General features: G+C 40.7%; 1 protein-coding gene across 4 annotated transcripts; it reads right to left on the reverse strand.

Annotated features, from left to right (window-relative positions):
- Positions 1-16,585: 16,585 nt before the first annotated feature.
- UBE2E3 (ubiquitin conjugating enzyme E2 E3) lies at positions 16,586-73,940 on the reverse strand. Of its 4 annotated transcripts, none has more exons than XM_032114702.1 (6): positions 73,756-73,940; positions 72,274-72,476; positions 70,059-70,109; positions 21,986-22,118; positions 20,141-20,288; positions 16,586-19,107 (listed from the first exon to the last, which is right to left on the reverse strand). In XM_032114702.1, exons 2-6 carry the CDS (start codon positions 72,465-72,467, stop codon positions 19,010-19,012), a joined length of 624 nt encoding a protein of 207 aa, XP_031970593.1. In that variant the 5' UTR covers positions 72,468-72,476; positions 73,756-73,940; the 3' UTR covers positions 16,586-19,009. The 4 variants fall into 4 exon arrangements, with proteins under 4 accessions (XP_031970593.1, XP_031970594.1, XP_031970596.1 ...); XM_032114703.1 differs by lacking the exon at positions 73,756-73,940 and adding an exon at positions 73,298-73,317; XM_032114705.1 differs by lacking the exons at positions 70,059-70,109; positions 72,274-72,476; positions 73,756-73,940 and adding an exon at positions 48,187-48,269.
- Between the last annotated feature and the right edge of the window lie 70,239 nt (positions 73,941-144,179).

Here is a 144,179-nt window from a genome sequence, read left to right on the forward strand (position 1 = left end):
AACCTCTCTGGTGGAATTAGTGGGTCTGATCCATCTGCAGCATTGTTGGTGTAGATCAGGAAAGAGATAAAATGGTGTAAGTGGATCTAAAAGGAAAATTAAGGGCCTTTGAACTAGCTGATAGCTGTACTTGTATTTTATGGCAGACCAGGTAACTTCTGCCGGTTTGGGTGAGTGAAATAATGTGTGTTTTTTCTCAAATTTTTTATGAAATCTTTAGTGTAAAAAGAAACAGGATGTCATGCAATTGATGAACTTGTGAGATGTTTTAAAATATCTTCATACTATTGCTGTACCAGGCATGTTGAAGTTATTCAACTGCCACTATGACAGAATGACAAGGTAATGGCCTGATAAAAAGCAGAAACAGTATCTAACCTAAAGAGCATTTTGAGCTGCTTGGAGCATCAGGAACTGTATAAAGGATAGAAGATAGAGTAAAGAAAATATCCTCCAGCTGACCTATGTACACAAAGAACTGTTGAATAAATGTACCACATTCAATTTGAAAAGCTCTCAGTAATATAGCTTTTATACTTCACTCAGCATCACTGAGTGAATTACAGCGGTGTTTTTCAGGGTGTGTGTCCCTTTCCATGTGACACTCTGCTGACAATTGAAAGATACATGTTTCAGGAACGCTATATGAAATACTTGAATGTGTGAAATTCCCTTTAAGCACAAGAGAAATCTTCATCTAGGGAGGATGTTCAAACATGGGAACAGGTTACCCAGAGAAGTTGTGGCATCATCATCTCTGGAAATGCTCGAAGCCCAGCTGGGTGGGCAGTCAACAACTGGCTGCAGTTGATCCAGATCGAGCCAATGGTGGGATTGCACCAGCTCTGGAAGCCCCTTCCAGCCCCCACTGTTCTAAGTATCTATGAGTCTATTCAAATTATCATCTACTAGAAGTTATTATCTACAACAAACCAATTTTAAAAGAAAGTCACGTGCTGTCTGCTTATAGGGAGTTACACATAGGAAAATATGCAAATGCAGGCAAGCAATATCAAACCATGAAGCAGCAGGATTAATTCTGAGCCCCTGGTTTCTAAGACGAAACTGCTCGAGCAGCCCCACCAGCACACAAAGCAGGGGGTTTGGTGCCAGGACAAAGGCAGCAGGAGAGCAGCCCTGCGTACCTTTGGGTGCTGGCAGCCTCCCAGAGGGCCGAGTACTTTGCAGGTATCCAGAGCCTAACCCACCCTGGGTTTGGCACTTCCATCTTGCCCCTGGCCTGGGTGCTCTGTGTGCTGCCACTGCCTGAGGTGTCAGGGCAGCCCTGCTCACCAGGGTGCTGCAGCCGTGAGAGGGGTGCTGGGGCAGCCGTCTGTGTCTCACTGGGGCACTGCTGGGGAAGGGGAAGCTTTTTCCTCTTTCTGTCTTTAAAAATGCCTGGAGACAGTGAAGCTGTGTGAGGTGGGGGTCAGAAGGAGACCCTACACATGACCAAGTGGAGCTACAATTTTCCCTTTGTGGGATGAGTTGTGAACAGGGATGGCAAGGGACCAGGGCTTGGAGGCTTACAGAGAAATCTGGACTGTATTGCCCAGAAGAAAATCTCCAGACAGGTCTTCAGTAGGGACATTTCTGTGCTTATTTTTCAGCTAGCTTAGTCCAAATAGCCAATTCAAAGTCAGCAACTTCTGGCTTTAAGATGTTCTTGTTTTTTCCCAAAATCTGTATTTGCGTACTAGTTATGTTGGTACATGGATTCTCTTGATGGTACACTAACTCCTGTCATAATTGCCACTGTGACCCAGCCCCAAATTTTTAGTAGGCAAGAAATATCTCTGCTTATTAAAATGAAGAGGAATGGTGACAATTATACATATGCACAGAGTCAAGAACAGCTTCATTTTCAATGGTCATTTCATTGCTTCTGTCAATAATTTCTCTTTGCATGCTGCATCCTTTTTAGTCTAGGTTAGGACAGGATTTTGCATAGGCACAAACAGACACAGCAGCCACACAGCTGCCATCATGGAATGAGAGAAGTCAGGGAAGTAGGTCACTGAATGGCACGAGGCCTTATCTTCAAAGGGTCCTTCTGGTGAGAACAGGATACTTTGAGATTTGCCACCAATGGCATAGATGGAGATACTGAAATCCTGGACCTGAAGGGAGATGTGAGAGCATTCTCACTCCTTTGGAGTCACATTTGTTCAGACAGCCAAACTTAGCAAAGATGAGCCAAGAAGGTTTTCTTATAATTAGAGGACTTGTCTTCTCCAGGGCCCAGAATGCAGCTCTCCCAGATTTTATTCATACATATGGTTTAAACAAAGTGCACCCTTCCCAAACAGCTGTACCCCAAAGCTGAAATAGCTTATATTGGAAATGGGAGCTACATCATGAAAAGGGGATCCTACAAAAGAGCACCAAGTGGGTAAGAGACTGCTATTAACTGTCTTGTAGGCAGCAGCAAGTTGGTAAATGCTCACTGGAAGTATGAGGTGTGCTGGTGGGTTTCCCCAGGGAACTTCATGCACAAGGAGAGCTCAGGTGTTCTGAAGCTGTTTGCTGGGGCTGTGCTCTACACAGTAGGGAACAGATTGGAGACTGTGACTGCAGCACAGGCCCTCATCTCATGAGTGATGATGTGGTTTGGACATGAAAAGCCTATAAAGGGAAGAAAACTTTTGCATGTTTGATTTGCTAGAGATGAGGAGTGTCTTTTTCCCTCAGCAAAGTTTAATGTTCCCTTGAATGCACAGCAGACCAGGGCCTGCCACTTCTTCCTGGTTTAAATTATATCTTCCCTTTTGGCTAAAAAGAATCATAAAAAGCATCCTACTCCAAAGTGTAGCTGTAAATTCAACATTAATAGTGCAATAGAATAAGAGAAGGACTTTTTTTTCCCCACTGAAATAGCAAGTTGTGTAAATCTCCAGTGCAATTGAAGCGGGACTGAAAGGAGGACTCTATAATGAGTTAAATGGATTTTAAAAATAGATAAATATGAAACATAAAGAGAGGAAATCAGAAATTCATGCACAAAAAAATGAAAATGTCTAAAGCAGAACAGCTTGGGGGAAGTGATTCTAGTTTCACGTAGGTGTGGATGAGAACAAAACAGTGGTGAAGGGAACGCCCTATGAAGCATACATATGTATTTACTGAAAAATTTAGCGGAGCTATGGGGTTTATGGGTCTAATTCTGCATTGTCCACAAAATTTGCAGAACCTTTTGCCTCTAAACATCTGTGCACTATCAGCTGATTCTTGCTTTATCTTTCTGAAGAAAATTCTTTTCTTCTCATTGAAGAAATATAGGTTTGATGTAACCAAATTTTTGCAAGAACATACGATGTTCATCAATATTATCTTCCATGGAAATTATTGAAAATCCCCTCTGTGCTTTTGATGAGGTGAAGCCACTTTGTTCTGGCTGCTCGGATGCTGATGCTGGTGCTCTGGAAGGCACATATGCAAATGGTAACACCAAAATGAAATATCCTGATCTTCTCTCAGCCCAGTGCCCAACAAAATTCCCTCTGGTATTCCCAAACTCTGTAGGTTTTTTCTATCCCATGACTTTTGCAATGTCAACTCCTAGTTATGTTTTGGGATGAAAGGAAATTCTGAAATGTTAAGCCTGATATTTGTTCATGTGTGTGCAGCAGAGGCAGAGTTCGAGGCTTAAAATTTTCTTTTGTTGGACATTATGTATGGACAGTATTTTATTAATAAGATCCTGTAGTATGGTTGAAAACCTTCTTTCACAGCTGTTGATGTGTTAATCCAACATGGAAAAGAGAAAACAGAAAAAACATTTCAACCATAGGGTTTATATTTTTATAAAATTAGAATACCGTTAAAGCTGACAGCATGTTTGCATCTGGATCCTGTATGATAGCAATTGATACATTTAATCTGGCATGTGGCATAAAACAGGATTAGATAAAGTTTTCTTCTTAGCCATGCTTCTCTTGTGCAAAAGAATATTTATAACAGTATTCTCAACAAATCACATCTCAGTGCTGGATACTGTGTTGAAATGCATTGTGCTTCAGCAGTGTTTTCCAAGGGTTATGTCCCTGTGATTTGTGCTAATTAGCAATGAATTGACTCTGGGGTAGACGACATGCTCAGGCACATGGAGGTTTGAGTTCAAAAGCCCAGACTGACCAGATCATTCCCCAAATTAGCTGGTGTGAATGCATCTGAAAAAATAGGCTGGAGCAGGACCTCACATAAAATTGATCACTTGGAGCTAGATTATTCAGAACTGAGAAAAAAAATACATATTAATGTGAACTTTGGGAAACACTGTACTCAAAATTCTAGGCAAGGCCCCAGGTGCTACTTTATTATTTGATGTTTCTTATCCAAATTACATAACCTAGGAGTCTTCCCAGAATCTGAAACTGCACTGACTTCTATCTGCACAGTCCTTAACGGCGGCAAATTTCTGTGTGCTTCCCTTCCCATCTCCTCAGCTCCTACAGCACTATTCTTCCCCAACTGAACACACAGGTCGTGAGGGGGAAATTTGTGTGAGAAGCCTAACTAAATTGTTATCATGCATTCAGAGGAAAGCTTCTCCCTCATGTCCTGGTGCTGAGCATCTCTGTGTCACTACAGTAGCTGTATACTGGAGGCTGGAGTGCCTGGCACTGTGGCCCCCAGAAAAACAGGAAAGAAAAAGAGTGAAATGTGAACCAAAGGTAGCTGTGGTGTGTGTTGCTGATCGCTGTCCACTGGAACTCACTACCCAATGCCTAGAAGTGATGAGTGAGGAGAATGGACGTTGAACATACTTTCCAACCACCAGTGAGCAAAAGTGAGAAATCATGCCTCTACATGTGCTGCAGGTGCACGTTCAAACCCTCTTTTAAGTAATAGAGACATAAATGAAGTTAAAATAGGTAGGTAGACCATGCTGCTAGTCATCTTCTAGGCTATAGGTATAACACAAGGTAATATTTGATGCTGTGACAAAATGTGCAACTCACAGCCTAGAGAAAAAATGCAGCTGTGTTTTAATGTAAATCCAGTAAATACTGGAAAGAAAAATGCACATGATTTCTGTAGCTAGTAGTAAGCACTGCTGACATCACTCTGTCGGAATAAGAACAAACGAACATTTTGAATATAGAAATAATGAAATATAACAGGATTTGTATTTGAAGAGAAAGACAACTTATTTCACTATGTATCTTGAGTGCATTTATAAGTCATGTAGTCTAAATGAGAGAGCTTAAGCACCACAAACAGGTAATAAATTGTTGCAGTGGGGATACTGCAACACGCATATACCAAACCAGGAGTCCCGTGGAAAGGAAATATATATGGACAGACAGATTCTTGCTAGATGTTTCAGAGATGTTTATTTCTCCAGCCGCAAGGCCGGGGCTCTGCCGAGGAACTGTTCCAGTCACGGGCCCAAGGGTCCTTCTGCCCGCGCAGGGAACACAAACCAACCAATGGGAACGAGGCTGAGCAGGGGCAGGGAAGCCCCGTGTCTGTGCCCTCAGGGCCCCTCTCCCAGGGCTACACGGCGGGGGAGGGACCCCAACACCTCACCCGTTTTATTTTAATAAAAGGAGAATGAAAACAACTGGATAAACATAACAAGAACAGTTTCAAAACAAAACAAGCCACCCTCCTGAGTCTTTAAATGTCCAATCAGATTCTGTGGAACATCTTAAGGCTGACAGAAGGGAGACAGAACTCTCTGAGCATGCTTTGTGTGGAAACTGAGGCAGGACAGGGTTTAATTTCTTCCCTCTCCCTTTTCATCCCCCACTCGGCATTGGAAAGGGATTTCTGGGGAAACAATTGGCAAAGGTATGGTTTTGTGAGGGAAACCATGGATGTAAAAACGGATTGGGAATACACTGGGGGTAATAGGACATAGGGTAAAAGGGAAAGGTGGGATTAGGAAAGGGAGACTGTAGGGGGGACTTACAATAGAGATACTGTCTAACATGACTACGATTTTTTGCATATATACTGCCTTTTACAGGAACACCATCAGGCCCAGTGACCTGCGATGCTTGTAACCCTTTTCTACCTTGTATATTTTTGAATTGCACCACCTCTCCATCTCCCAAGCTTGGGATGCATTTTTCAGGGTTATTCTTTTTAATAGCAGTTCTATGCACGAATATGTCTTGCTGGTTGTCACACCTTGTCATAAAAACCATAATTTTGCTTAACATTATACCATTTTACTATCCCTAAGATCTTAGCTACTATGATCTTTTCCTTTTTCCGAGTGGCTGCTGTTTTCTGTCTCGCTGCGTCTTTGCTCTCTCCTTCGGTCGCTCCCGTGTTGGAATTGTCGGGGCTGCTTGTGCCTGCGCGCTCTTCCCGGGATCGCGTTCGGGGCTGCGCGGGTCGGGCCGGGCCGCACCGCTCAGTTCTCCGTGCGTCGCCTCCTCTGGTCGCAGCTTCACTGCCGATGCCAGGCGCTGCACCCACGTCTCGGCCGGGCCCCCGAGCGATGACCCCCCCGCGCCCTGCTCCAGCGCGTGTTTCGGTTCGGCGCGGCTCCGCTCCACTGGCACTGCCGCCAGCCGCTGCCCGTGCGCCGCCTCTCTCGGTCAGGCATTCCCGGGGCTCGCTCCACCACGCGCTGCGCGGGGCCATTCGGGCACTGCCGGGTCCCACTGCTCCCGCCGCTCCTCGCTCGTCCACCGACACTGCGGCTCGCGTGGCTCCACCCGCACGCGGGAACTGCCTCGCTGCTGCTCGCAGAGCGCTCGGTGCACGTGGCCTGGGCCGCACGGTCCCTGAGCCAGGCTTCCCTTCGCCAGGACACAGCTGACATTGCTCAACAGTCTCGATAATTAAATAATATTCACGAAAATATTTTTCCATCGGCGTATATTTTGACTCCAATATTAACTGTGTCCAAACGGTTTTCCAAAAGCCCTTCGTAAGAATTAAATCCCAAGAAACATAGAAAAAGTTCTTAAACAACCATGAAAGGAAATGTTTCAGTTCTTTTTGAGCTTGAATCAAGCTAAAATTTACAAATCGTTGTTCAAGAATCTTTTCAAGTTTAAGATAAATGTCCATATGCGGCTCTGAGAGCCAAGAGTCTTCCCACAGTTCCTCCATAGTTTAGATATGGAATAGCAAAGCAAAACCAAGAAGAGGAATCCAAAGTTTCCAGGGTTTACTCACACAAATCAGTCGCTTAGGGATCGGGGATCGTTCTGCCCGCATTCCCCACCATTATGTTGCAGTGGGGATACTGCAACACGCATATACCAAACCAGGAGTCCCGTGGAAAGGAAATATATATGGACAGACAGATTCTTGATAGCTGTTTCAGAGATGTTTATTTCTCCAGCTGCATGGCCGGGGCTCTGCCGAGGAACTGTTCCAGTCACGGGACCAAGGGTCCTTCTGCCCGCGCAGGGAACACAAACCAACCAATGGGAACGAGGCTGAGCAGGGACAGGGAAGCCCCGTGTCTGTGCCCTCAGGGCCCCTCTCCCAGGGCTACACGGCGGGGGAGGGACCCCAACAATAAATAAGGCCTTAGAAATGCCTGCTCTGGCACGCGCCTCTCCATCATGAAACGGAAGCACTCAGTAGAGAGGAAAATTGACCAGACACTGGCAGGATATAATGGACTTATCTGTTAAAGGAGAGGTGATAATGTAATATTTAATATGACATTCCTGATAACTAATCAGGAAGATCTACCTGTGCCAGATTTCCAAGGTTATTTGTAATTGAATGCAACTGGATATCATTAGAAAGCAATGTAAAAGGAAAGGAAGTACTGCCATTGTTTGACAGGAGCAGAGCACCTTCAAGTCTGAAGATGGGGTCCCCATCTTGAAGACCTTATAGGCCCCAGTTTAGGACTGATTTATATTTAAGCAAGCAGCTAAGCACTCTGCAGGAAGAGGGCAGCTCATTTTGCTGAGAAGGGCAGACATCTTCCCATCCTCCCTGTCAGTGTCTCTGTCCCTGCTCACAGCTATGCAGTCTCACCCATGCCTGTGCATGTGCTGTAGCACATATCTGACCCCACATTGAGCTGATATAGTGTAAGGCAGCTGCACAAAACTAATTATTTTTTTCCCTGTATTCCTTGTTTGCTGGTTTAGTGACTTGAGTTGCCTGTAGTTCATTTGTCAGCTGTACAAGGGCTGGAAATTGCAGCTCTCAGTAGGCAGAGTCCTTAGTCCTCAGTGCACGGTAGTAGCCACTGAATGTATGGGGCCGAGTGGGGCTGGCAGGGCTTCTTATAGTGATTCAATAATGTGATGCCTGACATGCGTTGAATGATTCCTTTTTCATTTAGTGACGGCTCAAATCCCCCACATCTGCACCAGAGCAGTATCTGTTGGGTTTGGTGCAGTTGGTGTAGGGCCAAGAGAATAATTTAGATGGTGATGTTCGAATCTTTTGTGGAAGGCATCTGGGCTATTCACTGCGCATACTGTAAAATCAAAAACTTATCTTTTCTGTTCTTACCACTTTGTTTTTTCTCCGTATTTTCACCAAAGGTGGAGTTCCTCCAAAAAAGAGCATTCATTTCTTAGTGCTGAAGTCATTTAAAAAATATGTATAGGACAAGTAAATTGCCAGTTAGTGATGTGTAAACATTTAGGGATGACGACTAAACTGTGCTATTGATTTTTATTTATTTTATTTTTCCAAATATATCTTGGTTTCTGGAGAAAAATGAAAGTGTATTTTGGGCACTATTGCAGGGTAGCTCTGCAAAAATAATATTTTGTCTGCAACAAGTAGCTCTGTGATGCTTCTCTTTTTCATTTACCGGTACTTTCTGTGGCCACTCAATCCTGGACTTCCAGTCTTCCCATAATTTCTTAATTTATTAAATAAAAAGTTCAACAACCCCACAGTTCTGGAACCAGCTTTATCCCTAACCCTCATCCTTGTCTGGGGCTCAGGCTGAGCCTGGGACACCTGGCCAGGGACCAGAGGATAAGCTCATGCAGAGACCAGTCTGTGGGCAGCACAGACTCTCCCTTGGTGGCCTTCATCCTACAGTGCTCCAACCCAGCGCCGGGCTTTGTCTGCCGCCCAACCTCATCCCTAACCCTAATGGGATAAGAGCAATAAAAGCCCAATGGAACTGCAGCTGTCTCAGAAGGTGGCAGGATGGAAGCCAGGATGGGGAAATCTGCACCTTCCTGTCCATGTCTTTTGTCTCACAGCTGAATTACCATTCCTTTCCCTAGGAGAAGGATGAGTAGAGCTGTCCATCTGTTCATTTGCCACCAGTCAGGCTTAGCTCCAGAATGTGTTTTATTTTCTTTGCTCCCACTATCTTGCTCCTCTTGCTTACCAGCAAAGTCCTTTAGACTAGTCCAAACTTTTGGGTTTTATTCAGTGGGGCTTTATTTCTGCCCTTGCACTGTGTTGGATTTTGGTAGCTACAGTGGAGGCTGAGCTGGCCCTCAGTTACGAGCCCTCTGAGGAGCAAAGACTCTCATGCTGAGCATAGCTGGCTCCTTGCCACCTGCTCCTGTGATAGAGGATGGGTGTCAGAACAAAGCTGGCGGCATGAATTGGCATGATGAGGTGAGAAAGTAGGGTGCACGGTGCTCCAGCTGATGCTTGCCAATGTAATTGCCCTTCAGGCAATAATTCTTGCCAGTGTGATGGCCTCCAGGGACCTTCTGCAAGCCAGCAAAAGCCAGAGACACTTCTGCTTCCCCATCACTCAGCCACCATGAGTGTTAACCTTATATTAATTCAAGACTGAACCCCTACCTTCACATTAGTATTTCATAATAACAAATTGAAGGAAATTAACTCTTCTTTCAAAATGCTTAAAGTAGGTGCTAAAGAAAATATTAGGGAGGCTTGGAAGGATGGTCTTGAGAGAAAAATCTTTTGTACTGGTGCATAGTACAAATGCCAGGAGGAAGGTGTACTCATCTGGTGCTTGCAGCCTGCTTGGCACTTGTTACAGTAAATTAGTTGGTCTTAAACCAGCAGAAGCAGCTCCCAAAGCCTCTTTCCCAATGCATCACTAAAAGTGGCTGGGAACGTCAGATTCAGTTGTACAGCAACAAAAGCAGGAAAGCAGGAACTACTGTAAACTTAAGGGAGAAAATAACATGGGAGCAAGACCTGAAAAGAGCTAATTCAGCTCCCTCAGTTTTCTGCAATGAAAAGAATCTTTAGTCTTAGATTCCAAGAGACAGTTGGAACCTCACAGTAACAGTCAGCTCTAGCAGGTGGAGCAGGCATTGACCTTCCTGTCTCCAGGGCTTCATGTTTCACAAATGTTTGAGACCCAGGACACTGCAAGGACCTCATGCACTCCCTCTGAAGAACTGGGGCTTGAATACCAAGGAACAGCTCATTGTTACACTTTCAAATTGCTCTCAAATAACCTTCGCATTTGATTCTCATTTCATGAGCATTTTTATATTACTGCATGGCAAATGTTCCTTAGCTCTGAATGACTGCTGTTACACAAATAAATTGGGCTGGGTCATGAAACGTTCATCCTCTCTCTGTAGGTCCCCCTGTAACTGGAAATTTGAAGGCTCCCAAAGTCCAGCCGGACTTAACAGCAGGTAGAAGGTCCAACACCCCAAGGGAGTGAGCAAGAAGGTCCCTCACGTAGTAACAACTGTCTACAGGGAGCATCACTGTGATGGACAGGGCAGATAGGTCATGCAGTGCCTAGGGTGGAGGCACAGTGCCATGAGACCTCCCACAGTACTGCCCTGTGCCCAACTGCCAACCCAAATCCTGGCCTAATTGCAAAAAACCTGGTCATTTTTAACCAGCTTTCCAAGCACTGCTGCTGACTATCGAAATTGTTAAATGTTTAAAAAGCCCACAGCCAGGCCATACTGGTGAATCCCAAAGCAGTCTGTGGATGTGGCAGTACTTTTGTAGGTTTTTCAGCACATTTGCAGACCATTCAACACATTCAAATCATAAATCTCATCAATTTGCATCAAACATCCTCCTTTGCAGTTTATGACTATGTAAATGTCTTTAATAAAAACCCTACCACAGGAAATGTCTTAAGACAACTGCTATTTCACAGCTTCACTACAGGTTCCTAATGTAAGTTAATAAGGCAAACACAATACCTGACGTTTGCAATGATAATTGCACAGGCCTCACTGTGAATGATGGCTAAATCTGATTGTGCATGACTTCCTTTGTGGAGTGTCTGAATTATAGTGTAGGTTGAAGCCTGAAAAATCAATGGCTGCTATAATCACTCAATTAAAGCCTTTGAAAATCATTAGCAATTTGGTAAATTTAAAATACTTAACCATACGTCATTTTTAAACAGAGAGTGCCAGACCAGCACAACTCCATTTGTTACACCGGGTAACTGCTGCCGGAGGGGTAAACAGGAACGGCATTAGCTCACTACGGCTGAGTAGGCAAGTCTGGAGCTGAAAGGCTAAGAGAGACACAAGTCACCTCTGTGAGCTTTACCTGATTTACGATGTTTAGCTGAGGTTACCTTTCAAGTGGCCAAATACAAGTCAAAAGCTTGGAAAAACCTTGCTGGCTTACAGAGCAGCAGTCCCCTACAATTGCCACAGGTTTGGATGAACTCCGAGCCCAAGCAGCAGAACGGACTGTGCACAGGAGAAAAGGAAGCAGCGCCATCAGAGTTCTTTGTTACTGAGAGAAAACCAGTGGACAGCAAGGCCTGCTTCTAGAGTGGGACGTATGAATGAATGTGGTCTATAAAAAGAGGGAAAAGAGCTTATTGATGCCAGGAGTCTAATATTTAATTTCACAAAGAAAATATAAACTGAACATGATATTTTGCTCCGTCTGGACTAAATCTATCCATCTGCAAAGATTTAACTTTGAAAGATAGTTGAAAATATCTCTTCTAAACTTGCACGTTTATTTTAACAGCCTGTTCTTTGGAAGCCGTGGCATCTAAGTGCAGCGCAACTATTCTATGATCCGTCTGTCCGAGAAAAAAGAGACACTGCGAGAGAACGAGCAAGTTGACAGGAACCGGCCGGTGCACCAACGCCTCGTGCTCCCCTAGGGCTGTTGGACTTTCGTAAGTGCGATTTAACTTTGTGGAGCTCAGGCGGCTTAATGAACTTGGGAGAGATGGGAGTATGGGGCTAGGAGCAGCTACTTCAGTTAATCTGTTCCAGCTTCTAATTTGTAACAATTCGGGGGTAAAACTACATTTTAAAGCGAATTGTCTGTCCTTAGAGTGCAACGCCGTGGCTGTTGAGCAGAACAGGCAGGAATCGCTTCCGCAGGCATCCATCCCCCCCGGGCAGGGGAAGCCCCGGGCCGCGGGGTCTCGCCCTCATGTACGCCGGGTGCCGGTGTAGGCTCGCTGCCTCCTCCGCTGCCTTGCCGGGCGAGGGGCGCCCGGCGCGCAGCTCCCGCGCACGCCGGGGCTGCGGGGCTTGGGGCGAGGCGCCCGGAGCGGCCCGCGGGCCGCGTCTCCCCGCGGCCGAAGGCGGCCGAAGGCGGCCGAAGGCGGCCGAAGGCGGCTCCCCCGCGCGGCGCCGGCGGAGGCGGCCGTAGCCGGTGCGGCAGCGCCACCTCGCGGCGCCCGGCCCGCCCCTGCACCGCGTCCGGGAAAGGCGGCTCGAGGCAAAACCTCTCACGGGGTGTGCTCGACTATTTCCCTGGCTCGGTATTTACCATTTTTTCTCATGGACAGACAAAAAAATTAGCTGGACTAGAAAGGCCAGCATTTGGCTTGATTTGTCCTAACTTTGGTTTTCTTTATGGCAGGGCCCAGACACTAATGGTTTTCATTTAAGAAAGGTAATTCAGGTCATTTTACAGTAAAATATCCACTAAATCAATGAATGAAGTTTAATTCATACCTTAATTTTTTTTCGTTCTTAATTAAATCCATACTTATGAAAAAAAAAAGCCATTTGAAAACAGCAACATGTAACAGTGAATAGAATAAAAATGTCACTTTCATGTGATAACTGATCATTCCAGCGAAATGGCAGACATTATCTTCCCAGTTAACAGGGAAACCCAGGCTGGGGCAGAATAGCATTGGTGTATTAATATTTCTCCTCAGAAACTGACTACAATTTTAAAATTATCTGTCACTTAAAATCCACTGCCTATAAATTAGGAACTGTAAGTACTGGTAACCTTTATTTAGCATGTAGTCAAAGAGTCTCAGCTTGGTACAATTTTTCACAAAAGTACACACATTTAAAATGCTGGAACACATAAACACAACCCTAGACTTCTGCACTTGCAAGAAGCTGCCTTCCTCAGTGTAAGAAATGCCACCACACTCCACTGTACTTCAACAGTAGCTTAATTCCCCCCCCCCCCCCCATTTATCACTTCTACGTTTGCAGCCCCACTATTGCTGCCTTGTGCTGTGAACGCATGCTAGGCTGCAGATTTCCAACCCAACTGTATCCTTCAGACATACATCCAATTGCTGTGTTCAGAGGAATGGTCTCCCACAAGATTTGTGATTCACCCTGTCCACCTATATGATATCCCAGAAAAATAATCTCCAGGATGACAGCTCATTCAGCACTCTGGAAATTTACCCACGCTGAGCTCCTCTTTAAATAATGACCTGACATTTGTTCTGTAGAGGGAGACAAAGCCCAGACTGATGAAAACAGTTGGCAGCTGCTTTCATTTGTGCCATTCAGAAGCCAGATGATAATTTGTCTTCAGGGACCCATCACTTCTTGGCAGTCAGACCTGTCCACTGCACTTTGCTCTTACTTTTGCTGTTAGCTCCCACCCCCAGTGCATGCAGCACACACACAGAGTCAATAATCAAGGCAGACTAAACTAAAAGTGACTGCCAAGAGTCATGAAGGATTTCACGTTTCTGAGAACCGGCAGATAAGATCACAGATTAATGTGGTGCTGATAAATCTAAAGCGGTAAATATTGAGAAAGACGTATTTGTTAGACCTACATAAAAGGTTAAATTAGCTGTTGCTCAGAAAAGAGATCCCAGACTCTCTGAACAGTTTAATGAAGGCATTAGCTAAGCAATAATGGTCAAAGAGGCAGAGCATTCTGAGCTAGTAGGCAAACAGACCAAACCAGAAAGCATTATTCCAGATGAATTGTGAGTTCACCTTTTGCATAGAGTTTGGAGCTCTCATTTAAATTAGGTAGAGCAGAATTACAGAATGTACAGACAAGGGTGACCAGGATAATCAGAGCATCTTCCATACAAGCAGAGATTAAATAAATGAGGACTTTCTAGCCTGAAAAAAAAAAAGAGGTTACTAGGAGCTGATAATAATGATGAGACATAAAATCATCAATGGGATAACAGTATAAAACTGGAAGACATAAAATGAAGCGCTCATATACCAGGTTGCATGAAATAATTACCTAACAAAGTGCTTCTTCCACACAGACAACACGTACCTGGTAGCATTAACTGTCAAAGGATGTTATGGTAGTAGTTTAGGACGGTTAAAAGAGATGTTTACCTTGCACCACAAAGTTACAAAATCCTTCCCAATACCTGGAAACATTACATAAATAGATAGGGCCATGCACACCTTAGCTGTGGAAGAGCAATAGCAACAGCAATGAAAGAGAGACAGCTCTATGCAATTATATTCATTCATGTGGTCCCACCACATCTTAGATCCCTCTAGATGCAGAGCCTGTGGTCCCCATGAAGGAAGAAGATATATATGTTTTTCATACTATTCCTGGCAGTTTTTATTTTTAAAGATCCCCAGATTGTTGCTAGTGTGTTGGATGCCATCTATTCTACCCAGCAACAGAGGTAGTCATAGCTTCTCTCCAGAGACATGCACACAGAGAGATGAGGAGAGACAAGATTAAGCAGGCTTCCCTTTTTAAGGATTAAAAAAGTGAAAGCCCTGGTGTGCTGCAAATGTTCCAGCAACTATTTCCCAAACACACAGTCTGCTCCGTCTTCTACGCTGAACATGCTGAACACTTGAACATGTCCAATTCTCACCAACATCAGCAAGGTCAGGCAGCAGTACAGGCAGCCGTGCTGCTGTCCCCCTTCTCTCTTTGGAATCAGTGCTCTGTTACATAATCCCTCCTGTTTCCTGGAACCCTCTGCAGCCACCTTCAGTCAGGAGTGGTTAGCAAAGGAAAGGGAGTGGTGGTTCAGCCTTGTAAGTTATTGTGCAACACAAATGCAAGTGGTGCCAGCAAGGAGAAGTCGAAGGGACACTGTACACAAAGCAGCGCCAAGTTCTCAAATCCATCTGTTTCCCTGGCTACAGCACAGGCTGTCAAAATAAAATGCTGGTTTATGGCTGAGTCAAATCTCACTTCAGTCACGCTGTCACTGTCCTTTGAAACTGCTTTAGTCCAGGATTCCTGCACAAGCCTTCCTTCTTTCACATAAATATCCATTGATAATTTTTGCTGAAGAAAATGCAGGAAAGGTGGAATTCACTCTTAAGCCTGGAGTCAGGAGTCCTTCCTTTGCTGCTTCTGCCCACGCAGACAAAACCCCAGGGGCAGAAGTCCCTGTGTAGAAGCTGCTCTGGTCTCCAGCTCTCTTCCCTCCAGCTCCATGGTGACCCAGGCAGGGCCCTGGTGAAGCCGTGCAGCCACATCTGCCCCCTGGCTCAGAGCTGCACCCAGCCACTGGAAAGCCCCTCAGGCAGAGCCCTGCAGCTCTCCTGTCAGGGTGCAGGCAGGTGAGAACACCTCTGAGAGGCCACAAATCTGGTTCCCACACATGAAGGTGAAGAAAGGAAGAAGCTTGATCGCACTTTTTGCAATACACATGGCCACAAATAAGCTGGTGCAGAGCAGGAACTGGTGTACCACAAAGCCTGAAGAGTTTCCTTTTCCCCCAAGAGATAGGGAGGGAGCATAGCAGGAACCAGACCTGGTTCAGTTGCTGCTTTTCTCACGAGGCTGTGCAAGCCTGGCCCATGGCTTGGGCTGCCCTGCAGTCTTGCTTTCTATGACTCCCTTCCCTTCCTGGCTATAGACTTGGAACGATCACTACTCAACATTGATCAGTGAGACTGTCTCCGCATAAGGCGCACCACACATCACTGAGACATCAAGAACATGTTAGTACAGAAATAACAAGGCTCATATTTATTAGCCTCTCCATTGTATGCAATATCTTTATTTTCAAAACACTTACCTTTACCCATCCCTTCTCATTTGCTCTGAACGTAGCCACCAGCTCAGCTGAAGAGATGTCTGCCCCCCACTGTTCCTCAGCAGTGTCACAGGCTGGGACTGCTGGTTTCCACACGAGATCTCCTTATGCCAGCTCATCCTGGAGCCCAGTTTGGGCAACTTCCCAGACAGCTGCATGCATTCCCCATTCAAATCCCAAAGACAACAGAAAAAGAAAAGCCCATCCAAAATGGAGAAGAAGAGGGTATGTGCAGTGTCTTCAGCTGGTCTTTTCACAAAAATGTCATTTCAGTTCACTTTTTCCCAAATACAGTAATTGGTGATAAGAAGATAGAACAGAAAATTAAAACTGTAAGAGGATCAGTGCCATTCTTTGGTAGCATCCAGTATTCACCCCAGCACAGGCAGGCAGAAAATAGTTTGAAACACCGGATGCTCTTTGCAACTTGTGTTTTGGGCGTATTTCCAGTAGGGTTTCTTCCCTCCCCATGAAAACAGACACACATTCTCATTTAACAACTAATTGATTTATTTAACAATACAAATTTCTTTCTACTGCATGGTTTAGCAGAGAGAACTTGAGAAACAAAATTAGCTTCTTTTCTTTTTCTTTTAAAGTTTAAATGTTTACACAAAAACAACCTTTACTTCAGTAAATATAAAATTTACACACAAAAAAAATCTACATTAAAAAAGAACAGAATCATGACAAACCAACAAAAAAAAAAAAAGAGGATGGGAATTCAGTGTAAAGGATCCAATTGCAAGGAAGGCAAGATGGGGCAACACTAACAAGGCATCCCATTTGTACACCTAGGTATCTGAAGTTGTAGGTACAATACAAACCCAAAATACATTAAAATTAGAATTAAAACCTGTATTTTTATACCATAATATTTTATGATATAAATATCTGTAAATTCTGTAGGCAACACAGTTAATGTGTGAACTCCGTAGTTTGCTCCCCACTGGAAGGTCACTGGAGTGGTGTACGAGCACCATGTTGCCCACAAGTGCACTAATGGTCAGCAGGGAGCAGACTTTAAATGTGCAGCCCAGATGTGATAGCCCCTTGTTTCTTTGCCAATCTGTGCTATTTCTCACATGTCCAATGACATGACGAGAAATTCTGGTCACCTTCAGCAGTGATTTCCAGCACTTCATCTCCTGGCATTAGTCTGTTACCTGACTCGGGCATATTCACCTGCCAGATCCTGTTTCTCATTCCCTTTTGCACTTTTTAACCTGAACTCTAAAGCTATCTTGTAGCTACCAAGAGAGACTGGCTTCTAGGTTGAGATATTTGGGATACACAGTTCTTCAAGCCACCTTCAGGCATCTGTAGAAATATTTAAAGTAGGGTGGACAATTCATAGTCAAAGGTTATGTGATACAAAAACCAGGGACCTGTATAATATTGATTAACTTTAGATCTAAATTTTTAGCATTTTTTCTATTGCTTTAATATTTGAACTTAACATTCAGTTTTCATATATTAAATGAGCAGAGCATCTTACTGATGGAAGTGCTACATTATCTCCAAAAACACCATGTAGTAAGGGAGACCGTAAAGTTTAAAATTAAGTGTAATTTTAAAAATCATTTAAAGGAATCAAGTATCTTTATTTTTTTTTTATAATCAATATTGTGACTGGCAAACTATAAAAGCTTAAATTATAAAACTATTAGTGACTCTACTTTTTAAACTGTATGTACTCTAAAGCTGTATTTTTGTACTTACAGATGTTACAAAATTTCCAAGCCAGAAAGTGAAGGGGGAAAAAGGTAGTCTCTAACACTTTTACAGATTTCATTTTTACTAAGAAAGGTTCATTTCCCCCACAACTGTTTCTATGTCATATAAATCTGATTAAATTTATTGTACTCCTCTCTTTTCTGGGTAGATGATACAGTGTTCAATCATGCTTTGGAAGACCTTTTTCAATGGATAACAGTTCTCTAGGTCAGCAAGTCCAACTTGCTTTACTCAGAAACAAAAGCACCAGACTATCTCTAACTTGGCCCTCCTCCTGCAAAAACCTTTGTAGCAAGACTGAGGCAGTCTGTTCTGAGAGCAGGACTGGCCCTGAAGCAACCAGCTACATTAACTTCTGGAGTAAGCATATGAAATGTGATCATTTCAAGTTGAAAAAGAGCTGAAAAGTATTAAATTTCAAAAAATTGTAGAAATTTCACTTGTTCTGTTAAAAACAAAACAGGGAAAACTTAAACAATCCACAGGTGTGCATTAAACATTTAATAGCAAGCCTTTGCTTATGTATATTAATTTAAAAATTATCCACAGGGATCTGTGATACATTGGCCTTGCCTTGTTACTATAATTAAATTTATTAAAATATTAATTTAAAATAGGAAAACAAAGAAACTACTCCTTGGGGAACATGTTTATTGTGTTTGAGATGATACACTGGGTGCTCTCTGAGCTACAAAGGGAAAAAGGAAATCCTTTCATTACAAACTGACAAAGGTAAAAGTTAAAACAGTTTTCACAACAGCATGTACCACATATTGGAAATAGATCTGGGTTTAATACAAATGACATAATTCCTAGTAATCTACAGCTACCTTTAATAACTTCATACAGATAATGAATTAGGCTAAAATGCACTATAATATTTGGTTGACTTCAGGAACAGTATCCTTAGTACATCACAAAATACATTTTGATATCCCAAAGAAGCAAGACTTGCAAGTAGGCATTTTAAACATAACTAATCTACAGCTACAAACTTCTACTCTTGATAGCATTTACCTTTTTGGGGGGGGCAGTATCCCAGTCTTCAAAAGGATAAAAGCAGAGTAGAATCAGTATAACATATACACAGAAGTCCGTATTGTAAAGGCTATAAAGATTTGTTGCACACTGCAAAGTTGCCTTCTGCACCTTCACACTGCACAAGTAGTTTGTCATTTATGTTGCATATCTCTTGGTCCACTGTCTGGCTATCCTGTCATGTTCTGCTCTGTTGGTCAGGTACTGAGTGGCTATGCTTCCAACCAGAGGATCAGCTGCAAAAGGCAGGAGAAAATGCATCAGAAACCATCCCACTAGTAACAAAAATCCCCAAACAAAAACACATTTTAAAACACAGCATCCATTCCAAAATACAGTTTAGACCAGAAATATAGTGGGAGCTCTTATCATATAAGACATTTCCAAGCAAGTACACATGAACAAAGCACAACAAACAGAAAAAGAAATCAGAAAAATCTATTGTTGTTATCTGCATATGAATGAATCTTGCCTCAGGCAGGTGCTCTGCTTTCATCCCTTTGGGGTGCAGGGGACATTCAGCGAGCTGCCCAGCACCCTCCAGTCAGGGAGCTGCACAGGACTAGTGTGAGTTAGTGCCACGGCTGCAGAACGCACTGAGGGGAGCCACTTTGCTTCAGAAGACATCAAGCCTTTGTACCAAAGAGGCTGATCCATTTCTCCCTAACTGTGACCACCTTCTGTAAATGAATGGTCCCTTAGCACTATTGCTCAGTTCCTGCCCTGACTGCAGGCAATTAGCATCCATTGCCTAATGACGCTGGTCACACAGTTGTTGCTGAGAATCTGTACTGCTTCCAGTGGAGCTCCTCTCCTCCCCACAGGAGCAGGAAGTCTCTTTGAAAAAGGGAGAGTTCTCTCTGAACATCACCTCCCTTACTCTTGCAAGATTAAACCTTTCAACTGCTGTCTTAAGAGAAGAGACTTCCTGTGGCCCGTTCCGACATGCAGGATTTATAACTCAGGAGAATGTCACTCCTTTCCTGGATCAAACACTCACTTCCTGGAGCTCCTGCAATACAGACCTTCATCAGCTTATTTTCTCCATCATATCTTGGAAAAAAAGGACTTAGCGCTATTTACTTTCTGTTGTGTCACAGGAGTGAAAAACACATTAAATGTGGGACCACATCAATCTGGAGTGCTTCATCCCCAATTTAAAAAATATTAAATTTTATTTAATCTGCATGCAATCAAATATACAAATTACATTCCATGGCAATTAAGTCAAACAACTAAGAGTCTCTCAGCGAACTATCAGCTCCTTACCTGGGTTGCAATCTGTCAGAAGAGAACAAATAGACAGCAGAACCTTTGAAATAGTCAAAGCAGGGCTCCAGTTGTCTTTCAGGATATCCAGACAGATGACTCCCTGACTGTTGATGTTGCAGTGATAAATTCTGGTGCGGAAAGTAACCTGGAAACACAGCATAAGAGACAGAGAGAGTCATTCAGTGCTGCCCAGGGATGGTGCCCCTTGGCTCTGAGAAGCCTGTGGGACTCCCAGTTCTGCAGAGCTTCTGCAGAGGCAGCTCCTCTCTGCTCAGCTTCCAAACCACAATTGTTTAACAGAAGAGTGACTATTTTCTGTAGCCACGGCTGCCTTTAAGAAACCTACCACAATGAGATTAGGGCCATAAACTGCTTTCACACAGGCCCTTTGTACGGTATCCACAAAAATTAGGACCTACTTTATAATATGGTAGCTATTTAAGGAACATACTGCATGTCAGGAACATTCTACTCACAAATGTAACTTTACTGTGGTTTCTGAAGCTGAATAAGTAGACAGAATTTGACTGCATGTGCGGTATTAGTTAATCTTTATCTTTCTTTCCAAAGCCTAAATACAGACCATGAAAATTAGTCTTGTTAAATTAACAATGAAATCTTTGTCCTTACCCTTCATTAGGCACAATATAATATACAGCCAAAACAATGCTATTACACTAAATCCATCCTTGTTTTTAAATTACTTCAGACTAATATTGAAAGAGCATGTGAACATTCTGCACAAATAAGAAGTGAGAAATATGTAAGCGCGCTTTTTTTTTCCATAAAGCACAAGAAAATACCGAAATATTTCTTTTTCATACTGATTGGGGGGGGGGGGGTGCGGATCCACAATGTATCCTAAAAATTCCAAAACTATCCTGCTCTAAAAATATCTACAAGATTTGAATGAGGAATTTGTCTAAAACTGTGCATCACTTCAGTATAACATTCTTAATTCAGAACATATGAAATGCTGTGGGTTACAGAGAAATGTGAAATACAGAGTGTATATTCTTTACGTTGTAATCATTCTGGTAACGAAAAAAAGTATTAAATTTATAGTAACAAAGTTATAGCCCCCAAAGCTGTAAGTCATAGAATGCTGTGTGGTAGAATGCAGTGAAGTTGTGAGAGTTTTGCAGCGTCTTTTCTGGTGACTTGGGAATGACCTTTAAATTCTTTCATATCCATTAGTAAATTACAATTTATTAGGTGTCCATACTATTTCTGAGCAAGGAATTGACATTTTAGTTTAAGATTAGTTTAATTTAATAAAAATAGCTTTTGCTCAAAAACATTATCAAACAAGATTGCTAGTTTTAGCAGTAGTAAATAGACATTTTAAAATAATGGAAATTCATCACACTAATTTACCCAGTTTTAAGTCACAATATAACACTCCAGTTTTCTATGTGAACTCATTTTAGTTTTTTTCTCATTTTGTTAAAAATTACATGATAATATTTAATATAGAATCTGGCTCATAACAGAAAAGACTATTATACATGCATTTTAGTAGCTAGAATGAGAAGAAGGAAACACAAGAAAGTCTTGTGTTGTCTTCTAATAGAACTACAATTTCTTGAATCTTACCTCTTGATCAGAATTTTCATCTCATTTATCACTTGGTGAAGTTTGGAAATCAGTATTGACTGTGGTAATCAAGAAGTAAATTAGACAGGATTTTTCTGAGACTGCAAGCCAAGATTTTGGACCTTGTAGTTTTCAAGAGACCATAAACAAATTTGATATTCAGAAAGTGATGAGCCCTCACTTGGCTGCAAGCCGCATTCTTCTCACATTAAAAAATGATAAGCACAATAAAAACCTTACCCTTACCTTTGGTGGCTTGAATGGATAGTCAGATGAAAATGTGATATCCAGGAAGAAAACGCCTCCTTCATATACAGAACCAGGAGGCCCAAGTATAGTAGACCTCCATTCATAAATGTTATCTCCTTTAGGACCGGCACTGTGTAAAGGAAAAAGAGAAGAGGGAAAGAAAGAGTCAGATGTACCTTTGAGAGAGGCATTTTATGGATTTCCTTGGGCATTCATTTTGTTTAATAAAAACCATTTGACAATTTTTAACACCTGCCGAATTTCCAACTGGTTTCAGTGGACTCAGTGTTTTAAACTGGCACAAAAGCTGGGACTCTGCTGTCCTTTTGGAGAGACAGCAGTGAAACAGAATGACCATGAACTGTGGGACTTTCACTGTCTGAAACCTACCCCCAGATCTATTTTCTTGAGTAGGTAGTTGCTCTGAGGTTCTACATCACTTTCATCACCCTTTCTAAATCACCCTCTCAATGCCATCATATTCATACACAAAAGGAGTTTTACGTCTTGACCACATTCATCTTCTCCAAGCATTTAACAGATCACATCTTCATAAAAAATGTGGCTTTCAAGCATATGGATACCCATTTATTGCTACTTGTTTTGTAGGCTAGAGTGAAGTGTTACACCCTTGGGCAGCAAAACTAGGGAAGGGAGAGAGAATCAAGTAACATGGAATTGAGCTTCTTACAGCACTGTCATTCCAAATAACTGTTTTCTTCAGGATATATTTGTGTTATGCCTCTGGGCAATCGGCAACGAGACGAGCCAAAAATACTTTATTTTAAGAAGTACAATACTGAATGCATTTCTCACTAGGGGAAGGGTTACTGCATAATTAATTACTAAAGAAAAGCTTTGAAAGAATGGATAAGGGACCAGAATTTTCTCAACTTCTGAGCTATCACTAATGTTATTATCACACAATAGCCATCTAACCTCCTCACAAAAAATCCTAACCAAACAATAAACCCTTCCCCCTCCTCCCCGCCACAGAAACCACCACCAAAAAAAATCAAATCTTTAAGCAAGTCTAGATAAAAATTAACCTAGCCTTCCACAAAGGGCCCTGAATCTGCCCTGCTGAGATCCAAACTTACTGAACTGACTGCTATGGAGAGCAACAGCACTGAGCTCATGCTGGATTGACACAGTGGATTGATCACGTCTATGCAGATAAGTCAATAACACAGCACTGCAAAAGATCCTTTCCATTCTCCCTTCCTAGACAGTTTCCCAGGCACCACCTCCATTTCACAGACATGCTGAAGCAGCCCCATCCTTCTCCCTCTGTGGTGCCAAGGAACAAGCCCCCAGGACTGTCACATGTGACTGCACATGGAGCGAGCGACGAGGCATGGCACCACACTGCAGCCTGGGGATTTGTGGCTCTGGAATCGCATGACACACACAGGAGCCTCCCTACAAGTGTTAAGGCTCTCCCTACATCGTGTCACCCCATGTATCCGTCATACGTATGTCTGCAGTCTGTAACGCCCTGCTGGACACTCACGCTTACTGGGTACTCCAACACCGAGACACTCATCAGAGACAAGGAACATGAGCAGTCTGCACTATGGATCTGCAATCCCCACATGAAAAATTCAGCTATTTTTACATTAAGATCATAATAGAGAAAAAAACAAATGCTGTTTTTGATTATGAATTCTCTTTCAATTAATAATTTTCCAAGATGTTTTTTATCTTGCAGACATTTCATGTACCAAATGTTGCAGTTCTTTCACAAACAGGATAAAATAATCATGAAATTTGGATGACATCCTATTTAATTAAAAACAAAAAATTATTTTATGAAGCTGTAGCTATTTTCCTGCCGCCAAAATGAAAGTAGGTAACAAGAGAATGCTGGCCTCCAGAGCACAGCTAGGAAAGAAAACATACAAGTGCTGTCAAAAATAAAGTTTGGGTCTAAAATCTTACTTTCTATTTGCAATGCATGCATAAAAATGGAAGAAAAATACTAGATGCATTTTAAGGAAAAAAAGGGAAATCCAGAAGGAAACAGGTCCATTTTTGGTAATGCAATGAACCATTTGTACCTTCAATCACTCCAGAAGACAATTTTATTCATGATCCCTAAAAAGCAATTAGTGTAAGAACTGAAAATACTGGGGCAATAATGACAATATTTAAAACCCACACAGGCCATTGAAATGTTTCAATTAATTCTTGACATTCATCAAGCTTACAGCTAATTAGTATTGTGCTTGAAAACCAAATTTCTGTGGAGCAATTTAATTTCAGCATTAGATGTCCTAATGACTGTTTTATAGTTTAATGCAGAGGTTAGTGCTCTTGCCCTGCATGTCAGGTACTTTTCTTTCATACACCTCTAACAGCTGGATGCAATTCCATCAGATTAATGAAATGGATGTATCAAATCAGTGACATATTTCAGCCCAATGAATCAGTCATGATTAAGTGCAGCACCAGTCCAGGGTCAAACTATTTGGTAATCACTTACCAAGTCAGAGCATGGGCATCTATGAGCTGGCAGCACCAAGCCCAGTGCCATGGCCCTCTGCCTGTTACTATCTCCTCTCCTCCTCCATGCTACCACCAGAAATATAGGAAAGGATGGGGCTATAATACGAGAAGAGTTGCAAGGCCCTAACCTTGTAAGCAGAAGAAAATGCTGTTTGAAACTCATCCTAACTGCTGAGGAAAGATTGCTGCAATGTCAACAGAAACACAAAGCTTCAACAATAAGTGCACTCAGAGAAAGGAGAAAATTTTAAAATGCTAAATCATTATATCTGATTGAGATTTGTTAAATTTGTATTTAACAGCCCAAGTGGTGTCTCACTTCCAAGTGGCATAAAAGACACGCCTGCTTCACTAGCTAGATACACCTGCTTCACTAAACATCCCTGCAATTGCTACATTATTGGTTTGAGGAGACACAAGACTACAGACCAGAGTCAAGACATCTCATTTGACTTCTGCAACCTGTGTATTCCACTAGGAATCATCCCCAGCCAGCCATACTCAACTTTTGTCTTCTGTATATATGCCAAAGTAATCTTTTCTGGAAGCAAACAAACCCACTTTCTCTACGACTCAGCAGAGGACAGCAGACCTGTTCCCGGCAGTGTCAGCCCCTGCAGTGATTCCCACAAGGACAGGCCAGCGGGGTTACACCCACTTGGCTGCCTGCAGGCAGAGCACAAAGTGCAGCCCTGCCTCAGCTCACACCTCGGTGGTGTCCGAGCTGCGAGCGAGAGCCAGAGCCCCACTGCAGGCACTGCCTTCGGCTCCCCATCACTGCAGAGCATCGGCTCAGGGCTGCAGAAAGACATGGGGAGGGAGCTGCTTCTCCATTCCCAGAGAACAGCAAAAAACCCAGGCTGAAAACTGGGAATAAGGAAGCTTTACTCTGTCCATAATTTTCTATTGAAAATATTTTCTATTGAATATTTCTATTAATATTTTCTATTGATACAACCAGTAGAAATACTGTCCTCCTGTTGGGCACTAAAGAGGCTGGCACAGGAGGCCTTCTAGGGGATGTCTTTGAGCTCTCCATTCCCAGAAGCTCTCATGGTGTTCAAGAGACTTTCCTACTGCAAGCACAGGCTGCAAGCATCTCACCTTACACCCTGAGAACTGTGATGACTGACAGCCTACGACTCTTCCGCGCTGTCTGCCCCACTGGACAGAACACTCCAGACAGAGCACTACAATGGGGAACTTCCATGGTTTTCTTCCCCTTCTCCTTTCATCAGACAGACCCAACTCCTTCCAGCCTCCCTTGTAGAATCTACATGGACGAAAAATCCTCCTCTATCCAGTCCTTTAAAACACAAAATCTTGATGGAGCAACAGGTCTGATGACAACTTCAGTGTTTCAGCTACAGAGCATACAAGTGCAGCCCATTGCGAACAGCCTGCTGTCCTCCTAAATTAGCTTCAGAACATCACAAATTCGGTAAAGGCACCAATACTGTATTCTCAATAAAAAGTCCACTTGATTAATTTTTTGCAATATGGGCTAAACAAATCTCAGACAAAATAACAAAGCAATTTAATTGAAATGAAAAAATATTATTTGCAAAATTAGGGGGGTTTACTTCATACATTAAACATGGATTGCTTTTTAAAAATAAATTAGAGTGAACTGTCTGCATCTGCTTCCTAAGCAAATATCCATTTTGTCACTTCACTCGGGGATACCTGATTCAGATAAGACAAAGGATTTATAACCATGCTGTAGCCAAGCTAGTCCACTGAATAGATTTAATTTACAAGTGTGGCTTCAGACGGTGAATTTGAAAAGACATGAGGTTAAACTTTAGAGGCCCAAGGGTTCACACCAGGTCTTTCAAACCTAACTCTGCTGAACCCTGGCTCTCAAGCTTCCTGAAGATGAATAACAGCTTTTCCAGCACAGTGTTAAGAGCATTCAAGTGGATGCAGCAGCATTCACACCAGCAAGAAGCCTGTTAGACTCCCGATGCAGTAGTCACAGAAATCCAAGTTCAGCTTTTGTTACAATTCATTAAATCAAAATGCATTGAAGCTGCCCATATGGAACTAACTGCAGGACAAGAAATTTCCAATTTACATGATGTTGGTATCAATTTGCTTTCTGCACTTGCTAAATGCACTGCTGTCAACAGCACTCCTCTAAAACACAGGGCTCTAAATTTGGCTATGGAATGCAACTTCATAGTACTGAGACTGTGCTAATTGAGAAGAAAAAGGATGAAGACAAATGTAATTTGGTTAGATTTGTTGTTAACTCTGTGTAATGCTTTATTATGATATAGAATTTGGGTTTGCAATAGCATACAGTTGGGGCTGGGTGTGTTTGTTTTTAGAAAGCTTCCAACAGTGAAGTCTGCCAGACTCTAGAACAGTCTTACCAGAAATGTCTTTGGTATCATAAAACTAAAGGTACTGCTCTACACCTCTACATGGCACAGATTTAAGTGGTAGAATATTTTCACACATTCTCTTCTCAAAGGCTCCACCCTCAGGTGTGCGACCCAAGCAGGCAGAATCATAGAACTGTAAAGGCTGGAAAGATCTCTACTGATGATCACACAGGCAGCAGCTAACAAACCAAATGGGGCACCTGGGGTGAGAATCAAGTAAGGAAAGAACTGCCTCCATCCTTCCTAAATGTTTATTTCAAAATGAGATTCAGCAAAATTTACTCTTGAAGTTCTTCACAGACTGCTTAACCACTGCTCTGTCACTATGTAATTTTTACAGCAGTGTAAGTGAAGTCAGTGCTCTAAGAGAGGAACAAGATATCATTTTTGGATTTTTCTTATTTCAATTGAAGGTACTAAGTAAAGAAAGAAAAATGCCCTCAAGCATGTTCCACAAACTTGTGCTTGAAAAATCCACTTCATAATGCTACAGTATAGTGAAGTTCTGCAACATCTTCAACACAGCTTTGGAAATTGACCTTTACAATTCCTGCTGGAACAAAGGCATACAGGATGTTACCACCACAAAAGGCTGTGTTTTGGACACCAACGTCTCAGCTACAGCTATTGGATGATCTAGTTCAGTGCAACACCACGAGATGCTAAAGCGGCAGAACAGATCCCATCAGCATATACAATTCAGGCAAATACACAGATCCCATCTGGAGGGGGTCTGTCTGCTTCACCATCTCAGCTTCTGAGCTTGATGAACACATTTCCAGCGAAAGAAAAATGCCCTAGGCTCAAGGAACACCAACTTATCACAGAGGTGGAGATTCATATCTACTATGCAGGATATCTAGTGTGGATGCTGACATTTGCTCCTCAGACTACCCCGACAATCAGGGTAGAGAGAAGAGTGACGGCAGCACAAAGAACATCCAAATACTCCCTAACACCAATGTTTTCCATCTCCCTCCGGTGACACCTACTTTTCACCAGCAGCATGGGGAGCCTGGCTCCTAATTCAAGCTGCTAAGCTCAGCACTTGAGAAAATCCTCCTCACCCCTCCATGCAGTGAGAAAGTGAGTGAAAACAGAGCTAGACAATGCTATCTTGCAGCACACTACCTTTTTATCTAGCTACAGATACACACTGTCATGCTGCTGGTAATCAAAGAACAAAAAATAATCTCACAAGCAACCAAAGGATCTTATCTGGTGCAAGCTGTCTGAGAGTAGCTCAGTGAAGCCTGGAGAAAGCACAAATCACTTACCAGTAGTTATGTTTTAATGTTAAGCATGGGAATAGAAAGATGCTCAAATTATTTTCTTGCTTTGATATTTTCAACATTTTGAAGAAAATTTGTCCTCTACCTTTTTTTCTTAATTCTCTTTTTCAAGTGTGGAGGCACTCTTGTGGTTTTGGTTAGAGGGCAAGAAAGGAAGCAACCTTTAATTTTAAAAATGTTTGTGGGTGGCTTTCAGTTCTGTGACCTGTGACAAGCATGGATAACAATTTCCATTTTCTTTATTTTTCAATGCCTTGTTTACAAGGCTCTCTGGAGTGCTTATTCTCAGCATTCATATTATCAGTACCAGTGCCTAAGCACCTCTACTTACAGAATCTGGGAACTACATTCTCTAGACACAGAAAGCATACTGGTTTCACTGGCAAGAGCTACAAATATAGCCCTAATGTTAGGACTGAAGCATTTTTCTAAGGTTGGACACATGAGGGCTGCCTATAGCAATGTATCAAACCCATCCAGAAAGCACTTTTTGATAAGGTGCTCACGGTTGTTAAAGTTTACATGTTATGTGCAGTTTTTTTACAACAAAAAGTTTCAGTCTATTGTCTTCTTTATATAGCTACTTATTACTACTGTTCTTATTTTACCTGCCACCGAACTACCTGCTACATTTGTTTGCTGGAAAAGGTTATTTTCTGCTTCTAGCAGATCCACAGAGGTTCTGTGGAAATGAGGACACAAGGATCTAGTTCAGTGTACAGGTCTTTCCTTCTGCCACTTCCCTAAAGTCTATCATGTCCTTATGAAATCTAGAAATCTTACGAAATCTAGAAATTAGTGTTAAAAAAACCCCAGCCAACCTACTTTTAACTCATGGAGCCCCTGATAACTCAGCCAGTTGTAAAGCAGTGCAGGACTTGTGCCCAAGGACATGGTTCTGTGCAAAGCAAATGCAACTTGAGAGCTCCTTAAAAGCAGTGTGGCTACTCAAAGCAAAGTGCTGATCCAGCCTAAACTAACTTGGCCAAACCATACACATTCAGAAAGCAAGTGCCATTTGCCCTCCTGCAGCCAGAGTAGGGCATGAATTTTAGTTTGCTTGCTCTGTTTTGTCTGTAAATGTAACCATGTAACATGTGGCTGTACTTGGGTCACGTCACGCTGTACCATCAGGGGATCCAAGCCAGTGCAGATCTGCTGTTAATCACCCTAAAGGGAAAGATGCGTTTCAGACCAGTAGAACCTCCAGTGCTAAACTTGCCATTAGTAGAAGAATATACACTGTTATTACCAAAGGAAGCTGAGTAACAAATCATTTGCTAATTCCAACAAAGGTGTAATATGTAGAAAACCCAAGCAATGTATTTTGGAAAGCTGACAGTTTTTCCAATGCCTAAATTGGTTCATTGCTACAACAGCTTCTTCCTCCTTGCATTCCTAGTTCCTAGCACCTTTGTTGCTGCTGTTAGAAGTTTGTGCAGGTCCTTTCCATCTTCCAGAACAACCCTAGCCAATTACAGAGGCAGAATTCCTGTAATTTTTCTTCTGAAAAAATAACTAAATACCAGAACACAGTCTGGTAAATTACAACAGAAATACTTAATTTAAACCATGCAACAAAACCTATCAGATTGTCTATGCCTATGCTCCTGACAGAGGAGTTGTACCCAGGCAATACACATAAAAGTTTACCAAACATAAGTTGTTTCTGAAAACAGAAATCCCAGGACACACAGGCATGAAGAAATTTAAAATAAACCAAATGATCAACAGGAACTAACTTGAAATATGCACAGAAGTCCCTCCCATATGCTTACACTGGAGAAATTATCCATACTACCTAATAAAACACAGAGCAGAACAGTCAGTAAAGGGAAACACTTCCTGCTATTCCGCCATGTGTTCATAATAACAAAGCTTTAATTTAGCATAAACTAAAAGATCAGCTCCCTTTCATCAGTGTTGAAAGACCAGTAGTAATAGTGTCAAAACACTATTTTCTTGCTGTTGATATAAAGCTCAATTTGTGCTAGGCCAAATCACTTCATTTGAAGAAATTTGTCTAGCAGGTACACAGTTCCCATTTTCCTTCCACTCAAAATTACTGATGAACCTGGGTTTAGCAAACATGGAAAATTTTGCTTTTCTTCTTTGAGAAAGGATCCTTCTCAACTCCCTAACACAAACAAAACTCATTTGGGATACAAGCATATTTTATCCATCAGTATGTTTAGCCTCCATACTGATTCTAGCAATTCACACTGAAAGAATCACATGGTACCTGAGAAGTTTTGCATCCTTAGTTTAAGGTGTCCGCCTAGGAATACATCCAGAAAATGTGTGCTGTGGAGTATGACTTGCAATGCAAATCTCCCAAATCCCAGACCATCACCTTACCCTGTAGACTGGACTGAGATTACACTATTAGTAAGTCATTCAGTTGTTCTGTGGCAACAAGGTGTTTCAGACATCAGTCACCCCCACCCTTCACTGCAAAATCTTCATGTTGAAAAGCTATGTGATACTGAGAAATCCACTTTAAGATTTCCTACCAATATTTTCAATGACACTTCTAATGTCAAGAGAGATTATGATTCCCTATGATTCCCAACATCCCTTATGCACACCTTTCAGACGGAGGAAGAAAGAACAGTTAAAACAAAAGGACCTAATTAAACTAAAAATACAGCCGTCTTTAAAAATGTACTAAACTTACAAAGACTCATGCCTATGAACAGTAAGTGGGCAATTTTCAACAGACTAAGCCTGCAAGTTAACTAATGAAATGAAATTAAATCAAATCCCCAGCTATCAACTTACATCAAATACCTAAACACTAGGCAATTCCAAATGTATTAAAAATGTGACCAGTGTATTTAAAAAATCTCCTACTGGTCTGCAGATTATATTTTCTGAGGCAGGTACCTTCATCCAAAAATTGAAAGGAACATCTATGAACACTGTTTTTAAAGATGGAAAGCACATTGGTGAATTAGAGAATCACCACCATCTGACAATTCAAGCCTAAAGGAAGCCTCTGATTAAACTTGTGACCAGTGTTAATGTTGTGGAAAAATTTGATTCTAATATCATAAAAGAATAAAGTGCAATTTATAGACCACAATTTATTCAGGTACTTCATGAAGGACCAAGAAAGATAGAATTGCTGGGAAGTCACCTTCACTGAAACGTGTGTACCCACCTGTCAAGAAGATGAACACCCAACATGCCTGGTGCTCCCCCCAGTGGAACCTCCTCCTCTGCCTCCAGGATCTCCAGGACTGGGCTTCTTCACAGCTTCACAGCAATATAGCTAGAAGTTGCCTTTTCCCCTTCCTCTAAAAAAACCAGCTTTCAACTTCAGCAAAAAAGTTCTAGCTTGCCCACACAGAAGTAAAGACAAAACCAGTCAGCTAGATAACCCTGCCTCCATTACCACACATTAAAACTCTGAAAGAGAAGCACCTATGTAGGATTTAATGACCTCTAATACATGTGTATCAGTTCTGTACTTAGAGTTGTTTCATACTAACTTCCTGAACGTTAACCTGTAGCAAGCACTGAATATTTTCGTTCAAAAGAAGTCTGTATTTTCATCATCTAAGTCAGTTCTTGGTCCAGTCTTCCTAACCTTCTAGCTTTCTCCCAAATGTAATTCTCTTATTACTTTTAAATACTTTCTTCCTCTTGCCTCTATCCACTTCCACATCAGATTGTACGGCCTAACAAACCAAAAATGCTGTGCCATAGCTCCCTGTGTCAGACGCTTACCTTGAAGCCATAAAAGTCTGATGGAAATCTCTGTAACTAGGAAAAAGCTGTATTTTTCAAAAAAAGAATTGTCCTTTCCCAGTTCATACATCAAGACCTTCCCCACCTTGCATGCAATAGGGACACCTTCTCAAGTCCAGCTCCTTTCCAAACACGCTTGGGGTCACCATGTGGGCTATCTGAATTGAAAGTAGTTACCAGTTTTAAAAGGGCATGAATCTGTTTAGCCAAAACTCAAGAACCTTGTTCAGCACGACAGTTCAATGTTCAGAGGTTTATCTTTAGTTCTGTCTCCACACTGGCTAGCAAAATTTCCTACACTGAGGGTTGATTAAATGAGCTCCTCACTTTTTTTCTTTTTCTGCAAGACTCATGATCTGAAACAAACACCGGAACTCTGGCTGTGACCTTTAAACTCTGCTTAGAGCAAAATGATGGCATTCAGCACAGAGGACAAGTTTATCATTGCTGACAATTTCTATATATCTAATTTATTATTTAATATTAATTGCTCTGTGGTGCTGAGCAGGTTGGGAAGTAAACAGTGATTGCTGCCAGGACTCCTGGAAGCAGCAGCTGGCTGCAGACTGGCTTGGATGCCAGCACCAGCACAAGAATTGCAGCAATGGGGAGGAGGGCAAAAGTGGGGGCTGCAGCAGCTCAACCTGAACTGGCTTAAAACATGCTGGAATTATATTCTGCAAGTGCAATTCCAGAGCTACAGTAGGGATAAAGTAGGGGCTCAGGATCCTCTCTCTGACACCATTCTACAACGTTCATTTAGTACATAAGTTGTAGAGTGACTCAACATTATGAGCATTAACTGCCCTGTACCAAGACAGGGCAGGCTTGACTTGGGTTCTGAAACATTAGCCCAACAATGTCCACTTCACTGGTTAAATGTGAGTGTTGGAGAGTTTCAAAACAAAAGCAGTTGAAGATAAGAATCTGCTTTGTGTAATGTAGAGCTGGAAACAGCTGAAGCAACACTTGGTACAGAGAATACATAAGTGTAATTTATGGATAAAAAGCATTAAAACATCCTGGGAATACCAACTCTAGTTCCAAAAGCACAGCAATTCAAAGGAATACAGAAAGCATAATGCATAAAAATACACAGAAATCAATGTCTGATATGAGTTCATTTTACTCCACAAAGGTGTACTACACTACAGAAAAATGTGAAAATAATAATAATTTCAGGGGAAAGACGGGTCAATAAACATCTGAGTGAAACAAGTCTCACCTAGTAAAATCTGTTTATTGAAAAGCCAGATCCAGCCCGACTATTGCTTCCTCTACCAATAATAATTTAATATTCAAAGCAAATGTTCTCTGTGGAGATAGCTGCAGTGTAAGGAGCAAAAGCTGTTTGAGTTAGCCTTGGGAGCAACGCTTTGTACCCCTCCTCTAAGGGAGCTACCATGGCTCAGGACAAGCTAAGGAATCTGTGACACCCACAGAAGTCTGCTGTTGAGCTTGGACCACTGGTACCACTAGACTAAGATATGCTCAACTCCATTGTAAGAAAAGTCATTTTCTCCCACAGCCCAGATTCAAGGCAGCTGTTGGAAAGTGACAGTTTACTGCCTGCAGTAGGATACAGCAGCTCAGACCCTGAGCAAATCAAAAGCACATGGACAGCACCAACACTGGGTGCTAAATTCCTCTTTCCATAGCTCAGGTAACTGCACCAGTTGCACAGCATTCAGGAATCAGATACTGCCACAACACATACATGGAATGGCTGCGAACTTAGGAAGAAAAGGCTCACACTGTGTATGGTTTTTATTTGAGGCTATAAGCATGATTTATCAGTGGAGAGAAAAGCTTAATGTCTACTGCTGCAAAATTCATCAGGTTATATACAAATTAAGTATAATCTCTTCCAACATGTCCTAATATTATATATTCATACATAACTCTACTTCCTTCATATTCTCAGTCAGTATAATTTAGTGAACACCATTAACCACACATTGGCTTACATTTGCAGTCTAGGAAAAATAATTTTCTTTCTGATAACAAATCTCAATAAAGCTTTTTCTCTGCTGCAAGTGCCTAATTTTGAAGTAGTGCACTGCTATAAAAATTAACTTAAGACAGGCTGTCTGCTCATTGCACTTAATAGACTCAGAGCTGAAAAGATAAACATTTTTACTAGTAACTACTGCGCTGGGACTGATTACTGATGTTTAGGTGGTAAAATAGTTGTAACAAAAAAAGAGAACTAGTAAATATATCATTTTGTTCTTAACCATTTTTAGTGCAGATATCTAAGACAAGATCAATATTCTGTTTTATACACAAAATAATAAACATGACAGGTCAATGACTTGATAAAAGTGACTGCACAGGTAAGGGGCAGAACAGGGTACAGAAGCAGTCTCCCAAGTCTCTGCCAAGTAAGCAAAGCACCAGGTCTCAGCAATTCTTCCCATTCAGCGCTTGAAGGTTTATATACCTGAACTTGAGAAACCCCAGAAACACAACTTATCCTATAACCAGGGTGTAGATAAGTGCTCCCAAGAGACAGCTTATAAAAATAACTCAAATGGCAAGTTTTCTTTCTTCCTTAAATTTTCCTTAATGAAACTAAAAAACACCAGTGCTGGAAAATAACAATAGTAGTAGTAATAATGATAGCAACAACAACGATAATAATTACCAAAGGATCAAGCTCTGGCCTGGCTCTGGGTCCCTTGCACCCGAGTGTGCTACCTTACTTCCGTGGAGAAGGTTGCCAGGTGCCAGCTCTGACAGCAGTGCCAAGCCTCTCTGGCATTTTGGGCCAGGCAGGGGAGGTAACCAGTCAGTCATGCTCCACCAACTCCCAGCTGTGGTGCAGCCCCTGGGGAGCGCAGCAAGCTGCTGTGGGGCAGACTGGCACATTGGCTCAGGCAGGAAAAGCCAAAAAGAGCTCTTTGACAGCTTCTTCCCTCTCCCCATCACACAAAGCAAATGCCAGAACAGAAGACAATCCTGCAAAGGGAGAAATGCTGGACTTTTTTTTTTGTAGGAGTTGATTTTCCAAAGGGGTACTCAGACATTCTTCAATAGCCCACTGATAATTTGCGAACACAAAGATCCAGCTTTTCAGAGTTATGCTTCATCTCACCCCTGTTTCCCCCTCATCACAAGCAGCAGCAGCATTCACAGGGCAGGACTCCATAAGAACTGGAAGCTAATTACCAGATATCTTGGAAATCTTTCCAATCTGCACAACTTCATCCAGTTTCCAATGCTTAGCATTAGCTCTTTTGGAACCTCTTCGTCCTTATTTTTGTGTAACAAATTTTCAACAAGGCAGGAGTTCTTTGTTCTCCCCTAATAAAACAACCTAAAATGTTAACACTTCAGCATGAAACTAATGAACTAAATGCACTTTTCTGGAGATCTGAGCAGACGTACGGGCATTTCCAGATTTATGTGAAAACATACTAATTCTGGAAGAAGTCCTTTAGGCTGAGTTTTTAAAAGAACTTCAGAACTACAAAAATGAATACAAACAACAGTTGTAAATTATCTATGTGTTTTGCCAAGCATATGGCCACTCAATTGCTGCACTTATTGAGGATAATCTAAAATAAAATCTTATAGGGGGATGAAAAGAGAAGTGGACCAAGTCAGACATTTACTTAGATGCAACAACTTTGTCCATAACATTTTATTCCATATAAACGCTAGTGGCAATGTAGAGATACACTCTGCAGAGTATTGAGCGTCCAAGTCTGCAATTTACAAGGACGGAAATGATTTTCAAATGTCTCCTCTTGGGGGATATAGTGAAAAAGATGAAGAGTTGGTTGAGTATTTCTGCTCCTGCAGTACTGCTGACATGGGAGACTGTCAGTCTGATACAACCTGTTTCAGTGGGATACTTACCAAGTACCTGTATGGATTTAGTATGAAGCGGGAATAAAGACCCCAATATAGACCCCATTCACATGAATCCTCCAGCTGGCAGAGTTGGGGGGGGGGGGTTGAAACACCACAGAAGACAGCTGGTAGCATCTCTGTATGTGCAGCTGACTGCAAAGCAAATGCCTGATGATGCTCTGACTGCACTATGGAAGGGAAGACAGCCCTGAACTACCTAGGAAATATATCCTATGCCCAGGGCCAAGAGGAATGGGTGACATACAGATTTTTGGTAGCTGTGCAGTGGGAATGTCCTGTTTAACATCAGCATTGCTTTATTTAAACCTCTTTGGACAAAAGAATTTTCACTTTGGGCAAAACACCAAGACTGCTGGATGCCACCTGCTCTGGAAAGACTGTCATGACTAAAACTGGAAGCAGTACTTTCACTTTCATTTTGTACAAATTCTACCCTGTGGATGTTGTCGATTTCGTGCTATAAAAATAAGTAACTTTTATCAGCACTCATTTTTAAATGTATTTAGATGCATGCATTTTAGGTAATAAGCCTAAAATACTCTGTACTCCTCGCTAGTTGGAGGTCATCTGTTACAAGTATCATCTTACCTCCCTTCTCCAAAATACTAACTTAAGTACCTAAAATATAGTTCTCATTAGATGACATTCGAAAGCATTCAGGAACATCAATTTTATAAGAACTGACACTACAGAAGGAACATGTCCCAAACCAAGTGACATCTAAATCACAGACTTCATTCGAGCTGCTTTTTCAAGCAAACACTAGTATTCACTACAGAACCTCCGTGGCTAAAAATAAAAGTGGCAAACACAGAATTAGTGGCTGTGTTCACACGTGGATGACTGTCCAGGAAGACTGTGGTGACATGAAGCTGCCCTTTTAGAAGGCACAGAATGACATGATCCCTCTGTTGCTGGTACGGCCACAGCTCCCAAGCAGCAAAACTTGGAAATGACTGGCCCCTTCTACTACAGGTTACATCCCCTGTGCCTTTGGAAGAAAGGCAGCAAGAAACCTCATTCATTCAAGGCAGTGCTGCTCCTGAACTGCATGGCTGTGATGAACTTGGGGCCCACACGGGCTTGCCACATGGGAGACAAAAGTGTAATGCTAAGGCAGCAACACTGGTTTTTTTTTTTACAGTCAGACTAAAAGTAAAAAACTGTTCAGAATATATTCTAAGAAGCAAAGTACTGCAAAATGTGGTACCATTCTCCTGCTGACAGTCAATGCTGAACTGATCTGTAAGTCATTTCTGACTTTTTCCAGAAGCTTTCCTTGTCACTCTTAGCAGCACTAGGGAGCCCACCCTAAGTTTTTGTGTATTAAAGATAAAGAAAATATTTACTCTGTTTTCCTCCAGGGCACTTGGCTCCCCATGCTATCCTGAATGCCTTAAACACTTACGAGTCTCCTTTTCTTTAAATGTTAACAAATTTCAGTCGTTATTAAGGCAGTTTTATGAGTGTGGCTTTTTGAAAAGACAGATCATCTAACATGTTCTGAAGCAGTCAACCTATAACACTTTCAACATGCCTCCCAAACGCTTCAGAGCTGGCACCTCCCTTTCAAGATCTGCCCTGGAGAGACCTCCAGCACCCAGCATGACCTCATTAACCACTGACTCAGCTGAGCCATGGAAGATGCAGCAATCCATGTCTCATACAAGGCACTAAACCACTCAAGGTATAAAGACAGCGACTAGCAATATGAAGTTAAACAGATAATGATTATATATTTTTGATGATTATGATATATTTTTGATGTTGTTTCTTTGCTTTCCTCTGTTTTGAAAGCTTTATATATACTCTGCAGATTGGCATTTCTGTGCTTCTCGGATCAACTAAGTGGTTATGCCAAGCCTTCCTACGAACAAGAATTACATTAGTCACTTAAAAATCAACTGCCTACACAGTCATAAACTAATCCACTCGGCTCAATCATATTGGAGCTACAAATCCTGACCAGACCTGCCGTGTGATGTAGGAAGAACTTTGTGGAGCACTGAAAAGGGTGAACCTGCCAGGCTCTGGAGAGACAGTGCCATTGGGATGCCTCCTGGAAACCCTACCCAGACAGCATGTATGGTGCAACAAGGACCCACCTTGCAAATATCCCAGCCTTGAAAATCTCTAATGCTGTGAAGGTCAAGCTCCACCCTCAAACCCATATAAAAGCCAGGAGGCAATTTTGCTGGCATTTCCAATAAAGTGCTGCCTAAAAAACAGGCACAGGCTGGATTTTAGCTTCTGAATGGTCTCTGGGCTCAGCTCCAAGCAGCAGATCAGAGATTCAAGGAACAAGGTGAAGCAGGAATGGCTAAGGGTTGTATCCAAACATGGTACATTTGATATGCCAAGCACAAATAAACTAAACATAGCTGTCTATTTGGCATCAGAAAGCAGCCAACAGAAAAATAAATCCCAGCTTTCAAACTCTGACTTCCCTCCAGCTTTATCTAGTTGTTGTTTGATTAATTTTGACAAGTGTGGTCCACAAAACTAATGTACCACTTCTGCAGACCGTACATTTCCAACCTCCTTATAGTTCAAATTTTCAAGCTCTTTACACCTTCCCACTCCATTCACAGCCTTCTTAACCTCCCTTAGAAACACAAGAAAAGTACGTCTTCACTAAAAACTCATCCAGCAGAGACTGACTGCGGTTCTCCCAAATGTGCATACGTTTGCTCTACCTCTCTTCCTCCATCTGGCTCAGTTAAATGCCACCCATCCCTTCTCAAAGAGATCTTCTTCCCCTTCCTCGAATATGCCCCTAGTAATTCTTCTGTTACTCTTCTCACAATGAAGGCAATCCTCATCCCATGAAGACAAAATTCCTTTTCCTAGACAATCCCTCAGATTCAAGGACGAAATATTAATTATAAATTACATTTGTCATTCCTATCTGTTGAAAATACATATCAGACACACAGAAATACTGAAGTGTCATTCACCATCACTGATTCCAACTCACTTGAATTACTCACCTTAGACTCATAATCAAACTGGAGGAGTTTCGTTTACAAAACTTTACTTCTGAGCATGCCATATAACTAACAGCAACTACTGAAAACTAGAGGGTTTTTTCTTCCTGAATTTCTAGTCAAATGACCCTCTTTTTATGTGGTTGTGTGAATCAACACGCACAGCTGATTGAGGACAACCAAAAAAACCACAGCTGAAATGCAAAGAGTAAACTTATTTTGTTACCTCGCTGACTGGAGTATCCTAAAACCACATTGGGCTGCAGACACCCAAAATGAGAGCACAGGCACTGTCCAGCTCAGCCCAGTCCCAGGCAGGGCATCGGGGCTGCTGTTTGCACCCATTTATCAAAGGGCCACGCACACGTGGTATAACACCATGCTGTGATTTTCCTCTGGGCTTTTTATGATCTCTGCTTTGATCTCTCTCTCTCCCAAGACAGGGAGCACAAGCATGTCTGGGAGAGGGACTCCAAGTTTTAGTAAACACCTCTGTTATCTCTACACAGAAATTCTACTTCTCAAACAGACAAAGGATAAACAGCAGTAGGCATAATAAATGGTTTCCCACACTGTTATTCTCCAGGCCTTGGAATTCTCAGCTGCAAGGTCACTTGATGGAATCTACCATGCTCCTCACCATTCTTCTGCTTTCAACCCTTCCCTCCCCACACTGGCAAAATACTTCTTAGTTGGTTTATGTCTGTTGCATAATAATATAAAAATAATAATGTTTTTACTATAAATTAAGTCTAAAGAGGATGATACACTGCCTCTAGCTGTTTGCATCTTAATCTCAAAACTGTATCAATGCAAATCTGCTGTAGTTACCTGAAATACTTTGATCTGCTAACAGTGCTTATATTCCTCCTGTCAACATTTATTTCTCCTTAAAAATCTTTCTTTTTAATCTAGAAATATTTCAATAGTAAGGAATAGAAAAGTAAAAGGAAAATGACAAGGAAATATTAGAGAAGATGATTAAATATTCATAAACTAGGTAATGCTAAATTCAAAGTTACACATGACAACTTTAATTCTAAACTCTCCTATAAGTTCCTGACATTCCCTTTAACTACCTGTCTATACACTCTGTCTTAAATAATTTTTCACAACTTCAGAGACACCACGTTTTAGTTAGGCAAATATTTTGTATCTATAACCCATACATTTTGTATCTATAACTGTCTATACCCAGCTTCCTGCCAGTCAAAATACTAAAATACCAGAGAACATCTATGGCTCACATGCTGAGTTGAGTTCATCACTAACATACTTGAGAGAGTTACAAGGATGACAGTTCCACTGCTAAAAGGAGTTACATGTTATACAACCATTAACTTTGATAAGGAAGAAAACGTCTTGAAAAATAGTGGGGCTTTTTTTCTACAAAAGACTTCAAACTCATGCCAGTGTCATAACACTGCAAATTAGGCAAATATACAAGAAATTAAACATTACAGGATATATTAAGTGCACATGAAAATAGGCAAAACCAGCATCCTCAATTTGAGAAACAAACAAATTTAAAGCAACTGTACAGTACAGTACAGCTGTACGTACAATTTTAGAGACACCGCAATTAGTCTGTTTACCATGAAAATACATACGTGTATTCAGATTTGCAATTGTTTTACACTTGGGTATTCGTAAAGTTATCCAAGCAGCAGCAGCAGCTGCATTCCTTCTGAGCTCAGTACTCCAAATCTGCATTTTTTGTAAGAAATCCTAAAAATGGTAAGGCATAAAAAATCCTCTGATTTCTTCACAGACAGTTCTCAGCCAAATATGTTGAGAGTTTCCCTGCTTGGTCTCAGTGCCCTGGCCATGACATCTTGTACACTTGCCACGCACAAGGCCGTTTCCCTGCCTCCTGCTTTCTTTCAGCTACAAGACACTGAGGTTACATTTCTGCAGCTTGTATCTAAATCAGAGTTTAAGATGATACTCAGATGTTAATATTCAAATATTCACAAAAAAGACAAAGGATCGAATAATTTATTCTGCAGACCCCCATGTGTATAAATGGCTTTCATCTGTAAAGATATTATCTCATTCACCCTCTATCTCAATAAATAAAACTGTAAACAGTTTTTTTTTTTTTAAACACATAACCAACGTTTTATTTATTTTGATTTCGTTTTCTCATATACTTTACTTTTACTTTAGCTGAGGACTTAGACTCAAAATATACCTGCATTACTGAAGAAGACAAAAAATGATCCCAGCAGCAGCACATCTGAACTAAACCAGCTCTCCCTGAAGGACAAAAAAAGCTCTTTACCAGCCTGAGGCTGGATATCCCAGTCTTGCAGCACAGACACACACACAGAAGACACACTGGCAAAAGCACACACAACACAGTCAAAACCTACAGAAACATTCTCAGGGATTTCTGCACAGCTACTGAATCATGACCAGATTCTTCAAGAACCATCAGGCTTCAGCAGCAGAAACAAGCAACCAGAGTAAGGAGGAAAGAGCAGCAGGAAAACTCCACCAGCGTGTGGTGCACACAAATAATACGGAAAAATATTAAAGCTGCTTTTCCCAAAACTCACCTCAGCGCCACACTCTGCTCTGGGAATATATGACACACCAGTGCTGAGGGAGGCAGGAGCCGGCCTTGTTCATGGTGACTCCATGAATGAAGCCTGGAAACATGCCAGCTGAGTGCGGCATCAATCCATTTCCCTGCCTGGCATAAGACAGGTAATGCTGAGAAGTTAAAATTATCTGTATGACTTTTATTGGCCTCTGGGCTGTGCCCTACTCTGTAACTGAGAGGTGTTTTCCAGGTCAAATGCCACCTCCAGACTTCAACAGGTCCCATGGGTGTTGTAACAACAACAAACCAGACAGACCCAATGCCCAAAAACTAAACCTTCAAACTCTATGTGGTTGGTTTTTTTTAATCACAGAAACACCAAAAATAAACTCTGCTAAGGTAGAGACTAATTTGGTTATTTTTTGAAGTAAACTAGACTCTATCAGCTAACTCACTGCATTCCAAGGAACTGTCATCAAATGAACGTAGTCACACAGGATTTTAAGGAAAGAAAGTCTGGCTGGAAAGGGGTCAGTACTGTTCCCTCAGCATTTGAGGGCCCACCTCTGTATGTCCTGCAGCAAAAGGATGGACAAGATGCCCTACACTAGATCTGTTACTGGTCTTAGATGGGAATACCTGTTGAAGAAGAGGTTACAGAAGTCATTGTCCTGGTAGATGTACCACCCACACAGGAACTAGTGACACCAAGTCTGAAATTTGACTCCATGGCAACATACAACTTCTCTTCTGTATGCTGATACAACGTTAACTTTTGAAGCCTAATTATGATCATTGAGATTTCAATAAACTTACTCTGCTGTTGAACAACAAACAGAAACATGTTATCAGGCAGGATTTGTTCAGAGCTGCCAAGGAGACACTTGGCATGTCCCACTCCTCTGTTCCTTTCAGTGGGGCTATTCCAGGACAAACATGCTTTCAGAAAAATTTAAATAAGCTGGAGTAGCTGGATGCAATCTTGATTCTTACTTAGAGGAGCAGCATATAAAGGCATGTCCAAAAATGAAACAAAAGCTGTGTGCTCAGGTTCAGACTTGGAGGGAGAACTCACGAGTGCTGAAGAGCTGTCAGCAGAGGGTCTGCTGGCGTGCAGTGGAGTGAAGCGGAGAGGACCCTTTTCCCAGTGGTTACAGAAAGTCAGACAGGCTCAGTTTTATTATCTGGGAAATGCAACAAATGCCAGCAGCAAGAAGTCAATTAAACAGAGCCTTGAAATGATAAATGAGATCAGCAAAATACACAGTATTATCTTCTGTTCCTAGAGAAGTAAGAGTTTATGTTGGCTGGAACAATTTTAGAAACATTCCATGCAGAACAACACTACAGGAGGAGATCGTACCGTCCCCTTTCCTGAAGATTTACCAGAGACCTCGACTAGCCTCAGGGAACTGTGGGGATCTAGGTAGAAGAGCTGATTTCTCAGCCTGAAGCTGGACTAGTCACTGCCTGTGTCAGTGTGATGAGCAAGTTTAGCTCTTGAGCTGCTAATGGCTTTTAGTGGCAAATCCAGGAAACATGCAACAGGACAGGAGACAGGGAGGCAATAAAGGCCAATAAAGATCCAAAACTGAGGACATTTTCCTATTTAAAGGCTTTCTGGGTAGATGCTCCTCCCAAATTTAATGGAGGAGGTTGAAAAGATTTCAGCAGAGCTATTTTAATCTGTAGCTTTTCACAGGACACATGCAGGATACATAATGGTTGGTATATTTAGTTGGCATGGAAATATTCTGCTGGCATTGGCTATGCACAGCATTATTAAAATGAACAAGTGTATTCAGTCCCTTTGATCAAACTCTGTTCTCAGTCTTGTCTGAGGCTTGACTAATATTACTGATGTCAGTGGAGTTGCTTTAAACCAATACCCTGTACTACACTTTAGACACTAAGAAATGCTAGTAAGAATTAATTTACTTAATTCAGAATTCATTGTGCTTTTATCTAAAGCATAAAGTATATTTTAATGTATAGCTAATGAATTAACAATAATTAACATTTAACAACAATTATTAATATTAATAATGTATAACTAAAGAATTAGTCAATGAATTAATGAAAAATGTAGACAGAGACAAAACTGAAAGTGAAACCAATCTCCAGTGCTTTAGATAAAAATCTATTTATAATTTCTTCAGATTTAATATTTGTTTTACAAAAAAAAATCTGTCAGAACCTCTACAATCTCTCCAAATAAGATACAAGTCTCTTAATATAAGATACAATTCCTTGGCATAAGAAACGAAATCTCTTCAGGTTAATTCACTGTTGTTCTGAGCAAGGGCAAACCCCACAATCTTTTTATTTGCTTTCTTGGTAAACAGATTAGATCCATATTCAGCTACAGTGTTACATATGCATGTGACAATCACTGCCATATTGCTCTGCCAGCGCTCAAGAACGTTTCTCTACCAGTTAAACAATCTTTCCCGAAATAAACACATCTTTTCCGTTACCACAAGCTATAAAGCAGTTCAAGAGCCCTGAAATGATCTTTTCATTAGTTTGAGATGCTTAAGCATCTCAGTACTGAAACATCCCTTATAAGCCTTATGAGACAGGAAGTGAATAAATCCTGCTCTCCCATTCCCTTAATGAGAATGCCTAATAAAAATGTAAACTAATTCTCTTGACTGCCACTATCCTGTCTACTGAATGAAATCTTCCTTTGCCTTATCATATATTTCTATAACTTTAAAGCTACAATATATTTATGGCTGTTTGAGATTACTCAGCCAATGCCACCAGTTGGCACTAGTTTCTTAACTTCCCTCATTTTTTTTTCCTTGGCTGAGGCCAGACAAGATCACCCGCCCGGTTAGCAAATCCATCCTCTTCAAGTCAATACTATAATAACTTCACCAAAGTCCATCCTCCATCAACAAAGCAATCACAAAGCCCTTAGCTTGCAGTATTTCCTTGTTGAAGGTATACTTCAAGTAAATTTGAATTATCTACTTGATTATAAACATCTATGGGCTTTTAAGCTCAAATGAATATTAAATATACTTAAACTGTGCTTTCCTTCCCCTCTCTGTAAATGTCTCCTTGTCCTCCTAATGCAAACACAGGCAGTGCTTCTCCCCACAACATTTGTCACTGTTAGCAGCTGGGTGGACACTTCTGTTCCCTGTTCTACCTAGACAGAGGTCCTTGCTCAGCCCTTTTCCTGCATTTCCAGGGTCTCTGCAGGGAAATAAGAGCTCAGGCAAGCAACAATCTGCCTGTCCAGCAACAAAAAGAAAAGAGCAGAGAATATGGATATTTCAGCTCATTTTTATGACAGACCTGAAAACCAGCCAAGAATTCCAGCAGGATCTCTGGACAATCTGAAAAGCTATAAAGGAAAAAATAATCCTAAAGCCCACAGCTAAAAGCCAGGGGTTATAAGAGAGATTCCAGAAACCCTGGGATGATGCAGAAAAGCAAGTTGTCTGGAGAATGGGTCAGGAAAGAGCTGAAACATGGGCTATTCTCAGATGTGGCCAGTAACTGCAGGTAACTGCAGAGCAGAGCCATGCCACCTGCACCAGCCTTTTACCACTCTCCGGTCAAAAGCAGGATCACAAGGTGTGTTTCAAGGCAGAGGCACCACGGTGGTAGCTGCCAGACAGAACATGAAGAAGATGAGACTGTTGGAGAGGTGGGCTGCCTTTCACCACACAGTGCTGGAAAAAAAAGCAGGTTCATTTGGTCCTGATTAGCCATTTAAATTGCTGTCAAGCCTTCTGCTAGGGAAGCATTTCTCCAAGCTCACTCCTGAAAGCACTGATCTTGACAAAGGCCAAACAGGGAGAAGGCTGCCAATTTGCTCTTTCCTTCTGCAGTAGATGGCTGCTCCTGCAGTGTGGTCAGCACATGAAAAGAAGTGCTTGGGCCTCAGCTAGCCATGGACACAGAGGACACAGCTGGACAAACTGATCTTTCAGGTGTGCTTCTCCACACTCTTGTTGGGTGCTCTCCCTCCTCCTGCCTCACATTTGCCAAATCACAGGTTCAGAATGGACTGGCAGGTACCCAAGCTTTTTCCTGGCTCTCACAGGTAAACACTCACTGCCAAACGTACTTTCCCTGGAAACAATGATCCTGCCCCTCCTTGTCTCACATCTAACAAGAGTGAGTGTCTCCCTGGCCACAGAGAAGGCTTCAAGGCAGAGAAGATGCTTGGGAGACAGGTCCCGTGAACATCAAGGAAAAGCAGGAAGTGAACACCACTACTCCTTTGTGGGTTTGTACAATAGGAATTAGACCACTTAGGAGAAAGCCTCCAGCTTATTTGTTTACTGTAAGGGGCCTAATGCATAAATAGGCAGAGGGCCCTGTCCTTCAAAGTCCCTCTTTTTTCAGCCTGTGCTCTAACCTTTAGATGAAAAACACAGAGAAGAAGGGAAATGAGCATGTTTTGCCCATGTAATATAAACAGGTCTCGTGGCATGCTGATACTTCCCTGTCTCCAAGGAGAGGATAGCAGCTGTCTTGCTGCTTCAACCTCCTGCTCCTGAGTTGACTCACACAGAGTCTGAAAAAAATAAAGCTACAACACAGTGGGTCCGAGCTGGGAGACAGGCAGAGCATCTTGTGCAACTGCCATTACACCATTCTACACACAAAATGTCCTGCACCAACTTCTCTGTCCCTGCATAGCTCGAGTGTTTCCTCCTGACAAGCTCCAGTTGAACCTTCTGTTTTAAGGAACACTTTTTTTTTTATGAAAAAAAGAAAAATAAAAATAGAAAAAGAAAATTTACTTGAGTATTGATGTTTTCCTGGAGCACTGGAAGATACAAGGCAAGGGAAGAGCTTCTTCTGAGAAACACTCTGCCAGTCTTCCTGCTCCAGGATGCTCCTGTTGTCTTCTCCACACAAGTGCAGGGTGGAGGGGTCCCTCTCAGGGGCACTGGCCATCTTGCCTTTGCTGTGTTAGACTTTGTTGTATTCACACAGCTCCTCACAGGACCCAGTGGCAGCCTTCAAGATGAAGTTAGGCCAGCTGATGCTCCCTACAGTGTTCATGTCTCTGTGGAGCTCTGCCTTTTGGCACTCTCTGTCAGGCGTGGCAGCTCACCTGTACCTCACGCTCCTCACCTTCCTCCCGGCATCACAGCAAGGGGAGCTCACTGCAGCACCTCCTCAGTCCCGCTGTGTTTCCTAATGCTGCCAGCCACACCCCCCAGTCCATGCGGAGAGCAGCTCCCAGAGGAGGCAGGAAATCAAGACAGAGCCCCGGTAGATGCCCACTGCCTGCAAGTCTGGTCTATACTTTTCAAATATGCACATGACTCCACGTAACAGCTCGCTGACACCACAGTGACCCTCAACACAGCCCTGCCTGCACAAGGGCTGAGGCCTTTCTCAGCTCCCAGCTTCTGGCACTTAGCATGACTTTCTTCCATGTTCACAGAACAGACACAACAAAAGTCATCCAAACTTTTTGATCTGAAAAAACACAAATGGGATGAAATCACCTACAATCATAAAGGTGTGTTTCAGGTGCTGACGACAAGCCAAAGTGTTTTTCTATTATTGCAACTGATTTAAAGCAAACAGAGAAATTTGCATGTCTGGCACTGAGGTACAACATCAGATCTACTTTATATGATTTCCTGCAATGCTGACTTTACACTGGGAAGCTCAGCTCTGTACAGAAGAAGACAACTTCTGCAGTGATGGCAGCCATGTGTAACACAGACCCTCAAGTCTGCTTCTCACAACCAGTAAAAACTACATTTGCTTCCATCTGGCATTTTTCCCACCTTCCTGGAAATGCCATGGTTAAACAGTTGGGTTTTCTTCCAAAAAGTTGTGATTTAAAATAAACACACACAGTTTCTTTAAGAAATGAGAACCTAATCCCGATTTCAGCAATCACACAACTGCTAGAGGAACAGCACTCAGCACCCAGGCCCAGCAGACAGACAGACACACAGAACAGTGGCAGCTGGGTAGCCACCTCCAGACACTGCCCATTCCTGCCTGGTGCCTGCAAGGGAATGAGGATCTTCTGATGTGAGACACCCTAATTCTCATCTCCTCCCATCACCACAGATATGCAGACATTGCCTATTCAAACACAGGAGCTGCCAAGGAAGGGAGTGGATGAGGAGGATCTGCAGCAGCAGCGGTTATAACCTGCTCCTGTGACGGAAGAGGACAGCTCAGAAAGACACTGACTCCTGCGCTGACTTTTTATTCTACCACCCATCCAGATTACAGCCCAAAGCATTCACAGTGTACTGTGAATTTGAACCCCCTTTGGGTCATTTCCCATTTATGTGCACTGCTAATGAATTCAACAGCTGCAAATCAGGGAGGGGAAAAGGGGGTTTGAGATCTATGACTGCTTCATCTGGCCTACACCTGCATTTCTGGCACATGTGCAAAGTGCATCCAGATCATGCTCTCTTCACTGTAGATAGGGAGCACAGGAATTGCCTGCATCATGTGGAAAATGTACTTAATTGACTTCTACCAAGGACAAAGTTCCTCTATAAGACACTGAAAGGGGTATGTGCCACCTCCCTATGCAGAGTAGCACCCTGAGCTCTGTTTCCTAGTTATGTCTGACCTGGAGGACATCAAGACAAGCTATCCAGATCTCTTTTTCAACCAAGCAGGAGAACCATTAGCTATTGCAGATAAACTGTTCAGTGCAAAAACTGTCCTTCTGGACTTGTCTTTGTCAGGATTAGCACAACAGAGCCCCTAAGAAGTATCCCAAGTAAAAAATCAAAAGGAAGTATTTGTAGTGTTGAGGAAGCCTGTACAAACAGACAGTGCAAATGAACAAGAGCCCATGATGCCTTTCAACCCTCTTACTTACTGGGTAGTGCTAGGGTTTGCCCATCCTTCTCCCACATGTGAGCCCAGAGACACTCCTGCCCTGAGCATTACACCCTTCAGCACTTACTGATGACAAAAGAAGGTGCAGTTTACACTTACTTTTACAGCTCCATTAAAAGGTGACCTGCAAATAAAAAAAAATCAAGCACATTTAGTATTATGTGCTGAATGCCCCCAAATAAACAGGATTAAATGAGCATTCAGCCCTCATGTAAAATTTAGGTGAAAAGACTGGCACTGAATGTGTACTTTGATTTTATGCTCATGAAACAGAGTCCTTCCTAACAGCAATGTTCTGAGCAGTTCCTCACAACTACTGGCTCCAGATTTCTGCCTCTCCCTGCTTGCAGGCAGCACACTGGGATGGAAGTGAGGCAGAAATATTATTCCTCTGAACGGCATATTTCTGAAACTGCCACAAGAAAGCTGACAAATCAAGGGGACAGCAGGCAGGCCTCAGTTCCCCTGCTTTCTCTCTCCTCACCCTGCTCAGGCACCAAAGCCTGTGCTTTCCAAATGCACTGACCTGACACTGGGTTACACCCTGTGCGGACGCACTGGGGGATCAGACATATTTGAAGACGAGGTTTAGAGATTTGGTACAAATATTAGCAGTGAATTGCACAGCTACAGGTAGAGCTTTTTCCAGTGAAATAATGAACATGATAGCTATTTCCCACTTGCAGTCACCACGCTGTTTTCCCCTCTTCTTTCTGTATTTGGCCCTGCTAAACTGACTCCCCTCCCTCAGACCCAGCTCAGGAAAGTGTTTCTGCATGTGCTTAAAACCCAGTGACTTCAATGGGAGACAAGCATGTGCTTCAGTCTTTTACTGGCTGGGGTGTTCAAATGAATGTATACCTTTCCCACCAGTGCTCTTTTGCACCAAATTTTGTACCTTTATTATCAATTACCTGGTATAAAGTGATGAAAAATTAGCCCATTAGTGATTTGATCACTTCATAGCTACTCACATTATTCTGATTCAAAAACATATGGACATGTAAAAGAAGACTAAAAGTTTTCCTGTCCTAACTTACACCACTTCCCCAGCACATGAGGAGGCTGTTAAGCATTGTGCTGCACTTCTCAAACAACGTTGCTCTCTCCCCAGATCTTATTTCCCATTTCTCTGAAGTGAGGCTTTGCAAAGAACTATCTTAACCTACAGAAATACACTGCAGAGGTTTCCAGATAGTTGTTCAAATAAGGTCTAGCACTTAATTTTAAATCTCTTTTATAAACAGAAGTGACCAACTTGCATCAAAATAGAGCCTGGTACATGCTTACTCTTTGTTGGCTTCTTTACCTTGGCTTTTTTATTCCTCATTCTTTTGTGAAATGTGATACTGCTTTTATAGGTGTCCAAATGGTTAATATAAATCCTCAACATTATCCTACAACTAAGATTCCACCATAAAGTCTTTAAAAATACTGCTTTGTAAATACAAGTGCTAAAACAACTAGAGGTGTGCACACTCTCTACATCTAAATGTATAATTACAGGCAAACTGATTGACATTATCTAGAAATATTATTTAAACTAAGAAACTAAACAAATGAGTTATACCAATTCCTGCCAACAACAATTCTTTGATTTTTAGTAGACTGATAAAGACAGCTGCAATGGGTTAAGAAAGAATTTAAAAATAACTATAATATCAAGCAGGAGATCTTTGAAATTAAAAGTGCTAGTGAACTAAGAAAAGGGAGTAGGTTATGCCAAATTCTCACTTACAGTTTAAAAGAGGGAGATGATGGAGCTGAACTGAAAGCACTGAACAAAAGCTGCTTGGTTCATCATTTCTCCTTACCATCATCCCTAAATAAACCCACCTACCTGATGTCTTTTTGCTTTCAGCTAAAAACACTACTGATATGGTAGGCAGGTTTCCTCTAGCCTTGCCTGGGAAAAAGCACACCAGACAACAGCGTGCAGGCATAGTTATGCCCCACGTGCAGGCACAGCAGTGTCATGCCAGTGCTGCTGCCAGAGCATGACTGACCACTGACAAAATAGAGGAAACCAGCCAGGAAAAAAAAAATGGCACGGTGTCTAAACAACAAAATAAACAACAGAATAAAACCCCCAAACAACACCTTTGTTTTATTTCATGTCATCTGTAATAACAGTGCCCATCATACTTTAGAAAAACCTGCCATACCAGGAAGCCTTCTATAAAGTAATAATGGCAGAGTTTTTTGTTGCCTGTCTGCTCTAGCATCCTCCAAGCACCTTCTGCTAATATTTCAGCATACCATTAAAAGAGGCTAATTGTGTACAGAGAGAACTGTGCATGAAACAGCAGCACAAGCTCTGGCTGAGCTTGGTCCTTCAGCACACCACTTCAAGGAGTGTTCAAGCAAGCCAAGGAAGAGCAGAACCACAGCAGAAACTACAGCACACTCACTATTTGCTAAAGAGCTGCAACAGGCAGAAGCAATACTTAAATGCAACACCCTCTCTTGAACAATTAGAAACATGATTGAAAAGGAAAAAAATACCTAAAACATACACACTGAAAGATTTAAATGTTTTTAATTCTCTATAGATTTACATTAATTTCATCTATTTTCAGACTCTCAGCTGTTAGACTACTAGGCAACGCCATCTAGTGATCCTAGCTGAAAAAAAATCATGCTCCATTCTTTGTTGAAAGGTTCACTCTTGAAAAGGTTCACTCTTGCAAAATTTGTTTTTGTGGAACCACAGTATCAGGAGGTGCAAATATTTCAGTACCTATGAGCATTTTCAAACCTGCAGCATTAACTTAGCAAAAAGGTCTGAGCCATTTTAGTTATCCTGAAGTAATTTACAGAACTGACAACACAGAAAGCGAGCTGGGTTAATCACGTCTAATAACATCACAATTTAAAACTGCACACACCATGTAGTGTTGAAATGATATAGGGATACAGTGCAAAGCCCAATAAATGACCTCCAGATTGGGAAAGACCCAGAGATACTATTTTTACGATGAAATAATTTACCTAATTTTTGAAGATTTCTGTTTGTGTGTGTAAAATACCCGCTTGAAAAATGTTACACCAGTCTTACAATTTCAAGGAAAAAGAAACCTTGTGCAGGTTTAAAGTTTCTTTTTTGAGAGGTGGAACCAGTCAGTCATCTGCTGGTGATAGCTGTGAGATGTAATTAGCTTCTGGTGGAAATTGCCAGCAGATGCAACTAAAAGTTTAAGTCAATTGGCTCTGCTTCCTCCTTACAAGAAAACTGGAGTTTCAGGGCTGCATTCCAGCATGATGGATCTACGAAACCAAAGCTAATTTGACAAGAAAGGGAAGCGTCCCTTTTCCTGGTCTGCTTTAACCCTGAACATGCTGCATGTTCCTGCCAAGGATGTGTAATTTTTTCTTTTCTTTCTTTTTCTTTTTTTTTTTTTAATCCCCGAAGAAAGTAACTATGATTATAAAAGAGATACTCCACAGAAGAAAGGCCAGTGTTTAGTCCCGATTATTGAAATGACAGCTGAGGAGATGGGAGAGGGAGAAGATGTAAAAGTTAGAAATGGTGAACAAAGGCAGCATGTGAAACAGGAGTTGGAATAGGAAGCACAGCAAGCTTAGGTGCATGAAAAGTCAAGCAAAACCCTGAAGCACCAGTACTGCAGCTGGTTAACACTCAGTCTGAACCATTGGCTTGTGACAGTTCTGCACTCTGGCTGCACCACACTGCACCCTTCAATAGTTCCACAGCAAATGCAGCACAGGCATCACTTTGCTCTCACCCTGCTCTGCTGCACAGATCTGCAAATTTTCTGCATTTGATCAGTATTTGATTATTTCAACATTCAGGCCTTGATCAGCCTGTAGTGGTGTATGGGCTATGCATTCTTGTGACCTGTCCTGATCATGTCCTTCATATCCGTTGTTGAGTAGATAGTGAATGTCCAGCCATGACAAGTAAGTGGCATCATTGTTTTTCCAGCTGGGCTTTGTACAAGCCTTGCTGGGATTTAACTTCCTTGTATCTAACTCCCAGGGATATTTGAAGACCTCAAACAGTAAAGAAACTTCACTTCCCCAAAGCTACCATTAATTTGTAATGACCACATCTGACATGAAAGCTTTTTTCAGTGAGAGGGCATCTATTAACTGAGTGTTTAATTACTCTTCAGAAATAACAAGTTCTTAACAAATCAAGTAAACATCTACAGCTCCATGTCAACGGCACATGTGCACACCTGCCTTATCGAACCAGGCAGCATGAAGAGCAGGAGGGTTTCTGGCAAGCTGCCTTTCAGCACCCACTTTATCTGTACACTACAAAACTCATTTGATGATGTCTTCAGACTCACCAGAAAGTAAAGTGATTTGGGATACGTAAGAAACTCACGCACAAAACATACTAAATACAGCACTTACACAAAAGCTTAATGGAACAATGAGGAGTTTTGTCAAGCAGAAACTCAAGCAAAGTGGCCTTTGTTTTTGACACTGGATAGACTAGTCACATTGTAAACTACTGGAATTATGCAGATCTTGCTACAAAAAAATCATACTAGCAACTGTTTCGATGCATTTCCTGAAGAGACACCCAGTGACAGCACAGCAGAACTGCCACAACCACTCTCACTCCAGCTGCCCCATATATGTATAACTCTCTCCTAAATACCTTTGAATCCTCACTTTGTAACCCTACTTTAACAGGTCAGCTTCTCAAAAATATATGTTAAAAGGGGGTTATTTACCACAATTTTTCTAGCAGATTAACCAGAAAAAAACGTATGTGCACATGGTTGAGCATATTATCCTCACACAGTATTGGATTTTTCAGAAGGTTTAAGAGCAATCTTAATGATTTTATTTCCTTTTTAAAAAGCCTGTTTTAATAGCAAACCTCTTTCAGCATGCTAGATGGCTTTAGCTAGATGGGAGCCTTTCCCCTCCAATTAAGAAGAAAAGAATCCTGTAGATCTAATCCTGCCTACAGGATATTTTGTTCTTTCTCCTTTTTTAAAGCTAATCCTTACAACTTAATTATAAATTTAGTGTTTTGCACAAAAGTGGAATCTTTCTTAAGCACTCTCCGTCTTCCTCTGAACTGCTTGGGAAAGCTTCCCAAGACTTTTATCATGTCTTTCTGGTTAAACAGTTATTCTTCCTATTAAACAAGCAATAGAACAAATCCTGACTTCCTCTTAAAGCAGTGGAAAAGCAAAGTTTCTTCCAAAATATCTACATAGCCAAGATTGTTAGCTAATGACCTTCACTGCTCTTAAGGCTAAAGCAGTTTGCACCACATAGGAATGTCATCCAGGAGCTGAAACAAAGATAGGAGCTCTGCAGAGAAAAAATGAGCAAGATATTAAAATCTGTACAAAGAGAAGCAGGTAAACCTGGACTCAGGCTTAGCCCAAGGATTCCTCACACACTTAAGTGCTGTGGAGTGCTTAGCCCTCCAATATCCTGGTTTCACACTGTATGGCTCTATCCCCCAGGTGGGGTGAGGTGGCAGGATACAGATCCAGCCCTGCCTTAGGTCTTTCCCGATGGAAAGCAGGTGACTGCCAAATCAAATGTGCTGTGTACAACACCTGCACCATTCTCTGCCTCTCTGAGACACCATTCACTCAAACCCCAACATCATCTTCACCCAAAGTATCTATTTGGGCAGAAATATGGCTCACAGGCTTTGCTATTCCTTTTGAGATCTCAGCTCAGTTTCTGTATGCTTGCTCTTTTCTAAAGGCAGAACAAAGAGAATATTTGGCTTTAAAAACGTCTTGGAAACTACAAATGAAAAATTGCATGACAAGTGTACAGCTTTAATTACATCTCTCAAGGGGACGAGATAGCATTTCTGCATCCCCATCTTGTCTTCTCTGCCCTGGAAATTTGTAAGATGATCGGAGGCACAAATGTTCGTATTTGTAGGGGGAAAAATGACCTACATTACAGTCCTAGCAGATCATGTAAATAGCAGGATGTAAAGTCTCACAGAATTAGTTTACATTTGAAACATTTTCAAAATATTGTTTTAGCTGGGTATAATAGACCACCATAAGATGTGACACACAGCAAACACAGGGCTGCAATTAAACAGCTGGCAAACAGCCAGAAAGAGATAAAGGCCCAGGCTGTCACTTGCTAGACAATATACATGGCTATTTTGGCAGCCAAAATGAATGTGATAATTGAGCCATGACACATTAAAAAGGCACACAATTTCCAAGGAAAGAGTTCCTGAGCACTAAACAGGGAGCATCTATAGTGTGCTTACAGTGAGCCAAGGTTTATGAGTAATAACAAGACCGGACTGATGACAATTCAGCGGTGCCAAGCCAACCTTGTCTCGTGCACTGCACCACGGTGTGCACTTATTTACCACCAGACACAGAAATACAGAAGTGAAGCCCACAGTGGCCATCAAAAATAAAGGGAATCTGAAAAGTGTGTGGCACTGACTTAAATTGTTTCTCTGCATGTTTTTTATATTAATAAAAAATTTTATACAGTAGCATTTCTATCTCCAGAAGGCACAGTACACTTGATTTGACTTCCAACATCCAGAAAAGGCCCAATCTATATAATTCAGTTTTAAAATAAAAATAGACAGTAACACAAGAAGAGTAAATAACTCTTCAAAATCATAATTTTGCTATAAAGAAAAACTACACTTTTGTTTAAGACATGAAGAACTTTAACACTGACAAGAATAGCTGTTTGGAAGACAAAGTCTAGGTTTTCTAGTGTTTCACTGCACGTTTTATTAAATAACCTAAGGACACAACAAACAAAACAAATGTAGCAAATGAAGACATGGTTTTAAATTAACACCCAACAGCTATATAAAGGCTCCTATAAATGCACTCCATCAAATCAACATGCTGACATCAATTGCATTTCCTTCATTTCCTTCTTCAGTAAAGGACTTGAAAGCCAATACACTGTCAGCCCTCAGTCCATTCATTCCCTAACCTCCCACAAAGTGTAGGTACTTCATGATCTAAAATTACGCTTATATAAAAGAAGGCGAGCTTTAGGCTCTGTTACAGGAAAACCCCTAAGAAGAGTTCACTTCCTAATCTTAGTCTAAACTCAACCACATTAAAGACATATTCAAATAAAGAAATTGCATGTGTAGCTTCCCCAATCAGAAGGTGCAGTGCATCAAGAGAGCTTACAAAAAGTGTAAGAAGCCACTTGTAGATCCATTCGCACCAGTGATATCTAGAAGACAACTGCACAGCTCTCCATAACATCAGTACCAGTGAACCACAACTGACTTGAGGGATACTTTTGTAAATGATCCCCTGTACTAAGTATCAAAGAAACAGAGGAAGAACTTTCAAGACATTAAAACAGGATCTCTTAAATGTAAATAATTTCTTTTCTCAAACAGAAGTATCAAAGTGCTCTAAACATGCAGATTTCCCCAGAACAAACTCCCTATCCACCTCAAACAACCAACACAGACTTCCAAATCCAACAACCAGAGCAAACTGGCATTACCATACTGGGCCAAAATGAAGATTCAGCATCAATACTTGACTTCATACTAAAACCAGTACAACTGCAATAATTACATAATCTACTTTTACAATATTATCTTTAATGGCAGTGATAGTAACTTCATTAAGTGTCAGTAAAGGAAATGGAAACGCTTAAAGATGAGGTCAAAACACGCACTTTTGGCTGCTTCCTCAGAAGATGCATCAAATACGTTATTCATGTCTCAGGAAGAGCAGACTCTTGAGGGTAGCTGCAGCCCCCAAAAGAAAAACGAAATCATGACATGCATTTTTCTGACCCACAGATTAGAAGAAGCATAAGGGGACAATTGCAAGAATAAATTAGTTGACCCTCATCTGAAAATTTCATACAATTGCATGAATAAATGGCAACATTAGTGAAATATATTAAAGAAGTATAGTCTTTAATTTTTTTTGTCCCCAATATTGCAGCAGACACACAGGCATATTATTCCATAGGCTCTGTCAAGTGGTATTTTAGGGGCAGCTGAAACAAGGTCAATTCACACTCCCTTCAGAAAAGCATTTAATCACACACACAGTTTCCTGAGAAAGGTGAGAAAGGTGTGCTTTCTCTGACTCAGGGCCACAAAGCAGAAAAGCAGTAATTAAAAATGTAGAAACAAAAGAGTAATGAAGAGAAGTAAGTCCCAGTTACTTAACATACCTCATATACTTGTCCCTTGCCCAAATACCCTACGAAATCTCAGCAAAAATAGAGTTTTTTCATGGATCTTGTAACCGGCCTGACTGTGCACAGACAGTTATGTAAAGAGTTTTATGGAATTAAATTGCAATGAAAAAGTAAATTTTCATATAGATTAGGAGAAAGTAGGATGGAAAACTGGTTTAGGACAAGAAACAAACACACTTAAGTAGCTTTGCAGTATGAGAACAAAACTGTCAGGAAGAAAAGGAAAGACTGAGTAACACAGATGCAGAGGAATACTACAAGTAGGTAGTTTATTTACACCTACCAGGGAATCAGAGAGTGTTTCTCATTATGGCTATATTAACTCCAATCAACCTTTGGCCACTAGTAATCAGCTGTAATTGCAAAAGAAAATTTGGAAATAAAAGGAATGATAGTAAAACTTTTTAATCTTCTGCTGCATGGAGTAGTAGCTGTAAAAAGGTGTATCCCAGTATAATGCAGAGCACTAATCCTCCCCACAAAGCAGAATACCCTGAAGTAGATAATAACATTCTCTGCAAAGTAAATCCTCTCTTTATTTATACCCTTGCACAGTTTCCAAGTGTTTACATTTATTCAGTAAGCCAAAAAATTACTCACTTATTTTTTCACTATATTTAACATATAGAAGAACAGCAAAGCTCTGAGCACCTGGACCATAATTAAATCTATAATTCATACAGCAGCATGAAGACTAATACATAAATTAACTCTTCTTGCCAGAAGAATTAATAATATCAGGAGCAATTTACTGCAGATTCCAAAAATGAGAATAGAAAGGTTTTATAGTAAAGCTTCCATCTTTCAAACTTCCCTTAGGAAAATCTTTTTCCCCAATTTTCTATTCCAGTGGTGATCCAGACTCCAACATTAAAACTTTAGAGGCTAGAAAAAAGTTCAGAGAAGCTACAGAGAGATTGAGAGGTGCAGTGCCCATCAGCACGGTCACTGGAGCTCCAGGCAGAGCACAGCCGCACCAGCAGCACACTGGGCCCAGCACTGTTCCTTGCCAGGAGAAAGAGGTGCCCTGGCTTAGTGCTGCACTGCTGGCTCTGGAGCACAGCCAGGGTGCCCTAGGAACACGTTCACTCCTAATGGAGCCTTCAGCCTCTCGAGAGCACATGCAGCTGGTGCAATTTCAAACTGCACCCAACATACTGCAGTTTATCCACCCACCCTAAGACAGAACGGCACAATGGGATGTTTCTGTGTCCTGCTCTGCATCCAGACTGGATAAAAGCCAGTCTCTGGCTTGCACCTAGCTAAGAGACTGTAGTTACACACTCCAGCAGTGCCAGGATGACTCATGGTGCTTTGCACTCTGCCAGATGACTTTGAAGGGAACAGAGAGCTGCATATGGAAAGCACAAGCAGACGTAGCACAGCATCTCTCAGGCGCTCTTGTCAAGCATTCATTGCTTATGGCATCTACTGCAAAGCTAACCAGAACTGACCCCTCAGTTTGTGATCAGCAACCGACTTCAGAAAAAGATCAACAGAATTACTTTCAGAAATAATATTCAGTGCACTGCATGGACTGCTACTGCACAATTTATTGTTGCTTTCTTTTTTTTTTTTTTTTCATTCAGGCTTCAAAAGTCAATGCTCTTTCAAAGTTAACAAACATGGAACTCTTCCATGCATAAATGGATTTGGACTAAGACCTGGGGCAATACAGTGTCTCATGATTACCTGCTCTTCACACACTTTCAAGAAGCAGAAAACCAAAGTGATATTTCTATTGGTGCAGCAATTTTTTTTCAAAGAGCACTCTTATCTTCCCACCTCCTGAAACCAGCTGCTATCACACTGGGGGGAACGTGTCATCTTTACTGGAAAGATCCCCAGCCTGGATGGATGATTTTAGTGGGGAGGTATCCAGCTTATCTCAGGTATAGGGAGAGATGTGTTCACTGTCATTCCTGTCTCCTTACTCCCATGTTTGAAAACAAAAAGAGAGTGCAAGCACAGCTGAGTCTGACAATCCAGATAAGAGATTTTATTTATATTTATTTTTCCAAGGTCAGAATCTGGGAGTAAAGAAAAATTAAGCACACCAACTTGCATTTGTCAGAAAAAAAGCAGAGTTACCAAAACCTCTCTTACAGTCCTTCCTGAATGAAAACTAGGCTGTAGGTGTCTACAGCACAAATGTACGGCCCACAGAGAAATTCAGAGGCAATGGAAACAGCATAAATAGCATCCAGAAGGATGAAAAGTCATTTATCAGAGTAGTACAGCTCACATCTCTATTTCCTCCATCCCTGACCCCCTCCTCTCTAATTTCTAGTAAGGCACACTGGTCATTGTAAAGAATTTTGCCCAGAATGCCCTTTATATCTGGGAGACCCACATGGTGCTCAGCCTACAGTAGCTGTTTTAGTATCAACAGCCACCACTGTTTGCCTTCTAACTGATAGGAAATTATTTCGCTCCTTCTATTCTTAAAACAAAAAAACCCAAGCAGGTTTAACAGAAAACAAAGACTTTAAATAATGCTAGTCTGTGGTATTACCATGAAAAATAAACCAAACAAAATACTTTAAAGTCAAATGCTTTCACTGCATTTGTTTTCAGAGAACCTCAAAAGTAACTGATTTCTCCACATATGGATCTATTTAAGGTTTGTTACTCTGTATTATCAAACAAATCACTGCTTTGTTTTGATGATGTCCCTTTCACTTCAGACACTTGATTCTCTTCTAAAAAAGCAAGTTGTGGTGTGTTTGTTCTGGTATGACCAAGTACACCACCTGGAATTCTGGCTTATAAAAAAAAAAGGAAGAAGCAAACCAAACTCGAAATACACAGCAGCCAGGTTGCTACTGCAACTCTTCCCACTACCTCAGCAATCCAAGACTCTGCAGAGGAAGGGGATTGTGGAGCTAGGCACTACCTGGCTGTATAAAACTTGTATGGGTACCGTACAAAATCTCTACTCCAGACAAGAAACACTTTTGCAGCCACTGACTGTGCCTCAAATAGTTTATCATGTGAAGACCACTCTCTCAGATTAATGTTTAATCATACTTGTAGAATTTTAGGTTCTATAGTATTTCTACCTTTTACATAAGAATCTGTATCACTCAAGCAATGCTTAAGGTGCAGTAGGCTGTGCTGTGTAACTTAGATCATTTGAATTTGCTTCCATATGAATATAGTCTTAGAGTGTTCAGTGCAAGTTGATTTCAGACTCTTAAGACCTCTCTTTGCATTAGCTTTATAGAAATCAAACCAAAACTCATAATATTCCTTTTAAGTCCAAAGCTCTGAACAGAAAACCAGGTATTTGCATATGGGTGTTGTTTCTCTGAGCCCTCAGGGTGTCTGTAGAGGGAGAGGTTGCTAAATCTGTAATGTCCAACCACAGCTTCTGCCATTGGTATTAATGAAGTAGATACAGATAAGCCCCAGGTTATCTAAGAACAAGTTAGGACAAGCACTATGCACAATGACAACACAGAGCTCTGTGTCAACTAACCATCACTGCACCACTTCACTTGCCCCTCAGATCCTCCAGCCTGGATGAAGTCTTTGATGTTAGGATACCAGGGGGAAGGACAAACACCAGCTAAAGTATTAGCAAAGCCCAGGCAGTGAACACACAGTAGACAGGTCCTTTGTCAGAAAAGGTGTATTTGGGCAGGAATCTGCCCAGTCTGCCACAAAAGCAGCCTTCACAGCAAGAACCACCATCTCAGCTGAACATCTCTCCTATTGCATAGCTACTGATATATTGAAACACTTCCCCAAAACCCACTCTGCTCAAAGCATTTACTGTGTAAACGCTTTACTGAAATCACAAACAAAAATAGCTTTCTCCTGCTAACCTTCCCTTACAGAAAGGAAAACACCCATGTTTCCATTTGTCCAATGAAATCTGACCAGCTCTACTGATTCACTCTGTCACATTTTGGTGACTTTCATGTCTCAGCTTCAGAGTGAAGTGATAACCTGCGTTCAAACCTAAACCACCTCACTGCAGCTCCAAGCTCAATGAACTGAGCCAGCACTGCTTGAGAACCCTTGGCTTTCTACAGCACCATACTGCTAATCCAGTCACAGGGTGGCCTGCGTGCTGGGCACAGCTACCTTTGCTCAAGCTATGTTAAACAAGCACCCAAAAGGCAGGCTGGCTGTGCACTGAATGAGTACCTTAATTTGCTTACTGATTTCCAGCCCTGCCACTGAAGCTACATGAAGGGTTTCTGGCAAGGGAGGAACTCACCTCCAAGACAATTTGTTGTGAATCCCTGAGGCTGGCCTTCAGCTTTGCCGTCTGTTCTTTGACTTTGCTGGCTACTTTCCCAGCGCCTGCACCCTTCTTCATGCCTCAGAGAGGAACTACTCAAGTTTATAGCAGCATTAACTCATCAGCTGGAAACCTGCCAGGCTGCTTACATTTTCACTACAATCGTCTGAGTTCTGATTCTAGAGGGTGCTTCGAGACAGGATCCATGGTCACAGACAGTACTATGCAACTGCTTTCTGATGTGCTTGGATCCATTTGGGGCGCTGTGCAAGATGCATTAGTGCTTGCATATCTACTGCAAACTGCCTCTGTGAAAGGAAAAAAAATGCCCCTTGCCTTTGTTTAGCTCAGAGTTGGAGATACTCATGTGCCTGTGGAACAAACACAGAGAATCCAAGCACAGAGCACATGAATTATCAAAAATCAAGATCTACTGCACAGCCAGTGCTATTTGTTTCTCACAAAGGTGACACACTTCTGGAGAACTGAAGACATGTGACTAGTTTATTTCTAGTTGGCAGAAGGTGACAACTTTGTGCAATTAAAGTAGGATTAGGTAAAAAATTAAAACAAAGCCAAAATTGGGGGGAGGGGGGGAGGGGAGAGGAGGGAGACAAAGTGGAATAATAAATCAACAGAAAAATCACAAGACATTTGCTTTTTTTGACTGACAACAGGACAAAATCTGTGCACCTCCAGTGACTTTTTTAATAAATGTTGCTGCTGCTTGGAATCATAGTACCTGTATATGCTCCAGGATGATCACACTACAAAACCCTGACTAAAATACAGTCTTTAAATGAAGTGAAAATCACTTCCCCACAAGCTTTCCTTTAGCATTATCATTTAAATCCAGTATAAAAGCTAGTTTGGTCAAACTGATCTTTAAGAGGTCACTTAGTCTATTTCCTGCTTGAAGTAGAATCAACTGTATCTAAACTGCTCCTGTCAGCCATTTGTTTCTTAAAAACCTCTGGCAAAGCAGACCCACCACCTTTTGCATGCTGTCTTTATGTCTGGGTACATCGATATTAGGTCTTCATTATGGCAATTGAAGTTGCTTTCCTTAACTACCAACTCTGGACTAGCAACAATCACCTTATTTCCTCTGCAGCAACTTTCTTCTATATCCAAAGATCTTTTCCTTTCTTTCCTCCTTCCTTCAAAGCACATAATCCTCAAAGTGGTTACATCTATTGTGAGGAACTGCTCCTCATCCAGTCTTTTTTTCCCCATGGATTTGTGCAGCTGATTATGCCTACTAAAGCGCTGTACCTTGCAGTTCTCATTATTAAATTATATGGTATTTTTAAGGTCACTTCCCATATTTGCCCCCATCATTTAGCAATCTACTCCTGTCCTCCAATGTGCCTACAACCCCTTCCTCCCCACTGTTAACTCCAAATGCAGTATTTATATGCTCTAGGCCAGTATCCTCATCAATAAGGAAAAGATCAATTACTAGGGACTGTCAGATGGTCCTCTACAGATTCTTCCAGCCTGAAAGTGACTCACTGCTAACTACAGGTCACTTCGGTGTTTCATCAAAAAAATCCTTTTTTTTTTTACCCCTCCTTTGTTTCTGAAAGCAATGCTTACAATGGTAGTTTAATCATTGTCAACTAAACTTGTATCTGAGCTCCTAAAAGGTCTGGCCAGTCTGTTCTACAGTAAGTGCTATAAAATTAACAACTGCTTCAGCCACAGTTCTGAACTAGGTAACAGTATAGTGCACTCTCTGCACAGGGAAAATTAATCCAAATTAACACAAGCAGGCTAGGACTCATTTATCACCAGCAGTTACTGGCTCAAAGTAAGGCATCAAGGTAAAGTAACAGCATAGTTCCTGGTACACATGTCCCTGTCCGAGATGGCAGCTAGATATCCTTGCTCCTGCCTACCCAGCCCTGAACTCAGAAGATATGCTCAAGGTATTTTTCATGATCTGTGTATTACCTGTCTCAGAATGTTCCATATCTATGCAAACCCGAGTTACACTAGCTCCAGGAAATCTGCACACGAGTTTTATAGGAAGTAGTTAATTTTACATAGAGGGTTTAGTGCAGTTTAGCTGATTCTCTTGTATTTACACTTTGTTAAATTGAATTTGAAATAGGTGTCCCAAGTCTGTAATAGTAAAGAAACTGATATACAGAGACAAGTCAGTCTGAGGGGGAAGCATTTAGTGCTAGGACCTTGCCACACATACTGTTCACCACAAACTAAGTATGACAGGCTGGCAGTGGTGAGCAATGCACAGTTTGAATGTAAAAAGAAAAAAATATATATACGTGGCATATTTTAGTCAGTTTTATCACAGAGCCTGAAGGGCCTGTACAGTTATACAAATGGATATCCAAAAAGCAGATTTGTCCTTAAGTCTAAGAGCCATTACTTGGCATTTTTTTACAAATTTCTGCACAACAATGCCTAAAGAATTGTTTAAAAAACTGGTCTGTCAGGCTTTTCTATTGTTCCCAGATAAAACTTAAGACATAATGGGCATCAGTTCTTTAACACCAGCAGCTGAATCAAAAATGTTTGAACTATTTCTGCAACTTTGAAGTAGATAGACAACCATAATTTTTTTTTTTTAATTTTGACAGTAGTGCTATTGAAAACTAGTGAAATATCTATATAATCTTTGGACTAGCACACAGACACTTCAGAGCAGGTAGGACAGTACTGTGGACACTGCTCACACAGTGTCAAACCTGCAAATCTGCAGGCATGAAAACTTACTCCCATAAGTAGGTATGTTGATTTGTGTTGCATAACCCTCTCTTAATTATGCCACTGAGAATACTTGCATGAGAAATTCACTGTGTGGGGGCTGATAAAAAACCTTGGTTTATAGCTTCCAAGAGGTCAATACTAGCAGAGGGGAAAAAAACCCCAAAGCTTGAGGCATTTTGAGTTAGTGGATCTGTCATCTAGTCTCAACTGAAAATAAAGTAATTTAAATATTCTCACAATTCAAAATGCTCAGGAGTTACACAATCTTTCACTATTGCATTTGTTTAATAAAATTAAATTAAATAACAGGGCACTCTAGCTCTACTTAACACTTAAACGTTTTACTGAAATGCCTTTCTAAATTTGCATCCTCCCTCTTCCTTAAGCAGCTTCACTGACTGCCAGCAAATTAGGTAAAAGCCATTCTGCAACATAAAGGTTATTACTACACCTGGACAGAAATACAAAAATACCAAGACTTCTGACTGCTGTGCTAATTTATACCACTCTTTCCTACTCTGACCTGGACTACAGCCTCCTGGTTAGAAAAAAGGAGGGAAGAACAAAAATGGAAGAAAACACTCAGGAGAAATGATTCTAGGTAAATGAGAGATGGACAATAGTAACAAGTAGAATTTCAATATTCATTTGAGAATTACTTCAAGCATGTTTTTACAGGAGCCATGAACCCTCTTCATTGTATTTTTTTAACAGTAAACTTCTATATAGAGAAGGAAGTGTTAAAAATAATAGTGTGGGTTTGTATTCATGGCACCTTTCTGCAAACTTCAGCTTTCTTTTCATATAGAATGCATTTATTGCACTCAGTGGTGACAAAGTGCTGGGCAGGGAGAGACAATAAAACAAAACGCATAATGTCAGTGTCAGAAGATACATTATCAAGTAGAGTTTGGGTGACTTTTTAAAAATTTTGCTCATTCAGCTTCACCACAAGCACTTATGTACATACTCTTAACGTAACTATCTTTTACATACCTTAATCAACTTCTCTTCTATAGGGGACCATTTAGTGTTCACAACTGGGTTTTCACTGCAGAGGTGAAAACCAGAAAAACTGACCATTTTATTTTGTCACTGAGATTCAGTACTTAGTAACATGAAGACATTTGCCCAACAAGAAACTAACAGAATAAACACAGAACTGGAGAACTTACACTGATCTGAAAAGTCAACAGCTTGAGTGGAAAAAAAAAACATACACATGTGAAGATGGGCACACACTTGTGAAACTGTGTAGAGGCCTGCTATTTGACTGCATGCAAAATATTCTTTCTCCTCCTGATTTCATAAAAGCAACAGAATGCCTGGTTTTGACAAAGGGGAGATGGAAACTTACTACATTTGAGAGACAAAGGAATGGATTGACTTATTCATGTCCTGGTGCGTGTGGCAAAAAGCTTTGTGTGAACAATGCCTACTCTGAGAGGAGAGAGGAAAAATCCAGCAGAGTTCATTTGAATCACCTATTTAAACCATTTAAACGAACTTGGATGATGTTTTTTCCTTTTTTTTTTTTTTTAACACCCCTCCCTGGGGAGCATGACAGAGTAATCACATGAATGTGCTTCACTTTCTGACTGGAGCAGTCACCTCCGTGGCAGAACTGGAGCAAACCACAGCTGTGCAGTAACATCTTCAACAGGCACAACTGTTTGCAGAGTAAACATTTGCCTATAACCTTACTGTAGACAGAGTATGTTAACAAAAGGAATGCTCCCACAAGCTCAACTGCAGCACCTTCCTCACAAACACAAGGCTGCATTAGCTCAAATCCTGCACTACCTCTGCACGTGGACGAGCCTGCACCACCAGCACAATTGTTCATTGCTCCTCATTGTTTCAGACAGCTCAACTGAAAGAGCTTAAATTGCTGCTCTGAAGAATAACTTCACAATATTGCTTTAAACACACACTGCAGTGCTTCCACACTGATGGAATAACAAGCACAGTCCGACAGTTACAAACATCTGGATTCATGGGTCCATAACTGAAGCAGTAATAGTGTTCACCTGCCGGGGTTTTGCAGGCATTCTTCTTTGTGTCAAACTCCAGACCCTGGCACTGGCAACACTGCAGTGTAGAATTAGCCCAAGATGTGGCAGTAATGAAAGGGACAAATGCAGTTCTTAGGAAGCAGAAGAATCCTGTATTAAAACAAACCCCCTACATGTCTTGCTTTCATTTGTTCTTAGTCCCCATACTTTGGAGTGTTATTTTAAAATAAATAATTTCAAAATGAGCTACTCATAAACCATCAACCTCCTTGCAAGTCTAAGAGAGGCTACAAACAGCAAAATCATCAACTGCTACCTTTTGTTGTACTGCTCAAGAAATCACATTAGTACATATTAGCATACCAGGCCTAAAAATAAATAGGAATCAATACAGTAATCCCTATTAAGGAAAATTATTCCAACAGACCTATAAAGTCAGGCACTCACTGGCTACAGGATGAGAGAGCAGGGAGTTTTTGGGATGATCCAAACAGCTCTCCCTTAGTAATAAGCCCCATTTCCCAGAAGGTACAAAGAAAGCAAGTTGTTTCTCTGACCAGTACTCCAAGGCATGTGTTTTGTCTGGCCTTTCCTCTTTACTTTTTTCTTTTTAACCACTTGCTTTCAAATATCTACTTTTTAATTTAACAAAGAGAAGAGTTTAAAGCCAATTTACAGTACAGAATACAAAAGACTTACATTCTCCCGCCTGCCTGGGAAAGATACACTATTTCAACTCACCACTTTTTAAACCACATGAATTAAGCTCTGAGTGAATACACTATATCTGGTGTTTGCGTTCATTTTCTGCCAAGTTTATACTAAAGTGGATTTGTTGTAAAACGGGCTGTAAACTATAAACTAAGCTGACATGAGTCTTATTAAATTGTACTTCAAAAACTTTTCCACAAAGAAGAACAATGGTCAGTTTAGGAATGGAAATGAGGAAAAGGGAGCAAAGAAAACTGGTACACATTTTTGTTATTGTAGATCATCAGGGCAACCAGGAACAGCTAAAGGAAGCTGCTATAAATCACAGCACCCCTGGGAACAGCCCCACTTGTGCCAGCCCTAAAATCCAGGAAATACAATGAGCATTGGAGCTAGCAGTGCTCTGCTCCACCTGAGCTGCAGCCTCCAAGTTGGGCAGGTCACAACAGCAGCCTCAGACATAACCTTAACTACAGAGCAGTGACCTCTGATCCAAACAGTTTTATGCTATGAGCTGAAAATAGTTATTCCAGATATGTCAAACCTATTTAAGAGCATCTCTGCGGCCCAGACTTACCATGCACTACATACAAAATCTTTGCAGCATTTACCTGAGAGTCTGTAACAGTGGGGTTTGGCACACTTCCATACCTTGAAGTATGTATAAGTGCTTGGCCATGGCTTGAAACTGAGCTGCCTAGGAGCAATAGGGCCAAGATCTTTTTAGCTTTGCTTTATGCTATTAAAAGCACAAAAGAAATTAAATACAGCACGCTGCACCAAGTAGCACAGCTTTGAGTTAAGCCAGCAAAAGCAAGAAAAAATGGAATCAGATACCTGTGTCCTCAGTTTACCTATGTATCCTAGTGCTATGGTGTATGTTGGACAGAAATTGACTTGTTTCAGGCTTTTCTGTTGAACAGGAGAAAACCTGAGTAGAAAGCAGCACTTAATTTTTCTCCAACATCTTTAGTGGCCTAAGACTGAATTTAATTTTATTGCTTTTGATGTTTTATCTTTCTTGACGATCACACCAAAATCACAGGAATTTAGTACTATTGCATGTTAAAGAGTAAAGCTATCAGCACGAACATATTAAGTTCTATAGTTGGTACCCCCAAGATGCAGCTCATATTCACTGCTCACAAACATGACAGCATGATACGTGACAACATGATTTTTTCAACAGTTCATTGTCCAATTAACAGAATCAGAAATCAATCTTTACTGTTGAGACAGGCAAGCAAAAAACTACCGTTTAGTCAGTTTCACTGTGCCTGTCATCCTGCCATCCCAGTGCCTAAAACAGAAGTTAACGTGCAGCCCAGGCCTGCTCAGCACACCCAGGAATGGGGCTTTCTTTGGGGCTCTGGGATTTTTATAAAGCAGGTGTTATAGCAATAGATGTGACTGGAGGAAAAATAACTGCTGGGGCAATCTACACTTCTTTTGCATGAGAATCACAGTGCAGCCAGTCAGTGTCATTTTAGAGTAGCTAAATCAGCCTTCGGTCACTCCCATGGGGTGACTCTGGGCAGTTGCACTGGCAGGTGAGAAGTGGCAGTGTTTAACATGATATGAGAGAGGTCAACATAATCTTCAGTATCTGTACTCTATCCTGGTAAAGTAATGTTTAATGTTTTACATGTGCCATTACTGCATTTTAAAAATTGCTAATTTTTCATTACTTATGTAACTGAGTAACCAGAAGGACTATCAGCATCCAAGAGCATTAGTTGCCTGATGTATTCTTGTGAAGCTTGCAACATGTGGACTGCAAATGATAAGGGTGGGCTCTAGAACTGGAGGAGAAACAACTGTGCACGAAAAACTGTTTTTGGGAGAACACAGACACAAGGCTTTTATTTTTAAAGCACATACTAATATGTCTAAGTTATACAGGCTTTTAAATGTTTTGGGGTTTTTTTTACAAATTCTTTTTCTTTCACAAGAAATGTAGTAAGTAGAATTCTGCTGCTTGTTGCATGACGAGCAATGCAGAGGTATCATCAGTCTGCTGTGTTGGTCTGTAGCCTAATCTGTGCTACTACACCCTACTGTCAACTGTTTCTGCACATAACACACAGCTGCATTTACCTCTTCTACCAGAAAGGTTACTTCTAACAAGTCAGTTTCAGCAGAACAGTAAATACTTTGGGCACTGAAACTCTGTTCAAATTGTTCATTATGAAAACCCAGATCTTCTGTTACAGAAGCTTCTCTTTAAATATTTTTTTTTATTTTGCAAAAGGTAAAAATGCACTCATCATAAAGTCGTTACTGAGTAAATCCACTAAATTCCTCTTAAAAATACCTATGGGAACAGAAGCATTGACTTCCTCACTGGCAAAAAATAACCTATTTTCCTACTCTCTGTAGGAAAGAAACTTGAATAATTTTAGACACATTGGGGTGTTTTCATCATTCTCAACAGAATTCCTGGCATCGGACTGCACCAGCTCACAAGCAAAATGATCTCTTGCGCTAATATGAGAGGAACATGATTTCCCAAGGAGCCGAGTATCAGACAGTACTGCAGAGTGTGAACGCGGAAGCTTCTCTTTCTAAAAGCTGTAACTTGCTGTACCCGAAACTGCTACAATTATCTTTTTGGCAACTGTAAGCAGCGTCAGTGTTCTATTTCATTTAAATACTTTCTCTTCTACCATGCCCCTTTGATGGTCCAAATATAAAGTGCAGGACTAACACAGAACTAGATCGCAGTGATTTATTAAAACTTATCTAAAGCAGTTATTTAAAACCAAACCAAAACCACCTCCCCACAAAAAAACCCCTCAAACAAACAAAAAACCAAAAGAAACAGACTGCTCTCTCAAAAGAGCTCCCCTTTACTGAAGGGGGAGAGCCACCGACCAACCCTGCATGCAAATACATCACACTGCCATAGGCAATCTACAGCACAGTCCTCAGGACAAGACGCCTTCGCCACAAATTCAATAAAACACTGCTCTGGTTTAGCCCCTGCACTCATGGATTAGTGAGATAGAAGAAAGCTCATATTTTAGCAAATTCACAAAACACCCACCAAACCTTTCCAACTATTCAAAAGCCAAACAACTCCAACACAGAAAGCATTTCCAGCATTTCTTTAAAAACGTACATGGCTCACTGTTACACGAGTTATTAAGATACCCTCCAGTCAGAAATCTTACTGAGACGCCTCAAATGAAAGCAACATTATTTAAATTTAGCTTTACTGCAGATGTGAACACTGGATGCACATAGCTAATGAGAATTTTTATGCATCCTTTAAACAAAAGTAAAACATGCAAAAGATATAAAGAAATCAACTAACTGTGCTACTGTCTAACTTTTTTACAGATCCAGTGCTCCAGTTCCAAACCATCACTTTAAGACTAAATCACTCAGTCTTCCACGCTTAACATTTCATTTTCTAAAACCTAACAGAAGTGCCTCCCAAGCTGGGAACTTCCCTAAAAATATTCTTTATCAAGAGACTACAACTTTGACCAACAGACACGTATATTTAGAGGCAATACTTCAGTTTATGTGTTAAACAACACACTAAGAGAAAGCATATAAAAATCACACACGGTTCTTTACTTCAGCATGAAAAGATCACTCTATAAACTCAGCACTCAAAAACCCAGTTCAAACTACATGCAGACGTTCAGTTGAAAGCTTCAGCGTATTTTGACGTTCATATAATTAATGTTTCACAAAGGCAGTGACCTGCTATGAACAACAAACTGAATAGATTTTACTGTGTACATCAATCACTAATGACTACACCTCCAACATGCAGACAAAATATCAAACTTCAGTTTCAAACGTTTTTTATGCTTGTTCAATCTGCTGTATGCAATTTCTGTCTAACAGTCACCTGTCGTAAACACTAAGTTTCCCTTTTGTTAACCTGAGCACATTAATTTCCTACCACCGAACACAATTTAAGAAGCCATTACATACCTGCAGTTAGGAGGAGGATCAAGGGTTATTTCAGCTAGCTCCTTCTGGATTCTGTTGGTGAAATGAGAACAGACACAAAGCATTTGAGATAGTCTATAGAATAAATCAGGGAATTACACTGCCCTCTACCACCATGCAGTTAAATGCAAGATTGGCTTTGCCTTCAGTAATGCTAACATGGCTGCTTCCTCTTTGTTCTCAGAGGCATAACCCAAATCCCACAGCTGAGAAACTTTGCAGCTTTTTTCCTGCTCCACACTGTATGTAAACAGAACACTTACAGCTGAGTTGGGTAGAAATTTCCCACAACTATTCAGAAAAGTAACTCTTTTTCACATCCGAGCACTTTTTACTAGGGAGATTTTCTTTTCAAGCTAATATGCAAATGAGGCGGGGGGGGGGGAGCCTGCACAGGCAGATTTGACAATGACTTTAAACCAGAGCTACAGGACCTGTGACTGAGGCTCAAGTGAACTGCGCTGGCAGCAGACACACTCTTTTCACAATATTTTACCTACTACTTTGCAGTATGTTTAAAAAGTGGATTTGCAGATCTGCCAGGCTGTCTCTGTTACTGGAATAATCTCTCTGGATCAACTTTGCTTCTCTTCATACCTTCTGCTGCCTTTCTCCCGCAACCTTATACAGTAGCTGTATTTACATGATAAAAAGTGATACAATAACTTGAAATAATCTGTGCTTAGCTTTACTCTATCCCAGCCATTCACAAGGAGTTAAGATCTGAAAAATGAGTACTGAAAACTTCCTGTCAATTTAAGTTTATTCAGGTATATGAGAGGTGCAATTTCAAAATACACATGTTAAACTTCTCTTAAAAATATCGAGTAAGACTTCTCTTCACAAAAGGACCCATATGAGCAATACTGTGAATTTCATGCAAAATAGCAGGTGTTAACATATGAGCTAGCAGAAACTGCTCTGGAGGTCCTTGCACGAATATCAATAAGTTCAGTCAGCCTGCTGAACTATCTGAGATGCATGGAATTAGACTTGCAACTATTAAGGGAAATAAAGACAAGATGGGAAAACTCAGTTCCAAAACCCCGTATCTCAGGCTTGTCAAATAAAGACAAGTAACAACAAATTACAAAGGCTACATAGCAAAACTTTTTTTTCTTTAGCCAGTCCTATTTCAAAGGATTTCCTTATCAATCTCAAAAGTCACCAAAGCCACCCAGTCATTCTCTGCAACAATTTTAACATATTTCAAAAAGAATTTACTTATTTCAAGTCAAATACAAAATTACTAAAGTGTTCCTAAAAGTGAGAGCTACAGCACTCACGCTGAATAAGCAAAATTTGAAGCTACTACAGCTATTTTACAACTTTTCTTGCTACAGGATATGTGTAAATATTTGCAAAGAAAAGCAACTCCAAAGAAAGGACTGGAAAGTTATGCTTCATCTCCAAAGACTGATGGAATTAAAGACTTTAAAGTTTGAGTATTTCACACAGCTGATCTTTGAGAAATTTACCAGAGTACACATCTTGAGAGTCAGACTGCCAATAACCTTATATGCAAATGAAAGTGCAACCAATGTAACTAAACAAGGTTTCTGAAGATTCTCATATTTAAAGGTAGAGGCTACCTGTAGAACGTGATGGTTTAAATCCACAGATCCTAAGGGAGAAAACTCACCTAAGTTTCTCCCGAGAGAATTGCAGAATGAACCCATTCCTTTGGGGTGTGTAAGGCTCTCCTGTGCAGCATCATGAAAAGCTCTCATAAGGCCCAGAGAAGCCACTGGGGTTTTTATGACTTCTTTAATTAGACAGCATTGCCTGTCATCAGTCTACAGACCATAATAAAATACTCCAGGAGGACTCCACCCTATACCCTAATCAGACATGGAAACCTAACTCAGAAAAAAAGTGCCAAAGCTGTCTCACGCATTTTTGCAAATACAAAACGCATCTAGGTGTCCCCCTCCCAGTCAGCCTGTAAGTTACCAAACTCTGTAACAACTCCTCAAAAGACATAGGACATGTCTGTGTAAGTGTTACCCCAACAAGACTTGGATTAATTAAGGCACTGCTTCTGCTTAGCAGGCCCCTGTATTACCAAAGTTTATCATTCACTCCCTTCCACACAGCTTTACAAGCAGAATCCCTCTGCCCTGACAAGTGCAGTGCAGGTACGGTGACTCCAAACACTGTGTAAAAATACCGCAGGATGTTTCACTCTTCCCTTTACCTTTTTGCACTAGTAGATAGCTTAGCAGTAGTTTTGCTGGATAGTTTGGTGTTTTTCTTCTGCTGGGTGGCAGAGGGTTTTCGCTCTTCTTGCTCTTCAGGTTCAGGTGCAGGCGGATCCCTCTGATCAGCATCTGAACTACCACTGCTGGTACTTGGACTTTCATCGTCTGACCTCTGCCTATCACTGGACATCGTGGGGAACTTTTTGGGGAAGGAAAAGAGGCAGAGTTAATACAACAGGAAGGACTCTCTCTGGTCATTCCCCAAGTTCCACTGACCTCTGCCTATCACTGGACATCATGCAGAACTTTTCTGGGGAAGAGGCAGAGTTCGTACAACAGGCAGGACTCTCTCTTGGCATTCCCCAAGTTCCAGAAAACTTTGAATAGGTGACAAGTCGGTTTCACTGACAAATTAATCAAAATATACTCCTTTGTCTCATACCCAAGGGCTGGAGTTTGACAGCTACAAAGCAATATTTACACTTCTGAAAACACAGATATTTCCAATTTTTAAACCCACTCGCATTTTTTTCATACTTTAAACAATATGCCAATTGTCGACTTTGTTCTAAGGCATGAGACAGATTTAGCAGGGTACTTAGGCAATGAACATTAATAACTTATGACACATTGTAAATAACAGACCTCACTGAAAATGTTTTTTAAAAAGTCACTAATAACCTGTAAATATTTACACTGGAGCAGAGCATTTTATTGGGTCCAAACGCCAGATCCCCCCTCTTCTCCTCTCTCCGTGAAAATACATTGCCAGTAACACTTGGGTTGATTTCAGATGGAAATGTACACTTGCTCTGAGCATTTAAAGGGCTGGCACGGGGGGGAACGAGGTTCGGTTTTTTGTTGGTGGTAGGGCTTTTTGTAGGAAGAGGAAAAGCCCCGCGACGCATTTAAAGCCACTGGGGTAGCAGCAGCCCCGGTTATTTACATGGCCAGCAGCGAGAACTGCATTTGGCCACCACAGAGCTGCCGGAGGGGGAAGAAGCATAATTCAAACTGCACCTTCTGCACAGCTCTCCCCGCCGCCGCTCCCCGCGCAGCTCCGCCAGGCAGACCGACATTTTTCCGCCGATCGGGAAAGGCGGGGGGGTGGGGGGGGGAAGAAGGAGGGGGCTGCCCCGGCGGCCGGGGGGGCCCGAGGAGGAGCGGCGGGAGCTGCGGCAGGGCTGGATCCAGGCGGCCGCCCGGCCGCGCTTTGTGGGGAGCGCCAGCCCGGCACGGCTCGGCTCGGCTCGGCTCGGCGGGCGGCGGCGGCGGCTCGCCCGGCCCCGCTCCGCACCGTGCGTGTGCACCAAGTGAGGCGTGAACTCGGGCCGGCCCTGCGCCCCCGGCCGCCGCCAGGCAGCGAGCGCCGAAAACAAGAACAAAGCTCCTCTACCAGCCCCCCCGCCTCCTCCCCGCCTCCCCCCACCGCGCTCGCCCAGCCGCCGCGGCGGCCGCCTCGCCCGCCGCTCCCTTACCTTCGCCGGCGTCCTGTCCCGCTGCTGGGTCGGAGGGGCGGGATGGCGGGGGGCCGGGCCGGGCCCGCGGCGCCCGAGGAGGGGACGGAGGCGGCCGGGGGGCTCTACGGCGGCGGCGGCGGCTCTGTGGCCGGGCAGTGTGGAACATTGAGAGCCGGAGCAGGGGGGGACGGGGGGAGGCGCGGTGCGGCCCCGCGGCCGGCGGGTGGCGCTGGCGGGCCCCGCTCTGCGGCGCGGGCTCCCGCGGCGGGCCGGGGGGCCGGGGCGGGGGGCGGCGGGCGCGCGCCGCGGAGCGGAGGCGGGGAGGGGGCTTGGCCGCCCCCGGGCTCCCCCCGCCCGCCCGCGGCCGCCGGCGGAGCTCCCGGCGAGCGGGGGAGGGGAGAGGGGGCGCTCGCTCCCGCCTGCCGGCCGCCGGGGTGCGCGCAGGCGCGCTCCCGTCGCGGCCGGGGGCGCGCGTGCTCCGGGCCGGGCAAGGACAAAGCGGCGGCCCGGGCAAGGGGGGATCTCCCCTCGACGGCCGCTCGACCCGGCCGGGCGCCACCCGCAGCCCTCAGCTGAGCCCGGCTCTCGAGGGGCTCCAGCCTCCAGCCCGCCGCGGGACTCCCCGGGCCGGTGCTCAGCAACGCTGATGCCCGGTGGGTCGTGGGGTCTCCTCAGCCCTCGGCCTCGTCAGCCTCACACCTCACACGCCTCGGCTCGTGCCTTGCGCCCGGTGTCAGGGCAGGGACACGCAGGAATGGGACCCTTGGTGATTTCTTACCCCGCCATCACAAATGCCTACCCTTGTTACCCCATGGAGCTGGAGTAACACCGGCCACCCTGCAGCCCCACCACTCGGAATAGGAGTATTCAGCATCCAACCCAGAGTTAGTTGTTCCACAAGCAGCCAGCTTGCCAAATCATAAATGTTTTAAAGAGGAAAGGAGATAAGTGATAGCAACTGTGGTAGGTGTCACAGGAAGGCGATACAGCATGGAGATGTAGTTTATTTTCTGGCCCGTCACAAATGCACGGTGGTGGTGTGCACTGGAACAGCTTCTCACACCATCTGCCCAAAGCAATCCACCAATTTCGAGAATGTAAACATTCCAATCTTAGAGCCTGATCATACTGGCAGTAAAATCCAGTTTCTTTATAGAAGATCTTGTCTATCTGTGAAAAGTAAATGAGGTTGAGGTGGTGGTTAACTGGCTTCTGCAGAGAAGTTAACAATTACTAAAAATGTTTGTGCAATTTACATGAAATCTCAAGACTAACAGTTGCTGTCCAGCACAAGGGCTTTCGCCTAGATGGCTTTTACCTGAAGGGCTTTCATTATCAACAGCCTAATGACTTAAAACTACTGTGTTTTCTTAGTTTGTGCAAGATCAAGGGGTCAGAGAGCATTTACCGTGCTCTAGACGTACCAATAAACAACTGGTGTGTCAAGGTCTACCCTTCTTTGGGTAGTTGAAGTTAGCTCAGTTGAAAAGTATGCTGAAGATTCGGCAGGAAAGTTGAATGATATGGAGGAATACTGGAGGTTTGTTTGTTAAAGTAGGCTATAGAGAATTCCCAGCTCACCACTACAAGCAATTTGCCCCTGAGGTATGCTGTAGAAAATTCCTAGCATAAACAGTGTCTGGCACGATGAGCAATCTGGGCATAATTAGTAAAAGGGAAGCACGGCATTATCAAAAATCTATCAGTCAGCACTGTGAGTCTTTCCCCCTTTCCCCCCTCTCATTCTGTTGATGATGCTCAAGATGAAGCTTGCTGGAACTTTGAAAGTCAGGATTAAGTCTTTACAAATTTATTTTATTTCAGGTGAAAATTTGCAGTCATCCCAAAAAAGTAGTAGAAGAATGTGCATCTACAGAATGAAAGTAACTACATTGGCCAAGAGGTGCACACCACATCAGCTACTACATGTGTGGCTTTTGTGGCTTTCAGAATACAAAGAGAAAGTTAAGAAAGCTCATTTAATGGAGACTAATAGAAAAAATATTCTAGATTTTATTTTTTCCCAGTATTTTGTACTGTATTAAAATGAATTTAGTACAGCAATGTGGACATAACAGATATGTATTTGATTGAATATTCATTCGACATCAGGTCTCAAAGGATGACACTTTATTTTTGTGAGGTTTTATATTCCTTAGGTATGTTTGTTATGTTGTCATCCACAGAAAGAGGGCTGCACTGGAAGGTACAGTACAGTTTGAAGGAGAGGGAGAAATGCCAATTTTAATAGCCATTGTTACAAATCTATGTATAATCATCTCTGTGACTTTTCGTATCCTCATAATTTGACTTCAGTGTAATTTTAACTGATGTACCCATCATGAATGGTTTTTCTCTGTCAGTTTATTGTGTGCTCAAATTGTGGAAGTGCAGCTGGCCTTGCAGAGCCTTCCTAAGGAAGTCCTGGACACTTAGGGTGAGGCCTACATTTTTTTCCCAATCAGTTGCCTTTGTTGTTGTTTGTGTTTTATTGCTTTTGTGTTCTTTGGGGTTGTTTTTTTTTTTTGGAAGCCCTGTTTGCAAAGGTGGTAGATTGGTAGATTTTTTTGAGAAGCCCTGTGTCTTTTTGGGTCTGTCTCCCTCCCTGTTCTGTCAGAGCACAGGTATGAAATGTCTGTTAGCACACAGAAGTGAACAGCTGCCTTAGGGTGCACAGACATCTGAAAATATTTTTCTGGGTTTAGGAACTCACAGTTGAGTCTCCTCCATCTGCCATGAAGTCCTTAGACAGCAAACAAAGCAATGCCTGGGACCAGAACTAGGTGAAAAGCATTTTGATCTCCTGGCCCCTATCATTTTAAGGGTGTACAGATGGTAAAATAAGGCCAGCAAAAAATTTTCATGATTAAGGAGCAGCTCAACTGAAAATACTACTTAATGTTTACAGTTGTATACTTCATCTTCTTTATCCCAAAATCATTGTTTCCTGACAGTAAATTCACGTCCACCTAGCAGTGCATCTCTCTGTCCTAAGTGTATTCCCATTCTGGGTTGTGTTAAAGCCCCTGTTGGAGCCCTACTACAGCTCCCTCCTACAGTGCTACAGATAGATTGGCACAAGCTGCAGAACCAGGAAATTAACAAAAAGGGTTTTTTTTAAAAAAAAGTGATGGGCTAAAATTTAGATTGTGTTTTATTAGTAATTAGTGTCATAGTAGCAACTAGTGCTCCTTGTAAGGTAGCTCTTGTACAAACATCCTGTGTATCTTTTCCAAGATAATTACCAGTTTTAACAGAGTTCTAGGAAAGCAGATTAGGCAGAAATCTTGGGCCAAGAAGGGATGTAGTGACTTACAGAAGGGAGTACAGGAAGCCTGCAGTAGCTGCAGCTCATCCTGTTGTGCCTTCGCCATAAATGGGATTATTCTTACGTTGTGATGCTGTGGATTCTTTGGGGTTTATGAAGGAAAGATAATCCCCTAAAGAACAATGTTTCATTTGTATTCTCAAGAATTCACAAGAAGAGTGGAGGTAATTTTTTCTGAGAAATAAAGTCAGTGTGGCAGTGGACAGGAACCAGCCATTAGGAAACCACCTCCAGGTCCCTTTGTCACCTAGTGTTTGGCCCATCTGTTGGTTTTGTGTTGCCACCTTACAAGTTTTGGCGTGGGAATATGGTGGAGGAAGGATGGGAAGGGGGCTGGGAGGAAGAGATGAAGCCAAGAGCCAGAACACTGCTGTGCTTCAATTGTTCTTGTTTGAAGGATGACTTTTTGGAGGCTGCTGCAGCTCAGCACTAATCTTGAGACTGCTGTAATGCAGCCTGTCACGAGGCCTGGAACTTGGGATGCTTAGAGGACTCTTCAGGATATCTTTCCTTCTCTGAATCCTCATGTGCTTCAATAGTATCAGGAGGAGAATTTTACCAACTGTTTTAACACAGGAGTTAGCTGTTTAGCTAGGATTCTGTATAATGTTGAATACTGGTGTATCTAAATCCATAGAAAAATACTTAGCATGCACTAAAGCACTACAGATATGAATTAATTTTCATCATAATCCTAAGAAGTGGACAGTAAGTCGTACTGTTTGGTATACGTTGTATTTGACAGCTGTATTTTACACACTGAAAGACTAAATGGTCAGTTGGGTACTGGTTTTTAATGGGCAGATTGGCATTAAGTACTTGAAAACATAACAGATAAATGCATGTTTTCGAAGCACAAAGTCATGTGGAGATGTTTGTATTACAGTGTTCCCATGGAGTTCTTGTGTTCTATTGTGTAAATTCTTTCCTTGTGTGTGGATTATTGATGCAAGAAAAACATACAGTGGCCCCTTTGGATTTACTGTAGTCATTCATATGAATCCAGTGTCAGTGCATTTCAAATGAGTATCAGTGCTTTAAAATATCCATACTTTACTTTTTGTTGAAAGCAGCTTTTACTGGCCAGCTTTTAATCGCTATAGTTTTCATTTTACTTGGAAAGATTTAGGAGAAACAAGAAAAATTAGAGAAAATTCATGTGGAATTGGTCTTGGCTGCTGGACAATATTAATTCATATTTTATAAGGATATTTCCCTCAATAAATAAGCATTATTTTATCTGTAACCAGAGGATTTTCTTCCCTTGAAATTTTAATTGTAAATTTCTCCTTGATGTATAGATATGTGTAGTTACAGTTGTTTTAATGAATTTAAGTTTTAGTACAGTGTCTTGAATATTTGACTACAGTAGCGTAAAATGTAAATACTGGCAGACTTTTACCTGTACCAAAGTGAGAGAACAGTAGGTCTATAAGCAACTTCATAATTTCCATAAAATGATTCTGTGGTATACATTCAGCAGTATAGTGTGTAAATCATAAGTTAGGGAGAACATGACTCTACAGATACAACCCTGGCAGACCAGCACTTCTGGAAAACTTTCAGTAGGAAATCTGCCCCTTTTCTGCACACGAGGTGTAGTAAAATAGTGTTGTCATTCTCGTTGTGTGTGATAATCTCCTATGAAAACTGTTATAGTTAATAATGTTGAAGACCTAGTAAAAATTACATTTCCCTGTTACAAATTGATACATTCCACCCCTAAACCGTCTCAGATTGAACTATCTGAAAGTCTACACACAAGCATATCTCTTAGCACTATCCGCAGACTGCTTAGATTGGAAACCTTTGGCTCCATAAAAGCTCTGGCTCCAAAAGACCAAAGTCTGAGTGAAAGCAGAAAGTGAATAGGCTGGTGGTAATCGAGCTGATATCCTCATTCATGCTGGCCAAGGGAAGGCAAGGTAATTATAAAGCCAAATTCGCTTGACCAAGTTGAGGTCAGAAAGAAACATACACATGAGGCAGATATTATTCATAAGCTGATGGATGTTTTTATTAAAAAGTAATAATTAAAAAGTACATGACTAAATTGGTCCATCCTGAGTGTGTTATTAAGAAAAAGGATCCTGGACAGCTCCTTACTGCCTCAGTCTGACTAACCTATTTATTTCCCTGGGGTTAGGTGAGTAAAAGATTTCCTTCATAGCCTTTAGGGCTGGTGACAATTGGCACAAAGAGCTTTATCTGGCTTATCAGCATTTTGACACTTCAGTCCCCATCAGGCTCTTCAAATTCTGACATCCCATCAAAGAAAGAACCTGTCAGCATTTAAAGAAAATCTTACAAATTTCCCGAGAGCCATCACACCTTCTAGTGATGAGTCACAGTGCTTTACATTTGCCTGCCTGGAAAGCCAGGGACACTTCTGAATGCACCCTAATTATAGGGTAAGGCCCGTACATATTTCCCATTATCATGTCTGCGCTGGATAAAGACTGGCTTGACTGATGCTGTTTTGCAATAAAGAAAATCAATACCTTTTTTAGTTTATGAAGATCAGGATTACCAAAAACTCCTGTGGAGTAGCTTTGTGGCATCCTGCTTTTTGACTAGGAACAAAAAATTAGCTGCCTTTATCCACTCCCTTCATGTCCAGGAGCCCTAACCTCCAGGAGCCCTAACCTCCCACAAAGGAACAGGAAAGTCAAGTCAGGGCCCTATCATGGTAAATCACCTCTGCAAATAACTGGGCAGGACTGACTCTAGGCAGTCTCTACAATAGAAGAAGGTGTTGCAACTCCCAGCAGTTTCTTTTGTGCCCTGGTCAGTGGGACTTGTGTCCAGTGTTTCCAGCTGTAGGGGGAGAACAGACCTCCACCCACAGTGGTGGTGAGGGTTGAGAGGGGAGGAGCCCCAGCTTAAGACCTTCCACATATTTGATCTGTTATCTCCTATGCTGGAGCAGTCACATCCAAGTGGCAAGCCCGAGTGGTGAGGTCTTAAATAATTGCAGCTAAAGCCATCTAAGATGAAAAGTCAGGCCCTGGAAATACACTGGCAAAACTTGAGAGCAAGAAAGGATTGAATCCTCAGGGCAAGTGGAGGCCTTCTGTTTATCATTCAGCATGTTGAAATGTTTCTCTGAAGCATTTGAGTGGTGAAGTGGTGCAAACTTAGAAATGAGCTGCTTTAATGTTACAGTCATTTTTATCACCCCCATCTGTGTGGTGTCAAGATGTGACTATCTTCAAGTAGCTCATTTAGTATCACCAGCCAGAAATTTTTGCACAGGAAAGAAGTTATGGTTAGCAGGTGTGAGACTAGTCTGATTTTAGTCTTGTCCCGTGGTTTCAAGAGCAAACTCTTCTTTGAGCTTTTGTTTCCTTTTGTAATGAGAATTTCTGTTTTACAGTTTGGAGCAGCATTCTCTTTCTGAGAGAGAACTGAACCAGGCTCTCTCTGGAGTCCCTCATTACTGCTCAGCTGGCTGGGTAGCAACTGATGGATGAATGTCCTTCCTGGCCAGCCATTGTGCTGTTTCTCCTGCACTCCCAGCAGAGAATGAGACCAAGGATGTCCTCTGTGCCCGTGCAGAGCACAGCTGCACTGCCAAACGAAGTTATTTTTGAAATGTTTTTTGTCTTAAATGCCCATTGTGTCATTTCCCTACCTTTATGCACATGTATGTCAACGGACTGACTGTTGTGTGTTTTCCAGTGCAGCAATCTCAACTGCCACTGGAGCCCTCCTTCACAATGCAGTGTGGCACTACAGTTTGTGCTTTTACTTACAGTGTTTAATAAATATGTAAATTAACCTACTCCATCTCTTCAGGTAGGAGACTTGTATGACTGCACTTGTGTATCACAGAATATGCCATCCATGAAGATGGCACAGTGGGGCAGAAGCTTGAGGTGGAATTTTAAAATATAATTAGCACAATGAAAGTGTCAGTTCAAGCCTAAGTTTAAAGTGTTTTAATGTCTCCAACTGGAGTTGAGCTGAAATGATGCTCCTGTGTTCTGTGCAACACTGGTGAGAAAGTGCAGGAAATGCAAGCTTAATTCATGCCAGTTCTGCTTGGATCAGACTAACTACAGTATTGCCTATTCATACTGGAATTTCTAACAGCTATCATTTACTACCATTTACTGTGTTTTCAGTAATATTTAATGTGAATATTAACACAGTGTGGTTTTAAGAGTGCTTTTTGGCTAAATAAAAATAGTGAGGACTGCTATGACAGAACAAATAAGAACATGGTGCTAACTTCAAAACAGCAGAAAAAAATATGCCAGTGAAGCTGCTTCCACTCATCTAACATCAAAAGATGACTTTACTTTGTACTGTATCCACGATCTTGAAAGCCACGAAAAAAATCTCTCAGGGGTATTCTTATTCCTAAGTTACCTTACGTTGTTTTAATTAATTAGCTAAATGGAGATCATTATTCCTGAGGTCTGCTTATTTTTGTCTCTCTTTCAGCTATGTGTGAGAATGAACTTCTGGCCTTTGCTGTCAGGCTGATCATGATTTTAAATAGTAATGTTCTTGCTAGTAGACTATATTAATCCTACTGGTGGAAATGTTAAGAGAGAACATCTTGATCAATCAAATTAATCGAATTTAATGTTGAACTGGAACGCAGGTTAAAAGTAAGTGTTTAAATGCCAACATATAAACAGATGGCAAGGTTGTTATGAAAAAAGCTAGTCACTCCCATCAATGTTTTACAGATGGTATCTCCTAATATCCAGTATATAGATATCTGATGTATTGGTGTGGTACTTTACTGTCTCAGCATCTAATCAAGGATAAAGAAGATATAGAACCAAAATGGTTCAATTAATCAGATGTATCTTCATATCCATTTAATAATTTTGCAATGTTCATTTTAAGTCTCCAGAAAATAAAGATTTTTTTTTCTATTTACTTATCTTTCTCAATCTTCACATTGATGTATTATGGTAATAGTATAGCTCTGGCTAAAACACTTCTTTGAGATCTCCTTCAATGAAGAAATCCTGAAACAAACAAAACTCTTTTTATTATACATTATTTTTCACTGGTTTCTTGTACCAAGGAAGCAGTCAAGTCAGTCTTTACATTCACAAATTCATCTTTCACAGAATTCCACCCAACAAGTAAACATGTACATGGAAAAAGAGTTAAAAGTGCAATGCACCTTCTTTTCATTGCATTATTTCTTAGCAGTTACTGTGCTACTGATGGGGTCATTCTGAGCTATCGAAAAGCACAGTCCATACAAGTAATGTCCAGCAGAATAGGAAGTGCTTTTGGGCCTGAGTCTCAGGGCTAACAAGTGATGATCTCTGGTTCTGCCCCCTTTAAAACAAAAATGAGAAATGAATGGGAGAACTTGCAGTGAATGTGGAAGGACTGTACTGCAAGGAGACCTGAGCATATTTACCACAATAGGTCAACCTTCTTTGGTGGGCAGCAACCATGCAGCAGTCACAGGGCTTAATATCTTTCAAAGAAATTGACAGATTTCTGGGAAAAGGCACTCTCTAGAAATGTACAAAATGCCTATTTCTGATCTGGGGTGGTGCCTGTCCACCTTTGCTACAGAATGCTTCAGCACCTGGCAAAGAAGCTGAGAGATTGCCAAGATCACATCTGAAGAAGCAAACTTGTATTTTGTTCAGAACTGTGCTCAAGTTAGAAATATTTCCTCATACAACAGAACTTCCAACTAAAAAATAAATAGCTCTTTTCTGCCAAGCATTAGAAAGGGGAGATTTCTGCTCTGCCTTCAGGTGTACCTGTCCACTAATAGTTACTCTGCTGCTTGGAATCTAAGAGGTTTGCTTCCCTCTGTAAGCTGGCCCTCCAAAGAATTTGGGTCAGTTTCAGAATATCGTTATTCAATTTAAAAGCTTTGTTTTCTAGTCACTGCCTGGAACAGCTTATTTTCAGACAATGTTCTCTCCTGCCATCTACTTTACATTATGAACAGTGTTTCTCCTAAACTCAAGGGTAAGTCTCAAGACAGTAGAAGACATAGAAGGCTTCTGAGCCCCTTGCAGGAACAGAGAGGAATGATCACAACATTCAAACCTTTCAGGGTAAAGTATAACGTTATTTTAGCTCTGCTATCCCCACAATGTACTCAGCTTAAAGCATCAATGAAGAAAAGAGGGAAGCAGAAAAGGTCAGAATGGAGAGTGAGAAGAGGAAATAAGTCAGGTAAACCCTGTCTGGGGAAAGGAAAGAGCAAATTTAGAATTGTGGCCTGTTGTAATATTGGTTATTAATTTGTGAGAGAAGATCATATACTGTGGGAAAGGGCAGCAGAGACTGACAGATGAGATAGATAGCATTGCTACACTCTGACCCCAGAGCCACAGAACTGTTCTGTGTCTGAGTTTCCTCATCTGTAAAATGAAAATTGTTCCTATTTATGTTTCAGGGTCCTTGGAACCATTAATCATATCGTTAAGGCTTATTGAGACCACCAGTTGGAAATACAGAATAACCTGTGTCTTCTGGGCTGTCTTTTCCATGGCTATATAATCTAGCCAAAGTAATTTAAAAAACAGGTACTGTCAATTCAGAGTGTGTTGGAAAATAATCAGTTTTAAAAATTAGGAGAAGAAAGGGTTGTTGTGAAATACCTAATTTTAAGGCAGGGGAGCACTGCTAATGCCCTCCCGCCCCATTTCCATGAAACACAGTCAGGCCTCAGACTTGAATCTTCAGGCTCCTTGTGGGACTGTTCTTTGGAAATAAAATTGACATTTTCTTTTGAAGGAAAGAGTTCATTTCTTTGCAAGAGTTGAAAATGAGATGCCAACCTTGCCTCTTCCCTTCTTACAATATACTTTTCCTGCCACCAAAAGAGAGGGCTGTACGACTGTTCAGTAGCAGCTGCTATAGGAAAGGTCAAACTATGGCATTTTTTTCTGGAAAAGATGCAATAGAGAAATTGAGAGATCTCAGCTCTGTAGGGGTAGATGATGCAAATAGAGCTGTAGCCCTTGTGCTCCTCTCTTGATGTCTGCCTTTCCACATTTATGCAGGATGGGATTTGCACCAGCAACGTGTTTGTGAGAGTGTGGTGGGCATGGGCAGTTATGGAGAGGATTGCTTTTACATCATGTTCAGCACTACTCATCACAATGCTCTTAATAGCAAGGAGAGTACAAGAGCTGATGAGATGGCCTGGCCCTCATTAAACCAATGTCAGGAAGGAATTAAAATCATTCGGTTGCATTTTTAGGTTTTAAATTAACATTAAACTCACAATAAATTGCTAAATAAAACCAAAGACCTTTTCATCCTCAGATCAGGTTAATTGTAATCTTTAAAATTATTCCCATTTTTATAACATTTCCAAACTAGTTATAGTGTCAGTGACTACATACATTTACTGATTATTAGTTACTCATTGGCTGTCACAGAGCTCTGTAACTTCTCTCACCATGATCTCTTTCCCAAGGCAATCCTGGAGCATGAGCCTTCTTTTACTGGAGATTATTTTCCAGCATCATTCATATATCTATTCTGAACAGCTTCTCATTCTTGTAGCTTCAGTATGCAACATTCTTTCTTTTTGCCCTCTCTGCTCCATCTTGGAGAATATCGATGACATCCAGAGCCTCTGATCACTGCCATCTCTTATGTCACCTGAAATATATAGATTTTTCTTCCTTTTGTAGGTTCCATTGCTTGCATCATTCCTCTGTGCTCCCACAATAGCTATTCTCCACAGGAGCATTCTTCAAACTGTTTGTTACAGCCCCCAACAAGCTTCCAGTGGATCACAGGAGCTGTGAATTTTTAGATTCTTGAAGAAGCAATGAACTACTTTGACTTCCTGGCGGTCTACATCTGCAGCTGTTATACAAAGCTAGTTTTCACTTCCTTGCCTTGGAAGTGCTGAGCAGATGCTGTTTCCTCAGAGAAGTGGAAGGACTGAGTGAATAACATCTCCTCTGAGATGCCCTCCTCTTTTTCCTCACATAATTTGTGTAAAGATGAATGAATGTTCTTGCAAATAATTTGAGATGGTATCGTCCAGAGGGTTAGTTGTTAAGTAGTGTCAGTCTTTACTCTCCCAAAAGCTAGTTTTTAATCTCCATATTCTCATCCATTCTCTATTTATTTCTTTTCCTCGTCTCTATTTTTTTTTTCATCTTTCTTTCTTTCCTTCTCTTTGTTTGCTTTCATGCTCTTAAGTTCTCATGTGTCAGGTTGGCCACCCACCTCACTGCCTCATTTGACCTTTCATTCCAGATTAGCTCTTCCCATTTGAATGCCTGCCTGTCCAGCCTTGTCACCTCTCACCATAATAAACCAACTGCTCCTTGTTAGCTCTTCTGTCATCTGGTTTTAGGACTGCTTTCTTGAGGAAACAAAATGTCTGTGATTATACCGTACAAGTGCTTTTTAAGCCTTTGGCAAAACGTGGAAGAGGAGTAAAGGATTTAAAGTGTCTTTAAGTTTTATCAAAGAAGATGGCCACACAGAAAAAAAAGGAATTTATTTTGTATTCATCTGAAAAGAAAGAATGCAGTCTGATCTTATTTTTACTAGACAGTAGAAAATCCCTGCAGAGAACTGACGGACTCGAGGTATTAGGTATTACAGAGATTACATTCTTAGTCTGGGTTTCTCTCCTCTGTGGCCTCTCCATAAGCAAAGTTTGATTTTAGGTTTTCCCACAGGTGCAGACTTGAAATTATTTTTCTCCTGTGTGTATTCTTTGGTGTCCAATAAGAAGTGAACTTATGGTATATCATTAATGTTATTGAGTATGAAAACCAGTCAGTCATAATGTGCAACTCTAATAGAAAGAAGACTTCATGGGCTCAGATATTCATAGAATTGCTGGAACTTGTTTCTTAATCTATTGTATTGTTTAGACAATAAATATCTTGGATAAGGCATCATCTTTGGGGGTTTTTGACCACTATATTGTACTGGAATAGTAAGCAATGGTTATAGTTAGAAAAATGTTTTGAAACATTTCTATATGTTACATATGTTTTAGGAAGATTAAAGAAAACACATGCTTTCAGTTGCACTGCCTTTTGACAGTAGTAAATTGAAGATTCCTTAACACATTCTTGGAATATTTCAGTCTTAACTTAGTACTATGAAATTCTTAATACAGGCATTTCGCAGGAATAAAGAACTTACAAGTGTGAAACGTTTTAAGAAATAATGAGCAAAGATAAGTAATATACCAGTCGAAATCAAAGCAGAAAATACCTAAATAATTTGAAAAGACATAAATTGCAATAAAGTATCTGTGCAGTGTATAATGATGAGAAATGACTGTGGTCTACAGTAGAATGGACTCATCTTGCAGTGAATGAGCCCAGGTCCTACAAAAATGGCAGGGAATCACTCCTGGCCAGGAATGTGTACTGGACAAGACCAGAAAACATGTTAAAAAATAAAAATCTGGGGTTTTTAAAGATAATTTTTTACAAATATTCCTGGGGGACTCTTGATGCACCTGTGAAAGTCACCCTATTTTGCTTGATGTGTATAGGAGCAGTGAGTACATGTGAGATATTTTCACACACAGACACACAAACTAAACTAAACCCAAGGATATGGAAATAATGGAAATTGTACTTAGGTGGATTTAGTGACAGTTAAATATTAATCTGAGTAAAAATGGGAACTTATTTTGCATCCTGTGCAGTCTGTTGTACACTCTGTGTCCTGCGTGTAATTATTCATTTACACCTGTGTGGAATGTCACAGTTCTTATTTCGTAACATTTTACACTGGCTTAAGTTATACCATTGCTGTGGGGGGTTGGCAAATAAATGACTTTTCTTATTTAGTTATTTGTTTTCCTCATATAGAATATATTAAATATGTTTCAGACCTGATCTGGTTCCAAATATGAATAGGTTTTCAGTAGCAACATCATATATCTCGAAGGAGTGAAAAAAGGGAAGAAATGAAAATGTTTTAACTCCAGTGCACTGTTTTCATGCTTCAGCATACTTGTGTTCCCTAGGTGTCATGCAAGTGATAAATTAACACTTATGACAGCAAGCATTTTTCTATATAACCTTCTTCACAATAAGTGACTAGTTATTAATTTTAACTGCTATCTGTTCTCTGACTTTGCAAAAATTCTTCAACACCCTAGAATTTCATGGACAGGTTTGCAGGGAAAAAGGCCTGACTAGATCCTAAGAGGGGGACAACAGTGAGTTGTATTTTGAGTCAGTGTTAACTAAGTGGTTAATAAAAATCTTTTCAATTAAAACCAGTTTGTTTTTACAAACATGCCCCTTGTCAGCCAACATCTTCAGTCATTAATTTGCTTTTCCTTTGAAGATTCTTTCTCTAGGTAAAAAGCTGTATGAAATATTCCATGACGAAAATTAACCCAGAACATACTCCTGTTTTATGGAGCTCTGTATAGATTACTGTGAAAGCTGAATCCCTAGGACTTTTCATTTTAGCCAGGAAAAAAAGTAATGATCATATCAGTTGACTCACCAGCTGATGATCTGAGGGCTGGAGCTCCTGTCCTTTAAAGACAAGCTGAGAGATTTGGGGTTGTTCACCCTGGAGAAGAGAAGGCTCCAAGCAGGCCTTAGAGCACCTTCCAGTACCTAAAGGAGCCTCCAAGAAAGCTGGAGTGGGACTTTTTACAGGGGCATAAAGAGACAGGACATGGGGTAATGGCTTCAGACTGATAGAGGGTAGATTTAGGTTAGGTATGAGGAAGACATTTTTCACTATGAGGGTGGTGAGGTACTGGAACAGCTTTCCCAAAGAAACTGTGGATGCCCCATTCCTGAAAGTGTTCAAGGCCAGGTTGGAGGGGGCTCTGAGCTGCTTGGTCTAGCGAATCCCCCAAGTGGGGTTGACCTAGACGATCTTTAAGGTCCCTTCAAACCCAAACCGTTCTACAATTCTATGAATTTAGCACTTCCTTGAGCAGCACAGAAGAACCATGAAGAATCCCAAAGTTGCTGTTACTGTCATCTTTCCATACTGTTGGTAGCACTTAGACCAAATACTGTTACCTGGGAAAAAACATTGAGAAGACTCCTTTAAAATTGGTATAAAACCCAAAAGATTTAATTCAGACACAATTTGCGCAGTTTAAATGTTTGATTTCCATGGAGTTGCAATTACACTTCAGCAGGTCTGGATCTGGATATACATTCCCTGCCAGGAGCAGTTGTACTGCCAATGGTGCTCTGTGTCAGTGTGTGTCAGTTGCCTCTCCTGCTTTGTCAGCTTTTGGTGTCACTAAATTGCCAAATTGCCTCAATGCAGAAATGTAGCTGTGATTCTGGGATGTAATAGCTCCTTTATTTTTTTAAACTATATTCACAGTGTTGCATGCTGCTATCATCCCTTTGGGCTGCTGAGACAATGACTGAATTTAGACCTTCAACAACAGCAGCCTCAGTACCCTTATTAAAAATGAGATTGTCATTGCTACAGTCTACATTCATCACACTTTGATGTCTTTGATCACATCCTCTCTATCCCAGCCAAACCTACGTTACTGTTTTCTTTGAGGACTGATGTGCAAATTGAACTGACTCTTTCTGATGTAAAAGCTTACTTTAGTTTGAATCTCCTTCTGTCCCCTAAGTTTGAAGTCTTTTCCAGTTCACAGCTGAGCAGTGCTAGCCTGTATATTCTTCTCTACATTTCTCATTCGTTGTTTTCCATATTTAATCAATCTCCAGAGGTATAAAATCCAGCACATACGAGCTGAACAGAAAGCATTTAACCAATTAAATGTGGTCAGGTCAACTCTTCCTGAAGAAAAGAAGTCAAATGTTTTGATAAACTACTGACTTAGCAGCAAGAAACATAATATGTTAGTTGGTGTCTCCTCCATATGTATTTCTTCTCCGATTATGCTAGAAACAGCTGTGTTTAGAAACCTTTAGCCCTAGGAAATGTAAAATTCTTAATTCACCTAAAATAGGAAATCATCATTTTCTGTCAACAAATGCTATGAAAGCAGAATCTTTTCTAGGTGTATTCCGAAGGAATCAAGGAACTTATGCCATGCAAATTTTCCAGATGTTTGAAAATACTCCAGTCTTTATTGTTTATTAGTATGTATCTGCTGCTTACAAGAGACTTTTTCTGTAGGCTGTTCAGCACATATGGAAAAAAGTTTTTAAATGTGTAAAAAAAAAGTTTCATTTTTTCCTTTGAGATCTAATTTATGTGTAAACAGAAAACGTTCCCTAAAACCCTCCATGAGATTGTATATTTGTATTATACTGTGTACAATATTGTATAATATAGCCTGGGTATAACTGAAAAAAATATCAGTAGTAGCAAATTATATTTCATTAAAATCTGGACTACTCCCTTCAGATTAATGTTTTTTCAACTAAATGATCTCTAGTGAAAATATAAACCACCTGTCTTGTAAGAGTAGCACATTGAGGAGTGATGATGTATCTTCACAAGTCACCACATCATCATCCACACATCATCTCCTGCTGAACATAGTCGTTTATCTTCGAGAGATAAGTTCAGCATAATTGCAGGAAGAGAGATTTATGTTTGACATCAGGAAAAACTTCCTAGCCCTAAGATTACCACACCTTCCTAAGTGCAGTGCAGCAATAAGGCCATTGTCTTGTGAGATTGTGGAGTCATGGAGGATTTCTGAGGAGGTGCTAGAGGAAACCTATCTATCAGAAATAGTTTCATTCTGTTCTGGAGTAGGGAAGTATATTCCTGTGATCCCAGTCATGATTGTCTCCTTGTGGCCAGAACAGCATGATTCAACATTGGCTCAAAGATTAAAAAAATTAAGTATTTGGCATCCATGAGGAAATTAGATTTTTCTTCTTTAGCCAGAAAGGAAAATGTCAGCTGTGAGAATGTCCAATTTATGTTCAAGGCAGTCCTTACAGATAAGAAAAATAATGGCCTTTCTAGATTACTCCACCTTGCCTATGGATCCTTTCATGGAGGAGGAGAAGAAATCTCCACACAGGTCTGGCTTCAGACAAAGTACAGCTGCTTCACCTGGTAGCCAAGGAGTGCCACAGAGCTGATCTGTTTGGCCCTGCATACAGGTCTGGAGATGAAAACTGTTGTTACTTTTGAGTGAAAACAACCTGTTGAAGGGAAAACTTCCCACTGGCAGGCTTGTGGGCTTTCTTCTCGTCTCTGCTGCATTTCTGCCACAGTAAATTGGGACCTATGTCAGCATAAGGGTTTGTACACGCTAGTGTTTCCCAAAATAACCTTGTGCTTACATGGTGTTTTGTATTGCTGTGTATGCTGCTTACTTTAGTCATTTAATAGTGCCCTCTGTAGTATGTTAACCTCTCTGCTTGGGACAGTATTACAGGTGTTAAGGACATAACAATTTTTAATTTACTGACTCACTTTTTGTATAAACTTACAGACTTACTTATAATTTCAACATCTGCCTCTATACCCTTTTCCTTTAATACTGCTTCATCCTCTGAACATACCTCTTAATGCAAGGTGTGATATTCATACACACTGATTTGTCTCTCTCAAAAAAACTTTTCTAAAGTGTTTTCTATTAACAATAGACTTGAAATATTTAAACAAAACCAGTGAGCAATTTAAAGCATTTTCAAAAAGCTTTGGAAGTTAGAAGCACCTAGGTAGAAAGGCTTAGAAAATTTCTTTCAACTATAACTTTTAGGTTGCTATAGCAATGTTGTAATAATGCCTTATTAATAGAAAACTACCAAAATATGCCTTAAAAACTCTGTAAAAATTTGTGCAACTTTTTTCATGTCAGTGCCGGAAACAAGGTAAAGAATCTGAAGACATTAGCCCCATTGTTTTGGGTTGCTTCAAGCCAGGATGGATTTTATCTAACTGGTTTGCTTTATTTAAAGGAAATGTTTATCTAAGTTTCATAGATAATGGAAAACCCTGGTTCTATCTTCAGTTCTCATTTGCATGCACCAACTACATACACATACCCAGCTCTTCTGCTGTGCACACGTCTCCTGAACAGTTTTGTTGCTTTAAATGGTACCTGGCTGTCATCCCCTTGTTAGAATGTCAGCTGCAGAAGGATCCCGTGTGCTGTGGACTCTTTTTTTCTTCTTTTTGGTTCTTATCCCTCCCAGTGTGCTAGTGGCTATACAACCCCCTGGAACTGAATGGAAACAAACCAGCAGACACAGCAGTATTCCACTAACTTTGAGTGAAGGATCTGTTGGAGGCTGGGGGTTGTAATTGTAGCATTTCCTATTCCCATTACTGGACATAATAATGAATAACAGCAGGTGAGATGTCACACTGCATGAGCAGTTAATACATGTTTCATGCTCCTTACAAAAACCTTTTGCATGTCTACCACTGCTTTGAGGTCATTTCCTTCAGGAAGGAAACAAGGCCACTGTGACCAGGAAAAGTCTGTCCCAAGCCCTTAGAAAGAGCTAACTCTGTCATCCACAAGGCTTTTATTCATAGGAACTATTGCAATCTTGATTTTTATTGAGGTGGACATTAGATTATAATATTTTGTAAGCCAGCTACTTTTTCAAGATTTTCATTGCTTCCACTGTTTCATACTTAGTGAAAGATGTAAGACAGTATAGCAAACAAGAAAAAGTAGGAAAAATGACAAGAACTGTTGATGTCATGTCTCACTGATTTACCCAAATTCATAAAGCTCTTTGGTATAGGGAAATAATTTTTTCTCTTTCTGTACTTAAAACAGGACATTAGGTTATAATGCTGATGATAGTCATAGAATCTACTTATTATTTCAAAAGTTAGTAAGTACTGAATAAGATAAATGTCTTTAATTTTGCCTTGCAAGGTTTTACACATTAACCAGAAGATATTTAAATCTCTTCTGTAGAATAGGACACCTTTTCAGAAATGTCCTTCTGACTCATCAGACTTCTTAAAAATTGCCATATTTTTAATTTTTCAGTAGAATCACTGCGCTACTTTTCTCAAGCCTTTTTAAAAGAAATTGTCATTTAGCTTTACTTTTTCTCCTTCTGGCCAGAGCATTTTCACATGGGTCTGAAGGTGATAATCACACATTGCAAAAAAAAAAAAAAGCTGTTCTGGTATGTAGAATAATTGATTTCATTTTCATGGCTTCCAAGTTAAAATTCAAAAGAATCACTAACTATAGGTGGTGATTAAAGTTGATTGATGATGATTAGGATCATTAAGGTGATGCATCTTTGTAACCAAGGACTGACAGGGGGACAAAGGAAGGATTTCTGGCAGTTTTTGATGCTTACTCTTTAGATTTACCTTAAGAGCTTTCTATAAATTAAGCGTTCCTGGATTATTAGTGGGTTCTGATTCAGATAAAGTTTCTTTTTTTCAGGGAATTGCTTTTGTTTTCTTAGATCATTATTCGAATATTTTTCTGCAACCTCTCTCTTCAGTCTCTGCAGTTTCTCTCTAGCAGATTGTCCTTGTTCATAAATGATGCTGGTTCTATCTTCATTTGCAGAAAATACACCATTTAGGCTATGGAGCTTAAGTCATGTCAGCTTGCATTGAAGTTAGTTTTCCCTTGAGTTGCCTAAGTTTTTCAGAGTTGTATTCTGCTGCCTTGTGTATTTTCATTTTTTCGTGAAGCTTTTTTTATTATGCTGTTTTCTGCATGAAATTAAGTAGTATTTCAGATGTTTCCTTTTTTAAGTCCAAAGGTTACTAATTATATTCAATGGTCTTTTTGCCTTACTTTTGGGAAATTTTAATACTTCTACATGACTTTTTCTCTGTGAATTTTTTAGGGTTATAGCTAAAAACCAGGCCTTTATTATCGACTTAAGCAACAAACATTAGAGTGTATTTACTTCCACCTTTTTGTTTAGTCTTTGCATATGCAGTTTCTGAATATTTACTAAAATTTAAGAAAATACAAATAGTCATCTGGACATACATATGAAAGGTGTATTTTTCTTTATTATTTCATCTCTGTTTTTTATGGACATTCTAATTCATCCTTCAAGAATGGAAGTTTTGGCCTGTGAGCTAAATAATCATGCTATGAATAGTCTATATGAGGGATTTGCAAACAATGCAGAGCACTGTAGTATGCTTACATAGAAGCAATTTGGTGTATGCCTACAAATAGAGAAAATATGTTCACAAATGATTTCTGAACACAAAACTTGCAGTAAATCTTATTTGTGATATGTAATTTGACGTGATATACATGAAATCAAATTTCAGTTGATGCTGCTTAACCTTTTTGTCAGATTTAACTTTACAGCTTCCTCTAATGACAGCAAAAGGGATTTTAGTTTAGACCTCATCCTTCAGAAACTGTTTCCATTTTAACTGGATGACTGTTCTATCCATCTACATCCTACCTGTACTTCCCTTAGAGTGTATGTGATTGCTATCCTTTAATAAAGTTGACTCGTTCCGTGTTATTTCAGAATCCTCTACATTTTCATTCCCAGTCATCACACATCAATGTCCTCCAGCTGATTATGTGCAAGGACCTAACACAGCCAAAACTGTGGGCTTGGACTGTGCCACAGACAATGGAATAGTGTGAATAGTGTGAAGCCTGTGTAGTGTTGCTGCTGGTGTGACAACTGCAGTGTCTCTCCGCTGCTGCACAGAAGTGTTCTGATGCCACGGAACCAGCAGGAGCCACCCAAGACTCCCTCTCAAGGGAGAGTAGTTTCCTGCATCTGCTTCTCCCTCCCTATTAAAAGCTGATTATATGGACAGCCTAGCACAAGTAGGATGCAAAGATATTTTCCCACCAAGCCATGAAACCTAGATTTCTGATTGCATTTCCAGGCTGAATTTCCTAGGGAAAACAGAATCATGTAGCTGGCCACTTTCAAAAGTCAGTTTTGAAATGGTCTTTTTAGGTAATTTGACCTGTGAGTCGTTAGAAATGCATTCAGGAATATTTCTGTAACTGGAGGACAAAGCTTCAGGGAGCTATCTGGAAGGAAATGGAGTTTTGTAATGGCCAATAAAACACCCTTATGTACTGTAAAATCATTGCATTTATTGTGCCAAAAATTAATAAGAAATTTTATATTTATTTGAATTACTGTAGTAATACAAATATTACTTTTTAGGTATCATAGAAGCTATTAGCTATCCTGGTAATTTTCTGCATTAAATAAAACCTACTGTTGGTAGCAGTTTTCTATAAACAAAATGCTTTTGGTAAAAAAGGACTTTGTATCAAGAAAACTGCTGATTAGCATGGTATTCCTTTGTGTAGGATAATGTTACCACCATGACTTGTGTGCCAACAGTAGCATTTTCAAGACTTTTTTGTAATTATACTTTACAAAAAGTGTTGTCTGTGTAATTTCTGACTTTCAGATCTTTAAACATTGACTCCTGCAATTGTTTTGTGGTGCATATATATCCATGTACCCAGGTATGCTCTGTTTAATGTTTAAATGAATGTTGAATGTTGATTGCCTATTCTGTGGGAGTGATTTTTTTCTGAAATGAAAACGGCAAACCTGGAAACTCCCTACTCTTTGAAGAAAGTGCATCTCACCCAAGAGAAAGCACATACTTGCTGCCTCTTACACTCAGTTACTCTGTGGGTGCCAGAAGGCAAAAAAGACGGAAGAGAAGGTGACAAATGATCCCTTAAAAACAGTACAATTTAAATATTAATTAAATAAAAAAATTAAAATAGTTTTTCTGGCAATAACTACATAGGGTCTGGTGCTTAAAAGAGGCATGATGAGGCAATGAGGTGTGAGGGATTTTGCTTGTACTTCTTCTCCTCTTCGTTGTCCTCCTCTGTACCTCCCACTGAACATCCTCAAGAGAAGAACGAAAACTTTTTAGTTAGCTGAAGGGACCTTGTTATTGTGTACATGTGCATACATACATGCCTAAAAAGAATTGCCATAAATCATCATGCCCTAGCAATGGAGAAAAATGCAACACTGATACACAGTTATTATGCAGAAGTATCTGTTTGAAACCATTGCCTATGTTCGCCGTATCTCAGCATCAGTTGGCAATATTCATATCAAAATCTAGAGGATAATAAGTTAAAAATAATCAATAGTCATTTATCATTTAATTTATTACTACTTCCTCAAATTCTACAAGAGTGCTTGATATAATCAGCTGAAGATACATCATGATAATTTAATACATTAGTAGTTAGAGGCTTCAAATGAAGCTCTAGCTCCTTTCAGGGCTTGATTATACATCTGTAAAATATTTCTTTCCAGCTACATTAATTGGTAATTTGGCAGAAAAAAATACAGCAAATTAACTTCTAATAATCATCTTTTACTAAATGTGTTTCTATCTTCTTGAGTATAGAAAGAATATTTGAATGCATTTTCCCTAGTGCACAGTGGGCACTTCTGAGACTGTGCCATTGGGCCCCCTGTCTGGAGCCCAGCCTTGGGACCAAATGCTGTGTCCCACAGTGTCCCACAGGAGCTCAGTTAGCAGCGTCCCAAACACCATCTGATTAGGCTGGCCCTGAGTCCAGCCTTACGCTCAGTTGTTGAGGTTCTTCTGGACTCATCCCTGCCCATCAAGAAAAATTGGCTGCTGAGTCAGATGATGAGGCCACAGAATGAAACACACCTTTAGGATTCAGGCACTGGCTGCAAGCATCTTTTGGTCAGTAGATGGAGTTGGATAGGTCTGAGTTTGAGACTAGCTAAATCTGTGGATCCAAGCACTGGATTGAGTTCTGTTGGGCATTCATGTAGAAAGACAGCTCTGGCTGATTAACCTGAAGAAAATAGTTAGCAATTAAAAATTATCCTTGTGTGGCAGGTGACCAGAGCAACAGTCAATTTGCTATGGGATTGGACTGGACTTTCAAAAAGAAGTTTAGGACTACAGTTCTCGATTTAAGATGTGGCAAACAAATACTATTTCTTCCTTGACCTCCCTTCTTATTTTATCACATATGAAAAAAAAGTCCTCAAAATGGCCTGGCAATGGGTAAAGGAAGACCTGGAGGCTAGGCTCCCTCCAGTAATTGGAAGTTATTAAGGAAGAAAAGACAACCAATAAGCATGCTACCAGGATTTGACAATATTCTCTGCCTTCTGAAATAGTGTGCTAGTACTGCTGGTGAGACCATCCATCAGCCCCACAGACATTAAAAATGTGAATGACTATTTCTGGAAAAAACATTTGAACTATTTGTATTAGTTCTAGTAATAAAAACTTATGGCAGCAAAGCCACTCCAATTCATACTGAAGCGATTCACACTGAAGAAGTGTTTCTGTGGAAAAGATGAAGAGAATAACCAGAAAGAAAATTCCAAGAGCTACAAAGACTGTAACAAAAGCAGACATTGTGGCAGTAGAAAACAAATTGCCAGCTATTGTAAATCCTATTATTTTCTCAGTGTGCCTAAATAGCATACTACCAGGACTCCCACTGACATTACAGGCATGGAAATAGAATATTATTGTGAATGCATTTTCAAAATATTATAGAAGCCAATAGAGTCCATGTAACTCTCTATAGAATATGCAATATAAGCTATCAAGCTCTCCCTCTCCTTTGGAGTCAAGAAAATATGTTTCTTTACACAGAGTGAGCTTGATTTTTGGCAAGGCCTCTGTTTTGCCACAATAAATATAAGGAAATACAACTAGTGCATTCACAGGTTTAAAAGATGTTTTTACCACCTGATTTCCATTTGAGTCATGCACTCTGCTACAGTGTTGACTTGTTTCAATTTTATCACAAGACTTTTCTCTCCCTGAGGCATGTTTTAAGGAAATGCGACATGTCACGGCTGAACACCGTATCCATCTCTTCATGCTCACCCATGAACTGCTAGAGATATTTCAGATCAGTTGTCTTGGATACAAAACAGGTGACACAGAGTGCTGCAATGATGTTGATAAAAGTTTTCAAAACAAAAAATCTGTAAAAAAAAAATGTTTTGCCCAAACCTGTCCTATCTATCAAAATTCTTTCCTCCCTCCATGCTAAATTACTGGTTTATACACAGCTTTCAAAAGAAGTGAGAGGGTTTTTTAAAATCCCATTTCTCTTTTCTGCTCTATAATCACATTGTAAAAAGCTCGGTCATACTTTGTAAGACAAACAGTTCATTTTGCTGGTGACACCTTGAGGGAAATATGTTCACACACAAGCACGTGTGCTTGCACACACACATTCTACACTCTCTAGAATAAGCTTGCATAAGAATATTTTGAAAAGTTTCTAAGAGATTTACAAGTTTTAAAGATCAAAACAGTTTGAAGATTTAGATTCTAAAACAATCAGAAAAATAACAATTTTTACAAAAAAAGCTGAAGAATTAAATCACTGGCAAGTAAAGGAAAAGACTTGAGTTCTTCACCAACACAACTGTAAGTTCAGTTCTTACAGCTCAATTGTTTCACTGTCATATGACACTAATTTAGATGTCCTCATTTCCCATTAAAATTTCACACTGTATTAACATACAATAAAGAATAGTTTTCTTCAGATATGTAAATTCTAAAAAATAAATCCAACAAAGTGCTACATAAGGAAAAATACACACTATTTTAAATTCAGATTATGCATACACTCTGATACCAGTTTCTTACATGATCCTAGAGATTTAGATTTTTTTGCAGGTTTTTTTAGCTTACCCTATAAAATCCATGGTAAAGCAGCCTCTTAAAATGATCATTTTGAATAAATCGATAGCTTGTTTGAAAGATACATCTTTTAAGTCAATGAATTTAGTATTTCGTATTTCTCCATCACTTCCAGCCTAGAAGCTTTTCTGTCACTGTAAAACAATTTAAAGAAGTAAGTTTTCTGTGGCCAGTGGTGGCTGGTTTTTATTTGGTCCATGTGCATAAAAGCCTTGCATTTTCAGTTCTTGCTTTTCAATTTTAACATGAGTAATTTACTTAAAGTTTAAAGGATTCCATATGTGTTTGCAAGAGGGAGCTGAGGCTGCATGAAAATAGCATACATATAAAGACTTAGGGAGATTGGCAGCACTGGGTTTGAAATTGTAATAGTAAAACTTTCCAGAATAAACTCAATTTATAAAACTTTCATTATGATTGTCAAGCCCATTAAAAGCTTATAACAAAAATATGCCTAAAATATTTTATATGAAACAACATTTCCAATTTCATGCAGAATCAGGAAGATCTGAGGAAAAACCTTGCTACCATTGTAGGTAGAGCTTTGGTAAAATTCTATAGTTTCTTCAAGATTTCATCGTCTGTGTGTGCATCTGTGTCTTTGTGTACTTTGAGCACATATTTTGCTGCAGTGCTACCTTTGTTTTGGTAAAATCTAACCTCCTGTTTACAATTCAAATTTCATAGAAGGTGCATGTTGTGAGTACCTTGTGGGAGAGGTAAGTGGTACCTTCACAGGAAACTCAGTGCAAATTTCTCTTTGTGCAGCTTGGATTTCTCAGCATGCATGTCTAATGTGGACCATTGGATACAGACCCTACAGCACACCTGAGGGAAGTACAAACGTTCACATGAATAGCAGCGTGCATGCAGTAGCAATAGACACAGAACAGATTATCAGTATGTGAGGTGGAATAGATTTTAACTTGTCTGATAAAAATTTCTCAGCTCATTCAAGAAAGAACACAAATTTAACAGCCTAAGTTTCAGGTTGCATGCAAAATAAATTGCAAACTACACAAAGTTAAACTTTTACAGCAGATCTTGCACTTCTTTATATTTCTGGAACATCATGAGCCATGCTATGCACATTCCACATCGTTACATGTTTTCCCAAAATATGCATTTTGTTGCCCCTTCCAAGTTTTCTTGCAGAAGGAGAATTAAATCTCATAATGCAAACTTCAGGGGATCAGTGTGAATCGCACTAAGCAAGACTCACTGCATATTGCAATATAGTTTGGGCACTACAGCTGAGTGAAACCTTAAATGTATGGATGGATCCAAAATAAATAACAGAAACCATGTCATACTAGTATTTCTAAGAATTTCAGACAAGTACCAGCAGTTTTCTCATATATCAGCTGCAAAAGTTAATAGAATTCACCTTCTAGCACACCCCATACCTGCAAGTGAAGGCACATCTCTGCCCACCTACAGTTATTGGCTTTTTATTTAAATTGAACAGTGAGAACAAAGAATCCCACAAATACAGAGTCATTATGAGAAATGCAAACAGTTCAAATGAGACATAAGTAGTGTTTGGATTAGGAAGTGGGAAGTCACTATCCTGCACTTAAATACAGTGGTTAGACAGCTAATGTATCAAGCAAGTTCCAGCAGCTTGGAAATGCGGGCACAAAAACAATGCAAATTGAACAATTATGATGAATAATTGAAATCATACCCTCAGTGCCAGCTTTCCTGCACAACTTTGCAGTTTGACACAGATTCAAATTTTATAGTGTTTATATAACATGAGTTTCACAGAACACAACTAAAATTATCTCACATGGAGAAACTCCTCCACAATGGGGCTGTGTGTGTATGTGTAATAGCAGCAGCAGTGTGCTCTAAACTTTGACTTTAGCTCTCTACTGATGTAATCTAGTAAATAGCATTAAGAAGTACCTTCTGGAGACAGATGTCACCTGTCCACTTCCAGTTGTTTCACATGCATGCTGTGAATTTGTCTGCTCCATCTGCATCTTGTTCAGTCTTGATAGAATACAGATTTTGTTGAGGATGTCATGAAATGTGTTGTACAACCATATTCACAATTTTTGTTGCACAAATATCTTCATGTCTTGATGCTAATTTTCCATCAAAACAAACTCAGAAAATAATGAATGGGAAAAAAAGATAATAGCATGTATTTATTATGGATATCTGCTTTAAGTTTGGTGGGACAAACCTGTCTTCTCAGTATATAATCTTCCCACCTGACTTGGTAGCTGTTCGCTCTTTCTCAATAATTCTGAGGGAGCAACGACACATACTAGAGTACATTTCCTCCTGTCAGCCAGCCAAAGGATTAGAGCTGGAGCTGCTATTCACTACTCAACCTTAGCATCAAAACAAGTTGTTTTTTTTTTTTAACTACAGTTTGAATTTGCTAATGACAAAGGCAACTCCCAGTGGGTGTGACAATCATGAGATAATCAGCTTTAGAGGATTAGAGGACCCCAGGGGTGTGATTAGCTCAGGTTGGCCAAGCCCTCTGTTATGAATTAATTCAGAAATTAATATTTGCATCCTAACACTGCATCTTAGTGAAACTGATTTCCAGCCTATGATTTTTTTTCATTATGAAAAGCAATTCACATTGCACAAGACAATTGGCAGCTGTGGTTAATGAAATGTGATATGATTAAGCAATAAGGATCTGAATTTTTTGTGATTTACTTCTGCCAATGATCTTTCAATGCAAAGAACATGTTCATTGTTATTTTTAGTCTGTCTTTTTCCTACACATTCGTTAAATGCTTGATGGAACATTTTCAATTCATTTGATTCCATGGTTGACAATGAGATAACTTTTCCATCCATAATCAGCAATTATCAACTGTACAGAAATACTGAATGTCATTGGGTTTGCACAATAAACAAAAAACAGAAGCGATGATAGCAAGTTTGCTGAACTGAAAATATACCTTTTGTGCACTTGTCAGCTATTTGGGAATTTGGAATGGTATTACATACTTATGGTGAAATGGCCTATATGTCTGACAGTCACATTAAATCCAACCAGGCAAAATTGTCGCCTGACACAGATTTAGCCAATGCATTTGATTAAATAGGCCAGAGAAACATAATCTGACAATGCAGCAGTAATTTAAATCTGTTTTATCAAATAAATGAAAACAATTATGTGCAATAAGGAACAGATAGAGATTTGTATGGCTACCGTTTTGCTCTAAGGGAGATCATTATGTGTGGAGGATAATAGACAAATAACAACTGTGTGGGCTGCTTAGTATGGCGTACATGTGCACTCCCTCTCTTCTTTATATCCATTTGCCTGCTGGTTCCACAATCTGTTCTTCAGTGTTGGCAATTTCTTGGATACATATTTTTTTGTAATCTCCTTGTTCTGATCCTGTATCTCAATTTCCATGTCTACAAAATGAATATGATAGTGATAGTGAACTCTCCAATGCTTTGAAATTTAGTTACAAAAAGCATTAAATGCCATCAGTAAAGACAATTAATTTTGCAGTTCTCTTGCCTGAACTTACTTTTTTGTCTTCTCTTTGGGGTAAATAAAAATAATTCAATTCCAGTATTGCTTACATTCCAATCAGAAATTGCTTTTTTACTGAGCAAAGATATCGAATAATAGTCACTTCTGACTTCCTGCTTTACCAGTCCATTCTTCTGTCATATCCACTGAATATTATATAATCTGTTTATGAAATGCTGACCTTGAGTTGTGTTAGATTTTTCTGTTACATTCCTTAGGAGAAACTGATGATTATTTTTTCATTTAATTGCATTGTCTGCCTAAATACTTCAAAGCACTCAGCAAAAGCTGAACTTTTATTTCTTTACCAGTAGTAGTAGTCGTCATAGCTGTAGCCCTGGTGACAGAAAAGCAGTAAAATTGTGTAAAAGCCAATACTTAAGCCTCTTAGCCTGAGTATTAAATTGTCCTTTGCAATGTGGACCTCGAGAAAGGAAAGGAGTAGAGACTGTAGCTGATGTGCTTTCATGGACTTTCTTGAATCATGGCACAGGTTAATCCAAAACCTGAAGGTTAGCTACTACTTTGTTCTTAATATTTGCATCTGTTTTGTTCCCTCAGGACGCTTCTGTACTTAAAGTCCTTTATTAACATGTTAAATGGAAATTTTAAGGGAGTTTCTATGGTTCTGTATCCTTGTTGAGATTCTCATCCCCTAAATCCAAATCCCTTTTGCAACCTGTTTGTCTTTCTTCTCCTATTAATCTCTTCTTGAATACGCTCCCACCCACTGAAAAATTTATCCATGAGTTGTATAAACAGTGTGCCTTAAAAGCTGAAAGTCTAAGTGGAGGGGTAAAGATCTTGTTGTTATATACTACCATAATGTGCTAAATATAACATCAGTAGACTGCTTATGAGCTCTGGAGTCATTAACAGCCTGACTGTGGAAAATTTTTAGACATAACTCCAGTTTGATTTTAGTGGGTGCACAAGTGTCTCCATGATTCTGGCCCCTGAAGACAGATGAAGAAACAGCTTTTAGCTGTGAATGGTCTTATCTTACACAATGGGAAGCAGTCAGTAGTGAAGGCAGTTTCATTGATACCATTGCAGTTCATCCATAATCAATACAGCACACTCTCAAAACTGTATTCTGTATTCTGCCTAATAAGTACTACTGCATCCATGTCCACTTACAAGGACAGTACCTTTCCAAGGTGCACATTGCCAGTCTCAGTAGAGGAGAGAAGGGGAATAACTGAGCTCCTCCCAATATGACTGCAGCCAAAACCATCACCATTTGGGATTTTTTCCCTGTAGCCACAGTCAACGAAACCTGCAGAGCTGCTGCCTGTCAGAGGACAAGCTGCTGCTGTACACAACAGAGCAAATAATGCTGCCAAACAGAGTGCTTTGCAGGGCTGGCCCTTGCTCCTTCAGAGCAGCCCCCACCTGAGCCTTCTCAGATCCAGGCAGACCAATGGCTCAAGGAAAAAGGCTGCAGAAACCCTGGAATAAGAGGGTGTGAGAAGTTGCCCTGTTTTCTATATGGACTGTTTCTGTGCAGAGGTATTATGTTACAAACAAAGGAATAGAGGGACCAAAGCTTAAAGGTACAGATATATGTGTCCAGCATGACATTCATGCTGACAGAAATGGGGGTTGAAAACGTGTGGGGACTTTTGAAATTCCACAATGTTCCTTTCTGTATCTGCAGGTGCTGCCGTGTTTCAAAACTGTGGACCTTAGCATTTCCATTTCAGTTGTTAAAGTACTTTGCAAGTTCCATATTTTCACAATTCTAATTGTTAAGTACTGATTCCCTTGATGTATAGGGAACAGATTTTTTTTTTTTTTTTTGCAATGCATATTAAATGATTCCCACCATATCATTCTAGCATGATATACAACTGTAGTACAGCAAATCTTTTGTATTTCCCTTAAAAGGGTAAAGAAATCTTAAAAATGTTTAAAGCTGAGTTTTATCCAAACAAAAAAGCATTGGCTATATCCAATCAAATAGCATGGATAATAGGTCACTGAACTGGATAGATTTTTCTCAGGCCTTTAATGCTATGATGAGCGTGGATGTAAAATTTCTGCTGCACGTTACAGATAATGGATTTTCAGCTGTCACTCAGAAAAAATAACCTTTCAGATGCTCTATTGTGTTTACAACAAAACAAAAACATTTTAATCTTTTATTAGAATAAAACTTACGGCAATTTTTAAAATCGGTTTATTCTGCAACTAACTTCCTAAGCTTAACTGGAAGGGTTAGGGTTGGTAGCAGCCAAGTAGCAAATATGATGGAGATGGATGTCCGGGTTTTCTAACGGTGTTTTAACCATTCTGCTGTTTGACAGCAAGGACCATGGAGAGGGTCATATTTAGCACTCACTAAAATACAATAAATCTGGCTTCTGTACCAAGTCTGGTTATAAAAATATCGATTCTGGAATTTGTATGTGGTGGTCTAAGTTTCTATTTTTGAGCAGTCACAGCCAGAGCAGTTTGCACCAGTGAGCTGCTCTGAGGCATTGAGGTACTGAGGTAGTGGTAGGGACCAGCATCTCAAAGGCTGGGAGCTCTTGAAGTCCTCAGCCTGTGTTCAACCCATGAGTTTGGGCCACATCTTGTTACTGGAGTCATCTGTCACTTCTGCTCTGGCTCTGTGTCCATCCACCCTGACCCTCATATGGGAAAAAACTGACTCTTGGAACTTCACAGAGGAAGAGATTATGGAAAAGGATTGAAAAGACAAGTACCCTGACCAACATTTATAAAGTATGAATTAAAACTTCTGGTCTTCTGTAGAAGGATCCAAGGTGTACAGTGTCTCAGGGTATATTTGCAGAGAGCCTGCAGCTGGCTTACAGGAGATGAATCTTAACTTTTAATAAAATTTCTGTATCCAAGACTGAAATTTCCTTTGAAAAGATGGGAGTTTATCAAGTTTGCCCCTGCAAAAGTAACTGTCAATAGGTAAGCCTTGTTTAAATCTTTTGTTCTCAACAAGGGGTTCTCATAGAACCATGCAGAAAATGTCCTCACTTAGCAATAATGCAAAGGCCTAAATAATCTACACATTATTTAAGTTGTCTGTACATTGTTTTTATTTGTCTGTACCCTATAAAATTTGAAGAAAGTTCTTGCAAAGACATTTTTTTATCTGTAAAAAATTTGCTAACTTTGAATTTTATGCAGTATTTTAGCACTGTTGTTCTACTCTTCCCTCACAAAAAGTAGTAATTGGGTAAGCATAATGGACACTCACAATCCAACATTTGACAGAGCTCGAATGCAGATTAACTTGCATGTGGTTTTTTGCATTTCTGTCTCCTGGTAAAGGAACTGCCAAAGCCAGTGTTTCACATTCCCAGAAGATTTTTCTTAACAAAAATGTAAGTACTAGATAGCCTGCTATGCTGTGTGTAAACACAAAGCTGCAATTAATGTGTAATAAATTTCAAACCCAGGGTACAGGGTCAGTTTCCAGAAAGCACCCAAAGTGTATGAAATTAAATGTCACATTTGTAACACAAATGTTCCCACAACACAGTCCTCTAGAGAAAAATGCATGCTTGTTTTCACTCTGTAAAATATGAGCATGTCCACGCTGATGTTTAGTATAGAAACAACTCTGCAGTGTAATTCTGAATCATTTTACAAAGTAGTTGCAAGAGCTATTTTCCAGATATAAGTATCCTGTCCCTCTCACGGTAGCAAAAGTAATTCTCTTCAGTAGTAAGTACTAGCTGGCCAGTATTCTCCTCCTCCCTCCCTCCCAAAATATAGAAGTTTTGGGTTAAGAACACAAAAATAATGACTTTGCCTGGTATTTATGAAACAACTTGTTCTACAAAAAGCTGCCCTTTCTGAAAAGGACATTCAAATTGTTGCTTTTGTGATAAATCAAAAAAACCTTTCATGAGACCCCATTGTGGAGCACACACGTCTTGAAACATCTTGCAAGTAAACTTAAATATATGCATTGTACAGTAATTTCAAAAGACCTTCTGTCCTTTCCCAGTGTAAGTCTTCCTTTAAAAAATAGAAATCTTTGAAGATACATGACATAAGATAAGACATTGCTACCAGCCAACACCTACTTGAGAAAAACAGGCCAATTCACCAACTGACAGCAAGGTTAAAAATGAGATTTGATCAAAAATTTTCTCCAGAATTAATTAACTGAAGGATAAAAGCTGACTTTTCAAGGCTAGACTTTCTCAGATTGTTCTACATTTATTTTCTGTGTTTTATTATTGTGATGACAGTTCTATGTCTGTCTGCTAGCAGTGTCCAAATCCCTTTTGGTTACTTTTAGAAGAAGCAGAGTGGCTGCTTATCTGCAGGAAAGGAGCAGAGGCACAGAGCTTCCTGCTCTCTGCTTTGCCTTGTTTGGATTAGGAGATGGTCACCTACAGATCTCATAGCTGCATTTTGTATCTTCAAGAGTGGAAACTTTCAATAATCTTTCCCTAGAAAAAGTTTTCTAAAAAGTGATTTGAATTTTCTTCTTAATTGTCATTAAGTTATTTCATTTCCAAAATCATGCAGATTACTGGTTGTTTTCCCAGTGTCTGTAAAGAAAATAAAGGTACAGATGCAAATTTTGCACCTTAGGCCTGTCTCTAATATGTGTCTATTGAAGGGAAAAATCCTTTGCAAAGGCATTTAATTCTTTGGATTTAAAGTTTAAAGGTAAAAGTAAAGCGCAAAAGACTTTGTGCTTTCAATCCATAGTAATTCATAGAAATATATCTGAAAGGGAAAAAGATGCAGGTTTCTTGACAGAAAGAAAAAGGTGAGGTGAGACAAATTATGCTAAGACTCTGCATTATAATTAAAGCTGCTGATTGCCATTTCTAAGGCATACCATTTCTAAAAAGTGTACTTTTATGCAAAAGTACTGTTCAAAGACAGAAGGTTGTCTGGTTAGGACTCAAAATAAAAACCCCTTGATGAGTTTCTGATTTTGAGCTATGTCTACTAGTGTTGGATGATGTAATAAATTAATACAATAGTATCACAACTTAAAGATTATCTTACTGATTTATACTACTTCCTTGAAAATAACCAGTGGTCTAAATTCTATGAATGAAATTCAAACCAATTAATATTAATGAAAAACACAAAAGATAATTTTAGATCTTGCAGTTATTCATAAATTGAATTAGAAAGTTATCTTCAGAACAAAATTTGTATCACTCTAAATAAAATCCAAGGAACTGAATGAAATATCTGCCATCCTATTGAAGAGGTGTGGGCACAACTTTGCATATCAGGTTTCTTTTGCATCAATTTATTGATCTTCTTCTTAGTGACAATGCTACTACTACAATGAAGCATGACTGTACATGGCTATATTCATACTGGCCTTAATCCCACTGGTTAATAGAAGCAACAGAAAATAGCCTGATTAAAGCAAATAAAGCAACTTAACAAATATTGAGAGAAAACCATATGAATTTGAATATCATTGAGTAATTTTAAACAACTCTGGCATCTCAATTTGATCCCCATTCTTATAAGCTTATTGCAAATACAGTTTTGATTTTAAATGGTAAAATAGGCTTTCTTTTCTTTTTCCCTTCATTCATAAAATACTGGATTTTACCTTCTATTTCCTTGGGAAACATGGACTCTGTTAGCATAAAAGTCTAAGGGCAGACCATGGGTAATACTGCATAGGGTGTGGTGTAATCTGTTGTTACCTGCCAGGCTAGCTATTGGTGTTCTAGTAAACTGGACCAAGAGGACCCCATAACATGCCCAGCAGTATTACACTGATACCCTGCTCACTGGAGAGAGGGACGTTAAAGTATGACATTGGTTTCTGACTGGTGAGTTGGTGGGCCAGAAGCTTCCTGGGCAAAGAAGCAATGATCTTGTAAATCTGGAAGGGTTTACTGCTGTCATCACTACAGAGAGGTTGCTATGTCCCATACCATCCCAACATCTAGATGGCTTCACCAGATTTCCTAGTGTTAGTAATTGCCCTAAAATGTGAGAACATCACGGAAACTCGTTGGTGTGTGTAGTAGGGAGGTAGCAAGCTGTTATTACAGCTCTCCAGTCCATGCCATTAGGTGTGAACAGGTTTCTGGAGCTGCTGAATACTTCAATTTCTCTCATTTAGCACAGTTATGTTTGATCAGCAAAGGATGTTTTTATTGGAGATGAGTTTTCACTGATACCGGGGTGTTTAGCCAAGTGTGAGATGTGTGACACTGGATCTCAGCTAAGAAAGTGGGGTATTAATCAAACTTAGAATATCTTTGAGGTCAGTCTTGATCCTAACATGTTGAAGCATGAAAAAATGGTACAAATTTGAATGAACATAGAAGAGAAATATGGGGGAAATGTTCCAAATTCTCAAAGTGGTGAAGCTCCGGAAGAGATTTCTACTAATAAAAGGATTGTTTTGAATTCAGAACCCTGTTTCAGTAGGACATTGCTTGACAGAAGTGTTTCACTGTTGGGATACTGACCTTGATTGACTAAAAGTTTCCTTCCTGTGTTTCTAAGGCTGCTAACATGAAGGTATGTATGGATTTTCCCTCACCTGGACTATAAATCTGGCAATAAATCTGGGAATGCTCACAGTTGCATTGTTAACATGATTAAATGCTGGAAGGACCAGGGCTTTTTCTTTCCATAACTTAGCAAAAGGGTCTTATGAGTCTGAACTACTAAATATTACCAAAAATGCAAACAGTTTCTAAAGTCTCCAGTGGTACACACAAAGAAGGCTGTGGCCTCACAACAGAAATCAGAAATCTTGAAGAATGCCCTTAGAGTGTTTTGGACTTTTTTTCTTTGATCCACCAAGTTGTATGATGTTCAGTTTTTCTTGAGTTCTGCATTTCACTTGCACACTTTCCATGTGACTACCCTTATCAGGGAATAGAGTGCATATTTAGTAAGTGTCCTTAGTAAAAGTCAGATTTCACAAAAATTATTTAAAAGTACATCTCCAACTATAATCACACATCACTTCATATTAATACGGGTTTTAAGTCTGAGTAGATTTTATAGTATAAAAAGCATCTTCTTTGTCTCTATATGAGTCAAGTGAATAATTCACCATGAATAATTTATAAGATGAATTGAGGTTTCTCTTTCATGTACCACCTACATGAAATAATTTCATTTATTTTACTTTTTTTTCCTGTAAATTCTGAGGTAATATGCAGATCTGAAAGCAGAGCTTCCTTCCCTAATGGTGCCTGGTCAAATAAGATCCATGTTTCTGTATCTTGAATGGATGAGCAGAATATAAGTATGTTGTGGAAGCAGATGTTATAATTACAGATTTTAAATCTACTTTTGACAAACACTGCATGATATGAAACCTGCTCTCAGAAGTTATTACCAGGAGTAATGTGAATAGGATAAGATGCTTACATAAATCAAAAACAACAGAGTAATCAGAATCATCTCTGAATTCACGTGCAGGTGTTTTTGTGGTGAATCCTCTTTTGGAATAGGTGTAGAGGAGGTGTGCTCCCTTGTCTAAAGGTGCTGGAGTACCCCTGAGGCCCAGGGCAGCATGCAGGGGCACAGAGCAGCAGCAGCTCTGCGGTGCCTGCTCACAGAGAGAGCAGCACCATCCGACAGACAAGGCATGGCTGAGGCAGTTGCAGTATTCCCTTGGTACATCCAAGACTGGCTCTGGTGTACAGGTTAGGGCACTCTCAGTCTCTCCTTAATGCACACCAACGGCCAGACCAATGCCAAGCCGCCCAAAAGAAAGAAGTAGGAGCTGCCTTCCTCCCATGTCTGTACTCTGTACCATCTCAGAATGAATCAGGCCTATGACACCTACTTTGTAGAGAGTTTTAGACTCTTAATCCTATTTAAATTTTGATGTGAAGGCTTGTTATAGTTTCTATAATTTGAGGCATTAAAAGCAGATGAAGCATCTTTAATCATAAAAGCTTCATTGCTCTAATTTATGATACCTGCATTTTAAGCCCCACCATAAAGTGGATTGTGTTTGGGGGATGATAGTTCACAGTAAGCAAATGTGATCCATCAGGAAACCTGTTTATATTAAAACATTTTGACAGCACCAGTAATTAAACCTGTTTCCCAGGTGCAGAGCAGTATTTTAAATGCCCCTCTGGCTGCAATACCATTCAGGTTTGTCTGTCTTTTTCCCTTATCACCCACTGCAATAACAAGGTAATGATAAGATGGGAATATATATGGAGGGCTGGACTAGCAATTAATAATCTAAGCATATAATCAGAATGCTAAAATACCATTTTAACTGATAGGTGTATTAGTTTGTATGACACTGAAAAATTATTTTATGCATTTCCATGTGCTTGAAAAACATTAAATAGGAAATCATGGCACCAGTGCTTGCTGCTGTGAAACGTTATAGCCTAACACGATAATTTCTGACTTTGAAGTGTGAGTTGGCCCTAGAACACAGCTGCACAGAGCTTTTTATGCAGATGGCATCTGATTTTTTTCTGTGAACCTTGCTTTGAATAACAGTGCATGAAAACTGGCAACCCCTAAAACGCTGATGAACTCATGAAAGCGTAATTTGGACAAGTACATACTTGTGCCATGAAGCCAAGGGTAAGATCTATTTGACTTACCCACAGCATAGTTCAGATGCTGCTGACTAAATTCTAGCAGCCCTGCCCATGCTAACTTGCTTCCTGTCAGCCTCCATCTTAAAAGCCCCAAACTGACAGGTAACCATCCCCTTATTGATATTTTTTTGAAGTAACCAGTCAGTTCTGCTCTTCTCTGCATTGACCAACACAGCAGGCTACAGTGCTGCATTTCCAGCCATGCATCTGAAGCCTTTGGGGGAAATCATTGGAAGAAAAATCCCAGGCATGGGTTTGCTCTTAGTGCTTTAGCCAACATATAATTTTGTTATTCTGAAGATGAGGCCTTGGCACATGTATCTGTTTAATTCTTTCCTGGCTTTTGCAGGATTGACAAGGTCACTATATCAAAAGTGGGCCTGGGAAATCTGGTTATGTTGTGAGGATGTGGTGACTTCTGGCAGTGGGCTGAAAGCACGAATAGCAATCCATCATGAGAAGTTTTGAGCGGGAGCAGGACATTCACAGCAAGTCTGGAAAAGAAAGGTTTTAACACTACCCTATTGCACAGCCAAATATGTTGCTACTTCCAATACAATATTTTCTAGACCTGATGCACAGAGAATTTTCACCACTTGTAAATGCTTGAGAGCATATCTATCATGTGCTTAACTGAAGTATTTATCACTTAAGAACACCTTTAAAAGTATCAGAAAGCTATAATTTTTGAAATACTAAATGTCATCATTATTATTCCTACACAGTTTATATGCCAATACATGCTTCCCCCCAAGCTTGAATTCAGAGAAAATTAAATGGAACAGCTTTTTTCCCCTTTCATGTATTTTTTTACCCATATTGTGAAATAAGACATTGCACAAAACTGGCATGTCACTTGTACAATCTATAGTCATTACAATACAATCTTAAATGCTGAATCAGAAACTGTGTTATATCTTCATATTCAGTGCTAATTGAATAATTTCTATGGCTGCTCACAGCTCTGCACTGTGTCAGGAAGCTACATAGAAATACTAGTATCATGGGTCTACGCCTGGTGCAAATGAGAACCACATCAGAATCAAAGGGATTTTTGAGTAGTTATTACCTTTTCTAAATCTATACACATATAAAAAAAATAATTTGTTAGAAGAAGAAGCAACTGTTTGCCGTCCATTTTATTGATAATTGAAGAGATCTGATTTAGCACAGCTATAAAAGTCATGTTTTTATACATATGGTACAGAAGCTATTTGTTTAAAAACCACAACACAGCAGATCACCTGAGACATTGCTCTTAAAAGAGAAAATATGATCATTATTCATAAAGCTATTGTCAGAGGGTTTAAGTGGGCTTTTTGTGTCCTAATGACTGTACATGCTTCTCAGCTGAAGTGCAGCACACTCATTTCTATCTGGGTTTCTAGGGTAAGAGGCTGCCTAGATCACCAGAGAACTGGCAAAGTCTGTCTCCTAAGCAGTGTAAGGAATATCTGTTAGGAGGAGTTGTAAAAAACTGTGCTATAGGAAAGTTCACAGATTTGCAACAATGACTTGTGCTTGTCATACAAAATACCAGCTCTGTGCCACGCTGTGTGCTGGTGCTGTATCTGTTTAGTGTTTATGTACCAACAATCAAAGTACTCCCATAGCCACGGGACTGGGTCATGTCCTGTCTTGTTCATTGGGGAATTAATTGCACTTGTTTCAGAGTTAGCTCTTAAGGAGATTAGGAAGGTGAAGCATAGCAGGGTGGCTGTGGTTGCATGGCAACTGGAAAAGAACAGTAACATCTGGTATTCTTAATTTTCTAAGAACCTATGGATCTTTGTGCCATTGCATGAGTATTATTATTTCTGCAACCATGACTCATTTTTCTTATTTGTTAGCCAATAGGTAATGTCCTTGATGTTACCAGTTGACCCAAGGGCAAAGTTAGATATAACATTGGATGCTGTGATGTTAAAGTCAGCTTCCTAATTGCCAGGCACTGTTAGCCCCAGAGGATATTCTCCAGCAGCAGCATAGAGGAAAAGGTCTTTCCTCACAGGAAAGACCGGCTTGGAGGTTAGTCAGCCAGGGCTGTTAGCTACTTCAGCATAGGGTGTGTCTCCTGAAACAATCGATCTAGTTGAAGTTTTGTTTACTGTCCACCTGCAGGACTATTTCTTTCCTTTTAGGAGGGCAGGAAGACCAGGCCATCTGTCACAAGAATGGTTTGTACAAGGAAAACTGCATTGAATGCCCTTTAACTCCTCTTCCTTCGTAATTTCTCCACTTGTGGCTCTGAATGCTTTGTGTTATATTTCTGATGAATAAAGGAGCCTTATTAAAGCAGTGCTTTACTTCATTCATTTTTGAAATAAAGAAATCAGTAAGTGATGTGGTGTCAAGTGTAGACCAGACTGGTTTTGTTCATCTGCCTTTAGCATTTGACATCACTCCCCCACCACATGGCTTTCTTCAGTTGTACTTTAAAATAAAATGAGCAACAAGGTTTTCCACAGAGCTTCCCTCTAGGGAGCTGCAGACAGTGGGCAGACTCAGCAAGTGCCACAGCACTTGGCTGGCACAGAGCCTTGGAAAACCTCCCTAGCCTTGCCACACAAGGGACAAGGTCTATTTTAAGCTATCCTTGCCTCTGTGTAGGAACCCAAACCAGCCCATTTCTAGGGCAAAGCTGCTGATCTCATCAAACCTGACTGACAGTGGGGCTTTGGAGAGCAAAAGTTCCAAGTGAGAGTGGATAAGCTCCTCAGCACCTCTCTCCTCTGGACCCACTGATCTGCTCAATGCCAGGCCAAAAATAAATGCCAAAAGCAAGCCAAAGCCCCCTTTCAACCTGAACCCATTGCTGGAAAGATCAAGCAGAGACCTGGAGCTCTGTGAGCATCAACGAGGAGCTGTTTTCCTCAGTCACTGAACTTCAGTGAACCTTGTGTGTGCGTTTGCTTGGCTGCTACAGTTTTCATTGTCTCCCAAGAAGCTGCTGAGAGCATTTTGAAAAAGCTAACAATTGTATAAAAGTAGCAAATTAGTTTCTTATATTTTAAAATATTGAGTAGACTAGCAGATTTTATAACTGATGCATAAAAATTTCCTTTTCCATATTCTGCCTTTAAGATTTCATTTTATAAAGCCACCTTTGTCAATCCTCTTTTGGTACTTCCTATTCATCCTTTTGTTCAGATCTTTTTGAGACTCAGCCCAGATTAGAATTCATCATGTCTAAAAAAAATGAGATGCTAAAGGTATTCTTTCTTCAATGTGCATCTCCAGCCTTTCTTGACAGACTGTCAAGAAATATGTCTCTAAAAAGCCAGGTTAGATCCTCAGAGACAACCAGTGATGCAGTTCTTAGTAATGTGCTAAAACCCAGTCAGAGTGCACCTTATTGTTGCTGTGTGCAGTGATGTGACATGTGAGTTATTTGTTTGCTCTGCCATAAGATAGCATTAGGGGATATAATGTGAACAGATCACTCATTTGTGGAAATATTTATGGTGCTGCTTTCGAGGGATCATTCAATTCAAAAGCAGATGGCAAGGCATGGATATTCATGGCCTATTTTAAAAGCTATCTGAGGTAAAATGTTTTCACACAGAGTAGCTAAAACCTGTAACATTCTGATATTTTACAACACTTATTGTTTAATGTTTACATATATTTACAATAAATCTTCATAAATGCTACTCAAGCAAGAATTTGCTAGTTCCAGTTTTTATTACAGTATATCCCATTAGTTCTTTATTGCTCAGCCCCCTGGCCCTGCAAATATCTACACATGACTTAAATAGTACTCAGCTAAGGGGGCCTACTGTGTTCAGCAGTGTTTGCAGCAGGGCAGACTCTGGGAACATGTGGCAAGATTTTCAGTTATCTGGGGATTTGGAACTTCCCTTTCATGACAGCTAAAAGAAGTCTAGCTCTAGAAGAGATGGTCTTGTCTGCTCAGAGCTGTAGAATCCTTCTAAGGTGTTACTTTGAGCATCCAGAAAACAAATCTTTTTTAAAGATGATTTCCAAAGGCTTTACTATTCTGCGAATACAAATTCAGGTAAATGTGAAGTAGCTGTTTTGATAATTTCATGTCATTCTTGCCCAACTGCTCAAAGCCCAGCTTTCCATGGTTCTGTGTTTAGAAAAGGAGGTGAATAAAAGTTCTCTATTACGTTGAGTTGGAGGATTGACCTTTTTCGTAGAATAGGTGATTTGACATATATTAAAATGCCACAAGTTTTTCAGCTTCCTGATTGCGTCCCTCACGCAGCATTCCCTGGGCTGCCTCTTCCTCACTGCCTTCTGCTCCTTCAGGAAACATCCACATGCCCTTTCCACGCAGTGGCTTTAGAGACCCACACACTGAAGTTTGATATAAAAGGAAAAAAAAATTACCAGAATGTACTTTGAAATTTTTCTCTGGGTCAAACTTATGACACAGAACTTTGCTTTATCCATTTCAGCTGTGTTCACTTGCAGTGCTCTTGTTCTCAGCTGTCTGACATTTAAGATATTCCCCATTGTGTTGCGGTACTTCAGGTGTGGGCTCTGTGCCTACCTTTGGTGCGTTCTGGCCCTGGGTCCCAGCTGGGGCTGTTTGGGCTGTTCCCACTGCCCAGCTGTTTGCAATGAGCAAATGAGCTGTGCTGGAGCCTGCTTGGTTGGGGTGGGCACAGCTTGGGGCTTTTCCCTGTGCTTGGGGCAGGGCCCTTGCCTGCTATATAGGAGCTGCTGGGAGCACAGGGCTGTTGTTGGTTTTGTGTAGGCTCCTTTCCACAGGATGGGCAGGTAAGTTGCTGGGGTTTTATGTCACTGAGGCTGTCATGCTGTGAATGATGAGTGGCTTTGATAGAGGAAGTAAGAACTGAAGTGCATTAAGATACCACAACTGTTTCCTAAGTAAATGTCTTTTGAAGTGCTTGGTTTCAATTTTTTTTTTTTTTTTTAAATGGCTGTATAAATACGGAGGTATAGTGCTGAGTGTGGGTCAGACTATTTTGGTTGTGGTCTGTCCTGTTTCTGAACAGCTACTGGTGCTGGGGATTGACTAGCTTGAACTTTGCTGAGTTGAATGCACTGGTCCCTGCACTGCTGGAATATCTTTAGATGTTAGGGAGAGGTTTTTATCCTTTTTACTGTTTCTATTGGGTCTAGTCTTGTTATAGCTCTCATGGTAATAAAAATTATTATTAGAGAGTCCTGCTCCTTCTGACTCCCTCATCCACCCCAGTGTTGGTATAGTTATTTCGTGTTAAAATTGAAATAAGCCCTGTGACTGAGTGTGACCTCCCACTCACTGTGGGCTGTGCTTGTTCTCTCGCAGTACCTTTGGGAAGGGACCATCCTTCAGACCTCCATCTAACTCATTGCTTTATTTCCATCTTTGTTTTTCTGCAGCCTCATAGTGCTGGTCTCTTTACCCTTTCTACTCCTACACATTGGACTGTCTCTCAGCTAATAGTAAGTGTACTTGGTGCTATAGTAGGAGCAGTGTATGCTCTAGGAAATACCTTGCCACAAGCATTCAAAGGCTGATGTAGAGTATGTACTTATATGCATATGTACGTGGTGTTTATTAAAATGTGCTTGAATAAGTATTAATAATGGATACAATGCTAATGTTTGTTATGGGTTTTCAACTCACTGGGGAAAGTGAAGTATAAACTGCAACTTGAAATATTTCCCTGTTGAGAAATAGGTGGATTACAACTACTGCAGTGTGCTCACTTTTCAGGAAAGCTATTAGTTAAATCTCATTAATGCCATAAATTGTCTGAGGGAGATAATGCGCATCTGAAAAATGCTTTTGAGTAGGTGAGTACATGTGTACAGCCCTGTTAACAGCATAGCAAAGATTGAAGCTGTTCTTTCTGACTTAAGTACAGCATCTCTGTTATCTGTGCTTATAAAGATCTGGGTAGAACAGACCTGGGATTAAGGGTCCCTGTTCACTTTGACCCAATGTTGTACTGAGTTTCATAGAAAGAAATTGGAAACCTAGATTGGCTAAGGTGATGCGCAGGGTTTGTGCTATTTGGGTTCAATTACTTAAGCCTGGTTTCCGCCATCATTCATACTCTGTGGCGGTTTGTGCTATGAAAGCCTGTGAAGTATTGCAGCAGGAGTCTTCCGAATTCCTCATCTTGCCTGGAAAAAAGAATACTAAGGGGTAAAAGCAAAACAAGCAAATGAGACTCAGCAAAACTTACTGACTCTGCACAATGTTGAGGCAGGCAGCCTGTGGTAGACTTTAAATGAAACAAGAACACAGGGGACTATATTTAATTTAAACACCACTCATCCTAAAATAACTTAACCTGCAGAATGATTGCTGTGCAAACACTGTAATAATATAGCAGAGCTGTCACTTCAGTCAGTATTTAATAGTCTCTGGTCGATTTCATTATTAACACTTAGAACACTTCATGAAAAGTGATGAAAGTACCGATACATAACCGGTACTGAAATCTCCGAGATCTCACAGAACATTTTTGTAGCTACTGCCTGACACTTCTCAAGGGGCACTGCAAATGCTTGTGAACTTGAGCTGTTAGCAGCAGATGCCAAAACTCCTCTTGTTTCAAAATTGCAAACAAAGTAGATGAAATGGGCTCCTCACAGTTTTGCTTCTTTGTGGAAGCCTGGTAAGGGAGATGAAATGTTTCCTCCTGCTATTGCAAATGATTGGGAATGATTTTTTCTCTTAATTTAAATTTATATGAAGACCATGCTGATATCTCGTACTGGCTGGAAGATATATTGAAGGAACAATGCAAGAATAAATACCAAAAAAACACTGTAGCTGCAGAAAAAGTGCCTGCAGTTATGCTGTCCTGATGAAATAAAGAAGCAGACTAGCCAAAATTTTTATACTAATTTATACTTGTGTGTGTATATAGACAATGTAATTAAGGTGCAAGTATGAGAGAGTACCACTGAATTCATTAGAGGTCTTGTGGGTTTTTTAAGGCTCCAGAAATAGACTTCCCTTGTACTGGGGGAAAGTGTGTGGGTTTCTGTGTGTGTTATCACTGGGCTTTGGGTGGAGATGGTTCATGTAGCTGTGGCTGGGCTGGTGGGTGTTGTTAGTAACAGCTGGCACAGGGCTTAGTCCAAGGCTTGATCATGGTCTGAAGGAGCTCAGATGGAATCCCTAGAGAGCGTGGGTATTTCTTTAGTTCCTGGCATCAGCTCAAGCTGTAAGTCACAGCCTTCCTATGTTGAATTGCAGCAGCTGGGAGGTTTGTATCTTTCCATTAGTGACAGATTAAGTAGCTTTATTTTGAACTTGGAGATCTTAACTTTAGGTGCACTTGTGCTGACACCTGGTCTGGAATAAACATAAGCATGGAGCTTCTGGCCTTCCAGGCCAGAGTAGTAGATGGGTGAGATGAGGCCAATGATGCAGGGGTCTCCATGGTTAACATGGAGAAAACCCCTTGGACATTCCTTTTCTTCCTTCTTCAACTTCTATGAGTATCTAGGAATGCCTCAAGGCATTTGACTGGTATTGAATGGTCATTTGAGTTACTGTGTTCTGACACTTATGTCATGAAACTGAGAAGACATTGGTTGAAAGGATGGGGGTCACTAGTAACTGAATTTTAATACTGATTTCCCAACTGAGGTGTCTCCACTGGATGTGTTGGTTTCACTTTCTGAGCAATTGCATCTCAGATAACAAGGAAGGTAAGAGGGTGGCTAGATTCTCTTTTCTTTAAAAAAAATTGTAACATCTCCCCACTGCTTCTCTTTGGTGTTGCTGGGATGTGACACAAACTATGGCATTTGGGAATCTCTATAATGTAATGATGCTGAATATCTGCAGTCTAGATGTTGGCTTGGTTGGGATTTCAGCTGATATTCTGGAAGCACTTGGACATAAACTACGCTTGATTTAAAGGAAAATTAATGCTTAGAATATTTTCAGGCTTTGTATAATGTTGCTTTGGATGAAAAAAAAAATCCAAATGAGCTTGAAGCTTAGATTAACATAGGTGATGTTTCCTAAATGTGCCAGTGTCTTCAGAAGGTAGGGTGAGAGATGTAGAATAGTTTGTGCTGGAAGGGACTTTTAAAGATCAATAAGACCAACCCTTGTGCAAGAGGCTGGAACACCTGCACTCGATCCCACTCTGTCGTTGATGAAGACTGGTCTCAATATGGACCCCTGAGAGACAACACTTGTCCCTGATCTCCGGATATTCAGGAGAACTAGCTAACTTCATGACAAGGTGAGCTGACCTGGTGTTAAAATTACCTTGTGCAACAGAACCTGGAGTAGAGTGTGAAGCCCTGTGTGTCTTGGGGTGACTTTATGATGCATATCCCATATCACTGCCCTATGCCCAGAAATAATTCTTGTGCCTTTCTATGCCTCTAAACTGAGCATGAGAGGGGGAAGGAAAAACTGAGCAAAACTTTTTCAAAGCAGTTTGCAGCTTGTTCAAGGTCACACAGAGATAGCAACTTTTTTTCTTTCCAGCTGCAGCAGGGGAGTGAGGAAGCACCTGGCTTGCTGCTCCCAGGTCAGTTTTTGGCCAGTTGTTCAGTTTCTTTTTTCTCCAGAGAGAGACTGAGAGTTGAATTTTTTCCCCTTCCCTGGAATTTCGGATTTTCTCCCTTTTCCACTGGACTGCTTCAATATCAGAGCACATTGGGAGGACTTTCCACCGGGCACAGAGGGCCTGGCCCTGGGCCAAGCCCCAGCTCCGAGGAGACCAAAGGGAGGACTCAAACACTTTCCCAGGTTTTTCCTCCACAGCGAGAGATTTTATTATTTAGCATTATTTTCCTTTTCCCATGTGTTTGGTAAATAAATAGTTTTTATCTCTTTCACTTTCCTTTGAGGAAAATTTATTTTTCCCTAAACCTGGTGGGGGAGGGGTGGTAACTTGCCTTTTCTCAGAGGATATATTTCTAAATTTGGCCAAACTGGTACACTGTGTTATGGTGACAGGCTGGACAAACTCAGTGCTATTTCCATATGCTTTCCAATGCCTCCATCTGCCCTGCCTCCCTCCTGATGTAATTGTGCTACCTGATTGCTCTGTGTGCAACTGCTATTGTTTATTACTTGATCTTTCTTCATGCATGTTTGCACACCCTCTAAACGTATTGAGGGAGTTTGTATGCTACAGTCTTGCAAGTTGGGACAACATTTAGATTTACTCTGGAATTGAGGAACAAGGGATTTATTTAGTAAAGAGGGTTATCTTTGGAAGATCAACCATATACATTTGTTGTATGTTCATAGCAGTTGGACTGCAAGAGCCCAACCTTTTCTGTGCCTCCTTGCACACTTCTTAGTTCTCCTGTGGTCCTGGGCTGTCTGGCTCCTGTTATAAATGAAAGCTTGGCAGGGATGCTTGCAGCAATAAAGGGCTATGGGATCAGCCCCGTAGTGTGCTGACAGACATGTGCAGCCTGGCTCTTAGGGATGGTGCTGGCTAAAGCAGAAGGGAGTTCTTGGTGCTCAAAGGCAGGAGAGACAGGTTGGGTGCTGCCCCAGTGGGAAGGCAGGTGAGGGGTCTGGCTGAGGACCTGAGATGTGGTACAGAGCCTGGTGCCTGCTCTGGCCTATGCTGGGGTGAGGCTGATGGGGATTGGGAGAGGGCAACAGGAGGCCACTGCTTAATCTTGTTCAGCTCTTAGGGCTGCATCAACTAAACTGGGCTTGTTCATTTAGTAAACTATTAAAGACGTTGTCTTCAGGGTATTTATTTCAGGCAGTTCTAGTGAAGTAATCCTTTAATTCCTCAGAGTAAATGCTGATGAGGATTTACTGCGGACTAAGCAGTGTGGAGGTCACTGTGAGTGGTTACAGAGTATGTTTGGGAGCAGTGTGGCTGCTGTCCCCTGGAGCTGGGCCATGGGAGCTGCAGGATGTCCCCTCAGCTGACCCACAGCAGGGCTGTCCTCTGTGGGTGTTGGTGGCTGCGGGTGGGTGCTGTGCTTGAGAATGCTTGTGTTTCTGAGCCTGGAGAAAGGGGCTGGTTCTGCTTCAACTTTGGCTGAAACCACTTCTCCTCTAAGTGTTCTGCTGCTTCTTCCTGTTGTGTGTGCTGCTCAGCCTTCTCTCCTCTGCCTTGATCTTTCTTTTCCTGGGTTGTCTCAAATAATGAGAGAAGCCCCAGACGAACCATGGCCTGATGTGTATAATTCAACTTCAGCACAGTTCTGTCCATATGCGTTATATTGACCACAAAATCAAAATGGTTTTTCATTGTTTAAACAATGATTTCTTCACTCTGTACCAAGAGTGTTCTGCACTTAGGAGGCCAGCAGAAGGCCTGTGCTCTTCCACTTAGTTAAAATGGCTGTGCAGGGCTTTGATTAGCTAGATTTGCAAGTTAGGAATTATTTATCCTCATTTTGATGTTGCTGGAGCAAGTCAAAAGAAATCTGAGGGGAGCTGCAGCCTGTGGTGAGCAAAGGAACTAGGACTTCACTATTCCATTAAATTGCTTTTCCCAAGGGAGCTGGTTTCCTGGGAACACCAGGGCAGTGGTGTTGAGGCTGCATTACAGGAAAGCAATGTGAGTAAAATCTTATGCCAATATTTTGGATGGGAAGCTGGTTACAGAATGTCATTTGGTATTGAGAGTGATGAAAAGGAAATGATCGCCTGCAGTGGGAGAACATGTAGGTCCAGTAAGTCACTTATTTGCTCTGGAAATTCCTTTGCTTATGGAAAATTTGTTAGTAGCCAGAGCATGGCTCTGGTCTGAGCAGGTATTCCTGGTCTCTGCCTGGCACTGTGGTGCTCTGACTCCCTTCTGTAAAATGTTCCTCTTTATGGTTGCAGCATTATTTGCAAAAATCTGATGTTAGAAGCTAGTTCTTGGGTAATAATAACTCAAAATCTGAAAGTATTGGAAAAGCAGTCACATAGAAACTTGAGCCTGTTAGCAACTTTTCTACTACGGAGGAAAAATGATGAACAACTTTTACCAATTCCAAGTTACTAAATCAAAACTTAAAATATCCTTTTCTAATAAACTGGATTCTTTCAACTTCTTCCATTTCTCATCTCAGACATGGAGCTGATTTACATGGAAACATTTTGGGTTAGAAGTTCCAACATGTTATGTTTTCTTTCCATAGACAAAAAAAAATTTTTTTTCAAATTAAGTATATTAAAAGGTGCTTGAAACTTTAAGTTGACTAATAGATCCCTGTAGTTTGAAATGTAATGTGCTTTTATTAATAGCTAAAACATGTAGGTTTTGCATTATTTCTGAGTAACTGTAGTCCCTGACCGATCCCATAGTTGAAAGGGGCTGTTTAATTTAATACTTGAAGCTCAAAGATATTGAAAACAGCTGTTCTTCAGTTTAGAAATAGTTTGATCTGGAAAATAATAAGTCTCATTACAGAGTGGAAAAGGAAATATTTTGGCCTAGAAAATAAGGTAAGAAGTTTCATGAGTACTAAGTACCAATAGTCACCCTTAAAAATGAGAATATTTAGGTGTACCTTAATCTGGCATGTCATTATCTTTATAAAGCTTGTGATGTGGCTTAGTACAATGTGTTGTATTTAATGTTATCATTGACCTATGTCATCAAATAACATGAACAGCAACTATAAAATTAAATATAATGATTTATTTTAAAGTATAATTCAACATGAAATAAAATTTTTAAATACCATCCTACTTCTGGAAATTGTTCTGAGTGAAAAATGCAGTTTGATGCAGTTTGAGTGACACAGGACACTGAATATGTGCATGTTCCTGCAGCCTGCAAATATCAGTGTGGTGTTGGAAGTGAGTCAAGGCTGCTTACACTTCATAGTCTCAGCAGAGGGTGAAGTTTAGCCTTGTGGGAGTCACTGGCACATTCCCATTTGATGCAGTGAGGCCAGGATTTTGGCTGTGGCTCCACAAGCAGCTTTGTCTGAGCAGTTCCCATTGCCCTTGTGGAAGAGGGCACAGAGGAGTCCCCATTTCTGTGGGGACCTTGGGTTGTGCTGTGGGCTGTCATGGCAAAGCCTGGAGGCTGCTGGGGGTAGAGAGGGATGTGCTGCAGAGCAAGAAAGCCCTGGTGTGACTGCCCTCTCTTCTTGCTGCAGCTGTTGTCTTAATTAACTGTTTCTGTATCTACCTCTGATAGGCCTGGGAACCTCAACTGCATATGCCTAAAACAGCAATACTGATTATATTTTGAAGCAGAAATGCCATCTTTCTAGTGTTTGAGGACTAAATTCAGACCTTTGCAAGGGAGGACAAGTTGATGTTAAGGCCAGCATGTTGCAGCCTCACTCCTTGTTTACCTCGTTGAGATCAAAGTATGAGATTACTAGAGCCTAGTCAGCACTTTATTATTAGGAAGTTTTTATTTAAGCTCTCTCAAGGTATTAAACTACTGCCTGTTAAACTGATTTTCCTTTTTCTGGTGATTAAATCAGTAGCAGATTATATCTCAGAGAGGGGAAGAAGGGAAGACACCAGGGGCAGTGAAATTACAATTTAAAGTACCATAGAATGGTTTGTGTTGGAAAGGATTAAAGGTGGTCTAGTCCAACTCCCTTACAATGGGCAGGGATGTCTTCAACTAGACCAGGTTGCTCGGAGCCTTGTCCAGTTTGACCTTGGATGTTTCCAGGGATGGGGCTTCTATCACCTCTCTGGCCAGTCTGTTTTAGTGTCTGAGCATGCTTGTAAAAAATTTCTTCTCTATATGTAGTCTAAATCGACCCCTCTTACAGCTCAAAAACATTCCCTCTTGTTCTGTGGCAAGAGGCCCTGCTACACGAGCATCAGCCTGCCAGCCTTCTTTCTCTTGTACTTGTTGCTGGCTCAGTCTAGTACTTGACAGTCTTCAAGAGTTAATGAATTCTAAAGAGCTCTTGTGTAGTTATCTCCATTTTTGCAGAGGAGAAACAGAGTCAGACAAATTAAATGCCATGCCCAAGGTCGCTCAGGAAAAACAAGCATATTTGTGTTCTGTGTTGCTTTTGCCTACTGGCCAGTCTGCATTGTTTTAGGTGAAAAACACTGCTTGTCTTTCTCATGTCTGTTATTGAGATGGATGTTTTTCAACTCACCTCATGAGAACAAGCTGGACGAGGAGCTAGAGAGCATCACATGTAGAGTTATTTTTCCAATGGCCTTAACTGCTGCCATTAATCACAGGACTTTTTGTAAGATTTGTCATGATTGGCTTTTGCTCCATCACTGCTAGTTGTTTACCTAACAAACAGGAAGAAATAAGCACAATTATCACTGTGTAGGTAGAGAAACAAATCTTCAGAGTAGTTATGACAGTTGCAGACTTTATAACCCTTAAGATATTTGTTAAGGTGGATAACATTACTAAAGTAAGCTGTGCTACAGATGATATTTGTGGTCATTAATTTTGTGTCATATACACATCTCAGCTTTGGTCTATGTTTTCCTTGCTATTCTCATCACTATCATCATGTCCAAAATGCTTCTGTGGAGAAATCATAACAGCTGTAGTGCTGGTATTTATTTTTTTCCAGGGTCTGTCTCCCACTACAATAAGTATTTGCAGTACCAGTGTCACTTAAAAATACAGTTCTGGGAAGAGATGCTTGCTTGTGACCACAAATGCTGCTCCAGAGCCTTTCCATACCTTCTTTCCCAAGGCTTTGCTTTGCAGGTCTTGCAAAGCCTTGCTCCACTTTGCAGGTCTACTTGTTTAGTCAGGACAGATGAAGGTCAAGTACAATAATGTGTTTTGGTGAACAAATGGTTCATGTGTGGAGTGGCATCTGAGTGTTCAGCAGTCTTCACCTATTGCATGTCTCATATATTGACTAATTTCCATTATGTAGTTCTAGATAACCAGGTAAGACTTGTATCATGAAAAGATTGTTTTGGCTAATTTGTTTATCCACATTCTAAATGGACAAATTAATATACCATGTGCTTGTAGTGTATTTTTTTAAAGGCTCTATTTGGATATTTTTTTATTTTCCCTTATAAAATGCTACAGGTGTCTTGCATACCTTCATCAGCCATTTGATAGACTACAGGAATTTTACTCATTAGTGTGTTATCTGGCTGCTTATCAGCCTTGCCTTCAAGTTCTGAACATGTTGTCCTGTTGTAGTAATTGGGCTTTGTTCTTATCAGGTTTGTGTGGCTTTGTATTAGAGTAGAAATAACTTTTTTTTTAGTAGAAATAAAAGGAGCATGAATAACACTCTTATGTTAGAGAATTTGTGAGGATTACTGTGTATAAAATGCATTTTTACCTTTAACTGATAAAGCCATAACAGGGCACCCCACTGAGGAACTTGAGTCAGACCTGGCAAAATAGTAGGGAAAAACACAGACTCTCCAGAGATAAAAGAAGGGAATATGTTCAGTGGGGATACCCCTGCCTTTGTGTCAAACTAGAATTTCCTGCTTAACTGAGATGTGTGGACAATCTGCTACTGTCTAACTATCAGGAGAAAAAGGGAATCATAAATCAATTTGTGAGCCTGCAGTGAAGGTGACAGTCAAGTGCAAGGTAAAAGTAGCTATTGACATAGCTCAGTGCTGTTGGAATTTTTCTGAGGAATTAGGGTGGAAAAGTCAAGCAAAATAAAAAGTGAAAGCTCTATACTTGTTCTCCCATATCTTAAATGCCTTTAAATCTGAGTTGGATTTTTGGTTTCCATCACCGCAGTGGTTCCTGGTGCTGTAGTAGAATGACAGGTCTGTAACCTGGCTGCCTTGAAAGTGGTACTGCAGGAAGGTCAGTGCAGAGGGAAGGAGGAGGGACAGTTGAGCATCTGTATTATTTACAAGGTTTTCTATCGGTGAAAGTGGGGAAAAGCCGCGGGGAGCCAAACAAATTGGGATGCAGAAAGACCAAAGCTGAGAAAGAAAGCCACCAAATACAAAGGCTTTTTCTAATCTGTCTAGAAATATTATCAGTAGTGTGTAACTGCTTGCCACTGAGTAGGATATACCAGTAAAGAAGCAGGAACAAACTATTATGGGCATTCTTGCTAATCAAATATGACACCAAGAGCAAATAACCCCCCTGCTGGTATTAGTTCCAAGGTACTAGGCATGCAAGGTACTAGGCACCTCATTTTTCTCACTGGATGTTATGCTTATGGGAAGAAATAGGAGCTTTCCAGTGGAAGCTGGAAAGGTGATCGTGGGGAGCTGTCATCCCAAAATAGATAAGCTAGGAAATCACCTACCCTGTTTCTTAAAAATGCAGTCAAAAGTAATTTTGTGCATCAATAGAAGTACTCCACAGAATTAGTGTACCTTCAGCAGTTTCAGTGCTTAGTCCATATTCTTTTGGATCCATGTGAGATGGCAAGTCCAAAATAGATGCCCAGTCAACTGTACTGAAGATCTTGCTTATTATAATGTGATTGAATAAACAGAAGGGTGCTAACCCAGAGTATCTGACAAATAACTATGCTGAGCTCTGGAACTAGGCATAATGACTCTCCATACTGCTTATGGGTACAGCAACGAAAGCATTAATGTGCATCTGTATTCTGATTAAGAGTGAGAATTAATCTGTGCAGAGCCAAGAGCTGTACAGACCTTCATATCCTCTGCATGTGCCTGAAAGCTTGTGTGTTCTGGCCAGCTCTTGACTGTGTCCTTTCTGTAGCTCCAAATATGGATACTTACTTCTTTAGGGAGGAAAAAAACCATGTCAATCTGTGTTGCTCTGAGATGTAGTATTTTACGAGACTAACAGTGTGTGGCACTTAACATGCAGAAAGAACGTAGTCAAGACTTATATTCCATTTAGATGGAAAAAATGCAATTTAGCTTTCAGCTGACTGAGATACAGTTGACAACAAATGTGATTCAGCATTATCTGAAGCAAAATTAGCTGCACTTATTTAAGGAGTTTAATCTCATTGAAGAAGGGGCTTAGCTAAGCAAAAACTGATTTTATTTTTTCATTTAAATACTGATATTGATTCAATTGTTACAAGATATAGTATTTTTCTTTAATTTTTATTTAAAAAAATAATAATCAGTTACAAGTTTGCAACCCTTCCTTGACGGGGTTATTTTGTGTTATTGCTCAGTATGACTGTTTCTCTTTTTCAATTACTGACTTGTTTGACTTTGAATATTAACCTTCTGTGTATAAAGAAGAATTAAATCTGATTCTTTCTGGCAGAAAAACTTCCTTGTGAAAATGTTAAAATAAGACTTTAAAAACACTATTTGCTCCAAAATTTTGAAATGGGTATACAAGGTGCATTGAATATTTGCAATTGAAATAACTTTCAAGTTTGAATCATAGAATGGTTTGAAGTGGAAGAGGCCTTAAAGACCATCTAGTTCCAGTCCCAATCTCTTTTGGGAAGGGATACTTTCCACTAGACCAGGTTACTCAGAGTTCCATCCAACCTGACCTTGAACAACACTCCCAGGAATGGGGCATCCACCACTTCTCTGCTGGCACTTGTTCCAGTGCCTCTCCACCCTCATAGTGAAGATTTAGTCTTGTATCCAATCTAGAGCTGCCTTCTTTCAGTTTTAAGCCATTACCCCTTGTCCTATTCATCCATGCCCTTGTAAAAAAATCCCTCTCCCCCTCTCTTGTATGCCTGGATTATCATGGTAGGTGTTTCCTGGCCAAACTGAGTCTGCCCAGTATTTCTTGGGAGCAAAACAAAAAATTCCAACATCAGCCAATTTTATCAAATTACACTTGCCCTAAAACTGTAATAGGCTGTTTGTACCACTTGGGTTTCCTTCCATTTTTATGGTGAGCGAGCTGTTGCCATTTCTGTGAGGACTCATGTAGGATGTGGTTCATTTCGTGCACACTAGCTTTGTGTTTGACAGGTGCAGACTCGACTCAGAGGTTCTTTAATGCCTTGATGAGATCATGTCTCTTTCATTCAGGAAATACAGGAGTAGAGCCAATTCTGACCTGGGCTATACTCCCATCTGAAACCAACCTGTTTGGCTTTAAATGAGGATGGAATTTGGCCTGAGTTTTGTGCTTTTTGGAGCAGAGGAAAACAAGAAGTGATCTCATCAGATATAAAACCTGTAAAATACACTAAGAGTTTATGAATGCTAACATTGAAAAAAGTATTTGACTTAATCTTACCAACTTGAGACTTTATAGGCAGGGTCTGAGTAAATTAACTAGTGGCCTTTGTAAGGATCATTTTTTAATATTTTGCAGGTGCATCTTGGAAGAATTTGTGGATATTGAGATCTGTTTTATGATTGGTTAGGAGGTTTGCTGAAGAACTCTGCAACACTGCAGATCAGAAATTACTTTTGTCTCTTCTCAGGGAGATACCAGCCCAAATGTGGAAAAGTGGAGAGGCAAATGACAAAGTATGCCAACTAGTTCTTGCTTCCAGCCTCTCTTCCTGAAGTACTGTAAGTCACCACTTTCTCTATTACTGCACTGTTCCAGGATATTGTGTCACTCAATACTATTTCTCTAGAGTGAGAGCCTTTTACCTTGAGCAAGCTAGAAGTCATTCACCTTTATTCCCTGCCTAAAAGAGATACTTTTTCTTCTTTTTATTTTTTTTTTAATTACCATTATTTTTCTTTTTCCCTTTTTTTTTTTTAAATTTCTGCATAGATTAGAAAATTGACAAGTTGAGAGATTTCCATCCTGGGACAGCAAGAAAAGCTGTACTCTGAGGTGGTAGGGCTATTATACACTCCTTTGTCATGATTTGTTTATCAGACTCTTAACAAATTATACTTCTTCTGGGTTTAGCTGGTTTTGTTTGGAGTTTTCCCCTTTCTAAATAACTTTGGTTTTTAAAACTGTGATGGTTTAAGTGATGTGCTTACGGAAGCAATATAACACTGATAGTAAAAAAAGTGCCTAAATGAATCTCTAATGTCAACTGTGGTATTACAGAGTGGGGATAAGCCAAAAAAACTCAACTGTTTCAGTGCAGCTCTCAGCTGGAGCTGATGGCTGAGAAGATGGAAAGCCATTCCCCCTTCATATCTCAGGCCAGCTAAAGAATCCTGGTGATGTGCCAGTCCCCATTCCCTCCTCCCTTCCCTGCTGAAGGCAGGAGAGCAATAGTAAATACTGCCAGATGTGGAGACATCCTGCTGCGGGTCTGTGTCCAGGACTGGCAAGGACCCTTCTCAAACCACCAACTGCACAGGAACTTGCCAAGCCATAGCAAACATAGTTTGAGTAATTCCACAGCCACAGCCTAGATTTAACTGCTTTGTGAAAGGTGTTTGGACCCACTAGTTTTGAGATTTTAGTGTACTTTTTTGTATGGTTTATTTATACCTCAGACCTTTAGACTGGTGTAGTCTGTACTTCAGCTTAGGAAAAGCATCACAGACAATAACTGTCCTGAGTGAAGAAACAAGCAGGTTTGCTTGCTTCCACCACTGATTTTTATTTATTTTTCCTCCAATAATTAGAAGCTGCCACCATACCCAAAACTGCAGGAGTAAGTCAGAGAAACTTAAGCATCTTCTTGAGAAACTATGCCTTTCACTTTTCAGCTTGCTCCTTGAATGCTGGTTGACACAAGACAGGGAAAAGAATCTCTAGTGGAATAGCTCTTGCACTGGAAAAGCAAAGTTCGAGGTGATCCGGTTTTAAGGTTCTTAGAAATGCCTCTGCCTGAATTAAGGTGCAAATGAGACCATATGCCAGTGACAATAGTAAGGATTTTATTTGTTGGTCAATATGAGAAAGAGAGAGGAAGAAAGAAAGTAGAAAATAGGTGAGAGGGACAGAAAGAGTGACAGGGACAGAATAAGGAAAATATCACCACTCCGTGGATCCCAGCAATGTTCATTGATCCTCTCCAGCTGGTCTTCCCGGTGGTGAAGGTCCCCCCAGAAGGCACAGAGTCCCATGGGTGTACATGCTCAGGCTGGGTGGGCATGTCCAGCCATGTCCCCCTGGGGTGGGGGTCAGTCTCTCACGGCAGACTCTGGGTCTGTTGCACCATGTGCAGCCCTGTGGGGCCAAGCCTCTCACGTGAAAGTCCCGTGGGTGTGCCCTGTGGGGCTGGGGGTTCCACAGCTGGGCCAGTTTGTGTAATCAGAGGATGGGTGTTTATTGCCTCTCACTAGAGGTTGCACCATGCACCCAAAAACTCCTCCTCCCCCCTCGGCTGGGGGCAGTCTGTATAAACCTGGCTTCTGTGAGCTGTGCTCTCCTCCCACCCCAAACTCAAACAGGGGATAGTTGTGGCTGGTGGCTTTGGCCTTTTGTGGATGCACACTTTTCCCTCAGCCTGAGATGACTGAACAATGCATTTATCTAATCAACAGTTTGACTTTCAGTTCAAAGTCCCACTCTTCAGGGAAGCTTCTTCGGTTGTAGCTCCTTTATAAGGAGCAAAACTTTATATCAATGTTTGAGGCATGAACTATTTTCAGTCTCTGAAAACACTCAGCAGCCTGAGCACTCTTCTGTCAGTTCCAAAGTTTGAGATTTCTCTTCCAAAAAGTGTTTTCTCTCTTCATAATTATATAATTCAGTACAGCACAGTAATCCTGACTTTGGTGAGAAGTGGCACATCTTGCCTGGAGCACTCAAATTCCTGAGCTGCTGATGTATTTCTCATGTACCTTCCAGATTTTGAGGTACATGAAAGACAGTTATAATACTGGCTGGTAGAGGAATGGGAATTTTCTTTTTCTTGGTATCTGCTCTGTGTTAAAAAACAATTTTGTGACTGTAAAGTGAAGAAATGTGACTTCCACTGCCTGGCATTTTATGACTTCATTGACACCAAGAAATACTTGCAGATATGACAATAATGGCAATGATATTTAAAGCATCATAAAAGTATTAAAGAAGTAGCTCCTGCCAAGACGTGCCTAGTTCTAGCATCTCCAAGATATGGAGATGCAGATAGAGCCATTATTTCTGTGAAGGTAGCGAGTCCTGGGAAGCCTAGTCATCTCCAGGTACAAAAGCCTCCTTTCTCATGAGAAATATTTTGGTGGTTTTTTTCTGCCAGGTTGGCATTTTTTCCTTGAGTGTGTTATATCTCTGCCTCTGTTTGCCTGTGATCAGTGTGAGTAATGATTTGAATGATGCATCACATGTACCCAGTTTGTAGAATATTGTTGCTTGTTATTACATTAGAGTTCCTTTCCACAGTTCTGTAAGTGCACTTCAGTAATTGCTGCTTCATATCTTGGGTCCAAGTGTTCTCCTGGTCAAAGGAACAGGCATCATTAATTATGTTCCCTACTTAGCTTTCCAAGGTTTCTGCCCCTGGCAAGCAGCTGCTCTGTGCAGCCTCTCTGCAACTGGAGCTTTGAGCCTCCCAGCAAACAGCATTGAGTATAATTGCAACACAAATCTGCACATGGCAGAGCAATCAAAGTGCCAGACAGTATTGGTGTGATTATCAAAAAGAAGGAACATGGCAAAGAGACATGGCTTATGACAGCTGGTGAGGGGTCAGTAGCTCTGACCGAGGAAGCTGTGACCAGTCCAGAGAGATGGTCCCAAAAGGAATCGCCTTCCCGAGGCCCGGTGTCTTCCCTCAGCTGCTGGCAGGAGGGCCCTTGCAGAGGCTGTCAGCTCTTTGGTGATTGTCAGCTCGTGATTCCAGCTCAGCTCTGCAGGGCAGCCTCCAGGCCAGAGCAGGGACAGACGAGAGGCCCGTGTGGCTTTATTGGTCCGGTGAAGGCGAGGCCAGGGATGAGGTCTCTGCCCTCTCAGGGGCAGGGGGCTAGCGTGATCGGGATACAGGGGGTGGGTGTCAGAGGGTAAAGGCCAATGGGCTACAAAGGATCTGCATAGGGTCTCCCAGAGGATTCTGGGTTTGTCTTCTTGCTGTAACTGAAAGTGCTTGCCTTTCCAGGGGATTTGTGCTGGGAGATTGCTCCATCTCCTTATCTCAGCAGATGTCCCTCCAGGGCAGTGGCTGGGCATACCCTACAGTGGCTTAGGCAGTCGTTCCTCAGAAGTTCCCCAGAAGTGCTCTGTGGCTGAATGGAATGTTGTGGAATAGTCGTGCAGCTGAAGCTCATTGCCTGTTTTTATCAGCTAGCAAGGTGACAGCAGCGTCCTGTGTTATACGTGGGTGTTCCGGCCGGCCAGCAGCCGGTGAGAGGACAATGCTGCACACTGGCCCAGGGCAGTTTCTATTCTGGGCAGTGTTTCATTTTTCTGATACTGAAATACATCCAGTAAGAAGTGGAGCAGCACAGCTGGCCTGCTGGCTGCAGAAGGCCAAGGAGGATCTCTGTAGATGGGACAGGAGTTAGCTGGCAGCCTGCTGATGAAAAGCTGCTTTTTCATTGCCAATTTGTATTTCATTACCAATCCTCTGTATAGTACAGTCCCTGAAATGGAAACTAATACTTGAGCAATGAAACGATTCTCATTTTATATGATGCATTATAGATCTTGTGCTATAAGAATTCAGGATAGAAATTTTTCTTATGATTATTATTTTTATATTGATTATAAACTGATTTTTACAAATTTAGCATGCACAGTGGCTGAAGCTGTAAGAGCAAATAAATCTGGCTATAAACCACCAGATTGGTCTTTGCGTTGCATACATCCTAGCTCTGCATAGAAAGGCAATAGGCTTAGATATCAGCAAATCTGTTTAAATGTAAATTGTTTGCTAATTTGGGTTTAGGTTTGTAGAAGTAAGTATCATTTTCAGTAATATTGACCTGAAATTGAACGTTTACATAGAGCCCTGTTTTTGCCACTTGCTCCTCATTTTAGGTCAGGTGTCTCAGCCTCCTTTGTAGTATAAGCAAGAGGTATACATTATACAAAAATAGAAAGCACTGTCAGGCAAGTATATCTTGAGCTGTCTTTCAGTGATGCCACTAACATATGCTTCTTTATAGCTTTCTCAAAAGAACAAGGTATGCTTACTCTGTTCTGAAATACCTTTTGAAGTTTTGGGCACTCTTGGCTCTTTTGCACATCCCTTCACCATGGTCTTTGCTACCTATTAATTTATATGCCGTTTTCTCTTCACTGGTTAGTTTTGTTTCACGTGCCCGTTCTGTTTCACTAAATATACAGGCCTCACTCCAGAAATTTGTATGGGGACAAATTGTATGCCTAACTTGCTGTTAATTCTTTTTTTCCATGAGGCCTCTGAACCCTGCAGCGCAGAGCAGTGTAGTTTATATACATGTGCATGGTTAACTTACTGCAGAATCCCCTCTTCCCCCAGTGGTGCAGCTATGGCCAATCTCCTCCTTCCCTGCAAAGACTTCCATGTCCATCCCCTTCCTGCCCTCCCAGTGCTTTTATAGATTCTAAAGTTGAGTACAATGTAGAAGCAGTTTAGCTCCTTTGAAGAGGGGTTATTATCTTGGTTTGGAGCAGGTAGCTCTGACCCATCTGTTGTCACCTGGCATTAGTCTTCAAATCTTGGTCAGATGGCAAATTCTGAGTGTTACAACTACTTTTGTTTGAGCTACTGGGGCAGATCCTCTTAAATGCAAAGGCCATACGTTGGAAGAGGAAGTTACATGCTTCAACTTATTGGTGGACAATAAACAGGAAATGCTAATTTTCAGTGGGTTTCAGAACTCTTTGGACTTCACCTATAGCATCGTTCCTAGAAATTATTCTAAAACTTAGCAGCTCACTGAAACCATTTTTTTTTTTTCTTACATTCAGAAAAACTAGTTTCTGTTCAGGTTTTCTACACTGAGGCATGTATATGTAACTTTCAGGTTTTGGTTTTACTTGCCTTGGTATCAGACTTATAAAAGGAGTCTATATTAATTTCTGTGGATTTCTGTGCTGGGACTGTATTAATTTTAGGCTGACTTACTGGAGCCAAATTTTTAGAATAAAACTTCCATTCTGCTGTCATCTTTTCAGGGTACAAATAGTCATGCACCCTTGATTAAATATAACTAATCTCATGTTTAAATCTGAATGTACATGGAAGGAAAGTTTGGCTCAGATAGAGACTACAGAGGAGTGAAACACTAGCCTAGTTAAAGCAGTGAGGCTTTTCAACCATGTACTCAAAGCAATGAGAATAGAAGGTAACACAATAGAAACTGCTCTTCCTGTGATTTGTGTGGCACTGATGCTTATTGTATCTTTTCTATGGGGATTTGTAGCCAAGCATGTAAGTAAGTAATTATGAATGGGCAGCCTAATTCATGTACTTTATGTACTAATTCATGTGATTCAAGTTATTTAAGTTTCCAAAATGTTCAAAACTTACACATAAAGCTGAGACATCTCCATGTTCTCAGTAGATTAAAATGTGAGTGTGTGGTGGAGGTGCATATTGTTGTTCTCACTACATTATCATTTTGAACTGTGTAAGTACAGACACTTTTTGATATGTTAAAAAAGCTAGATACCACTAAGATGATTAAAGAGTTTATTTTAAAATAGGGCAAAGACACAATAATAATTTTCCACCTAAACACCTGACAGGAGTATTCTTAGTTAAAGCTTGCTTTTCTCTTCAGAGTAATGAAATGTGCTTTTTGCCCTTTGAGCCAGGAGCTTCTTTCTGAGTCTATTTTCTTATTTTCTTGTACAAACACTGCTTCTCTCCGAGGCCCTTGGCAGTCTCTCAGCCTCTGTTACCATTCTTTCTGCAGCACAAGGCGAGGATAATGGCATCACTAATCGCGCCTTCCCAGCAGTGTGGGAAGAATGAGCAGTTACAGTTTGCAAACTGCTTTTATGATAACATGCCTTATTGGTTCTAGCCTCATTCTCATTGAAGTCAATGGCCAAAGTTATGTAAATAGTGTAGTGTTCTTCAGCACACACACATTTCCAGCCCCTCCCAAATTAAGAAACAAAATCTCTGAAGGCATGAGACGATCAAGGAAACAGAAGGCAAAGAAAAGAATCCCTAAAGGTAGTCAGGAGTGTATAAATTCTGGATATGTTGCATCTATAAAACCTGCTACATTATTTCTAATAAAGTTTAAAACAAGGTGGTTTGCTTGTCTCCTGAGCTATATAGTTGTACTTGAGTGGCCTAGGAGATTCTAAGAAGGAATGAAGAGTGAATTCAATCAAAAAAATCCTTAATGAACCTTTCCATTTATGTTTTTGTAATTGTTCATCTGGCAAATATGCTCGCCACAAGGATAAATCTTAGAATATTCTAGCAGGCATTGTATATATTCAGAGATATTTTTCATAACTGATCTGTAGTCCTTCAGCAGTAACCTTTATATATCATCTACAAATAATTGAGCTAGACTGCTGTTCACAAAGCTGAAGACATTGAAAAGAGGAAGGGCTATATCATTCACTGTCTGGAATCCCATTTCAGTTGTCTACACAAAATAAAAATCACTTTCCTGTAGCCTTGGATTGAGCTTTTGTGTACATTGCCTTGCGTAGATAAGGTTGGATGTTTGTTGTTGCTACATCTGGGCAAAAAGCAACTGTGTTGTTATTGAAGCTGCATTTATGACTGACAGGAGTGGCAGCAGGGTGCTGCTGGACACAGTGCTACACCTGGCCTCCATCCTAAGTCAGAGAGAGGAGCCTGGGGCTTGGGAGCTTAGCTCACTGTCACTTCCTGCATGGGACTGTGTGCACAGACTGCCTGCAGGAGTAGGGCTCAAACCTCTTAATTTGTTTCATTTTCTGTTAGGTTGTGAGACTGCTGAAACACAGCTAGCAGAGTAAATACTGGGCAGTATTACACCTTTTCCCACCAGCACAGAAAATTAATGTTCTCAGTCATTATTGAGTGAGTAAATAAATAAACTTTATTCTTACCTCTGAAGTACAGTATTGAGGACTTTGCAATGGAAAAGAATGTTTCCTACACAGCCTAAAATGAAATTAAAGTGTGTAAGTTACAGAAAGAGGCCCCAACTCCTTAACGGAAGGAAGTGCCTTAAACTGTTATGTGATCCAGCACACGCACAAGATCCTCTCAAAAATTTGCAGCAGCTTTATTTGCCAAGATCTTATCTGGTAGCATAGCAAAACCTTCAGTCAGTTTTCAGTGGTATTTCATTTTATGATCAGACTACACAGGATTATGATGTTTAGTTTGACAGGTTCTCTTTTTTTCTTGAATAAAATGACTGCTCAGAGCTGTGTTCACTTTTGCACCAAGATTCAGAGTAAGAGTGTATAATTACCGATCCTTGATGCCTTCGCAAAACAGAAGTGCATCTATTCCATGTGCTGGTTTTATCAAGCACGTTTGTCAAGGACTCACTATGCTTGAATAAAAGGAAGGTTCTTTAAAGGTGTAGTGGGTAGCTTGAATCTGAATTTAACTTTGGGGAAACATAAGCAGTTAGTCTTTGAAATCTCTTTGGTACTGACTCATGCCTCAGAGTTCAGCACTATTTTTATCTATTTTAGAGGCAATCCAGGTGGGACTGGATCTTGGCTGTTATTAACTAACAGAGCTTTATCACATTATCATGCTAGCAAGGGCACTAACCCTCAATAATTTTAGGTCTTGAACATATTTGCAGAAGTCTCATTTCTTTTATTATCAATGCATCACTTCAAGTTTTAAACAAATTTAAACAGGAGCATCACTATCTTAGATTTATCAAATGATATTGTAGGTCCTTCAAATATTTATATATGCAAATGAGGTGTATTTGGAGACTTAAACCAAGGGGTAAGCATTATATAAATGTGGGGGGAAAATACATCATCTTAGATATTAGGATATTTTCCCTGGCTGCTGGGGGAAGGGAAGGAAGTACCATCGACATATTAGTAAACTCTATATTATTAGGGGTACAAGCCTTGTGCAGTGTTGAGATAAGAAAAAATGGATTAAAGTATTATTGCAGGGCAAACTGAACTGTTGCAAACCATTCAACCTTTCTAATGCTGTAAGAACAGATTAATTTTCTCAATTAAAATGCCAGAGTGTAATACACTCCAAAATATACTGGGAGTATAGGTTAAAAGTAGGGAATATGATGGCTGAACTGCTTCATTACAGCTGACCTGCTGGAATCTTTGCAGTCAGTCTAGTCCCATTGAGAGTTCTGTCACTGTGAATATGCTCAATCTGCATTACAGCTTCAAGTTAATTCAACATTACCTGATCAGTGTTGGATATAATGTAAGGTGAAGCTCAAAGATGCAGCTGTTCTGATTTGGCTCTGATAACCATCCCATTTTCTGTTAATCTCCTGACAGCAGTAGCCAAACTTCCTAAACTTCATTTGGGCACAAAAAAAGAGGAAAGGCATCAAGCTAAGTCTTATTAGTAACATGACAGAAAATATCAGCTGTGTCTAACACTTTTCCAACATTGTTCATGTATTTAAATCCTGTGATTTGGAGGGTTTTTCTCAGGTGTCAGCCTGAGGTATAGTGACCATCTCACTTGCTCCAGACAGTGAAATTAAGTGCACTGAGACTGATTTCTAATGTGTTGATTTGGGATACAAAAGTGAATGATCTTGTGCTGTTCTAAGTGGGAGACAGACTTTGTTTTAAGCACCCTTCTTCAGTAGACAGAGGCTGACATTTCTTCCCGGAGATGTGCTCCAGTGGTTCTTCCAGCACCTTGTGGGGATGAGGTGATATCTTCTCAGGTCACAACTTGCAGTTCTTTGTGTTTTTCTGAGCTGGCTTTTAGAAAGGATGGGTGAAATAATAGGGGAAAAGTGGTTAGCTAATGCTGGGTAAAGAGAGACTGAGATGATTCTTGTGCACTAAGAAAAAGTTTTGAAGGTCTTTTGTTGATGACCTGTCACAAGTGTTGATCTACTTGGTCTACACGCTTGGAATGCTCCTTGATCCCTGGTTTTCAGCCTTGCATGAAACAAGTTGGTTTCTTCTGTCAATTGGCTAGAACAATCATAAAATATGTTTCACACAAATAGCCTAAAGACCTAAAGAGTCAAATGATGAGATTATTTACTAAGAATTTGCTGGTAAGTAAAAACTGTTGCTGTATCTTATAGAAGAAAAAGCTTTGTTCCAGAGAAGATCCAGGGTTGCTGTCATGGCCTGGCCTCCTGTGTAGGGACCTCCAGAGTTCCTTGGTTTCTTGGCTGTTTCATGCTTGGGAGCTCCAAAATTCTTCTACTGGTGAAGAGGCCAAGTCCCACCATCAGGAAGAGGCTCACTCTTCACAAATTTGGTCCTTGACACTTAATTTGTTTGTTTGGTTTTGGTTTTTGGTGGTTTTTTTGTTGGTTTGTTTTTTGTTTGGTTTATCTGTTTGGTTTTTGGTTTTGTTGTTTTTTTTTTTTTTTTTTTTTTTTTTACCAAAGGGATGAACTACTGTAGTCAGGTAAACTTAAGTTGTGCTCAAACTGGAGCTAGCATAAAAACCAACAGTTTATTTAAACACCTTCTGAGCAAGCCTGATGATACCTACAGTCCTGAGGCTGTGCTGGTAGCTTTGTGGTTAGAAACTGACTTCTGACTTCTGCAGGTTGTAAATGACCTCCCTATTATAACGTGTGTGTTTTGTTGTTTTGCTCTGCTGTGCCTGTTCCATAGAAGGAAGCTCAGGTGTGTGAGAGCTGGTGAGGACCAGTGTTCTTGTCCTGGGCTCCTCCTCTTCTATAGCCTTTCCATCTGTCTTGGGAAGTTGGCAAATAGGGAAACTTCAAATACAGTTGTGTGGATTATGCCTTTATGGAGTTGTAATAGGATATTTTTGTAGCTGAAATATGACAGCAAAACCCTCCTCTTTTGAAAAGAGTTTGTTACTGATTTTATTCATGGCATTTTATGTAAAGCTTAAGAAGGACAGCCTTTTCATTTTTTAAAACCTCTGTTAGCACATTACCTTCTGTATTGATCATGTTGTAAGGGTGGAAAGATCCTACTGTAATTTTCAAGTGTGGAGACTATGCCTGAATCACCTCTTCCATGGTTTTGTTTCAGTTTTTTTTCCTAAATTGAGAAAAACGTGGAGATACAGTAAAGAATTAACTCCATGATATACCATTTCTCTTGGGCTGCTTTTCCATACAGAATGGCACCTTATGCTTTTATGTATGAGGCTATGAAGGTTTGGTAAGTGGTTTTGCTAATTTTAATATACAGCAAATAAGGCTGGACCTTCCCAAGGCCAGAAATGGTATATTATGCTCCTTGATCACTGTTTTCCTTTCTGGGGAGTCATGTTATTTAAGTAAGTGGCACTTGAAAGCTGTTTGTGGGAGTCTATGGTCCATGAGGTGTTTTTTGAATTGCTAGGAAGTATAGGTCTTTTAACTTAATATACAGCCTGTGTTCTGGAAAGCAATGCAATGAGAGAAGCTCTTTTGATTATTCTGACTTACAGAACAAATCTCTTGTAAAAAAAAAAAAAAAAAAGTAGCTTAAAGTAGTATTTTGGTGAGTAGTAGCATGTATTATTTACTGCTGTTTTTTGCTCTGGACCTGGTATTGTGTGAATATGTTTAACAGAGCCCTTCTCCACTTATAATGATTGCTGCAAGCAATGGTGCATTTTGGGGTTTTTTTGAAAAGTCAATTCACAAGTGTCTGTGTGTGTCCCTGTGTGTGTCCCTGTGTGTTCCCTTCCAGCAGGGGAAGCCCAGCCCTTGCAGATTGGCAGGACTTGATAAAAAGGGAAAAGGGAGGGAGGGGTTCCTGAGGCAGGGCCTTGCCCTCCTGAGCCTGCCTCTGCAACTCCAGGGGGGGTTCTGGCTCCCCACCAGCCTGCTGGGCTGGCTCTTGCCTGTTCCTGTGCTCTCTGAGCTGGGACCAAAGAGACAAATACAGCAAGAGCTGATGCCGAGTCCACAAAAAGAAGAAGGAGTGCGCTATGCGTGTGACAATTTTCAGCTTTTTCATGTTGCTCTGGGCCATGCAACTGCTGGTATAAATTAGAGGGGAAAAAAAAGCTTTGACTATGTGTCACTAAAACTGCTTATTTTCGTTTCTCATTCTTTCAGCATAATTCTTACTGAAATAGCTTTGTATAGGATATTCTTGCCTCTGTCCCAAGGAACTACTGTCAGATTGTTCTAGTCTGAAAATGTAAGCTAGGCTGACTGAAAAATTTTACACTTCAAATACCAGAGGTGCTGTGAGCTCATCATTTCCAGATCTCCATTGCTGGAGATGTGGGGGAAGAACAGATGAACCAGATTAATGTCACTGGTTTTCCACGACTCCTGGAGATTTCCCTGGCAAGTTTCTTTTTCCAGCATGTTCCCCGTCCCTCTTCTGTTCTTTCTTAATTCCTGGCTCCTCTTTCCCAAGGAACAGAAGCTCCTTTCCAGCTTTCTATGCTCCTCTGTGGAACACACCCCTTACCCTGGCAGTGCAATAAAAGCTGTACCATCCCTTATTTCAGAGTCCATCAGGCTTATATTGGGTAGGGGCTCCTTAGTTAAGGGCTGGTGAATCAGCTGTGGGAACATGGACCTCATCTGAATTCCACATTTCAAACGATGAGAAATTCAGCCTATGTTCAGCTATAATTTTTGTGTGTGTGTGTATATATATATATATATATATATGTTACATAAAAAAGTAGCCTGAAGTTGGTTATTCCCTTACTGCAAGTGCATAAGTATTTTAGATGCAACTTGTCCTTGAAATCATCTCTGTGGGTGTAGTTTTGGCAGCTTATTTTCACTTGATCAGTTTTTTGTTGTTTGGGGAAAAAAAGAGCCGTTGTATCTGCAGATATGAACAATTAATCATTTTCTGTTGCCACTAAATTTTCACTGATAGCAGAATTTGAATGCTTCTTCCTCAGCCTTTGGTTGACCTACCCTGACTGCTCCTTCCTGAAGGGTGCTGCACCAGTGCTTCCATGTGCCCTTGCTTCCAGGAAGTCACACGCACCACTTTGCTGTAAAGATGCACCATGTGTGTCTTTTCTACATCTCACCTGCACACCTTAATAGTACTTATCCATTAGAATTATTTCGATCTTACCATTGTGTCCTTGGAGCCTTTTTGCTTTCCAAAATGGTGGCTGTTCTCTCCAGTTTCTGGCTGGTTCCAGAGATGTGGACAGAAACAAAATGCTTTCCTCACTCCAGTAATGTGTCACTTGCAAGACCTTGCATGAAGTCAGCATACAGAGAAAATGTGCTACCCTTAACTCCTCCCACTTTGTGCATTTTGAATATATTGCTAAGTGATAAATACACATTATTGGTGAAACCATGTTTGATGGGAGAGGTTTATTATTTTATCTGCTACCCAGTGGGTTCTGCAAACAGAAGCTCTTCCTTCTTGTGTCATTTAGGTCCCAAAGCTCCCTTTGTCTCTGGCCAAATAGTTAAGAGGTCAAAACAGGGAGATTTGCAACTCTGGCTTTCCTGCTTTGTGGTAAGACATACATGATGAATTTTCAGGTTCATGGATATGAAAAGGAGGAACAAGTGAGTTAAAGCACATACCCACGTAGTCTTAACTCTGTGTCCTGGCACTGCCTCAGTACCCTCGCAATACTTAGATTCCTCACTTTATTTTTAACTCTGCTGCACGGTAATTATCTTCCCTCTCAGCAAGTCTTTTATTCCATCACAAGAAGGAAAGCCATGCCCACTTAATTCTGCAATTGTTGATGCCCTTTGCATGTCCATCCCTCTCATGTTCCTTGCCACAAAATGGGATGCTTTACTAGCTGTCATTAATCCTAGAAATCAGTCTAGGGTTAGGGTTATGCCTAGGGTTAGGGTTCAGAAAACCACAAAGCTAGGAGCTCCAGGGATACTCACCATGCAAAACTCAGGCCAAGTTGAGCGTAGCACATCCAAATCCTTGCTCCCTCTTCGTCATTCTGCTCGGAACTCACCACAGCCCAATGCGCAATTTCTGGCTCAGTCTAGGGTTAGGGTTAGGGTTGAGCAAACCACAAAGCCAGGAGCACCAGGCATACTCACCATGCAAAAGACATGCCAAGGTGAGCACTGCACATCCAAAACCTTACTACCTCTTCTTCTTTCTGTTCGGAACTCGCCTTAGCCCAGTGCCCGATTTCTGGCTCAGTCTAGGGTTAGGGTTCAGAAAACCACAAAGCCAGGAGCTCCAGGAATACTCACCATGCAAAAGGCAGGCCAAGTTGAGCGTAGCACATCCAAATCCTTGCTCCCTCTTCGTCATTTTGCTCAGAACTCACCACAGCCCAGTGCCCGATTTCTGGCTCAGTCTAGGGTTAGGGTTAGGGTTATGCTCAGTAGGAGTTTTGCTCAGTAGGATTACTGAAGCAGTTATTCTTCACCTGCAAGAGGTATAAAAATTTTCTGGTTTTGCTCTATATTCTGAGAAATTTGCCTAAACTAGAGTGCTGAAGTAAAGTTAAGCTGAAGAGTCAACCTGGCAGCTCTGCACAGCAGCTCCTGAAGTGTGGCTGACAGGCCTCAATAATGAGGTATAGTATTGCAGATATAACATATCCAAAACAACCTTGGCAAGGCTTTCCAAAGGGGACTGACAGGGACAAGAATCCTACTGAAAGAATATAAGCAAAGAATCTAGTCTTACTGCAAAAAAAATTCCCCTACTTTTAATTAACCTATTAATACCTTTGTCTATAAATGTGTGTCCTATAAATTAAAAAATCATCGGTTTTCCATGGTGTTTCTAATAGAAATAGATGCTGTGCAAAAGATTAACCTTAATTGCCCTCTTTGGGAAAGTTATTGTAAACATTCAGTCAGAAAGTGTAAATAGTAGATTCCCCTGTTTCTGCACTCTTCTTGAGCCATCTGGTTGTCTTTTTGAAAAAAGATCTACAATTACTTTTGAGTATCACGTCCCCTCATACATCCTTAATTGTGTTTCCTGGAATTTTGTCTCACACTTGTTACCTTATAAAATTTAAAATTATGTTTTGTTTCTTTGATATGCAAGTTTGATAGCATGTGTTCAATAGTAAAAATCATTAGCTAGGTACATCTGGGTAAACAGAACTTAAGAGGCAGCTTTTTAGTGTATAAGCCCCTGACTCAAATTTTCAGACTACCTTGTTCCTCTGAATGCCAGGAGTTGCCTAAAGTGCTGTGGGTGGTTCTTTTGCTTCTGTTTTCTGACAGCTAATATTTGATCATTTCCTAAACCACTGCTCTTCTCACCTTGGACTGAATCCAAACTACTTCTTACTTTGATAAGTAAGCCTATCAAAAAGCCTGACTCAGACAGTGATACATTAAGCCACCGTACATATTTGAATTTAATTATTGTGTAGATTTAGCACTGTTGCACAATAACACATCCAACAACTGAAATTTAAATATTTATCAGAGGTGGAGCGAGAACAAAATAATAGAAGTTCTAAAACAAGAAACAGAATAATGTAGATTCTATATTCCATGAAGAAAAAAACCCAGAGCTACAATGTACATGCAAAATGATGTAAGAACCAAATCATGGACCTTAAATAGCACAGCACAGTGCAGGAGTGTTGCTGTGTTATAGTAATATGTGCTCATGATTTAAGGAGATACCTGTCCCAAAGTGTGTCACTCCTGTAACCACTCACTGTTCAGAGTGGTGGGTTGGATTAAAACACATGAAGGTGATGTTGGGTAGAGCACTGTGATGCCACTGTGACAATAAATCAGGAGAAAAATTTTGTCTGTTCTGGGCAAGTTTAATTCCCGGTGGGAAAGAAGCACTGTGAAGCAAACCTGTCCAGGTCTCCTTCCTGTGAATTGCTGTAGGTGACAGGATCCCCCAGGACACTGCTGTAACTTGCTGGCCACTGCTGTCATCTGCAGGCAGTGCTGGCTCAGACTGAGCAGGCACACAGCCTGTCCAAACTGTGACAAACTCTTTGAGCTGTGACAATGAGCTGGACGGTGTAAAAATGACTTGTGCAGTCATCCTTAAAAACTGAAGGTTTTCTTTTGCAGTTAGTGCAAAGCATGTGAGTTAAATGGGGAGACTGAAATACCCTTAAAATCCCAGAACATGATGGAATAATGGTTAGTATTTCAGAAATATATGTCTTATTAGTTCATACAAACTCAGACACTGTGTAATCATTCAATGTGATAGGGAAAGCTGGGGCTTTCATCTGGATTTTATTAACATGAACAACTTATGGAATAGTTCAGAAATCTTAGTGTTTAAATGTTTGAGCACATAACTGAGGACAGACACCTAACAATTCATAGCTGAATATAATCAGCCTTGCATGTCATAAAACATAAAACAGAATCCTTCCTTTTAAAGTGGTTGTTATGTCTAGATCAAAGGTAGTGGATTATGCAGCATGCCCAGTTTAAGAAAGTGCTATTCAAGAGGTTAATGTAAAACTGGAAGCACCAACACTTTTTATGTTTAGTGTTATCTACTATCTTTCTATTATGTAGAAACATTAGTAAGTGTTTACAGCCAGCCATGCCAAAATTCACTGAGCTCAGAAGTAAGAATAAATGAAGCCTTAAACTGTGAGGTTTGTGTTTTAAAGTGACGACTAGAAGTAGCATTGTGTTAACCCAAAGTTTCTGAACACTGGATAGTGGTGGCTTTGCAGTCTCTCACATAATTTTAAACAATAGTATGTTACATACACCTGTCAGCCCTGCAAATCTGACCCAGGAATGAATAAGCATATACTGGGTCTTGTGGCCCTGGTGTCAATAGTGAAAGTGGTGACTGGGTTTGAACAAAAGCCAGCTGCTCTTCATCATCTTCAGATCTTTGCCTGTTCAATGTTCTATGTGGTTCCCAAGACCACAGAATTAAAAGGTGTGTAAATGTGGTATGACTTCACATGCTTTTAATCCACATTTATGGATTTTTTTTAACGTCAGAGCTAGCAGCTTGAATTTCAAGTTTCTTGGGGAGTTTGAAAGAGAGGCAAATAGAACTGCTTTCCTCTTCCTGGAGCAATTTTGACTGTCATTGAGATTTGGAGACAATGGAATGTGACTTTGCTCTTTAAACAAAGTCATTCTTCAGAGTACAAGTACATTAAGGGGAATTTCTTCTCCCTATTCCTTTGATTCTCTGTAGTGATCTGTACTACTTCAAGATTCATGGTGTCTTCTGTAATGAGAGAAATCTTATATAACATATGCGGCCTTTGTACTTTCTAGACTGGAGCCTAATCCAGCTCTTAGTCCTCTGAAAAATGCCTTCAGGTCTGTCTGCTTCTTTCAGATCTTGGGCTTTCAAAGGGTAAAGACCTATATTTTTAATAGTCCTGGCCTGTATTCTCTCCTGACGAAGAAGTGGTAACCTTAAAAACGTTAATTGTGAGCCAGATCCAGTCAGAAGACCTGGTGGGATGACTGCATAAATATGTATGTACACAAACAGGCTTTTAATGATGGTATGGAAACTATGTAGGCAATCTATTGATACAGTAATAAGCATAAGAACTGCATGAATAATAGCTTCTAAGTTTGGTATTGGGGCTGGTTAGTGCTATCTTGTGTGATGATTCATTATTATAAAGCCTAATCATTACAGGCTACAGCAGTGTCTCAGGCAACTAGGCATAATTACCCATGTTTCTTCAAGAAAACAAAAAGCCTTCCTTTGTCTGGAGATTGCAGAGTAATTGCTGAACAGTTATATATTTATATGATATGAAATAGAAATGATACCATAATATTTGCTCTTTTGTCTGACTGCCCTCCCCAGTTAACGGTTTCTTGCTTTTGTTATGGTTTTGTTTTAGTTTG

Source organism: Corvus moneduloides, chromosome 7, assembly GCF_009650955.1.
Source record: "Corvus moneduloides isolate bCorMon1 chromosome 7, bCorMon1.pri, whole genome shotgun sequence".
Classification (NCBI taxonomy): Eukaryota; Metazoa; Chordata; class Aves; order Passeriformes; family Corvidae; genus Corvus; species Corvus moneduloides.

What these genes read in the sequence shown, in the direction of transcription:
- UBE2E3 (XM_032114702.1), bottom strand. Translation starts at nt 72,467, where the DNA reads ATGTCCAGTGATAGGCAGAGGTCAGACGATGAAAGTCCAAGTACCAGC. An exon ending in ATCCATTCAAGCCACCAAAG is followed by an intron (nt 20,289 to 21,985) that starts GTAAGGGTAAGG and finishes CTGTGTTTCCAG; the next exon opens with GTTACTTTCCGCACCAGAAT. An exon ending in TCTGACAGATTGCAACCCAG is followed by an intron (nt 19,108 to 20,140) that starts GTAAGGAGCTGA and finishes TGCCTTTTGCAG; the next exon opens with CTGATCCTCTGGTTGGAAGC.